Genomic DNA, 103,968 nt, shown 5'->3' with positions numbered 1-103,968 from the left:
GGGGCTTGCTTTACTTGCATCGAGGCTGATATTTTTCCGTTGTGACATGTCTGTCATCCGTGCTAAATCTGAAACCAGACGGCCTTAACCAAAATGCTCATGAATGTAGAGCCCCGACCAATGCAAAAAAAAAAAAAAAAAAGGAACGAAAACTAAAACAGAGGAGATGAGCAGATGGCCTCAAATCCAACTCAATTGGAGAGAAAATAAGTTGGCCCGAAAACTTTATTTTCTATATTATTTGTCACATTTTGCTTCATTTGATGGGGTGTTAATATGAACAACAGAAGAAAATTGTTTCAGCATTTGGGGTGAATCTTTTCACTCAGAATTTTAATGTCTGCTTGTTTCCCCTGATTTCTGCAGAACAAAACGGGTCAGTGCACATAAAAGTCTCTCTGCACTAGGATTCATTCATATGGGGTTCAGGAAATGGATCACAATGAAGAAATGTCTTCATTCTCTTTGTGAGTCCTCATAGTCCACAATTCAAATTCAAAAGAAATTATAGTAATTCGGTTTATTTTAATGTGTATTCCAGTATGAAGATATTCTCTTAAAGACTCAGCTGACAGAAACTGATACGACCGCAAGAGCTTCTTTTAAAGGTCAGTTATTTCATTCATTCACTGAAAAATACAGTATCCCGGCCCATTAAGGGTTTTACTTCCAACATTAGCACTCCATCATATTCCAACAAAAAGGCCCCGACATATTCCATTTACCTTCTTTAAACGGAGAACTGACATTATTCCAAGTCGTCTCGGTTTATTAAACCTATTCCTCAAAGTCGCTCTAACGAACAGATTGGGAATGAATTTTCTACCCAGATGAAATGAAGCACGTCTGAATTTTCTATTTCAGTATTTCAGTCTCTTTCTGTCCTCCTGGTCTGAGGACGGACACGCTCCCGGGACAATCCAGTGTTGAGATCAAGCCTGACCTGCTGACACGCTCTCAAATGTATTTTCTTTATGTGTTGCACAGCACTTCTTCCACCTGGCGTCTTCTTCCCACGTTCTCATTCAGAGCTGTTTGAAAATATGTGACACAGTTTTAAAAGCTGCTCTGTAATCATAGATATTTCAGATTTAATGATCCCTTCCTGTTTTTTGTGAACAACAATGCATCTATTTTTTTCTAGGAATATCACAAACTTCATGTATGCTTTGGCCAGAGAATGAGATGAAATATTTCACGGGTTCCTCCTTAATTTTTGTCCTCTGAGCGTCGGACAAAAGCTTCTTGGGTTTATGACAAGAGCTATTTTAACAATCCAACTGCTCTTCCATCTGACTGAGAGTCATGCAAATCAAGTCTGCTTCCCACAGACTGAATACTGTGATTCTGTGTAGTGCTCCATGATTTGGTACTAATTATCTCAATCCAGGCTGCCCTTATCAACTACCTATTCAGCCTTTGGTCATTTTCTAGCTTCAAGTTTGTATTTTCCTCTGCTGGGAATTTCCTTCAATTGACTTCACTTTCCAGCCAGCCGGCGGGAGTCAAATCTACAAATTTAAAGTGAGTTTGATTCAGCACACAAAATCCATACATTGCCATTTGTGAAGCTGTCACGTGCCACCTTAAAGGCCCGTCTGAGTCCAAGTGGACTGGGAGTGATGAGGACTGACTGAAAATTGATGTCACTTGGGCTGTTTTTGCACCAATCACATGTTAGTGAGGCTGATTTCAGACAGAAAAGTCCTCAAAAATCACAGGAAGATACACGATGAGAGCTCGTGTTACATCATCACATTAACATCAGACTTATTTGAGATGAAGATCATCTGTTTTGTGGTATCATGCGGGGCTAGTCTACAATCATGGTACCATTTCCTTGATTTTGTGTCTTTTACAATTCCACGTCATTAGCTACATGTGTTTTTCTTTTGCATCTGTGTCTCCCACTCGTGGTACAAGGGGCTTAAGAGTTTGGCAACTATGTACATGACAAATCCTCAGGTGCCTTACAGTCTGATTCTCATAGGACTCTGTGAGTGAATGTTTTGGGTTGTGGGATGCGAAAGGACTGCGACACCTCTCAGAGTGTGAGTTTGTCTGTGATACCATTTCAAAGGGCTGGAAACTGGGCTGGGTTGGACTGCAGAATTTAGAACTGATTTACTTTATATTTGACTAATTCAAACGTCTTACTGTAATAAACTTCAGCACAATATAGTGTAGAGGCTATCAGAGGAGGATTTGGTTACATTTGTTATCCTCTTTGTTTTTTGTTTTTCAATATTTGGTTGAGCTCACATAGATGTCCTGCTACGACTCACAACGATGCAGTCACATCTTCCCATTTCAGTTTATCTGTCGACTTAACATTAGACACAGTAAGGTCCATTAAAGATACAATTTGTATAAAATCAGTGGATATGACGATGTAATCACAACATGTCCATTTCAGCAAAGCATAAAAGATCATTTCTACAAAGGTCTTTATCTATTTTTCCTCCTCGCTGTGATATTGTACTCCTGTGATGTTTCTGCCTTTTCTGGCTTCCACATCCACAGAATCTGGGGACTGACAAAACTTGACCAGCCAAAAAGTGCAATAGTGTTTTCATACAATGACAGGCAGGCTCACCTACAGCTATTTACCTCACAGTTAGGCGTTCTAGCAAACATGGTATATTAGGAGTAGTTGTAATCTCCACAGGAACACTTTGTCATGCCTGTGTACTATGCAGCAGTACTTCTGTGGGGCTGCAGAGCCTGCAGGCCCTGGTGCAGATCACCTTTCATTTACAGAGCACTGAGAGCACCATGTTCATTCTGCTTTACACTGCAGGAGCAAAAACGTGTGCTGTCATTGTCATCGAATACCCAATTCATCAGCGATCACTTTGCTTTACGCTGATAAAAAAAAAAGAAAAGAAAATGTCAGCTAACTTTAAGTAATACTCTCAAAGGATTCACATAAAGTTGCTCTGCCATGGCTCCCTGTTTATTCACTACTCAAGACTACTCTGTTTTTGCCTTGTACAACAATATTTCAGACTGATATCATTTAGTATTTATCCTGAAGATAAACCTCAGAGAAGTCTGTATAGGTGCTGAATCAACCAACTTCTCTCCTTGTACTTTTCCTGAATTTGCTTCTTTTATTGGTTCATTCTGACAATCAGCACTCACCAAAAACATCTAATGCACACGCACACATGCATACACACCACGGCAGCACTGTCGTGGTATTTCCTCAAGATAGTGCCCTGAGTTATTAAAAACCCTTCTACGTATCTTGAGACGCTCTTTTCAAGAGGCGCGTTCACGTTCCATTGAGAGCTTTTCTCCTTGTTTCTGATACAGTTGCACTGCAAAGATGTCTTTCTATTTCTTGTTCTCTCTTCTCATAAAACACGCGGCGCTCAGTTGCGTGTGTTGTCACACAAGCCAAACGGCAGTGAAGTGTGTAATTATGGACCATATTTGACGTCATGCTTACATTAATACTTGGCTGTATGAGTGTGTTTGCTCCTCAAGCAATAAGCCTAATTTAGAGATTTGGTTTGGCTTCTGACTCTGGTCTCCAGACTTCTGACGTAAATAAGGCTGAGGGATGTTACAGGAGTTTTGGGTGGCTGTTGGGCCACTGAAAGGAACTTTTTGACATTTTTGGCAAACATGCATACTCGCTTTCTTTGGGAATTGAATATGTTGACTACTATCACTCTGATATTTGCACTGAATACAAAGCTACATCCAGTGGCCGACTAGCTTTGCTTAGCATAAAGACTGAAAACAGGAAAAATGTTAGTTTGGTAACATCAACCATAGAGGACACATACCAAGCATCTGTAAAGTTCACAACTGTATATTGTTTGTTTAACCTGTAAAAAAAAAAGTCTCACAGGGTTGTATACTGAGACTGCATAACAATACTTAGCATAAAAACTGAAAACAGGAAAAATCACTTTTTGTGCATCACAAGGGAACAACATAGCTTCTAAACTCGTTAGCTTTGGTGTAGGCTGCTGGGATTGGCTTTGGGAGGAACCGTGGTCCTTATGCTAAGCTAATCACCTCCAACTGGACGTAGCTTCATATTTTATGTAAAATATGAGAGTTGTGTCAAACTTTTTGAAATCTTAAAGAAAGCTGAAAATCTCAAACCTTTAGCTTTTGAACAGATTTTTAAGATGCTTACATGTAACGCTTTCCACATACTTGATTTCTGTCCTGTGACGTCCCTGAGGCAGATTTTTATCATTTCTGTTTGTGCCCATTAATAGCGTGAATCAGTTTTTGTTGCCACGTCGCAGTAAGAGGAGTCAGCTCGTCGGGAATATGCTGTCCATGTTACGTACTTCTGTATTCCTGTGTTCAGTTCTGTTTCAGTGCTTTATGAGGAAAGAGAACAGTCACATGTTCGTTTGCCTTTGGTGGAGAAATGTCTTGTGTTGTGGCTGTGGGTAGAAATAACTAAAGGCCTCTTATGGGTTTTGGAATGTGATACGAGAAAAAATTTGATAGCATAAAAGGTTTGTGGTTAGCTTAAAACTATTTTGAATTGTTAGATATATCAATAATGAGGATAAATATAATGCCAAATATTCAGTATTTGTACAGAAATATACATATATAAATATATAATATATGCCTAATTTAAATGGAACTATTTTCCGCTCTTGACCATGTTTTTGTTGTTTAACGTTCCTTTGTCAATATTATTTTATAAGATCTTCAGATAGCATGCAGGATAGTGAAAATTAATGTATTATTTAGTGTTTCATTGCTGTTCCGTATTACAGCACTCTACAGATCAGTTTGTGTTTGTAAGATTAATTTGAGCTGAATATTTCATTTCTATAAATGAACTGTAAACTTTCTTTTCTAAATGCAAGGTTTCGAAATGGTTTCAACTATTTTTATCTTTTTATTATTTTTCCTGCTTTATCAATGTGGTTCAATATATTTTGCCTCTTCGAAGTAATGCTATCGACCATCTGTTGTAAATAATTATGCAAATTAAACTTTTTAAAGAAAACAGCATGGTTGTGAGAGAGCGTGATCATTTTCTGTCTGAGAGGTTTCAGTTTTTGAGCTGTTGTCAGACCAGCTGAAGGGCAGTTTTTCTACGTTAAAGTAAATAAAGTGTTATTCATCCTCTAAAGTAACCTCTCTGTTGGGCTATTAAATGATAAATATGGAGAGCTCTTGCTCAGGAGCACCACAGTAATCTCTTGCTGTTGTGATTAAATAAATGGGAAACATGTCTGTCTGGTCTGCAGACTGTTGCTGCTGGTTTCTTTCTTTTTTTTTTTGTTAGTTTTATGACATTTTTTTTTAACTGATCTGTTGTTATTGACAACAATGGCAGGTCGATATAGCTGCTGTGGAAATGACCTGTAAACAGCTAGTGAGGCTGCCTCTTTCATTAAACAGACCAGAGCTTCCTCTGAGATTCACCCACGACACCGTGACGCGTAAACAGAACATTTTCTTCTTCATTCTATAGAGGAGCTCTGGGCCCACGTGCTCCCGTTTGGCTCAACCCACAAATTACCTGCCAACATTTTCACCTGTCACAGGAAGAAAGACCAAAAAACAGAGGTGATTATCATTCATGGTCTTCCCGTCCCATTACAGAAGTTTCATGGCTCTTCAGTGGAAGGTTAAACACTGTTGATATGATTCCTGCTGTGACAAATAAAAATGTCACCTGTGCGAAAGCTCTACTGCACCGACAGACAACAAACATATTCACAGCTGCACTTTGTCTGGTGTTTTATGGCTGCAGCTCCTCACACAGATGCTGTAAACCCGCTCCGCCTGGCTGGAGGTGGCGAATCCCATCTGAGAGAGAGTGAATGGAGTGATTGTCCCAGTCGGGCAGAAAAATGGCTGGACGACGAGCCTTCAGTTCAGTCGTGACGATCAGCAGCTTGTTGGTTTGAAAAGAGTGATCACTTCCTCTCTGGCTCTTATTAATGTTTTCATTCTACGCTAACAGAAGAACACTTGACAGTTTTAATTAAAGAAGTGGTCTTTATTACAGCAAAGAAGCCAAACATTACAGACAAGAATAATTATGAAACATGGATATCAATTCTGTTCTCAAACTGGCCTCTCATCCAGAAACCAGCTTCATTCACTACTCTTCAGGGCCGTTACTTCAGATTTAAGGAGGAGTTGTGAGCATCTCAACACGATTTGCTCCTCATGTGTGTAGTGTTAAAATTCTGTTAACACAACTGGTCTTGACTGCTTTGCCTTCTTCTGTCTGGATGCTGCTGCCAACCTCAGCATCACTTACAACGTTATTCAGCTTTACGTGGTGTTATGACCGACGTTGTTTTTCCCTTCTTTGGCCAGACATCTGAAGAAAAAAACTGAAAACTGATGTTCCACCAGCAGAATAAAGTTCTTTACTGAGTGGAAATCTGAACTGGTCTTTAAACAATATTATTTGAAGTTGAATCCTCCAGGAATACAATCTCTGACTTCTTTTTATCTACAACAGAACTGATGTTCTGACGTTGCATCCATCATCTAAATCTCTACTGTTCTATCCAATAGAGCCTTTTAGAGCACTCATGATCTATTTACAATAACATCCTTAAGAGTAGGGCTTCTCTTGTTCCAGCCAAGTGGAACGTCTAACATTTTATTTACAATAAAGTTTCATTTTATTGTTCTTTTTTTCCTTTTTTTTCCCCCTCAAATCAGTTTGCACACAAACGGGAACACATCAGATTTTTCAGTAAGCCTGTAAAGCCTCACAAAGAACTTATGAAGCATTCTGACGAATGAAACAAACACACTGAATCATGGTTCAAAACATTGATCGTCCATGAGAACGCATTGAACAAAGCCCTGGTCTGTGATCGAAGATGCTGTTAAAATACTACGATAATACGAGGAAATTCAAATGATTAGGCACGATAAATGTTTCTGTTTCACAGTCCTGCGAGTTTCGCTCACTAAGCCTGTTTGCAGCACTGAGTCAGTGTGTATTCAGGGATAATGGTGAGCAGGATACGAGGATGAAGATAAACAGCTTATCCCAACTAAGACGTTAAGAGGGATAGGAGCTATTATCCAAAATACTCTGTGCATGTAAACGCACTGATGTTCTACTGACCACAAACAGAGCGATGGGCTTTTACACAAATAAACCACAGTAACATCACACAGAGATTCATTAAGTGAAAACAAGACAGTACTACCGAATTCCACCTAAATACTGAAAAGCTACTTCTAACGCCTCAATATACAGCTTCAATCAGGGGTTCTTAAACTCTTCTTCATGGACCCAAACTGAGCAGACGCAGCCTCTGACCTTGGACACATCACGGCTCCTCACGTCATGCCAACACTGTCAAGACTCCAGAGGAAACAGACTTGCAGCCCATTTTGTGGCCTGAGCGGCGGTTTAAGAAACGCTGGTGTGCGAGTAAACGTGGAATGAAGAATGATTGTTCTTTCAAGCAATGCGAGTAAACAAACAATAAATACAAACAATGTGCTTTATCCATATAGACATATTTACATAAAAGTCTTTGGCTTATGAATAAACATCAGCTGCAAAATAAAAATACAAAGAGAAAACGTGTTGGCCGCCAGTGCGCAGGACAAACGAAGCCTGGGGTCAGTTCACTTCCAATTCTCTTCAACACAGAAATGGAACCCGTTTGTGAAAGAGCGTTAGTTCCAAAAGTCTGCTGTTTCCCTCCAAGCTCAAACCCGTTTATACTTTGACAACTATCCCATTTGTGAATTGGCTGAATTGAAAGTGCATTGGGCCCAGCCCTGAAATCAAACATGATTAAGCTAATGTCACATGGTTGAACAAAGACTCATAAGTGTTTGTACAATTTTGGGTACAAAGAAGACCTTGAAACTTCTATCCAGTAGATCAGATAATGATAATACAAAAGCAACAAGAGCTCAGAAATGAACAGAAACAATGATACATATCATACTTTTTTTTTTAACGTATACATTTTTTTTGAAAATCTCACGCAACATTTTTTTTTTTTTAAAGTTGCCACTTCATGATATCGTAAAAAGAAAACAAAAAGCCTAATACTCCCCATGCAAACCTTCTGCTTTTGCTTCATGGTCAGTCTCGATTCTACGATGCTACTTAATCTAATAGCAAACTTCAATGAACATTTTGTCATTTTCTGTCTACTCTGTTACAACCCACTGCATGGATCCAGTGTAAAATGGGCAAAAGGGGGCTATTAAATACTCAAAAGTCAGATTATACTGAAATGAACAGAAAAAGATCATGAGGATGGTGCTGCTGATAGTTGGAGTAGAAAACAGAAGCATTCACAGGAGTCTGGCCAGGCTGCAACATTTATGTTTCTCTTGTTCTGGTACAAAAAGTACTGGCTGGAAATATGCAAACATCACCATGATGAGACGCCCCGTTAACACTGTGGAGCCACAGAAAACTTTAAACTGCAGTTACTTAAAAGCTGTGGGTGCAGCTGACGGAGAAGGAGGGGACATCTACGGTGCAGCTGGTCCATGCTGGGGGGCGGGGTTAAACATTTAAATGGGGCCCAGAACATACAGGGGCCCGCTGGCACTCAAAAAGCTGCACATTAAGCATAAAGGAGTAACAGGAGTGACAGCTCGTCCTCTGCTGCACCGAGCAGCTCCTTCAGTTCCTTCAGGTTCCCTTACAACGAGCTCATTTCTCTTCTCTCTGCCATTTGTAGGGATGCAAAATGGATGCTACAGAACGGCCACCACGGAGGGGAGTCGGGACCAAGCGTAAGCAAAGACTCAAACACCAGAGACGTGAAAATTTGTTCTCATCATCGTCTTCACCTCCTCGTCTCTTCTTTGTTTAGGAGGACTCGATGAACTCCAGCGCCAAGTCGTAGCAGAACCGATACTGCTCCTGTAAATAAAACACACGCACTCCACTTCATATTTTCCTTTTCACGGGGTCGCTGTGGTCCCTAAATGCTCCCACTTTACAATAACACCATCTACAGCTGATGGTGGAATGTCCAGGGGGGAAGAAATGTCGGTGAGATCTTATCGCAGCGTAAATGTTTGCAGCTCAGTGCTCGATTTTATACACCTGAATTCAATAAGAAGTGAGGCAAGCACTATTGAAAATAGACCTGTTAAATTCTATATTATTACTGTTAACATGACACCATTTACAATGATTTTGAGAAGGTGGAGGATTCAGAGTAAGATGCCTTTAATGAAGGAGAAATCTTAATATGCTTATTGATTGAACTTCCGCTTCTAAACCATTTTTCTGGGTGTCCTCGATACTTTTCAGGAAGGACTCAGATATCTGTACAAATATTTAAAGGTTATCAATAAATCAACCCAGACAGACTTTCTCACTCTCTGTCGGACTCACCGGAGTATCTACCATGTTGGGTTTGCTGTTCCTCAGCGTCTTTACAGCGTGGAAGACGTCAACCACACTCTGCCTCTTAGCCATCTCACACACGATACTGCTGGCACAGAACACTCCGCTACGCCCACCTCCGTTCCTACGAGCAAACACCAAATGATACAACAAATGAACACGGATTAATATTTCCTGCCTCACACATGCACATAGTGTTGATGCTGCTGATTCTCACATACAGATAACAAATCATCCGGCTTGACAGTACATATCTGCATCATCAGACAAAAGAAAGAAAGAAAAAAAAAACCCTTATGTTGAAAGAGAAGTCCCAGACTGAGTTTCATGAGTCATTAGCACTTTTTACAATCACCAAAGATAACTGTGCCAAGAAAAATGATTCAGTTTCTAAAGTGAGTACAAATCTTAAAAAGGGCAGTTGTGTTGGATGGTTACACAACACTGATTCCATTAATCATCGCTCTTTGAATGAATCCGCCCCCTCCTTTTTTAAACAGACAGTTCTTTTTCTTCCTTCTATAGATGGTGGTGTGGTGAGAGTTTGTGTGTTTGCTGTGTACTCACAGGCAGTGCACTATGGTTCTTCCCTCTCCCTCCTCGCCCTCACGCTGCCACTGGTCCACCTGCAGGATCAGCTTCAGGAAGGAGCGCTTGGAGGCGGGGACTTCTCTGTGTCCCGCCCATCCCAGGTACTGGAACTGACGGACCATCAGGTAGCCCTCCTGAGGCTGAAACATCCAGCAGCAAACGCATTTGGAAAATGTAAGACAACATACAAGAAGATGTGCAAATCCAATCTAGTCATTGTCTACTGTGAGCTGTATTAGTAACCACAACTCAGCGTTGTGCTCACCCTGGTGAGGTTGCACACTCTGAAGAGTCTGCTGATAACGTCACAGTCCATCGAGCAGGACATACATTCCACCTGAACCGGGCCGTAACGCAGCATGCCCTCCTCCGGCCAGTACTGAGGACAACCCTGAGAGGAAACAGGCCCGAGATGTGAGAAGAACAGGAATCTACAGTACATGAATCCTTCAAGCTTTTATGGTGTCAATAGATTTCATTCCAGTATGTTTGACTTTTTATTCCATAAAACCGACGACACCAATCATTCACAGTACCACAGTATAGCATTTTAGTATATAATATATGATAACTATCTTTTTCCTCTCCTCACTGAGATATTACTGTTGGAGTTATGAAAGCTTGTTTCCTCCTTTAGTTGCCGTGCTAAAGGTTTATGGTTATTACTTGTGTGTGTGTGTGTGTGTGTACATTGGAAATATATTGTATACCGCAAGCTTTTCAGAATATAAGAAAAGCAGTAACATGCATTTACCTGAGCCAGGTCAATCTCATTCAGCATCACCAGACTGGTACATCCATAGTCGTAAACCAGACGCCAAAAGTCTTTGACAGTGTTAGGCAAAGGATGCTGGGTAACGATAAATGCAGCGGGCTGTCTGTAGCTCTGCAGAGAACAGACAATAAAACTGACATCTGACCTTTCATTCACATTAAGGTATCCATTTTTTTTTTAACCAAAGGTGTGAAGCAGGAAGTTTTACATTTCATTACACATTATTCATCTCACATCTCATACATACACACAATGCAAAACACAAAGAACAGAGCAGAGCAAGAAAGAAACTTGTGGGATATGACACATTGAACATACAGTTCAGTCACGTGATCATGCAGTGGGTGAAGAGCATGCACTGCACATACAGACAGACATTTACATCCACATCTAAAGTTAATAAGGTCAGTTATGTCATGATCACTCAATTCAGGAAGTTCAATGTCAAATGTCTTTGGAGAGAACCCGCCCGATGAATCACACTCTGCTTTGACATTATGAACTGACTGAACTGAACGTGAACCGAATGAAAATATGCAGCCAAATATGTGACATGGGTGTGAATGACTGAGGGGAGTCTAATGTGGGGGTCAGGTTCAGGTTCAGGTTCAGGATTTGGGGTGTACAGCAAATGGTTTGCTAAACATGAACCTGGTGGCGGAACGACACTGAAGCCATGAAACAAATCCAGTATTGGAGATTTGACATAAAAATCCCATTACCTGGAACTCTTCTGACAGCTTGGTTAGAGAGAGGCCAAAGGTAAGTTAAACTTTGCTAAATTTAAAGTTTTTTTTTTTTTTTTAAATTGGACTGCACTCTGTGAGATTTAAAGCATTTACAATATTTTTTGTCTTCCAACAGTTTTGTTGGAGAGAAGCCAGGTCTTTTTCCACACCATGCAAATATTACAGTTTGTGTTTCAAACATCATAATGAACCTACAACCCACCCCTACTTTTTTCTCTTTTACTCCCTCTCCAATGTTTTTTTAGAAGAACAAAATGGCTAATAAACATTAACTTCAACTTATGTCTATCTGTATTATCTTACCTTACATTTCTACCTCCTGAATGAATTCGTTTTTCAAGTCATGACACAGAGGCAACATGTTGAGACAGTGTTATCTGTTGCCAATGTGAGCAATGTTTGGGTGGTGGCCAGAGAAGCTAATGGTCTTCTCAGAACCTGGATTTGTCTCTAGCCTTCTGCTGCTAAAACCACAAACACAGCATCACACAAACAGGGAGGGGAGTCTGTGTGTGTGCATGTGTGTGTGTGTGCATGCGTGAGTGTGTGTTGTAGGTAGAAACATCTGTGCAAAACTGTTTACATGTACATGTTTTTTTTTTTTTTTTGTTTTACTTAATTATCAGTTGTGTATAACCTTTTCAAGAGTCTGTATCATTTTCAACAAATTTGTGACTGCAGTTTGGGACAATGGACATTATGCATACACATTTATTTTTTACGTTCCCATTTTTCATCTGTGTTAAAAGTAACACATCCGTTGGTGTAAAACGCTTTTCCACGTGTGCTAATAAAAAAAACCAAAACAAAAAACAAAAAAAACAAACAAACAACAACAACAACAAACAAACAAACAAAAAAAACTACCAAAACACAAAAACACTGGGTGAAATGTCCCAAACTACTCTTGCTTGATGTGTTGAAAATAACACAACTTGCTTTCAGTGTGTATGATTATGTTATAGACTTACATCCATCAGAGCAGCATTAATGTAGTTGCTGCTTTCTCCGTCTATTGTAATGAGGAAGGGTAGGCATCTATCAGGAGGAAGGCCATCCATAAAGCGGTTCTTGTCTTGGTTTCTAGGCAACAATGCAATGCTGCAGTCTTCAGGTTGTGGCTGCGGGGTCACCGAGTTTAATGTCTGAACATAGAGAGGGGCGTATAATAGTTTAATACGCAAGAAAAGAGACATTCACTTCCTTAAACATGCTAAAGCATGCGTATTGAGATTCTAAGGCGGGTCCTGAAAAGATTAACAGAGATCCTAAAATCATGCTTGAGAATTCAGTGTTGCTGATGTGCTGGGTTCACAGACACAGATTAGCCTCTACTGTAAATGTAAAGATTAAGAGTCTTCTTGACTGTTTGTAGGTTGGAGGAAGAGGATAAGATGGAGTTTAGGTTTGAGGTTTTGAGAAAGTCCAGCACTGGATTAAGAAGCTTATCCTTCCACCAAAATGTGGCCAAATGTAAATACAGTTCCCCCAGGAGCTTGAAGCCCCCGTGGGAAAAACGCTACGTACAGAACCTACTGAACAGCACAGAGGTGACTCTTGGTTCAACTCATAATTGTGTTGTGATGTGAAACTAAATTCATTGTAGCCACAGCTGCTGCTCTGTTACAGGAAGCTTTTATTGGCATGTTTCAAAACCACTTGATGCCAATTGTCTGATACACACAAGCCAGGTATGTGTCACCTTAAGGGCTGAAGATTAAAGTTAAATGGGTTTTTACCTGAAACTCATCCTTTATATGTGATGAGTTGGTCTGGGAGTCGATGCGAATCAGCTCATAAAAAGCAGCTTTGAACTCACACACTGGTATGGCTGTTTCTCCGCACAGACAAGCCTCTAATATGGCATCGTGGATGAATATGTACTGCTCCTGAAGACATAGAATTCAAAACATATTATCACATCCACACGAGCATTTCACCCTTGGATAATTGGTAAACAATAAAGCTCACAATCTGTCACATGGAAACCACAAACAGCAGTGATACCAAAATGAAAGTGAGCACGCAGACAGTGTGGGTGAGTGATGGCTGATGGCTATGAATGATAAGGATGATGATGATGAATGTGAAGGTTTGAGTAACTGGGAGTTAGTCTGTCCAGGAAACTGCATTTTTAGGCCCTAAAAAAACATGACAGCAGCTTCAATTGAGAGAGGAGACAGAGAGAAAACTATAATGTGAATGTGCTTTGTCATCTGATCAATGGCATCATCTGAGTCTGAACTGTTGCAATGCTGCAATATTTCAAAATAATAATTACTACAGTATGTGAAAATGATAGCAATTGGCAAAAAACTCAGTAAAAGAATTTAAGGAGCTTGTGCCTTAATGTCTCCATAAAACAACTAAAGATATACAGCTGGCAATTCCTGAAAAAATGGAGGAGCAGAAGATGACAATTCTGCACGTTTAGTTCCTGCATAAATGAATTGATGCACAGTTTATTCTAAAAATCACAGAGAGCAGACTTAATCATATATCTCACTTAATAATATCTCCTTGGACTCTTCAGTAAGTGTTTACTGGGAACTATTGCAGCTCCACTAAAACATCAAGGAGGAAGACGCTTTGCAAATTTTCATCCTACCACTGGGTGGTACCAAAGCGGGATATTTTCAGATCTCTCTCTCTCTCAAAAAAAAAAGAAAAAAGAAAAAAGAATGTGGTTTGATGTATGAGGATGAACTTTTTCTTACCAAGTGTGATTTATAGTACATTAAATCACGTGTTTGCTGTGCTTCTGTGGTGGGATGACATGTTTATGAGGAGGTGGCAGATAAATGGCTCAATGCAGTCACTTCAGTCGGCACCATACTAATGGCCGAGGGTTTATTTTAAGACATGGATGCAGATGGAGGATGGGTAATGCAGTCACCTCAGTCTGTACCATGTTGATCCTCCTGGAGCGAAGAGCCTTCACACAGTTGTAGATGTCAACCACTCCTTCTCTCTCCGCCATGTCCAACATGATGTCAATGACTATGAAACAGCCTGTGCGTCCTGCTCCGGCACTGCAGACACAGAGAATATGGATGACTATGCGTGTGTGTACATTTCTGATGTGAAGGTACTGCTAATTTTAGGTGGGACAGTGCATATAGGTCTGCAGGTACAGTGTTACATGCCTGCAGTGGACCACAATTGGCCCAGCGGAAGGCGGGTTGGAGATTTTAACTCTGCGGATGAAGGAAAGAAGTCCTGTGGCGTGATATGGAACTCCATGATCAGGCCAGCCTGTGAAGTGGAACTGCTTGACCTCCCGCACCTCGTTGAAACCACGCTGGATAAAGACAGAGAACATCTTTAGGTGGAATGTCATGAACCCATTCATAAACTTTACAGACTTTTTACTTATTGAATAATAAACAGCATTTTGCAATTTATTGGCATTAAACACACACACAGACAAAAATCACTCACCCTCTCCAGGGTAAATGTGCGGACCACATACTCAGCAAGAGGCTCAACCTCCACGAAAGTCACCTTGAAGTCTCCGTACACTTCAGCATCATCTGGCCAATACTTATAGCACTTCACCTGTTAAGGATCAAATTAAATAAAATTCCTTGCACTGATGCATTTGCACATTTGACATTAACATTATAAAACAATGCCTTGCTTGAAAAATATCTTGCTGAAAAAGGCTACAGCTATTTCAGAGTGTTACATAAATCTTCTATTTACTTATTTATTTATTTTCAAATCTGGTTATCCATCTAGTACAAAATGTCAGAGGGTAAGAGAATGAAACAATCAGTGTGGGGAAAGTGTCTTGCCTACTCGAAAACAACAACTTACCCTTCCAACCTCCACCAGATTGGTTACCATGACGATGCAGGCCGACTGCTCCTGCCACACCATCCTCCAAAAGTCATACACTGTCTCATGAACGGGACCTTCAAAAAGACACACAACAGCATATACTCAGTGCTTTGCCTAATTCCTTTGTGTTAGGGAAAAAGTGCTATTATTTCAACGCCCCACATAATAACTATGCAGAAGTTTCTTCTAGTTTCTTCTATGTGTGCTGTACCTTGAGTTGCAATGTAGTGGCTTGGTCTCTGGTAGCCCTGGAACACAACACGAAGACACAACAACTCAATACACATGAAGCGTTTGTATCATGTTAAAAACATTGGAAACATCTGCATTCATATTCTACTCTTGCTCATATGAAAGCAGCATGTCCAAGATGTTTACAACTGCAATAAGGGAGTTATTTACACAGTCAATTAAATAAAATCATGTTTTTTTTCTGTTTATATTTTCAGCTACACTGCATTTGGTTTTATTCATTACAGACTTAGCTCATGGTGATGCGATTGGAGATAAACTTGTTTAACACTACTGCTTAACAAACCTAAGCTGTAAAGTTTTTCATATTAGATAAGAAAGTCTGAGCATACAAATACCCTGCATGAATACCTTTGGTCTTTGTAACAATTGTTAACCACTATATTGGATTTCCTGGTGGCAATAAGACCAAAATAAAGACTATGTATGAGCAAATGTACAGTTGCCAGTGACATGCAAGGAAGACTGGTGGGATGGTAAGATGGTGTGAAATATCTCATGCAGAGGCCCCAGCAACTGAAGAAGTACATACATCATAACCTGATGCATGTAAGGACAAGTGTGGGAATGGATGTATAAATGAAACGGTGTAAAAGTTGAGGGGCGTGAATGAAAGAATCCACAGTGATACTTACATCCCTGTACAGCCAAATCTATAGCCCAAACCACAGGCAGAAAGAACGAGTGGAAGAAGGAAGGAAAGAAAGAAAGAAAGCACAACAATGTCAGTGAGTGTCAATCAGAAAAAGAAAAGTTGCATTGACATAATGGGAGTTGCAGAAAGAAACATGCAAAAAAAAAACAAAAAACAAACATGATTTAAAGTATAGAGTTGGACTGAAAAGAAAGGACACTTCCTAAATTCCCATTTAACTTAAAATTACAGTCATATTGTAAGAAATCTTCCAGCTTTCTTTACCAAGGGTCACGAGAATGTATGCTCAGCGCAGCCCAGCCATTAAAGTACCTTAGTAACCATTGATATTTGCTTCATACACCGGGAAGTGTCCACTCTAATCATTCAATTTTTAGCTTAGAATGAGCAGTGACATGCATGTAATAGCTGTAATGTCATTTAATGATGATACAGAAAAAACAGCTAAAAGCATATTAGCATTACAAAAAGCACAATGTGAAAGATTAACAGAGTGGAGATGGTAAAAGTGAATAATGGAAAAATGTGTATTTATAAAGAGAGATCAGTCAGCACAGACACGATTCACACAAGAGAGGAATGGATTGTGTGCTGCTGAAATGGATGACTGGAAGGACGGTGCAGATGAGAGATGCACTGAAGGCTGGAGTAAATGCAGCAACTTGAGGGATATATACGAATTTGCTGTGGATTCGAAGAATTTTACACCATTCTCATGTCTGCATCTTAAATATGAGGCTACATCTTGCAGCGACCAAGCTCAGCTTTACATAAAGTGTGGAAAAAGGAAGAAATGATTCCTTGGACTTTGGCCAAAGATAAGAAAAGCCCTTAAGAAGCCTACTTTAAACATGTTTTTTTTTTTTTTTTGTTACTCTGTATTGCAGAAGGGCCCTCATTATTTTGTGGATTAGACAAACAAGCTACAACGTGTTAATCAGCGAGCCTTAGAGGTGCTTTGCTAATGGTGATGGAGTCAGACTTTCTGTTTCCTCTGCAGCTAGCTGTAATTTGTCCCATCACAAAATAGAAATAACGCCACATCTTTGCATAGCTCCTGATGATGTATGGCTGTCACTTGCATTTCTTTAAAACGGATGAAAAAATGGACAGACTTGGGAGAAAGGACTGACACCTGGGGATGACGTGTACGATGGCATGATAGATGACTAGTAGACGCAATAAAGGTATAGAGGCCTGACATACGAGCGAGGGAGTGTGGTTTCGTTGGTTTCGTTGGGAGCCAATAGTAGCATTCGATGCGTTTCCACTTACATCGATGTAGTTGGCGTTGATGTAGTCAGAGGAGGGGTCGTCTTCTATTGGCTGAAGAATAACCCTTGAATGGTCATCTAAAGAAAGGCACAGGGGGAGAGTGTAGGAGGGAGGAAGGGCAAGAGAAAAACCCAATAAGAGACATTTGCATAGAGAGAAAGGAAAACAGAAAGAAGATTTGTTAGAGAAAATTATTCAACAATATGGTCTCGGTCCAACATTTTCAGGCAGTAGAGAAGCATCATGAAGACTACAGTATCAAATGAGCTAAGATCATTGAAGTGATGCCCAAATTTGACGCTGCTCTTCTCGTACACTGGGGAAAACTTCAGATCTTTGGAGCAGGGACTAAAGCCTCTTCCACGTATAGGCTGGAAACTAAAGTTGACTGTGATTTTGCAGTTATTCCCAAATGACTGTGGATCAGCCACACAAAGTCTCACAGACTCCATATCAGTAGACATTTCAAAAAAGCATCTTAAAATCCATCTTTTTATTAGTAATACTAATAATAATACATATGCTTCTGCTTGGTTCTGCTGTTTCTTCTGGTCTCTTTTATCTTTTTTCATTTGTCATTCTTCATGGGGAACAAATTTGTCGCAGACGCTTTGAAAAGTGAAACATAAATAAAGTCTCTTGCTCACATGCTATGATGTTTCCATAGCGGTTCTTGGTGCGGTTCTGCTCCTTCTTGGCGACATCCCAGGAGGCCGACTGGCCCTCAAAGAAGCTCTGTATCACCAACAACACACGGGAAAATCAGAAAGAAAATTACACAATCATGCATCATTAGACTAACACTCCTACATAATAATTCTGGGGGAAAGAAGGGCTTGAATTGTGGTTTTGCTCTGGTGTTTCTTGTTGGTACATGAGTGGTAAGATGATGTTCGCTGGATAATAAAAAAAAGGAGGGCATTAAAAAGGTTTTTAGCACTTTTGAGTGTTTAGTCAATAAAGCAGAAAATACCTTGAAATGAAGAGGTGGAATGTTTAGCCAAGCATCACAGATGAACACAACCACTTGTGTTAAGTGTATAAAACACATTGCAAAGCTGAGTGCTAATGCTAATGTTTTCTGTTGTTAGCTACCCTGATACAGGAGCAAAAAGCACAGGTGATACAGGTACTGATCATAATAATCTTACTTCATACTCCTCCTTGAAGCCGTAGCTGTCAGATGTTTTCATGAGGTTGATGTGCTGCAGGAGGTCGGCCACTCGGATGGCGGGGTGGAGCTGCCCTGTCTGATAGGGAGATTCAGTTCCTTCACAGTGATAGCGAGGAACATCCAGAAGTCTGCTGTTCTCTGCCGCAGAACCACTGTGGTTCTCATCTAGAAGAGGGGCGGGAGTTTTGTCAGTTAATCTGCTAATTTTCTTTGACTTGTTTGCTCATTTACCACAATTATTATTATTATTTGTCTTCGCAAAAAAAATGATACGAGGACTAAGTTAAGATTAGCTCGATAAAATAATAATAATTGCATTTTTTCTTGAATATATATCAGGATGTATGCAGAATTATTTTTTGCCTTTCCAAACTGTGCCTCTGATTTAAATATCCTAAGAAAATATTTCATTCTACCTGAAACCAGAAAAACCATTCTTCTGTTTGTTCATTCGTTGGGTTTATACTCACCTGTGATTGGAACTACATGTCAAAGCAGCAGAAAAAGAAAAAAGTGAAAAGTTTTGGTCAGACTGCAGCGCAAAAGGACTGGTTAGTCAGACTGTGAACTAGGGCAAAGTTTTACATTGAGCCCAAAGGTTTAAACTCAATGGGTGGTTTTAAAAAGGTTCACCAAACAAATGAGGATGACAGAAAACAAAACAAAACACTCCCACGACAACAGCAACGACGACAACAATAACAAAAAACTGCGTCTCGTTAAACTACAGGACCCATTAACTTAGAATGAGCCCTTAAGTTACTGTTTGTGAATTTCCCCATCTGAGGGACTAATAAAAGGATTATTTTACTGGTGTAATCTGCTGCTTTTCTCAATAAAATTAATAGTTGCAGTCACTGCTGATACAAATATCAATTACACTTTAAAATGTGTGCATCCACCAAACCCATTTTAATGGTTCAAATAGTTTGATATAATTTAACATTTAGAGAAATAAGCCCACACTAACAACAAAATGGCAAATTTAGAGTAGAAAATTGGATGTGAAGTGACAATGAGAGAGAATGAAATTGATTTAAAACCACAGGTATTAAATTAACTGTTGCATAGTGCAGAAAGGAACAAGTTTAATGATGAGAATTAGAGTTAAATTTACTTTGAATTTCAAAAATTGATTACATGTACAAATAACTGAAGGTTCAATTTGTTGTAGTTGAACATTTCTGTGCTGCGGCAAGTAATGTGAGACGGCAGATTTAATGTACAGACTGACAGGTTGCATAATGGAGCAGCTTAGTGTTTCAGCGCAACCGGCTGATTTCATTTTCACCAGTTTATTAAGTGACACTGTTTATTTCATCTAATCGATTCTTTTCTCTCCTCTGAACAAGTTCGCTCATTAATGAAGGTTAAAGATTTGTTAAGTCCTCGTCAGGCCAATTAACAGTAAACCTGACCTGACACTGCCTTTTAATTTGTTACTTTTGCTGCACTCTGTGACGTGATTGGTTGGGACAGATTGTAACTGCAGCCTTCACTCCAAATTAGAGGCTATGAAACAGTTTGTTACCACAGTTTGGTTACGGTGTGGATTGTAGAAGCCTTAAGGACACGTTCGAACTCCACTTCATGCTACAGTGCCAACACTAGACTAAAGATAAGCACATTGCAGTGTGGCACTCGAGCTGGAGAAACATCCAAACTTGGCAAAAATGACAGCTTTCATGATTCAGACACTCAGACTGGGGCATCAGCTACAAAACAAGCCCAGGGAATAACACAGATGGTCGATACTTCTGGATCCAGAGCACAGACAAAACTTCTGCCAAAGACATGGAGCTGTAGGCGCTAAGTTGTTCACTGTCACTTGATGTCACAGATTTTATCGGCGCTCTTTTTCATGTGGCAATGTGACAAATTGTCTTCCTCGAGTTTCTCTCATTTTTGGGACAGGAGATGGCGTGCCTTGAAACAACTCAAAACTCTGGAAATAATCAGCTCTCTAAGGGAGGATGACAGTAATTACTGTGAATATCAATAACGCTCAGTAGGAAACAGAATCCATGACTGGGACTGGGAATGATTAAACCTAGGGAAAACACAGCGTGACAGATGAAGTGCTTGGTTGTTTGAGTTGTTAGTACCAGGCATGTTTTACACAGAAAGTTGGCAGCGGGCGACAAACAAAGATAAAGGATGATAGTTATCCTTACTTATTCTAATCCATTACATACACAATTGCTTTTTAAACAAACCTTAAATTACATGTTATATTTTCTGTGTATTTCTTTTTAATATTGTTCACTTCCAAGTGACTGATATTAGAGCTAATGGTTCCACGTCTGAGGGAATACTGAAAATAATTTAAACATTTGTGATTGTAGGTCAGGTGGAACTGCCTGGTACAGAAACATCAAACACACCAAGGAGGCTTTGGCCGTGTGGGACCGATGTGGTGACGCACAGGAACATACAGGACAGGGCTATAAGTACGGGGGCATCGTGATGATGATGGGTGATGACTACAGCGCGTTTGTTGGTGACAGATATGCTATAGCCATCCATGCTAGGGGTCTCACCTAACACAGCAGTAGGAACCAGAGGATCGTTGGGCACTGCAGGAGGAAAAATGGTCAGGAAATACTCAGAACAAACGGAGCAGCGTGTGACCGCAAATCAGGACTTACAAAGGAGAGAAAAAGTTACATTTGACAGATCATCCAACTTGGCAAAACTAGTCCATAGATCAGATTTTATTTTTTTTTTTTTTGTTTAATGGAAAATAATTGAAAATCACATATAACCCTAACCCTTCCACCACTTTTTGTTTCTGATCTTCAAACTTAAAACTCATCAGGCTATTCCTGGAGCTGGGATTATTAGATTAATTCAGAAAATCAACGCAACATTAATCAGCAGCTGTTCTGATGATCCACTGTCTTGATAAATTATCCACTGTTCAAGTCATTTTTCAAGCAAAAAGACCAAACATAGATACAGCTTCTTCAGGGCAAGTATCTGTTGCCTTTCTCGGTTTTATATCATCTAAGGCCTGCAGAAATAGCTCCTGTATGAAACACTTCCCAGCTATAGCCAGAAGTCCCCGAGCCAATTCTGTGTGAGCAGCTGTTACATCAATATGGCGATCCTAAAACGCTTTGCACAGAGAGAATCTGGGACTGAGATCTCTCCAGAACAGGTCTTGTATGGAGCTACCATGCAAATGTCCCATAGGTGTACCTGAAAGAGTTAAAAACCACGACATTAGTTATCTTTCTTAAGAACCTACATCTGTTGTTGTAGTTGTGCGAGTCCATAAACGTCACAGCCATCGGGTCTTCTCCATGCAGAGTGCTCTGGTCAGCATAGCTGCGGTCCATGGCGTTCACCATGTGCGTCATTTCCTGCCGTGTTGTTCCAATGGCATCTTTACGCTTTTTGGCCAGTTTCCTGTCAGAGGCAGAGTCGTGGCCACAGTCAGACATCTTAGACACACAGAGACAGACATCAGCTCGGCTGCAGACCCCAGCCCCACTCTGCACTTGGTCCATTAAAATCTCCAAATTTAGTCTGACGTTTTATCTTAGGTTCTCTTCTTTAGTTGGATAAGAGCAGCTTGGCTGGGGGCTGCAGGCCTCTGAAGAAAGATAGAAGAAAGAAACAGGAGAAGAGAAAGAGAGGAAGGAAAGTGAAAAGAACAAGCAAGGAAGGTAAAGGATGGGGTTGTTTGTAAATGGCAGCATTAAACAGGTGTGGCTCTGGGAACAAAGGGAAAATACTGCAGCATCTAAGTCAGACCAGGGAAATGACCTATGACCTAGACACAAGAAGCAAAGGGCCGACCTGCCATCAAACATGGTACCATAGATAATCTGTCAGATGAAAGTCACCAAGTTTAATTACACACTGAACTTTTGATTGGGAAAAGATCATCGACAAACTATGAAATATTTGGTTTTCATCTGACAGCAAAGACAGGGAAAAACCCATTTAAACAAAAGCAGGGAAATTATGTGCATTTTATAGGCGCCCAGGGGAAACCATTTATAAACCCAAGAATCATCATCGGTAATTTCAGTAAAGAGACACCACATTATCGTTTTCAGGTTTAACTCTCAGTGTGCATAATAATAAAATCCCAGGAAAAGCAACTGTAGAGGACTTCATATTTCGAGCATGACAGAGCATGCAGGAATGTTATATACCCAGAGCCATAGATATACATCAGTAAAGACAACATCTCTACCAGAGGACAAACAGTCATGGTCTTTCATGCTCAAATTTGAGTCCAGAGATAAATTTAAGAAATCTTCTCTGAAACTGGGACACAGTATGACTGCAGCTAATGGAAGCAGAAGATTGATGAAAACATTTTTAATTGTTGCCAAACTGATATAATGTACAGCTCTGACTTCTTCCCAGACAGAATGCATGCTGTTTTTCAGTGTTTTACCTCTTGAACCCAAAATACACCAACTCCACTTCGAAAACCGCATACACACATGAGATACACACACTGATACACTCAGTAGGAACACAAACATAAGTGGTGGCCAAGTGTAGCTCTTTGTGTGTGTGTGCTTGTATGTATTATTGGTTGTCAAACAGAAAACGTGGACAGGAGAAGTTTACATTATAAGCCACCATAGGCACTCTATGGTGGATGCTGTGCAGAAGGGAGACAAAGAAGCAGAGATGAATGTGACCAGAGCTACAGTGGATTTCACTGTGAACTGTTAATGTATTGTTAAGGTTTGAATTGTAACTTAAAGTATGGATTGACTTCAGGCTCATTTTCTAAAGGTGTGACAGTCCTCAAGTCCATGGTTCTGTTCAGACCGGTCTGCACTCTCAGGGTTGTTATTCATCTTAAACTAATTCAACTAGATGAGCTTTATTACTTTTATTATTCGGTGTAATCATTAGATTAAATCACGTGAAAAACGTGGTTGGAACGTGTTAAATTAGGTCAAATGAGTATAACATTTATTTAATACACAGATTATACTCCTTTTAAATGGAATGAATGTACACTTGTGTCCACAGGTGTGATATTGCCTTTGCATTCAATTGAAAATGAGCTTCTCAGTCCCATTGTATAGTACACATCAATGGTACAAATTTGAAGAACTGACATTAAATGTTAATGGATCAATAATGATAGGCTGCAGCAATTTTACTTTACTGGTAGTATTTCTGTACATGTATACTATTTTAAGCTGATAATAAATCATAAAATTATTTTATTGCTTTGCCTCTGTCCAATTGAAATTGCAGTGACTACCCCTGACCTCTTTTAAAGGCAGTGCAAGTTTAGGGATCTACTTTGGTCACAGCTGGAAGGAGACGAGAGGAGGCAGAGCTGAGAAGGAAGCACCCAGAACCAAAGAAAAACCATTGTGAGAATGACCGACAAACACCAGAGGCTGCGTTTCCCAGAGAGGAAATTGGCAGGTTCAGCTCCACCGACACAGGAGACACACCGAGCATGTTTAGCAGAGTTGCCATGATACCTGTGACTTGATGGGCAAATGGATGGACACATGACTACATGCACACAAAGAGCTACAAGTCACAAGTGCAGCATTCTTTTTTCAAATAACACGCTGAGGCCTGTGTCGTCCCACTTTGGCCCGCTTTGTTCTGGTTTACGGCCAACTTTGGCCTTCCTGAGCCTGCTTCAGAGCAACTTTGGAGCATGTAGAGGACACCGGAGCTGAGGTCAATTCACTGTCAGTTCAGTCCCTTTATTAGGAGCTCACACTGATTTGAAAAAGGATTCAGCAATAGATTATTTACTTTCTGGACAACAAACCATCAAAGTTTTTTTTTGGATAAAAAAAGAAAACAAATTTTAACACTGAGAATTTTAAATGAATAAATGTGTTGGAAATAAGGAAATCTTGAACTGACTGATATGAAAGTGAATTGACCCCCACCCTGGCGAGGCATCAATGAGTATGGCTTTGGCTGGTTGGTCAGAGCTGAAAAATGTGTTTTGTCTTGAAAAAAGTATACTGCATCTTTAAAAATAACAACAACTAGCCACTAATAATTCGCCCAATAAGATAACAGCAGCTGGGTGAGCTGATTGTTGATTGGTTGTTTACTTACAGGTAATAAGAGTATGAATAGTAGGTCCTCCTGGGGGTTGTGAGCCAATCAGAAAGCAAAGAATGAGACACAAGGGTCATGAATATGCAAATTAGGACAATACTGTCCTGTCCCAACCAGCAACAACAGAAACATAAGAAAAACACCCTTTGATTGCTACTTGGGGCCATGCAAGGGGTCGATAATACTATGGGGCCCGTTACTTTAGGAAACTAATGCTAAATAAATACTACAAAACAAGCTATGAGAATTTAAATAACAACACAGTCCCAGAATTAACCTGTCCACATGCAGTCTGTCCCTCCCTTAATTCTGGAAATGCTGTGTTTAAATTATTCATGCAATATTTCTACCATCCGTTTGTTGCAACTGGATAACCCTAATTAATAACTGAGCCCTAATCATTTTTACTGACACCTAACAGAACTGCAATAAAGCCATCTGATCTGCAACACCACGCAGCTCGCTTCCTTTAAAGCAAGCATGATGTCATAGCGATGCCATCATGTCCCACTATTTTAAAGATGCAGTATTGTTCAGGTTGTAAAGGTTCGATGACAATGAAGATTGATCTCCCCAGAAACCTTGATGGAAGAGAAAGCTACCAAGTAACATAACTTCATGCTCATGAGGGTGAAATAAAATTACAAATGTTTTTATATTACTAAAAAACAAAAAACAAAAACAAAACCCAAATGGGTGAAGGGTCGTTCTGGAAACATCAGTTAGGATTGATCAATGTTTGGTGCTGCACAGTCTCAAAAGTTTTCACAAATTGCATGTGCAAACAGAATCATTTCCTCATTTCGATAAATAATATTACTTTTAGTTGCTTGTGCTGGTAATAAACAGTTGCCAGGAATCAACCTAAGTGTAATGTGTTACACACATCCCGTGGCAGCATGTTGAACATTTGGCAATCCAGTGCTAACGTTTATAAGAAGTTGCCTCAGGTCCAGCTGCACGAATGCGGCTTGATCAAGTGATGGTTTGGTTGCAGAACAACAACAGACACTGAATTCAATTCCTCAGAGCTTTGTGTGAAATTGCATAGTCCTGCACAGCTGTTACCCCCTGAAAATGCATTATCTTTCAATTTGGACCAATTTTCTATTATTGAAAGGCCTAAAATTCTCAAAGGAAAAGATAATGTTCAGTAAAACACGTTAGAGCAATCAGGCCACTGGTTATCATTTAAACAATTACACTTTGACACCAAAGCGGCAGCACTGAAGTCAGATCAGAAGAATTCATTACCAGAATTAAATAAAAAATATGCAGGTCAGGGGCTGCAGGAGCAAAGATCCTCTGAGATGAAAGTTCATTACTGACTGTAATTTAACATCTGTAATTGTTTTTGATTTACCGACTGAGATTATGATTGGTTGTAACTGAGAGAATGTTTTCCTAGTTGTTTTTTAAAGCCTCTGGCAAGATGCAATAACTCCGTGTTCAGAGAAAACCCTATATGGTACTTCCTGAAAGAGACATCTTCCTAAATTGACCATGACTCGTTTAAAATTCCTTGTAACGTGTCAAAGTTACATGGTTGTCCATGAGCTTATCAATCTCTTAAAGTGAGTACCTTTTAAATTGTGATATAAAACACGAGAAGTGAATGTATCTGCTAAATTAAATTCCTAATTATTCTCTTTTTAATGAGGCACTTAGGTTTCCAGAAGATCAGATTCAAACTGAAAGGTCATGACTAGAGTGTCATGTGTGGTAATTGGTAATTATTACACACAAGCACGTACCTGTACATGAGCTAAAAATGTGCATGTACACACACACGTACACCATGAAAGTTGCAAGGGCATGTTAATTTAACCTCATATCACCTCAGACTTATTCAGGTAGACACTAATCAATAAAGAGAGAAAGCAGAAGCTGTCTAGCGTTGGCAGAGGTGGTTGAGCTTGAAGCTTCAAGCAACTAATAAGCCAATGTGATCTCCCTCCCATATGTATGATAATGTTTGTGTTAGAGAGGACCAGATATATCCGTGTACGTCAGAGAACAAGGCCAGCCAAGTAATTCTGTGGCAGTTCATGAATAATACTCCTTTCATCTTATAAATGTTTCTTTGTAAGAACATAAAATAGATTTTAATGACTGCTTCAAAGACAAACAATAGTAATACCAATTTACTGTAGAAGCAGGATAATATCCCTCATCTTCAACTGTAAAATAGTTCCCAAAGTAAATAACTCCACAAGGTGCAGAGATAATTTATGCGAATAAGACTAGCATGTCTTTAAAGGTGAGTTATTTTCACACTGTTGTTTGAGAACAGCTTAATCTAAAACAGAGAGACCTGTTTGATTCAGCTGTGTCAGGTGTGGCTGCGTGGAACCACCACATGGTGGAGCCCTTCACCAAATCTACACTACAGAGGCCAAACCATGATGGTGAGCCGAGAGACACTCATTTTGAAATATACTTTCAGTCTCAATGGTCACTTCTTTTCTTTTCTCATCTCTTCTCTGCACAAACCAATTTAAATGTCTCTTTCAACAGATTATGTTCAAAACACTGCACTTGAATTCTTGGAAGTCTGAAGCTCAAGAAATAAAATGTTGGGGGAAAGTGTGTGTCCCAGCGGATTAAAGTAATTAATTATAGCTTTCTATTAGATATTTTTATGTCTTTGATGCGTTTATATAGCCCATTAATCTTAGGAAAGTTATTTGATCTTCAGCTTGAGGGCCTTTTCACTACATCTCTCTTCTATACTCACAGTGGAGTCAGCTGTGTGGTTGTTTTGTCTAAACTGATTCAACAGCTGTAGTGCACCAGAAAAAAAAAAAAAAAAAAAGGCCTCAGATCTTTCTTTACACTTAGTCACACCACATCGAGGCAGCATGGCTTCCAATTTTGGAAGATGTTTTCAGTTATTTAGTGCCTTAAAAATAGAGCAACCTTCAGGAAGTGCTCAAACAGGTTCGGAGGGGAGATCAACGTTAATGGTGGATGGATGGAAGGTGGCGTTACCACAGCAAATACTGGCCCAACACACAACAAGAGAATGGATTTAGGCGCACATTTGTGTCTGTGTGTTCTTGCATCTGCAAGAAGTGTACATGAAGTTTGCTCATGTAATGTTCACACTTTGTTGAATTTGTCATTAGCGGTGCTTTAGTGCTCATGATTAGGCCTCATCACTCACCTCTTCTTGACCAATAGGATGGCTACCAACACGAGCAGAATAAAGACAAGCACACCAGCACTGATCCCAGCGATCTTTACCACCCGATCTGTCTGTTTCGCAGGATCAGGAATGACTTCTGGCTCTTCTGTGGCACCTACAACAAAATGGAAAATCATATTAATTTAAAAAAAAAAACATTACTACTGCGGCTCTAACATAATTTTAGCTCATACTGACAGTTTTAAAGTAATTAGTGATTATTTTGGGGTGTTATTAACAAACAAAATAATATATCTGTATCCTGATTTGTAAAAGACTGTAGAGTCTACAAGCTCCAAAAACCATATGCACAGATATTTTTGAGGAACTGTACACTTCAGTAAATACTTCCCAAAGCAAAAAAATAAACAATTAAGCATGAGAAAAGTAAATCTTTTGGAGGTTCACACTTCCTTTGATCTCACACCTATGAGATATTGCTCAGTACGCTGTTACAGCTTTGCCAGCTCAGAACTCATTCTGTTTTTCCTGTGTCCACTGCTGTTAGAAATCTGCCAGCCAATTTCCTTCAAAGCTGCCAGCCATCTGGGAATACATGTGTATTCAATAACATTCATTTCCCACTAAATTTTCTTGTATCGACTGGCAAATTTTTTTTTTTCGCTGTCAATGATGAACAGGAGAAACTGAAAGACTGAAAATCAAAGATTTGCAGGTGAAATGATTTTCAAAAGAATTTTAATCTATAGCTATAGCTGAGTACTTCTTCTGTAATTTATTGATCAGACAAAGAGAAAGCTAAGAGCGACAATGTTTCTATTCTATTCTATCCAAACCTTCAGTTTCTTTTTAAACAAAGTCAAATAAACTTGAAACACATTCGCTCTCCACAATTTTGAAGTGCTGCTCTTGTGCTGTCTGAAAATCTTTAATACAAATACTGGAGAAACATTTTGGCAACTCTGAAGATGTCTGTGTAAAATGGAAGAAAGTGATGAGCATGATAAGGAGCAAATCGTTATGATCTAGTTTAATCATCTCTGTGCTAGAGATCAGGTAAATATCAGACTAAAGCAAAGCCAGACAACTGCCAACACAAATGCCATGGTAACTAGCTAATTTAGCTGATTGAAATATTTAGATTAACAGTGTATTCTTTGTTGATGATGATCTTAGAGCAAAGATAAAGATAAAAGTCAGTGACCATGCTTATCCCTCCGCCCATCTTGTGGATTGGGGTCAAGTGAATTACAAGCCCCCTGACAGGAGCTGGTTTCTGCTTCTCATTCATTTTGGTTTATCACTTGAGATCAAATGAACTGAACCAGTGAACTCTTCCCCCGCCCAGCTGCAGACACACTGAAGAATCACCTCAATATAAAATGAATAAAAAAAAATACTGACACTGACTACATATACATGAATATACTCAGTTGACTGTGTCTTTTCAGCAAATGTCACATTAACCTTGGCATCCTGCTCACATTGGGAAATGATTTTAAAATGAAATTTGACCGAAGAGTCTCCGAAACCCATATCACTGTATTTTATTTGGACTCAAACTCATTTCTCTTCCTGATGACTTCAGAGAATTGACTGAACTCCCTCATTTCGTCTGTTTGGGATATAATTCACTACTGATGTATCAGGCGGAGTGCACATTGGGAGGGAGTTTAAAGCCTGTTGATCACGGACAGAGTCAACAATCAGCAGAAAGACGAAACACAGAGAGAGAACGAAACACAGAGCATCTGTTTTGACTCCCCTAAGCTCGACTTAGTGATTTGATCTCATAACGCCAGGACAGTTCATACTGCGATGTAAGAACATTATCATGCATTATGATAATCCAAATAATCCAACACAAAGACATTTTGCACAAACTCAACATAATGCAATGCATCTATGAAACAATAATCCACTTCCAAAGCTAAATATCAACAAGATAAACATAATCTCCCTTTCTATTCCTATCTGACCCCAACATATTATTTTGTTATAAACTGTTTCTACAACTGAAGTTTTTGATTTGTCCCCATGCACCCCGTATCATTATGTAACAAGCCTACACACAAGTCCCATATATATATATATATACACACACAAAAACATACATCTTTCCTCACTGAGGAGATAAATCTATATAAAACACCCCCACTAGTCTCAAATCTAAGTTTTATCCCCGTGGCTGCATTTTATTTTGCTTTTGGTGACAGATTAAATTTGAACTTTAAGCAGCAAGTTACCACAGTAACTTGCTGTTTAATTCCATAACTGCCAATATAGCAATAAACCATTTTAAAAATTCACTGGCAGGAGGTAAAAATCAAGGCAAGACATCCAAAAATCCACCCCCACTAAAAACAAAACTTTATAGGGTTCTGAGTCCGACCTCATAATGTCGGCAGTCGCTCTTAATGTCTGTAAAAATTATCCAGGTCAGTACACAACACTCACAACTTATCCACACACACACACACACACACACACAAACCCTGAGGCAGCAATGACAATACACAATAGACCAGATGACCTAATAGGACCACCATCACTTAATCCTCCCTCACAGACGCATGGTTGAGCACACACACACACACACACACACACACACTGAAGGGACAGTCGTCTGACCTCTCCGTCCATTAGTGCGTCTTTCACCCCTCATTAAAAAAATCCCCAATCCTCTCTAAAATCTTTCGGCTTCACTCAAGACCTCCTCAGGCAGGGAAAGCTAGAGCGTCTTCCCAGCATGGCAGCATTTGGCTGAAGTAACCACCTGCTCTAGTAACTACGACCACCAGAAATTCAGAAAATATGATGACGCTGGAAACAGTAACTTCGCACATTCTCACTTCTTAAAGAGTGGAAACATGACACCCAACAGGGACGGTGGGGGGGTGAGCCCACACCTTTCATCTGTCCTGTGGGATCAGTTTGCTATGAGCCTCCCTGCATGGCTAACATGAACAGGGTCACACTGAAAACACACATCAACAGAAAGACCTCATTTGGGAGCACAATCTGAATTTAATTGTTTTTGCCTGGTGTTGTTTTCAACCGGCACAAGAAGTGCAACAATGCGCAACGCCACACACCACAGTATTTATCGCCCAAGATAGTCTGCAGGGTCCTCCTGTAGGTGGGCTTTTAAAAAAAATACACAGCTTTATCACCATTAACATTAAGAAGGTTAAAACAAGAACCATCAGCTGAGGAAGAGGAATACTTGTCTTTTCACGACAATAATGACCACCCCATTAAGGGACTGAGAGTGTTTACTTTAGAGCTGAAAGCCACTTCACCGCTTTTCTTAAATTTAAATCTTTGAGCAATGAGAGTCTTTGGATTTCCGATCAGTAAACACAAGCATTCAGATTATGTCACTAGTTTTGCAGAGGTAATAATTTAACTGATTAAAAATGTTTGGCAGATTAATTGAACATGAAAATAATCATGAGTTAGGGTCATTACCAAAAAGCAAAGTGCTGGTTGCCATCTAGTTCTACATTACTAGTAAAACAGCAAAAGTGTCCTCTGTGCTCTTTGAAGCTTTGCGCCACCAGAGACACAACTCTAAAGGATTGTCCATTTCATCGAAAACACGGTAATGTATTTCTCTGTTTATCCTTGTTCTTACTCCACACAGCTAAACTCTGATCCTGCAGCCGCATTTCTAAAAATCTTTCCTGAAAATGGTCTGTGTGCACTTTTGTGTGTTTCTATGTGTGTGTGTGTGTACTTGTGCGAGGCTGCCCGGGGATTAACACCATACCATTTAAAAAACAGTCTGATAATCTATCGACATATGGCTGCTAGTAAGAACTTGACATTAAGACTCTGTGCACACACAGGGGCTAAATGTGCACACAAACACGTGTACACATTTTCTCTCTATAAATGTACAAATATATTATCATGTCTTAAACTCTTAATACAGAAACAGACTCTATCAAACACATTCCCTCGCCCACACAGAAATGAGAGGGACTTATCAGATTCACAGCACAGTATATCAATCATAAAAAAATAATCAGATAATGACAGATTGAAAATAACAATTAATGGAAAAAATTTCACAACAAAATGATAAACATAATTGACCAGACACTAAACAGATAAAACAAAGTCTCGAAACACTTTTGAATTTTATATTTTACCATCAAATTAAGCCTGATGCTTTGAAACTGGAAATGAGCACTGGAGCAAAGTAATCTCACCTTTAGTAGCCAGCCGCAGACACTGAGTCTTAGTTTCCTGAAAAAGGAGAGAGACAGTTACTCAATAAATTAATGAGTCCCAAGAACAACTCACTGGAGCACTAACTAAAAGGGATTATGGGTAAGATTTGTTGGCTTTCAGAAAAAAAACCTGTAATGTAGCTCAAATGTAATTATTGGTACTTTTGAGGTGTGTGTGAGGTATTCACTCGTAGCAACTGAAAGGTGAGAGCTGTTTGTTAAGTTCCAGTGTGTTTAGTGTGTCCTCGCATTAATGAATATTTTTTTACCCGCTCTGTGCTGCTCACAGCTTGAAGGTAGATGTTGTAGTTCTTCCTTGGAGCCAGAGGAGGATTCCAGAAACCCTGAGGATTAAAGGGAAGAGCTCATCAACTCAACATCAGGTGAAGCATGCACACATTTTTATTTATCACAGCTCTTATGATGAGATGTTTTCCCTTTCTGTGTGTGTGTGTGTGTGTGTTTGTGTGTGTTTTTTTTTTAAAGTTAGGTGCATATGTAAAAGCTTTTCTAAGGAAAACTTCAGTATTTTTGTAAATATATTTATTTCCTTTCTCGCTGAAAGTTATATAAAGCAGAGTGGCGTAGCACATTATCATATGTGCATAATTAATTTGAACCTTCCCCCACCAGCTGGCTGTCTTAACATAACACAAAAAATATATAACCAGTCCAAAGTTGATAAAATCTTCCATTTAAAATGAACAAATTATGGTTTCATGTGTTACTTGTTTTGAATGAATAAAATAAAAACTGTAGGCCAGACAACAGGTGAAGACTGAAGACTCTCAGGTTCTTGAAGATGGTTCACCTCTCGGCTTGAGTGAGCAGTCTGAGGTGTTTAACTTCTTGGGGGGTCATTAGCTCCTTCACATTCATTGAAGTCACATATGAGTTGTTAGGGTCATACCAGTCATGGTGCGGATGGGTGTCAAGCTGCCTGGAGAGCGATCTGAAGACTGCGTTATAAGTGGATGATAACTCCACGACAGTTTCTCCAGTTCTACATAGACTGCTTCAGTCAGTTCAGGTGCAAGTGGACGACAGACAGCTACAGAACTGAATCGGCTCTGTGCCTTCTTTGAAGCATTGCTAACATGTATATTATACTTCCACTTTCAGGGCAAAACATCCTACACCCAGGCATCCCCAGAGCAAAGTGAGTGTAGTTTGCTGAATTTTCAGTTTTGCTGAAATACAGGCAGTAAACACTTGCCTGGTAAGTCTTGTTGTCTCCCACAGTGAAGGGGAGCGGCTCAGGTAAGTTGCTGGGCGACAGCTGGGCGGCATAATAATATGGAGATCCACCACTGGATGCAATGTGGTAGGAAACTGGAACCTGGGGAAGAAAGCGTTTGCTGTTAAGAGTAATACATCGAGACATCTGGCTGAAAATAAAAGCAATGCAAATTCTGATGAACAAGGGAAACTTTTTCAGCAAATAAAACCTCTGCTTTGAAAGATCCAACGTTCTTAGGGCGATATCTACTGTAACACTTTTACAATGAAAATGTATGCTAATATATATATATATATATGACGTGTATTAGATGAACAGATTAATAATCACCTCGTAACAGTCAGAGGAAGCTTGGCGTCGTGTCCGCTGAGGATTCACCTCTTCCACCACAATCTGGTATGCACTACAGACCAGAAGGAGATGGATAAGTCACACACCATTTTTTTTTTTTTAGATGCAATAGAAATCCAACTGAAATGCTCTCTACTACAAAGATAGGCTGTGTATTTATGACATGCTTATGTTTCTTTGCTGACATCATTACTGACTCCTAATCTCTTAAAGCACCTGGAAATTATATGTTTGGCATAATTACAATAACTGCTTATTATAAAAGGCATGTTCAGAATGGAAGAAAACTTATATTTATGCGTGTATTTATCCAGTCTGTACCTTATAGGCGCTCCCTTGGCCTGGGCAGGTTTAAGCAGGACGGTAATGGTTGTTGCAGTTTCATTCAGAAAGGCCTCTGAGCCGTCGTACTCATCTATTGTCGGGGCTAAAGAACAAGAGCAGAGGTATTAGCCTACACACTTCACCTTGCTATCAATGAATAAAATCAAAATTTATTAAACTCATCTTGTACCTGAAATGTTAGTAGTCACGTTGAGCATGGTTGCAGGACCGAATCCTTTAGAAGTGGATGCTCGAATAGAGAGTTGGTATGTGACGCCCGGGTGGAGCTGGGAAAACAGGTGATATGTGGCGTTTGAGGGCAGAGACACCGTGAGTCCCGGCCGCTGGAGAGGCACTGAAGGGTCAAACGAACGCACACCGATGTAGCTGATCTGAAGTGTTGAAGAGAGATAGACACCAGTTTTTTTTAACAACTTTCCATCTATGCGTGCTGCTGGTTTGATTGCCACTGCAGTAACCACGGTTTGTACCTCGTACTGTATGATTATTCCATTTGGTTCAGCCGGTTCCTTCCAGTAAAGAAGAATTCTGTCCTCGAATGGAGTCGCTCTTAGTGACTGACTGGGAACTGCACCGGGAACTGCCATCACACACACATACACACAAAACTTATACAATGCGAAGAAAATGAAAGAGCTCAACATAAATACAGGCCCACAACAGGAATAAAAACAGCAATGGCTTTTCAAATACTTTGAGTACCCCAGTGTTTTAATTCCAGATGGTTCCTGCTTAATGTGATTACATTTACTGGAACTCTTATTTGGAGAAGGTAATATACAAAGAAATACGTAATTTTCTAATCAAGAAATGAAATGAATGAATAGCCACCATCTTCATCAGTTTGGATGATGGTCTCGTCGCTCTCTTTCCGTCCCTCAGGGTTGGTCAGAATCATCTTCAGGCTGACATTGGTGTAAGGTGGTAGGCTCCCCACAAGGTGACGAGGAGCTGAGAAAGGGAGGACATTAAAAATGACAAAACAATAACAAAATAAAATAATATAAAAACATTTTTTAATGCAGCTGAGTCTGCGACAAACAAACAATTATTTGAATTCATGTAAAATGGGATAAAAAGCATAAAAAACTGCAAATCCTTATATTGCAAATGCTCTAACCAGAGACATTAATAAGAAATCCAGGTAAGTAACTGATTAAAAATAGTCGCAGATTCATCTTCTGTTCATTTACTAATGAATCAATCAATGAATTGCTTCGGCACTATATGCACTATTAATATCTCTGCAGGTCATTCATACAAACTAAAGAATTGTAGTTTTCAAGATTTCCATAAATATATTATGATATGCTGTTTCATCTATTTCAAAATGAATTTAATGCACTTTTCATGAATATGTCTGGCGATAATATAGAATCAAATGTCTATTATTGAGAATCAAAGGTCCTGTCACCAAATGAATGGTTACTGATGATATGTATCCTTCAATATTTCAGCATTTACATGAAGTGTTGGCTCTTCACAGGCTCACATCAGGCTTTGTATTGGTTTTATCACTTCAGAAAACACTACCAATAACACCGGTGAAGCCTGTCTCAATAGTTATTAGAGTGATTAGAGTGTTACCTTTGGGGTCCATGTCCAAGCAGTCAGCTTTGCTGTGGTTGTTGGCAGTCATATAATGGTAACAGATGGTGACGTTAAAAGTGTGACAGCGGGTGATGTTGTAACCCAACGACTCCCAGTCCACTGCAATCAGACGGGACCTGGTCTCAGCAATCTTCAGCCTCTTAGGAGTCCGCATGGGCTCTACAGAAACAGAGAGAGGAACACACAGACAAAAGGTCAGCCCTGGCTGAGAGCCATGCAGTTATGGAGGGCAATCACCATTTCTTTTGTGATGAATTTACATGAGAGGCGAATTCGGCAAACTTCAAAATATTGGTTTTTAATGTTTGTCATCTCTGTACTCACAGTACGAAGTGATTGCACTTTGCGTTGCCAAAAACAGACCCAAAGTGCTGAGTCAACAGTTTCCCTCAGTAAAATGAGGGTTTCATGAACATCTGTTTCTTCTCCTCGCAGCAATTCAACTTTTTCTCAAGCGCACTAACTTCTGTGAGGCACACATTTGATTTCCATCTTTGATGTGTAATCACAACTGCGATTGTCAATATAATCTACCTTCTCTCCTGCCTGCCTGGAGCTTTAATTGCCTCAACTGGCTCATTTAACTGGATCAATAATCCCACAGATCCCACCCACCTCTACGCTCTCTGGCTCACACATTTTCACATGTGTGCACAAACTTCGAAGCAAACACTTTCAGTTGATTATATTTTCGCTAAAACATTGTATGAAGAATATTTACCTACTATTGGTTTCCCCACCTGTTCACCAGTAAGGGGTGGATGTCCTCTCACAGAAGAGCAGCTGCAGAAGAGCTATCTCTAAAGTTCAGTCAACACTTCTCTAACAACAACAGATATCACTCTGTTCAGAAAGCTGTTATTACTCCATAGAGCATACAGTGCAGCTCCACTTAACCCACACAGGTTAAAGCAAGTGGCATGTGGTTACAGAAGACATCTTCTCAAACTTTCATGTGTTTTCACAGACACCAAATGGAGAAGAGTGAGGTTGAGCCGTTTTCCTGCACATGGTTCTGATCCATATTTTTGTTATAGATGGATGAAATTCTCAGATCACTGCATACTAGATTTTAAAGGTTACCTGTGTTTAAGTATAATTTTTTTTTACCAGTAAAATATATAGAAGGGAGGAAAACTGCAGTTGACTCTCTGACTGAGTAACCAGAGCAAATCTAATTTAAAGCTATGTTTGCTGTTCCTCGTCATAAACTGCTGAATTTCCATTTAAAGTAGTTGTCGTTTTATCACCTGTTGTGGTTCCTTCCACTTTCTGTCTCTGTCCTACTGTAACCCTCCTGCTTCTCCGTGTCCCTGGAGGATTTTTTAAAAATAAAAAGCTCACCTTAAATACAGAAGCAAGACGCTCCCCAACCCATCCTTGTCTCATTCTGGGTCTTCCTCTCTCAGAAGAGACAACACAAGGACACAAACTTGTCGTTTCTTCTGACATCCCATTATCTGACTGTCACTCACTCACACACACACACACACACAAACAGAGACTCACAGCCATGGCCACTCTCACACTCCACTATTACTCAAATCCATACACACATATGCACTTTCGGTTATGACCAAGTCAAAATTAAATCTGAGTGGAGTAAGTATAGGTGTGTGTGTGTGTGTGTGTGTGTGTGTGTGTGTGTGTGTGTGTGTGTGTGTGTGTGTGTGTGTGCTGCGCTCGATAAAAATCCTCATAAAGATGCACCGTCAAGGGCAAACAGCTTTTTACGCATACTGAGAGACACACCGTGTTGTAAGTGGGATGCAAAAGTGTCAAAATCATTCTCATGTAAATTGCTCACTAATAAAGACACACATGAGACAAAATTCAAAAGAGAGATAAAAAAACGGTAAGGAAGGTTGTGAAGACACATGGGCGGGTAATTGTCTTCTGAGCTGGTGCAAATATTATTGCTCAAATGTGTGTGTGTGTGTGTGTGTGTGTGTGTCCGTGTGCGTTAATAGCATTTCATTTTTCCTCAACCTGTTATTAGATGACTGACATTTGAATAGAGTGAGACAGAGAGACCTTGACTGTGTTCTCTCTCTCTCTCTCTCTCTCTCTCTCTCTCTCTCTATCAGTCTGTCTATCTCTGCCTCTTGCTTACTCGTCTTGGTTTTTTCTGCTCTGTCTTTCCAAATCAATACTTGGGATCCTTGCCATAAACCTAACCATTAGGACAGAAATATACACATGCACACACATGCATGCACACTCACATGTCCACTGGTCAGTGCAATAAATTATATTGATTTCAGGGTCTCTCGATGCCAACATTGTGTCACACCGCTGATCTTCAACACAGAATTAAAGTGAAATCTACGGCTAGGTGCCTGTCATACAAACACACACAGACTAACCTGGGCTTTAAAAGTCCTACCCCCCATGTCCCCCGACACACAATGTAATGTTTCTCGTTTCTGTAAAAGGAGAAACAATAGAAGACGGATGGATGGATGAAAAAAAGAAATTAAGAAAGAGGCATCAAAAATGAGTAAAGATTAGTGGAAAGTGCATTGCTTTGCATGGAAAACTGGGGCTGGAGGGAGCACAGGGCAGATAAAGGGAGAGAAAGATGAGAGAAGGGGAAGAGAGAGGGAACGAGAGAAGGAACGGGAGAAAGACGATAACTAGTTTGGAACGTGGCCAGAGTCAAGCGGGACCATGTCCAACGGTAAGCCACAGAGGCTCCCTTGTCCCTTTCTCCTCCTGCGGTAGACAGACAAACGGCTGGATTCATGTTGGAACTAAAAGGCTTTGTTCTCCACAGATGGAGCTTTGAAAACAATAACAATACCAATAAACACCAACAATAACACCAAGGACGGCAAGCTTCATATCAGCGGCATCCAGAGGTTGGAATTAAAGAATGGAAAACAAAAGGAAAGGAAAATAAAACTAAATGAATTCGAACAACGCAGAGGGCGAGAGAGGGAGAGAGAAAAAGCCTTGTCCCTCAACATGAAGCAGCAGGAAGAGCCAAGAAATATACAGTAAAAAGAATATAGAGCAGGAAATAAAGAAGCTTAAAGGAAAAACAGAGAAGAAAAGACGGATAGAAAGGAGAGAGGGGAGGAGGGGAGGAAACAGAAAAGGGCGACAGGAGATGCAGCTAAATCCCAGTTAATCTGTCCAATTAGTTCTTGGTAATCCTTCCACTGTCATGAAGAAGACAAATGAAACTCTCTTCATTCATTCTGGATCAATCTCTTATTCTGGCTGCATGTCTCTGTCTCTCTCTGGACCAGATTTAAGTACATGAAAGGCGAAAATTTACGCTGCACCCAGTTTTCAATTTGCACTTGCAATCTACATGGAATTTGGCAATGTGATTTGCCTATGCAGAGGCTAATTACGAAATCAATAACTTTGGCTGTCTTAGACAGCTGAAAAATGGTATCACTGTAATTCAGTGCATAATTCATTTGTTTGAAATCAAGCACAGCAAAAACAAATTATACCTTGTGAGTGATGATGACAGAGAAAGTGCCATGAATAAAACAATATTTCAAAACTTCTTTATTTCAAGAATGAAAGGCTGGTCCAAGGATCTGAAAGAACGTAGAATTAGAAGAAGACCAGGTCAAAATGTGTGTTCAGCATTTTGGTACAGTTCAATTTAATTACTTGTTTCTGCCATCAGACAAATAGACAAGTTCCTTCATATTATAGCTAAAACAAAGCATGTTAACCAGTGGTCACTTCCAAGCTACTTCTCTTTTGCTAAAATCAAGACAATAGCTGTGCTCTGATTTTGTCTATTTGTAAAATGAGCACTGAGAAGGAATGTTAGAAACTTATGACGTGTGCCTCAAACACACACACACACACATTTCTGTGTCCACTGAAGGGCTATTTAAAGGGTCTGACTCTTAAAGCGTCATCCTGCTGACTGTGTATGTGTGTTTTTACATGTATAAGAAGTACATGTAATATATTGTGTATGAAACCTACAACATCCTCGTTTGTGTCCTGGAAATGTGTGCTTTGTGATTCCATTCTTCCATTAATCCAAGAGATGCTGAGTTTGTGCAACATAGGAGAAATACTGTGACTCAAGTGAACTCTGTGTGTGTGTGTACATTTCTCAATACCTCTTAGTGTGTCTTTCTTCAATGTGCACTCCTACCTGAGTCACTATGGGTGTGGATGTGTGTGCCTAAACTGCCATGACCAAGAGGTTTTTCAGGATTTGGATTAAAAGCTACTTCATCACCTTCTTCTGTCACACACACACATACACGTGCACACACACAGAGATAGAGACAAACACACACACACACACACGAATTCTTCACTTCAAGTTGATTATTTTTCACCCTTCAGACAAGAGCAATAAATCACCACAGAGGAGAAATCAAGAAGAGTGGGAGAGGAGAGACAGAAGGAGCATGAGAAAGGAGTAAAGATAGGAAAGAGATTAAAAAAATGAGGAAGAGATGAAAAGAGAAGTGATGGGAGATGATGAGATCCTGCTGAGCTCCACATCAGTTGCTCTGCAGTATGTGTGATGTCTGCTCTGTATTTTATCAACTTTATTGGTTTTTAATTAAACTGTGTTTTGTGTGGTGATAGATTGGGTTTATGCCTGGAGTTTGTGCACACATCTCATTGTAAATGTGTCTGCAAGAGAGCATGTCTTCATTATACTGTGTTGAACTAAATACTCAGTAAACTACAGGTGGCGGGATCAGACAAACCTAACCAAACAGAAAAAGCAAAGGAATCATTTCCATTTAAATAATACTTCCGCACCTTGTGTGTGTGTGTGTCTGACTCTTGACAAACACACGCGACTCCAAGTGTGTATGTGTTCATTTGTGTGTCTGAAGCACAGCTGGTAAGCTTAGCATCAAGACTTGACACAAAAGTCAGCACCTCTAAAGCTCAAAAGAGCAAAAACCTGAAATTTCAGATTTACCAGGCAGGTTGATCCTGGCTGATTGTAGTCATTGTACCCAACTTAAGCCCCTAAAACACGGTGCCTTTTCCAAAAGCCTCCCAACTCAAAATCTGTGTATTTCCCAATTAATTTAAAAATGTCCAAGAGAATTGAGCATTTTTCCTTTTCTAGGCCTGTTTTTAGTACATTTTAGCAGGTCGAACTTTTTCTACCTTGTTTGTTTTTGCAGAAATGTAGATTTGCATGCACGTGTGGTGAAAGACTTTGGACAGTTTTTTAAACCTCAGAAATACATGTGATGGGTGTGCAGTAACATGAGATGAAGGTCATTTTTGATGAGGACTGTGGTCCAATATTGAGTGACTAAGCACTCATTTAATGATGTAGTGACACCATTCAAGTGCCGGAACATGTTGATGGGTATCATGGCAGACGTGATTTCATCACAAACTGTCTATAATATGAGCATGAAGACATTTGTCTCTGAAATGCATATCAGCACAAATTGCTGTGGGGACCATAAAAAATTTAAGATTTTGTGATACATGATTATTTTCTAGTCTGTGGACAAAAGTTATTCAGACATACAGAATAATTTGATTTGATTCTCTAAATTCTATGTCCCCGCCGTGCTTTGATATATCAACACATTAAATGTGTTCCTGCATGAGTGAGGAGAGGAAGATTAATTTCCTCTTCCTGTCAAACAGGAAACAGTTCAATACATGAGTCGCCTGAACAAGTCTATGACTTCTTCTTTGTCAATAAACACACACACACAAACACAAACACAAACGCACACGCACAGGTTGGCAGACATCATTCAACCCCAATGGTTATGAGTTTTCATCTCTCTTTCATTTCCATTCTCCAGTTTCATCATTCTCTCGCTCTCTCCTCTCTTTCTTTTCCAGCCTTATTGTTTTTCATCATCTCTCCATTGCTCCCTTGTTCGGTTTCACATTCAAGCTCATTGCTTTTCTTTCTGTCTCTTTCTTTCTCATATCAACCCTCTCTCACACACTCCCGTCTCTTTCCCTCAGGCTAGCTGTGTTTATATTTCAGTCGTTTATTTCTACAAATGTCAGACAGTGTTACTGCCCTCCGTCTATTGATCCACAGAGAGAGAAAGAGATGGAGCGAGAGAGGCGGGGAGAAAGGAGGGAAAAGCAGTGACTGGGAACAAAGTAGAAATAGAGGTACAGGAGGAGGAATCTGAAATATGAAAGAAAGAGTAAGCACCAGCAAGAAAGCAGCAATGAGTGGAGCGAAAGGGAAAAAAATGCAGGATAAAAAATGAGAAAGGTGGAAAGAGCCTCCAGTATTTTAATCCCTCTTTCTGTCAGATCACTGAGTAACCACAGACTGACTCAGGCTCTCCCCTCTTTTCTTCTCCAGTTTTATCCCTTGCTACATCTGTCCTCTCACCGTTTGCTCTGAGTACAAATACCACAAATATAGATACCGAGATAAAAAGAACAATATTAGATGGTCGGATCAATAGACAATCACACGGGCAGAAAAAAACTGTGTCCAGAAGCAGACTCAACTCAACTCAACTGAGTTTCTGCCATTTTTTCTTGATGACACATAATCATAACTCACATAGTCACATTTATTTGATGACTGCTTTTTCTTTTTGGCTACACAGGGCTGATAGAGTTTAAGTCTATGGCTTACCTGCACATTTAGTCCTGGTAATGAGCGGCGGCCCCGGTTTGCCTGTCCCTCCCTCTCCTGGTCTAGTTAGTAAGACTCTGATCTCGTACTCTGTGTCTGGGTCAAGGTGCCATAACTTATAGTTGGGAGAGTTAACGGCATGAGTCTCCGTCCAGCTGCCTGATGTCATACGGTATTCAACCTGAAGGAAGGGAAAAGAACAATGACATGTTACTGAAGCACCTCCGGGGGTCAATTTGAAATCAGTGTTAATGTAGATATCAGACAATTATTAACAACAATAATAGTAATAATAATAATGAGAAGAAACATTTTGTGCTTTACTGATGAGATATTCATCATTCACGACAGGATACTCACGTATTGGCTTTGTCTTTTTTGTCAAATTTTATCAGCATAAAGAGTGAAATCAAGGGACAAGCAGCTGGCCTGGTTTTTGCAAATGTTTTTTTGAAGATCTGCCTACCAGCCTCTATAATTTTACTGATTAGGGTTATATTTGGCTTGTTTGATCAGCAACTTTGACAAGCCACTGTTCATAAGCAAAGCCAACCATCTTCTGCTGATGGTGTCACACTAATGACTTTCATTCTACGGCAAAGCATCATTACTTCGACTTCGTATGCTGTTCATAATGTTTTAAAAACTATTCATTTATCTAATACAGATCGCACCTCTTTCAGGATAATGGGACCATCTCCAAATATGGAGTTAGCATTGAGCTGAATCAGTAGGTATGTAGGGCCGACACCGAGCAGCTGGGGTGGGGCGATGGGGTGTGGAGGCTCTGGGGAGAGAAACAACCAACAAGATTAGAAAAGCTCGCTGGTTCTCTTTTGTTCAGGATTGACATAGTTCATACTGGTTCCTGCTGCAGTTTTGGTTACACGTCTTGAAGACTGTGTTGAAAGAAACACTGTGTGTACGCTTGTACATAAATGTGACGGCTGTATGATTGTACAGTCAGCCGGATCAGAGCTAAATGTAACATGATCTGAGACTGACAAGTGTACAGCACAACTCACAGCCTTAAAGCTCTGCATCAAGGGTTCATCTACTTAACACATACTACACATCAACTCATGAATTAATCACATATAATCTTCACATACACACACATGCACACACTGATCCATCTCCCTCAGACGGATTCTAAAAGGTAATGCAGAGAAACGCTGTTATCTGTAAAAAAAAAGATAGAGAAATGTGATGTGATCCAGCTGCAATCACATTGGCTATCATCTAAATTATGTGTGTGTGTGTGTGTGTGTGTGTGTGTGTGCAAGTTGTTCCATTAATAGTTATATTTTGCATTGCTGTCACCACGCTTCCTTTTTGTGCGAATGTGAGTGTTTGGGTTTACATTTGTGTGTGTGTGTGTGTGTGTGTGTGTTCAATATGGCTGTCAGAGAGGTGCAGGCTGGGAAGTGTCTTTTTTAGCAAAAGATGAAACACTAGTTTGACAGCATGCGTGTGTGTGTGTGTGTGTGCAAATGCAAGCGTACACACACCATCACACCTACGCACATGCACACATACAACACAGAGCACACAGAGTCAGATAATGAATGTTGAAGTGGCTTCAGAAAACCAACAACATCAACAACAACACAGCTTGCAATAAACAACAAACAAATAGAAGAAATAAAGCTAAAAACAAACAAACAAAAACAAACTCCAAAAATTCATTGAGATTTATTCAAGCATAAAAACACACTGGGTTCTGCTTCAGCTTGCATGTTAATGTTAATGTGTGTTACTTAAAAACATACTGAATATCCCAAAGATAAATAATACACAATAAAATGAAACACTAAAGAATGTAAGTGGGTCATTATGTGACTCCAGAGGAAAAACAAGAGCTGGAACGAGTTCACACTTTTCATTTTCTGCTTTTTATTTAGTTTTTTTTCCCCCATCACTTGTCATTTGTACAGTTGACCTAAAAAAAAAGTAACAAATCATCAATGGTGCTGTTTTTCTGATGGGTTTCTTGTCAGCATCTTTTTTATTATTTATCACATGTGAACCCGCTCATCGTTTCTCACTTTTTGGGTCAACTCTAAATGATAAAAACAAAACAAATCAACATCAGGAAAACATCAAATGCATGTGTCGTTTCTGACCCGACCCGTCTCCCTGATTAATTTGTTTTCACTGTCACTTGCTTCCTTGGCTGATATTCGCATTAATACAAACTCCTGAGACATCGATGGATGATTACAGATTTATGAGGTCATTAATAAAGAAGGCAATAGATACACAGGCCAACAGAAAGGAAGTCATTAGTGACTAGCGCCCACTAGGCATGTTCTCCTTAGTTGTCCATTGTCAGCAATCTTGTCAATAAAGTTTAGCTTTCACAGGCTGCTGCTGACATCACAATGGTCCTCACTGGAGGACATCTGACCTCCAGAAGTAGTGCAAGTATGTGTGTTTTCATGTCAACAGCCAACAGTGGTAGTAGATTTTGTGTAGTTCTATGACGCCTCAAGCTCCACCTGTCACTGTTACTTACAGTGAGAGACTGAACGTCTGTGTGTGAGTGGTTAAAAACAAGAAGCAGAAGTACTTTTTAGATTTGGATCATTATAGGTTTAAGACAGTTGTATGAAAGGTCTGTTGTGTACTTATTGTCCGTGCAGGTGTCTGACAGTAAAATTGCAGGAGCTTTTTAGGCTACAGCTTGTGCATAATGTGGGCTGGCATTGTGTTGTATTAGTGTGTATGTGTGTGTGAGTGAGTTAGGAGCTGGTGTGATGATGCACTCTGTCACTGTAGGAAACAGAGGGCCATGTTCTGTTGGCGCCTAGCTTTGACCAAACCACTAGTGACACACGTATACACACACACACACACATAGTTAAAGCCCGTATCTGTAGAGCAGGAATCAGCTAAGCCACTTAATTTCATGGAGAAAGAGTCCCTTTTGAGAAAATATTAGGCTTTGATTAATAGTAATCAGTAATAACTGACTGATACAGACTTCTTGAACATCTTTCAGTTTCAGACTTGTTTTGATGGTTAAAGCAAAACAAGGAATCAAAAGACATCGCAAAAACAAATAGCTGACAAATAATTGAGAAAAACAAATGATTATTTTCATATTTTTGCTTGGAGAGGGGGAGAAAAATGTCTTCAAGGAAAATCTGGAAATCCCATGTCGCACCTCTCGTGCTCCCATGATGCACCTCTGTCTACAAAATGCGCCTGCTTTCTCTGATCTTGACAGCTCCAGGAAACAGGGGGAGAAGATAATCGCACATCTCTGTCATCTACATGTTATAAATATCAATAGACCGGGCCTGTACGTACCTGCAACAAGGCAATCTCACATCACCCAGCGGACCACTTTTCTTGCTTTGAAGATGAAATCTGGGTTACTGTCCGACTGCCAAACATTTTTAATGTATACAAGCAATATTTTGGCACCTCCCTATGAATTTTTATTCTGTTTGTCTTCAGATACCAGTTCCTCCACTGACTCCAGTCCCCTACATTTCTCACTTCATCGTATCTACAAATAAATATTAAAATATTCAAAGTAAAAGCATTAGCAAAGCATCTTAACTCTACCCACATTCATGGTCATCAATGTCCTGCAGGAACATCAGATCTCCAACATGCACACTTTTCAAAAAGTGAAATAAACACATTCCCTATTTCTTTGATATCTCCCTGACTCTCATCTTGCAGCTGATATTTCTAATAAATATACATGAGGCTCTTCTCCTTCCACATGCATACATGCATCCTCATTCTTTTATTGTTATATCTTTCTAACAACCAGACTCAGGATCAATATTCATAATCACCAATATCCCTCAGCGGCCCAAAAATCATCTTTTCGTAGATTGTGACGGAGGCTTTTTTCCTCCACCAAGCTGACGCCTGGCAACAACAAGCGCTGCGCTTCTCATTGAACCTGAATCTATTTTCATAAATGTAGATTGGCCCTATTCATGTTTAGACACATGTCTCCTGCTGTGCACATTCCTCATCTCGCTCCTCTTTGCCATCTCACATTCAAAAAAATCTTCACAATAAATAAACATTAGCAACTTAATGTATTCATACTAACACGACAAGGTCCCACCGAGGAAGTGTGTCTCAAAACAGCCAGATTTTCCTGACCAAAGAAAAAAGCAGCGCTAACGTCTGGTTGTATTAGTGTCTCGGTCAAGTGATACAGAGTGTCAAACCCCTAAACCGGACAGAGTAAGCTCCATTATCTGAGCCACACCAGGAGATATTCATATTCATATTCATGCTGCTTGCTACTGCTTTGATTTCTTATTTCTTTCTCCTCTGCCATCTCTTATGCAGAATAATAAACATGACTCTGCTCAGCTGTTTACATATTCAGACATATCCCTGATTCTGATTTGGATATTCTTGGGATAATGAGCTGACTATTTACATTTAACTTATCCTCACCATCGCCACTTCTCTCTTTGCTCAACCCCCCTCCCCTCTCTCTCCCATTTCTCCCCCCTCCTTTCTGTCACTCTCGTATCATTCTTTCTGAATCTCTTTCCCCTTTACCCTCTCCCTCTCTGCCCTCCTCCTCTGTCTCTCTCTGGGAGATGAATCGAATATGTAAGCTATTGGATGTGAATGAATAAAGCATCCCGTCTCAAACACACATTGGTGACACCTTATTAACCACATGTCAGCTGCACATGACAGCTAGAGCACACACACACACACACACACACACACACACACACACACACACACACACACACACACACACACACACACACACACCACACACACACACACACACACACACACACACACACACACACACACACACACACACACACACACACACACACACACACGCACGCCTGGCATAGACACCAGTGTAGCTGGTTGATATGTACACACAAAGCACAAGGATTGTACACACGCACACACACACAAACTCTTCTCATTGCGTTAGCGACTCACATTTTATCAGCCAGACACAGTGAATGTGCATTTGATTGGAAAGACAATTCCTATTCTTAAATTTACGCACAATGGGAACAGAAAATATATCAAAAATTAAAAATAAATAAATAAATGTGGTCAAAAACAGGTTAATGGAAACAATCAAACAAAACTTTGTCCATCAGTCAGTGGCAGTGATCATGTTGGATCATGTTTAGCTCTGAAAAGCTCTGTTCTCGATAGGAACATCCAGTTTGCAGGTTTTGGCGCTTCTGCTCTTGGATAAACTCGTCCATCATCACTCACCACATCAGATTTTCTCTTATTAAACGTGAAACACCTTTTTTGAATGCAATTTCCATTTGACCGACAGCCAAACAGGGTCACTGTCAGTGGGTTAATTGTTATTTTACAACAACAGGTGGAGGCGTAAAAAATCTGCCACAGAAGGTGTTTTAAATCAATGAAACTAATGTTTACTTAATTAGAAACCTGAACCGAGCTGATGACAGCCAAATTGACAGCAGCAGCAGATTAAGCATTAGCATAAACAGGTCTCTTATTTCAAGCCAGTGACTATAACTGTAAATTGAACATGTGCTTGAAAGCCTCAGCAAACAGTAACCAGTGTTTTTACTTTCCTTTAAAAGCTATCTACTGAAGCAGAGAAAATAACCGCTGAAAAATATTAAATATCAACTCAAAGAAAAAAAAAAAACAGGAAAGAACACCAAGTGCTGAGTTGACAGCAAATCAATGGGATAACCTTGAAAATATAATTAATATTTTTTTAAAATCCTTACCTCTGACGATAAGACCAGCAAAGTTAGACACCCCGGAGCCGCGCTCTGATTGGGTGACGCAGCGGTACAGATCTTGATCCTGATTAGTGACTTCATTGAGGTGGAAGGAGGCTGCAAATCGTCTGTGGTTGATGTTTTTTGTCAGAGCCACGGGAATATCTTCTCCATTTCTCCGCTACGTCACAGACAGACAAGTGCATGATCAGTTGCTGCAGGGGCTGCAGGGAGTTAACTGCCTTGCTCAAGGTCACAAGGCAGCACTGGACCGCTCCCCCCCACCTCCCAGGTTTGCAGGTTTGAAGGTCATGACTTCAAAAGAGCCATAATGAAATCAGGAGCTATTAAACTCTTAATCATGTTAGCTGCTAGGATGTATGGCCTGGAGTTACTCTGTGTGTGTGTGTGTGTGTGTGTGTGTGTGTGTCTGTGTGTGCGTTTTGTGGGACGTAGATGACACTATTATTGGACATATCAGACCTGAGGGTGGCACATTTAGTACAGTTTCATCTCTTTGTGTTTGTCCATTCCTACCTCATAACACTGGGAGCAAACAAATATGGATCAGTTTATATCCATTTGTATTCTCTATTAGTGTTTATGTATTGACATTTATTTGTCTGGCACATGAATCAATAACACAACATAAAGGAAATGCAAATGTCTTCTGATGCATCCTATTAGTCTATTAATGCTGAAAAAGAAATACTCTCATACAGTTTATATCAGTTAGTTATGGTCTCTTGTTCATCTCATGTACAACAGTATGGTCAGCATTTGAAAGTCTGTGGATGTGAATGTGTTTCAGCGGCACCTGCAGCCAGAGTTTGTTGTTTGATGTGTCTCGTCCCGTTGCGATACACTGAAATGTGGCGTTTTGTCCAGCGTTCACCTCCACGTCCCCAAGACGGAGAAAATGAGGGGATTTATCTGCAGGAAATGTGGTCAAACAAATGAAAGAAATTAGAGTTTACAGAAAGGTTACATGTCTCTGTGGTTTAAAGCGCTTTTTGGTTTTGGTTTCCGAAAAGTGGAAATGAGGTGACGGAGCCGGAGGGAGTTATGGGTGCAAACAGGTCGGGTTATCAAAAACACACTGCATACATTTAAGGACATTTTATAACCTTTGGGAATTTGTTCATTATTACTCCGATTTGATTTTACTGGAGTCAAACCAAACCAAACCACAGTGCTGCATTGCCACAGTAAGGTGACATCAGTGTCACGTCCAGTATATATGATTCCCACAGCTTCCAGTTCTTAGCCACTAATATGAAATAAGGCTTTGCGACCCTGAAGATGCAGTTCAGCGGTATTCTCGGGAGGTGATTGCAATCATAGATAGCAGCTCCTATGGTAATTGAAAAAACACACACACACACACGCACGCACGCATTCACGTGCACACACACACAAACCAGTGTGTCCAGAAATGCAGCTGTGAGAATGAATGCTTCCACTGTGGAGACTAAGTACTAATTCCTTTTCAAATACTTGCTCCTTCCTATTAGGAGTGCTGGTCCTTTGCCTTTAAAAGAGCGGGGCTCTTCTTTCTTATATTTCCCCAGACTTCTAGTCACTTGAGTGACAAAATTAATATCCAGAAATTTCTTTCAGAAGTATATCGGCAACTTCTGACAGAGACATGAACAACAGGGATATCAGGACCTCACAAAGTGCACATGGGGGCACTTTATTTCTATGACTTATAATCAATAGAATCTATTAAGAAACAAAACTGTCCTAAAAGATTTCAGAGCTGCTGCTTGACAGACGAGCAAGTGATGGTGTAATTGCTTCCCTTCAAACATGGAGGCCCTCCAGGAACCAGCCTTATAGGTTTAGATTAACAGACGTTTGTGTTTACTGTTACCAGTTTGTCATCACTTTTTTTTTTTCTTTTGAGGGGGGGTGGCAGTTAAACACTCAAGCAAAGGAGAGAAGAAGACTTGAGACGTAGCAAGAATTTAAAATGGATCGCAGCCCTCATCTATTTCCTGCCACTATGAGACAAGACAGCTACTGTTCACTGTGTGTATGTGTGCGCAACTTTGTGTGTGTGAAACTGAGCGTATGTGTGTGCGTCTGGGTTAAAGGGAGAGAGAAAGAAAGTGCTGAGTGGTCAAAATCTTCTCTCTCCATGATTGCCCTAATACTGTCTCATTTCCCGCTTCACTCTCTCCTATTCCTCCTTTCTCCCTGTTTCTCCTCCTTCTTCTCTCTCTCTCTTTTTATTTCTCTCATTTTTCTCCACAACTTGTCTTTCTCCTCTTGCATCCCACCTCTCCCGTGTCACCTTCCCACTTATCTACTCATTGAACTGCAACAGAAACCATCCCAGGTACAGTCTAATTAGTGGCCAAAGCTATCAGCGTCTACTCAGCGAACTAGGACTAATTGCTGGCATGCTAATGACTTACCGCATGGGTAGCTGAGCACCTGAATGTCGTCTATGGCGATGAATCCGGCTTTGCTGTCCGAGACCTCTGCTTCAAATATGACCTGAGAAAAGAGGGAGCAGAATTTGTGTGCTATTTATTCATATTTTTTAAAATACTTCTTTATGAGTAACGCAGAAGAGATTATCAGACAGTCAGTCTAAACCTGAGATTGCTTTATAAAGCCAACAGTGAGCAGAGAGGAGCACCTGAGAAGGCTCAGCTCATGTTACCACATCACAGACTTTTACCTCTGAACTCAGTTTTACAAGCGTTTTAGAAGGAATCAAGACAGCTGCCAATTAAAATTGCTGTCCAAGTAATAGATCCGATCTGAATTGTCGGAGAAAACTGACAGCGACCAAATACGCGGCTGCCATCCTGACTGCTGCTGGATTTATACATTCTGCCTAACAAGTGAGGATGGATAAAAGAAACGCTTATTGCTGGATCATAGTAATCTCCTTTGGCACACACAAAGTGACCAGCCAAGAAATTATAATAAGTAGTGAAATCAGTAAGGTAGAAAATGAATCTATTTGTTTTTCAATCCCCCTTCCCCTTTTTTCTACTTCTCTTATCTGCTGTCTGTTGACGTTTTCTTGACTTATTTTGCCACATCTGTTTCCCCGATGTGACCACGTTTTCCCCCCATAAGCAACAACTGCACTATTGTAGCTGCTTATATAATCAATTAAATTGCACAAATAACGCTTGAAATTGACTTTTTTGTTTTTTCGTCAAAAGAGCAGTCCTGGCAACGCAGTTCAGTCAGTCCACTCTATCTGCATCAAGCCTCTGTAACCAGATGGATTGCAAACACGTTTTGCAGAGACACTCATGTTCCCCAGAGGATGCATCAGTAGGATTTTTACAGTAATTTATTTTTTTACAGTGTTGATTCTTCCTTTAACAAGTGCTTCCATTTACTAACATCTCAGTTCATCGACTCGTGTTCTGAGAAGAGACAGTTCTCTCCTCAATCCTCATCTAACTCATCCTCCCCTCTCTCCTCCTTGTCCACATGTTAGCCCTCCTACTCCCTTCACTTGTCATCTATCCTTCACTCTCCCTCATTTCTCTGTTTTCTAACAGTGTTTGCTCAGAGAGGAGCACTGTAATGAACAGAGGAAGAGGAGGGAGGAGATGAGGTCGCTATCAAGAATGGAGACGGAGGGAGAAAGAGATGGAGGGGCTGAGCAGTTGTTGTCATTCATCACCTGTAAAAGGAAATCTGCTGTGAACTGTTTACCCATAGCTTATCATCCCCTGCTTGTCACACTCTGCTCCTCTCTGTCTCCCTCCCCTAACAATCTCTCTCGTCTCTCTTTCCTATCATCTTTCACTCATAGCTCACTGCAGAGCAACAGAGAGCCATCAGCTGACTTTTAATACCTTCATTTCTCTCTGTCTGAAGACCAGCCTGCCTCCTCAGTCTGTTGATCATCACACTATTACTGCCTTTTAGTAGCCATAACATAATAATCTCTTCTCTTATGCCTATAGACGACATGTGCAGATGTTTGAATTATAAAAAAAAACAAAAAAACAAAAAACATAACTTCCATAACAATTTAAGTCAAGGCTGATGTCAGCTGAACACATGTCCAAGACACAATTCTTCATGAGACAAAAGCAAGTCAGAGCAACATTAACTCATACACAAATATCATAATGAAGAGTGTGTGTGAGTGTGAATCAGACGCACAGGTTTTTTGTTGCTGTTTTTTTTTTTTTTTTCTCCTTTCAATCATAACCCAACTCTCATTGAAGTCAAATAGTTTTGTGATTTTTCAAGTCACATCTGCAGCTTGGCGACTGATGATATATTTTTGAAAGTAATTCTCCTCAAAACCCCATAAAGTACAAAACTGGCTGCCCTGTTGCTCACTTATCTCTTTGCTGACTGAATATGCATATCAGCCACATGGTTTGATGATGGCGGCCACTTTTGAGGAGCTTGTATGTCGTTCACATAGGTGTCAAACACTCGCTGGTCTCATCAGTTTGAGGGAAGATTACTGATAGCTTGTGTTTACAAGCGTTCACATGGGCAGTGCAACCCTGAAATGCTGAGGGCTGATCCCTGACACATCATCACTCCAGAGTGGGGTTGGGTTATTGCAAACATCCTCTTATCACATATCACATATATCACTTTGATGTATGCACGTATGGGCACCGAATCAAAAATGTTTAAGCCTGCAGGGAGGGGAAGGTTTCTCATTTCATGTTATAGTCTGAATCCTAAAATATTTCAGCTGGTTCCAGGCACCTGCTGTCTCTAAACGTGTCTTAGCCCAAAGCTTAAGATAATACATGTGAAACTGGTTAAAAACAACAACAACCAAAAAAAAAAAAAAAAAGTAAAATGACCGCAACAACTGCACTGAATCATTGTGTGAATCAAGAGGCTCTTATCAGCCTGTTTTTCTGTTAAAATAAAGTGGAGGTCACGAAAAACCTCATTACAGGGTCTGCCTAAAGAGTGCTGCATGGGTGTTAATATATTTATATGATCATCTATTCTTGTGTGAGTGTGTGTACTTACAATTGTGTACACTAGGCCTTCCCCTGGTGGAGCCAGTCTCATTACAACTCAAGCTAAAGTGCTAACACAGAAACATGTGCCAACATGAAAAAAATTGCTTCATAACCTCAAATCCAATAACCTGTTTCATAGCCTGAAAAACCTACATAAGCCTCAGCAAACCAGGATGATTATGTTCAATTAAAACATGTTGACACACGAGTTTCAGGCCGGTGATCTCCTCCCATAGTCACTGAGGGGGACTGGGCTCCAGATGGGCCATTTGGAGGATGCTTTCACACTTCCCCTTACAGTAATATTATATGGTCCCTGGGCTGTGTTTTAACATGATCAGTGTGTGCATATACCTTCGGGGACATTCAGAGACAAGCTATCCAGCAACACATTCGTGCTCACATTTGTCAACACCAGACAAAACACACACACACACATTCACACATGCACTCACAGATCAGGTTGACCTGCAGGGATCCAGAGAAAAAAAAGAGAGGTGCCTCTACCCGTGTGAAACTTATAATATTGATTTAAAAGCTTTTTATGAAAAAAGCATCGATAACCATGTTTAAATTCAGCATGGTGATGAACACCCATGCAAGCCAACACACACACACACACACACACACACACACACACAGACAGACACACAGTTTTCCTCAGTGTCATTCTAGCCTAATCGCCACCTCCTGAGCCTCAGTCAACACAAATAAATCAGCTGCCTGCCTCACAGCGTGTGCGTGTGTTTGTATTTGTGTGTGAATTGTGTTTGCGCAGTCACGTAAACACCCTGAAATAAAGAAATATGCAAATGATAAAGGAATCATGTGTAAACACAAATTATTTAGGGAGTTACCTGATATTCATTAGGCCAAAAGGTGGAGACAGCCAGTTCGGCTCTCAGCCAGTCTTTTCCTAGAGAGCAACAACACTGCAGTCAGCATAATTGAGTAAAATGACAACAGTGTCACAAAAAGTTATAAATGACTGGAAGTGTGAGTCTTTACCAGTGTAGGAGGTCACGTTCCATATGGGGTTGGCCAAAGGACCCTTGTTAACCTATCGGTGACACAAAACACATTGGAAATATTTCACACAGTTTGTGGTCTACTGGGAGAGGTTGCCTGCACATCATGTTAATATGGATTAAATTATAAAATAATAATAATATATGCATCCAAATGAAGACCAATTTCTGTCTCAGTCAGAGGTCAGGGCCTGCTACAGTACAGGCCCTCTGGGCTCCACACAATGTCTTTCTCAAGGACACATTAGCGGGGAAGATGTTTGCAGAAATGTGAGCGTGACCTTAGGTGATCATGTTTATGAGCAGTCAGAACTGGTAAAGGGTAAAACCAGTAAAACTGCAATCTTCTGTTCAGTTTTACAAGCAAGCGTGTTTTCCAACAACTTCCACAAGTTGCACGAAAACTTCAGAGGAAGAGAAGAAATGAGGGGTTTGGGGGTGGGGGAAGAAAGGAAAATAAAGACAATTAAAGCAATAAAATTTTCTCATTAGAAAAAACACAATAATAAAAACATGAAAACATGGTCTGTTTGCTGTTTTAAAAATCCCTTATTTACACAAAAATGATCTTTCAGTGGTTAATTAGACATTCATGCACAAAGTCTTCGTTAAGTCAAACAAATTCAACAAATTCAAGCTGCGTGACTTAAGGTTGGGCTTCATGAAATCCAGACCACATTTCCCATAAACCCTACTTGGGTTTGTTCTGACTCACGAGGTTCTTTACCATCTGTTATACAAACAAGGAGCTTTGCCTCAACACTACAACTTCTCTGGAGCCGTACTTTGGAGTAAAATAATATTTACTTCATACACACTTTAAAATGTTGAGTCTGTTGTTGAGTTTTTAGTCTTTAGTCTTATACCCTGATGTGTCACATCAGTAATGATTACACCGACACAAAACAAACCACCGTATTTCTCTTGTATTTGACCATGTTGATTGATGCTTAGTACCTTCACCAAGACGTTGAGAGTGCCAGGGCTGGAGCCGTCAGGGCTGGTGAGGAGATAGTTGAAGTCGATGCAGTGGGTATCGTTCTCCTTCATGACTGGCAGCTGAAATCGTGCCTTTTCGCCAACATCATACTGAGAGACGTCCACATACATGTAGGAACCTTGACATAGAGACAAAGACAAGGAAAAGGTCACCAAAGATTAAAAAAAAAAAAAAAAAAAAGGAAGAAAAAAGAAAAAAGCAAAGAAAAAGAAACGGCCCATATAATTTGAGGTGAGTCAGGTTGACATTGTTTGCGAATCTGACCTGAATCATGACCTAATAATACGCTCACTTTCTGTTTGTTTGTGCTTGGACACCTCATACCGGCTGAAGTTTGTAGCTCGAGCAGACTAGCAATGGTGCCCTCCGAGGAGGTTGTTAGTGTACAGATGCTGAGTGTGTTGTATTGTGTTGGGACTCGTCTGTGTGTCCACGGTGTGCGACAGACCAGCGCACAACTACAACAATAAAGAGTATTAAGAAAGATATATTGTACAGTTGACCCCACTCCCTTTGCTCTTCTGTTTTACCCAACAACTATCATTTAGTTCCTTCATTAAAACCTCTTCAGTGATTAAGACCACCGGTCAGGTCGGTGAAGGTATTGCTGATATTTTTGTTCACAAATTTAGCTTGTACTATTGGTTTTGATGTCGTTTGTACAATCACTTTATCTCACTGTATGTAGTGTGGTGTGCATGTGACATAAAAATCTCTGATAGTTGGCACCATGAAGTGTGTGTGTTGTCTCCAGCTTATAACCAGACATATTACTGTCACAAATCTGGGAGACCAGAGCGTTCTCCAGTAAAAACATTGTGTTTTTAGCTCAATTCAGCATTTCACTAAACTACAAAAACTGGGAATTAAACTAATGACCATCTGATTTCGAAGTAAATGATTTAATGCAGGACACTCTGCTCTTTGCTCCTTTCCTACCTGGCTTGGCCTTCCTTCCTTAAAAAATAAAAATAAAAATAAATAAATCACTTAGAAGCAGAGTGTCTTCTTGTATGAACAACAAAACAACCCCCCCTTCTTTCTTTTTAAGTTAGCATGTTTATACTCCAATCTGTTTCTCTCTCCTTTCATTCCTTTTGGGCTTACCATGCAAGAATGAGTCCCCTCCAGACACATGAAACAAATCCCTGTTCCTACGACTATGTCATTTGTTTCTCCTTTGTGATTGTTGGGCTGTTTCTTAGGTTGCCAACCACAAATAAACACATGAAATGAGAAATGGAAGAGAGAGAGAAGAGGAGAAAAGAAAAATAGCTTATTTTCTTTTATGGTCTTCATTTTATGTGCTTATGAAATTGCAATTTTTCTTTTTTCCCCCCTCTGCTGGAGATTGTGCAGCTGAGGTGCGAGGGTAAAAGCAAAGATACATGTAAGCATAACTAAAATTAATGAAACGTGATTAAATGGTGTAAAGTGGTCGTCTTGCATACGGGTCCCTGCAGTTTGTACAGGCCCCTTTAACCCACTTCTTACCCTGCTGTCACCACCGACAGGATTTTACTTGCGTACTTCTAATTGCCATAACTCCTGGACGATTGAGGATATCTAGAAAATTCCACAACCCCCAGAAAGTGGAGTGAGAGAGCTTTGCGCCGATATACATGTCATTATGGCACTCCATAGGATGACAGTCCAATCACAGACACGATTTACCAGCCCGGCACACATGTGACACACTGGGTTCTCAGTACCACAAATCCCAAACAGTTGGTGCGATTCAAAATGTTCAAATGGTTTCTGAAAGTAAAGAATGAGAGCTCTCCGATGGTGTATAGACTGATACTAAACACGAAGTTAGATGTACAGTCGATGAAGAAAATCGATTCATGGTTGTGCGAGAGTCACAAAGGAGAGAGCAAGACAATGAGAGCAATTTACCGATTTGAAATTTTGACCAAATCGCATATTTGTATTCATATTTATTATGAATAAGGAGGAGAAGGAAGTCAGGCAAAGTTTCCAAACCAAACTCCAGGAGGAGCTTGCTGCTTTTCTCCTTGGAGTCCCCCTGAACAACAGGCCACAGACCCCTGCTGAAAATCACTTGCCTGTTGCCACATGCCAAGGACCGGGAGAAGGCACAGAGAGTCAGCATGGGACGACAGCAGCGCAAGAGGAGCACCCCAGGGCAGTGTGAGGTGCAATGTGGGATTCTGTCTGCAGCTGGAGAGGAACTGCTTCAGAGACTATCAAACCAAATAGAAAACACCTAAAGAGCCAGGACAGACACCTCCTTTTGTATATATTTAAAACAGTTCAAAGTTCAAACTGTTTGTTAATGTCTTTTCAGAGTTATTCTTATTCTGTTATAAACTATTTTCTTCCCCACTAATACCTATCTCCCTTTGAACGCCGTTTCTGGACCTTCTTGCCTTTGGGTCTTCTCTTACTGCCCACACACTGGATGCTCCCTGGTCCAGTAACTCACTGACACTCCAGACCTGGAGTCCTTTGATGACTCCTTTGATGACTTCTTGAAGTCTACACCCTAGACTTGCCAAAACTTGTCCCCCAGAGTCTGGGGGAATGTAAATAAATTCAGGTGGCCTGAATATAATTAATATTATTATGGCAGAAAAAGGATTAACCAGACTCTTTTCTCCACAGTTTGGAATATATCATTACCTGTGAGTCACCCACAGTGTGACATGATTAGTTGCAACAGCTATCCTCAGGGCAATGTTTTTGTGGTTTACTTATTTTGTTTGCATTACGTTTCTCATTTCGCTGCTGAAATATAATATCTGATAGTTTTGTTTTTCTAACACCCATTCACTACTTCACATGGAGCTTGGTACCTTCATATCCACAGCATTTGAGTGCAGGAAATGGAGCTCAACATAATACATAATCTGGCTGTGTTGACAGGACAGTCAGTCAGTCAACCCCATCCAGATGTTCTCGTAATCAGCTCAGACCTCAACCAGATGTTGCTCCAGTGAAATATGATGAAATGTGATATTTTCCTGTCTGATGTTTAATCTCACAATCTGACATTACCTCATCACAAACCAAGAAATAAGCAGCTCTGCTCATGTTTAGTCTATTTGATGAACAGAGTAAATGCAACTGAAGCTGAATCAGTTTATTGACTAGTTAGTCACTGAAATAATTTCTTGAGGAATAACTCTAAGCAAATGCTGTTAATTTGACACTTTACTGTAAATTCAATTTCTTTTTTTGTATATTTTCTGACTTTTTATAGGATCCTCAGTTAGCTGATCACTGATACAAAACCTGGTGTATTAACTGTTCATGAAAACAGTTGAGTGAAAAGGAACCGATTTATATTGTGACATATCGACTATTGATAAATGACTGATATGAAACATCATGATAGGATTTTGTTCCATATCGCCCAGCCCTACTGCCTTGTTAATTGTATTTGCAAACGATACCATACACAATAGACTGTAGGACAATGGTGATGATCAGTTATTGTTCAGCAGATATACTGTGAGGAAATCCCTTTTCTCTGTAGAATAGAGTCCAATATTACAGGCTTTCAACTGGTGAACATAAATATATGTGCATGCACACACACACACACACACACACACACACACACACACACACACACACAAACCGGCCTTTCAGCACAAAAACACTGTATCGTTGTTATTGGTTTGGCACCTTGTCTATTCTATCTGTACCAGCCAACCCCCACTTTAATACACACAGATATACAAAAAGACACACACGCACCCCTACGCTGCCATTCAAGTATTATTATAATCCTACTTCCTGGTTCTGAAAGACTCTAAATGACTTGTGTCCAAACAGGACTATACCCAAACAAGATGATGCCAGAGCTATTCTCTGTTTCTTTCTCCTCTCTTTTTTGCACTCTCTCCAAAACTGTAATCTAACACCACCCAAAATGAATGCAAGATGGATGTCACTCCTGTTTCTTCATTTTTGGCACTGCTAGTAAGACGGTGACATGAGAAAAGTGTCTTTAAGATGGCTGCCAAGATGGTGTGCCAGCTAAAAATACTCTAAACAGTCAGAGTCCCAGATATGTCATAACACAAAACAACACAGCAGAATATCACCTTTAGCACTTTAGCTATCATAAGACAGCATGCTGCAAAATTACATGAACAAGCTGTTCTATTCAGGTATAAATAAAAAAAAATTATTAATATTTCACAAATATATTCTACAAATCATTAAAATGTTTGATGATATCAAGATGGCACAATAAGAACTACAAATCTGAGACATAAGTAGCATTTATGAGTAATAAAAAACAGTACACAAAACTGAAAGAAGACGTATTCTCAGAAAACAGACCCTGTGATGCCAAGAACATCTGACACCTAGAGTGTGCCAGTTTCTAAAATGGCTGTCGTATTTGGATAGCCAAAGTGTAAAATGGCCGCTAATAGAATGACGACATGGTATAACCGTGTGGCTAAAAATACCCCTGTGACAGCCTTAAGACCCAGATATGTCACATAACACCAGCTGTGTGGCAGACAGGGACAGTATTCTTCAGCAAAACAATAACATCCAGCTAACGGGGGAGTTACAACTTCTGCATTTTATGGTGTCGCCCAATGGTTACAACTCGGAGCAAACACTGCACGACAAAACACAAATGACAAGACTGATTCGCTTAACATGGCCCCTCACTGGTATCTCTGATTGAAAATGGTTTAAATGCTGTATTGGCATCCCAAATGATCTGTTTTTGATTGACTGATTTATCATTTGAAACCCTTACCCCCCCCCCTTTTTTTTTTTTTGTTAGAATAGGCAACAAATAAATCTATTAATACCACAGGGTGGATACATTCAAAATATAACGCAATACAATATAATTGGATTGGGAATTGAAATCCAAGTCTTGCAGAGATTTAGATTGAATGATAATTTTATGGGTCATTGTTGGCTGTGGCATCATTATTCGATCATTAAGAAAACATCTAGTGGACAAGGGACCGGCTCTGTTGCAGTTTGAGTGGCCTTTATTTTTTGTCCCTTATTAGACCGTACACAGTGGAAAACAAGGAGAGAGAGGGAGGCATGGAGAGAATGGCATGCCAAATAGGTTTAGAGTGGTAGTGGCTGACAACATTACGAGTCAAGAGTATCTGCTTTAGTCCACAGAGCCACAAAGCCCCAGCCCATGAATGTTCAACTGGCAAAATGTACAATGCCAGTGTAACATCTAGACCCTGCCATGGTGACTAGTGCCAGCATCAGCCCTGAGAGAGATTACATAGAGGAGTTTCATCTCTATTACAATAACTGCCAAACCATCTCAGCACACTCAATATTGCCTTAAGCACCAATGGCGATTAGCAACTGGGACGAATCAATGTTTGTTATAAGGAACAAAAGTGGCTGTTGGCTCAACCATTCAATGACTCTGAAGCAAGAAGACTGCTTCACTCCTGCCAATACTCTTCACATTATATGACCCCCTGAACTGGCTATTAACAAAATAAACTTACTCCCAAAGGGCTTTCAGAAGCCGAATGCTCTTAACGCCTCCTCTTTTCAAAGAGAGTAGCAGTCCCTTTCTTTTCAGGGGTCAAAAGCCCAAAGGTTTAGTACCATCGTTATAAGCCTTACAACACCCTCAGGGGAGACAGCAGCTAGTCAGACTGAAATTCCCAATTACTGGTACTTAGCATTTTCCTGGGAAAGAAACCCTCTAATAATAGGGATCACCCATGTGTCCCTGGGCAAGGCATTTCAGCAACCAAACCAAGCCCCTCACCCATTTCCTAAAACTCAGTCCAAATACAAAAGCTAGCCAAATGTTGTATCTGTAGTCCCCTGCAGCAAACTTGTTTTCCAACCACTGCTCCAGTGTCCTGCACCCTGCTGGCATCATTAGCACATCAAATGTCAGTTCCTCCAGGCAAGGCTCTGAACCATGCCTTCAACAACCAGCATCTCCAAACCATTAACCTTCTCTGCCATCCTCGCCGCCCCGTTCAGTCCAATAGCTTCTACAGGTGTTAATGCCATTCTAATTTCAGGCATTACCTATGCGCTCTTGGGCAAGGTATTTAACCTCTTTAGACTGCCAAATCCGCCCTCACTGCATGGTGACACCTCTTGGTATTAATAACACCGAATGCTAGACTTTGGCTCTCTACCACTGGGCAAGGCACCCCACTCTAATGTCATTGCTCAAATATATGCAAGACAGCAACACACCGTTTGGAAGGAAGTGTGTGTGTGTGTGTGTGTGTGTGTGTGTGTTTCTGTGAAAATCCCAAAGAGCTGGTGTTGAACTAAACCTTTCTCTAAATGTCAGTGAGGCTGGGTTGTCATGATGATAAGCATGAGAGATAAATAACGGCATTACATTGTCATGGTAACAAAATCATAATCTTCCACAGCAGATGAGGAGGGCAGCGGAGAAGGGAGGAAGGTAAAAGAAAGGAAGGGCGAGGGAGATGAGATGGAGGAAAGGAAAGGAAAGGCAACACAAAAAAAGGAGAGACAAGTAGGAAGGACAGATGATGAGGGAAACAAATATGACATGAGGAGACAAAAGGAAACAAAGAGCCAAGAAGAAAGTAAAAGACAGAAGGAAAGGACGTACAATGGAAGGACAGGACAAGATATGACAGAAAAGGACAAAAAAAAAAAAAAAAAGTCAAAAATGTTTGTGACATTAACCTCTGCTGTGGTTAACATCATAGTTTAGACGCCAGCATGGGTTTCATTTTCTGAAGTCACTTGCTATGTTAACATTGCATAGCTGGTTATTGTTATAACATTTTGCTTTTAACATTGTAAAGTAGGCAACCTTCCCTGTTCCCTGCCATTGATTAATGACCTCATATTCTGTTAATTAGACCCTCAGCCCTGAGGCAGAAAGATTTAATTTCCCCTTCATCATCATCATGGAGGAAAAAAAAAACACCTGATTAAAGAGGAGACGAGAGGAGAGGAGATCTTGGGAAAGGAATAAGGATGTAGATATTGAGGAGAACAAGATTTTTTTTTTTTTGGTGCTACTTGAGAACCAAATACACTTACAGAAATATAACAAAGTACTGCTTTGAAACTGCTGTTGAAGTCAGAGTACTAGAATATCATCAATAAAATTTACTCTTTGTTCAAAATAAAGGCACTATCCCAGCAGAAAATGATCATTGTGACTAATATACCACAACAAATTACATAATTAGATATGGAGCTGGTAATCAACTTGTATGAAGTGTTTTATTAATTTTTTTTTTTTTTTGCTGTGACTGGTTTATATAGTTACAAATGTAGTTAATGTAGTTGAGAGTCAGATGATTAATGGGTTTCTAAAAGAACAGAAACCTCTCTGTTTGGGGCAAAAAAAAAATTATGGGGTAATTTTTTCTTTGTGGTCAGTATGGCTGTTTAAATTAAGCTATTTAATGACTTTATAGGGGAAATTTGGTGGAAATGCAAAAAAAAAAAAATAAATAAAATAAACATAAATATCTGATGACGACACACTGGAAATCAGTCTTTACCTTGTGGCAGGTCTGATGAGACATAGGGCACATCTTGGGTGTTGATGTGTGTCCAGTCAAAGTCATCATAGGGATCTTGCTGGTAATCACACTGAGAGAAGCCCTCGTCAAATGTACAGCTTCCTGCAACAAAGAGAAATGCAATAATATTTAATCAACAGTTATTTACCTCAGTTAATTTATTTCTTTAAAGCAAAACAAAAGTCTCTGTTGAGTTAATCAGTAAAACTTTTGATTCTTCCCTGCATGTTGGTGCTCTGTGCTTGTGTTTGTCTCAGCTCATTAACAAACCAGCAGGAGCCTGAGCTCCGACAGTCATCACTCAAGGCCAGTCAGGATCACCTCTGACTCAACCATCAGGGCCCCTCAGCTGATCATCTGAGCCCCATCACCACAGCCTCGGGACAGGCATGTGTGAGCTGGCCCCCAGTGGCGGCGCCAAAACAGGAAGTCGCTCTAATACAGAGAGACGCTACTTGTCCCTAACGGCTAACTAAGCCAATCAACTTGCAATGATACATGGCTTGTGTTGGCAATATTGCTTATAGGAAAAGGATGTTAACTATCTGATTCACTGACCTAGCAGTGATGTACGACTTGTGCTAACAAAATGGCTGCCAGACATGTGGCTAAGAAAAGCCACAGCGGCATCTGATTCAAGTCACTGGTGGTTAGTGGTTGCCCAAGTATGTCCTCTGTGCCCTTCATGACATTGGCTAAAAAAAGAGTGAGTGGTTTCAATAAAAGCAATATACAATAGTGTGATAGTGATATACTATCTATCTTGATAGTGTGCACACATCTGGTACACAACTGTTCTGGGAATCAGCACTGATTAATAGAAACAAATATTTTCTATCCTACAACAAATATCTTCTGTTCAATAAAAAAAAGATCAAAGTTTGGATTACTATTGATGTTTTAGGAGACAATTTGAGAGTAAATTGATATGTGGTTATGACAGCCAGAAAACTAAAATCCTGTTCTAACAGTTGAGCTATAACATTTAGATCAGAAGAGAAGACGTTACTTAACAGTGATCATTATAACTTGGAAACAACCATATTTAACAGTTAACTTCACTGTCAATAATTTTCTAGATTTATCTTTTCTTTTTATTATAAAATATGAAAAAGGAAGAAGAGCAAAAAAGGTTCATCATGATTTTAAAGCCAATTTCATGACTTGAAAAACCTTTTTTTTTTTTTTTTTGGCAACCAGTAAACCAAAATCCAAAGCTTTTTAATTTATCATAATGTAACCTCTAATTAAAAAGGACTGAATTGATGGTCTATTAAATTGGCCAAAAACCCAACTCATCTTTGACACGGAAAATTTTGAAAAAGATACATTAGACCACAGAGACACAAACAACTAAGAAGTTCCGAGTGTTTCTTTTTCTTTGCTTTCTCCTTTGTTGTGAAATGCGCAAATTTTCAGGTATTATGGCGCTACTATTATGGAGCTACAAGAGCAAGCCACCATGAAACACTATCAGCAACCAGCACTGCAGCAACATAAATCTCCTCGCATTCAGTTGGCTGTACAGCTTTGCTACGTTTGTCCTAGAGCGAGCTGTGGCGGCTGTGATGGAGAACAGAACGACAGGCCCTCAGACACCCCACTGATCTGAGCTCCCGCTACAGAGGGATACCAAGAGGTGACAGCCGCCGCCAGAGGAGAAACAAGTTAACATCAAACTAAGTGACTGTCTTCGGCTGCCGGCTGTATGGCTGGCTGTGACTCACAGCCTCAGAGATGCGCTGGATCACATTCCTCCTGGCGTCATTCTTGAAACCAGCCCCTCTTCATGCAATTCACTTCAGTCCCATTCAATTCAATTAAATCTCTGTCACAGCAAGTTTACCTCCAGTTACAATGCACAAAAACGCTGGGACACGTAGAGGGCGTGCAGTGCAGCGTGACAACTGGGATTCTTCCTCTGAACTATTATAAAAAACCCTAACTTGGATGAACACAATCTAATACAACTGATGTCTCACCAATGTGCCAGTGTGTGTGTGTGTGTGTTTGTAACACTACATGACTTTCTGCCTCCCACAGTGTGTGTGCCAGTTTACATCTTGCCGTCAGGTAGCTCTCTCTGCATGGTTAAACGAGCAAAGTGTGTAACTCCAGTGTCTATATGTGCTGCAACAACAGACCAATACACTGATAGACCGTTTTTAAGTAGATCAACTATTCCGTCCATTTGACACTCTGTAAAATAACATGATGCTGTGTGGTTTAGATCCACAGAATAGCATTCACAGTTAGTTTCTTCCAAGAGGATCCTGCTGGCCGTCACATAGCTTTGTTTTACAGTAATGCAATTAGCATTAGCATCCTGCAGGTATGTTTGCCGTCATTAAATGCTGGTACACATAAAGGGAAAATATGTACATGATTTGCAGTCAAAGTGGGAAATTCTCTTTAGTCTGCAGTGTCATACTTTCAGAGCCAAGGAAACAGCTTTGGTACACAAATACATTTTTTTCCGTAGCTGCTGACGTGGCCAGGAGACAGATCGAGTGCCGCGTTGCTGTTAAAACCGCAACTGCCCCCACGTCTGAACAGTGGTAGCTTTCATGACCTCGTCCATTGCTGTTAATTTCAGCCACACAAACATACAACTGGCATACTCCTTGTGGATTGTGGACACGACCACATGCACAGCAGCACCGCAGGCTTGTTTGTTAAAGCAGGGACTTGCTCCAACTAAAGTGAGTGTTGTTATTGCGATCTAAAGACGTGCAGTAAAAATGATTAAAATAGAAATCAGTGTGCAGTATGATGTTTGATAACTAATGTACTCTGCAGTTTGGCCGCAAACTCACTTTATCACCTGTAAAATCTCCAATCAGGCAAATCAGTTTTCGTTGCTTATTTCTTGCTCATTGCTACTACTGGTGGGTGGTAACTTAAAACATGACAATAGTGACAGGTTTGTGAATTTCAGTTCAGATTAAAGCCAGAGCATGTTAGCTTTTAACCTTTGGTGATTATCTATTCAAGAGTTGCGTTGACAGCGCAGTGTCATTTAGCCTTGGTTTACCTTCAAAAGCTTTAGTTTGGCTGTGTTTAACCTTGCTGAAGATACAGTGGGCACACAGAAGCTCTATTTAGTTTCTTTTTTTAGCTTTTTTATGCAATTTCTGCCTATGAAAGCAGTATAGAGTGCACAGGAAAATTGGATTTAAACTCAGCATGTTTAAAATATGTGCTGTGGGCATTTAACTGTGTACACAGACACACATCGAGTTTCACTCAGCTTTGATATGGTGCTGCAGCAGAAGAAGTATCTTGCCTTGGTTTAGCAGTGAAGAAAAACATGTCCTTGTTTTAAATTCCGTTTTCTGACTGGTTTATAAGAACATTTCTCCACCGTGGATCATTCCTCCCTTTTCATCTGCACAACTCTAATAGATATTCACTTTCAACAGCCAACATAACAAAAAGACAGTTTTCTTGTGTATGTGTGCTAAAAATGGGCGTGCACGGAAACTAAATATATGTGTGAAACTGTTTGCACATACGTGTAAATGCACACACACTCAAACCTCACGCTCTTTCAGTCAAGTTCTCAGTTAACAATTTTCCCTTTCCCCAATGTCCTGCCAACTTAAACCAACACACACACATCAACAGACACATGGAACTGACAGTAAATCCTTGTTGCCAATAATGAGAAGAGCAGACCTTGAGAGCTTTTTTTAAATACCTCTGTTGAAAACATGCTCAGCTAAGAGCCCTGTCTTGTCTAAATGTTGTATAGACTTCATATTACTCCATATACACATTTATATCTATCCGTTTTACAAAAACAAACTTAAATGCTTCTAGGCCGGTATATTGTTAGCTGCCTGTCTGAACATTCGCAAGAGGTACTTAGCGAGGTTAGCATTCATTTGTGCCTCTGTCCATTTGATGAGTCCAATTTTCACTTTCCTCTTTGTTCTAGTTGTGGTGTCTGCCAACTCCTGAGGGAAATATCTGGCCGCTCAGCTGCTAAATGCTGCTCTGTGGTCACCAGCGAGTCACTAAACATGGTTTGTTTGCAGTTTAGTGATGAGGAGGTAGTGCGACGTGAGTTTTCAGAGTCAAGACAATGAGCTAGATGTTGAAGTGCTCCTTGGAGCTGAGAGGATGAAAACCATCAGTGGTTTGTGTGGCTGCCCCCATTTCATACTAGACAGTCATTTGACTTGTGTATTCATGTGTTTCTAGTGTGCCTGTCTTTGTGCATTAACTGTATAATACAATTGAACAAATCCCTACAATAGTTTTGAAAGTATATGCATGTGTGTCCAGATGGGTCATTATTGCTTCCCTCCCCTCCATTCACAAGGACACAGAGAGACAGAGAGAAACCTACTGCATGCTAATCACTTCCTAATCAGCTTCTGTGATTGGCTGCCTTGCTAATGAAATAATGGTGACTCATTTGCATAATAAAATAATTAGAAGGACTTGATAAAGGCTCAAGGGCAAACAGAGGAAACACACACACACACACACACACGTAATGCTTGCAGTGACAGAGGACCAGCCGCAGTCTTTTCTCAGAGATTGCTGAATGGCATCAGACACAACATCTGCCAGCGTCACTCAGAATCATTTGGTGGTGATTTGCACTGACCTCCACCTCCAAGAGGTGAGTCAAGCAAAACTGTTATGACCCAAACTGTTCAGAAGCAGGCAAAAAAAAGAAAGGAAAAGGTGGAGGGGGACCACTTGTATTCTGTTATTATATTAGACCAACAGGGCAAGGCAGTATAAAAATAGCTGGTTTGATTAGATATCCTTTTTTTCCCCAACTCATCTGCAGAAGAGGTCGTGTTAAATCAGATCTGTCCACAATAGTCTTCTCAGACAGAAGTCCCTGGTAGTTGCTGAAATCTGCTGAAGGTCTAAGTTGCTTTCTTCCCCTTTCTTAACAATTCCAGACAATCTATATTGACAAAGAAACGGCACTGTAACTGAGAAATGGCTTATTATGAAATCTATGACTGTGAAGTACTTGGGCCCTCGGGGAAAATACAACTCCCCAGTGAGTAAATCTTTACAGAGAAAGCAGCATTAGACAATCACAAACATCGAACCTAGTGAGGCTTTGATGCTGTTAACTCGTTCCAAATGGATAGCTGTTTATCGCCTCAGCCGATTCATGACTGTCTCCATACAACAAGCCTCTTCACTGCTCGCACTGCTCTGACTTCGCTTCTTGTGTAGGCAAATATCTTGTGTCCTCAGTGGCATTGAATATTATTCTTCATTACCACTACTGCAAAAGTCTAACTAGCTATTTTTGTTTGACTCAAACCTGCTTCTTAAATCACATAAATGTTTTGAGTCATTGCCAGAAGGGATTTAACTGTGTTTTCCTCCAAGGACATGCAGTAGATGCTCCTGAGCACTCACACAGGCTCATAGCAGCTTGTACTTGATTAAAGTGATGATGAGTTAATGTGAGGAAAACAGCTCAAGGTGACAGTCCTGTGAACTGTGAAGTATAGTTCGAGAGCAAATGTGTGTACGCAGAGAAGATATGCCTCTACAAAGTATGAGATGCGAAAGATGATTCAGTGATCGAAGATAACATTGAAGCAACTTTAATGATGCCTGTTTGCATTTACTGAGAAACTTTCTGTTCACACGCCTCATATTTGAGCCATTCACATGACTGACCATCACATCTCGGCTCTTTATCACATGATAAGGACAAATTATATCTTGCACAAGTGTTTTTTTTTCTTTCTGCAGTGTATATACAGAACAGTATATACGCTTCTTTTTTCACTTTCTGTCTGTCACACCACCATGTCTTTCTAGCATTCCTCTGCACAGCTCTGTTTGAGTCTAAAGGCAGAGATACTATCAGGGAGATAAGACAGGATGAGTGAGAGAGGGTGAAGCAGATGGAAAGGAACACAAAGCAAAGGTGAGAGTGGAAAGGAACAGGCTCGCTAACAGGGAAATGGGGATATTCATTTAGGGGAGTTCATAATACCCCTGTTGAAGTAAATGCATAACACTTAGTTTACATTCCTACTGTGTTATCATTTGTTTCATTACTAACATGTTCAATCAGGAAAAAATATGTTACGTTTGGTGAAGAAGAGAAGAGGGGATGAGAAGCTCTTTTTGCAAACGCAAATCATTTTCAAGGACAATAATTACATTTACATCATTAAAATCCAATTCCAACCACCAGTAATCCTGTTTCCCTCCAAATAATTCCAATTTTGGCCAAGTCCAGTTAATAATTACATTTGCTGACCTGGATTTGGGATCATATGAGACTTTGTGGGACATTTTATACCCGTGAATCACTAAAATGGTTTTAGATTTTGGCTCAAACAAATGAAGCTGGCTTAAAAGGAAAGGAGGAGAAAGGGGAGAAAGAGTATTGATGCAAGAATGGTGGTATGCAGTGATTTATAATATTATCCAAACTATTATTGCAGTTTTGCTGGTTTTTAATCTATTTGCATGTGAATCACTGAGCTGCCTTGATGCTGACCATCTCAAGGACACTAATAAAGTTGCACCTTATCGTTTACTTTCTCTGTGTCATCTCTACTTTTTTGTTCTCCCTCCCTCTCTCGATCCCTCTCTGCCCCGGGTCTCTCAAAATAGGTGAAATTAGCCTGAAATGATACAAGGTGACAAGAGAGAAGCTGACACACACACACAAATGCATGCGCGCGCACACACACACACACACCAACTCTTACTCGTCATGCTTCAGCGGCCCTTGCAGCGCAGCGCGATGCCATCAAAGCCAAGAACCATACACACACACCTCGCCTGTTAAACATACACACCGGCATGTGCAATCACACACGACTTGCACAGCAACACACACAAGAACACACTCAAAAGCGCTGGTTTAATTGGAAGTGCTGAAGGCTGGAGAATTTCTCCTTCATCTCACGATGCTGTAATTGAATCTGAGACGTGTGTGTGTGTGTGTGTGTGTGTGTGTGTGTGTGTGTGTGTGTGTGTGTGTGTGTGTGTGTGTGTGTGCGTGCGTTCAGCTGATTCAGGAGTTTCCATTGACAGTATCAGTAAAACAGAAATGTGTGTTTTTCCCTCTGTAAGGAGCCCCTTCCATCCCTGACTATCTCCTTCCCTCACCATGCTCCCCTCTTGGGGTTAATGCAGCTTTTCAATTCAAATTCAAAACTCAAGCAGTTTTCAAGAACCACATTATTTTCCACAAACTGATGGTTTTGTTGCAAAGGCTCTTAATGAAAGGCAGCCATGACCTCCATTTCTGCTTTCTGGCATTTCACTGACCAATATGTCTGGATAGAGCCCACTCTTGGACTGAGTATAAAATTTTATGTGCTGAACCAACAGTTGATTCAGAGCTGTGATTCTTTAGAATGCTTTTGCCATCAAATTGGGCACTCACTGTACTCTTTTTCTAGTTTTGTGCTTGTAAAATGTTGCAAAAATTGTCTATTCTTCTGACCTTGCTGTTGAATGAGGCTTTGAAAAAGGAGTTTGAATGTAGTACTGTACTATTTGGACAACCAAGAAACAAAAAGCCCCTTGAGCGCACAATGTTGCACAGACAATTCACTAATGACCTGACATTACTGTTTCACTTGCTCCATTGCTGTTGCACAGTTCAACAGCAATGGGAACAGAGTTTTGAAGAACCATCTTTTGATGCTACAGTGGTTCCATTTTGTGCAAGCAATTTGGTTTCACATGGCAACCTTATCATTAAAAGCTCCAATATGAAAATGGAAAATAGTCTCTCAATTTTTCCAGGAATGTTGCATCAACTGTGGTCTGGAAAAGCTCGTAATGCTGCCTATAGCAGAGGTGGTGCACTCCACATGTGGATTAAAAAAAGATGTCAGCTCTCAAAGTGTATGTTGCTACGACGTGGAATAATTATCGCCACCGTTGCTGGCTAATCCATAGATCTCTAAAAATAAGACGTGGAAATAAGAAGTGCAAATTAAAAAGTTTCCAAAGCTTCAAACAGAATTTACCAAAACTAAGAATAAATGCAAAGCTGCAAAATGGATCTAAGCAGCAATTACTCTTTTGAGGAGCTGAAACAAATCAACATTTGGAATTTGTCATTTATTGGCAAGTTGGTTTTTCTGTAAAATATCTTGTTTAATATCTTTCTCGCAATTAAAAGAATAAATCAAGATAATTTTTTCATGTTCATCTAAAGAAATTGCTCTCAGTTGATGACAGTCTTTGGGGTTTCTTTTTTTTTTTTTTTTTTTTTTTTATTATTTCCAAACATCATCAATATGAGTATCAGCTTGCAAGCAGTCGAGCAACTAATGATTATTTTCACAGGCAGTGAGTATTTAATTCTTCTTTAATGATCTGATTAAACATTAAAGTCTTCCAGATCATTAAAGTGTTAAATGTCCCTCACAATTTCTCAGAATACAAGGTGATGTCTGGAAATTGATTGGTTTAAATATATTATTTACTATATATAAACAAAACAGAGGGCAACAGCGAATCCTGAAATGTAAATCAATAAATCAGAATGTCTCATTGTGGCTCCAATTCCTCATGGTGGTGATATAAGTAAACAACCTGCGTGACCTGTTGACAGTCAACATAGCACCTGAGCACTAAATACATCACAGCTCTGAGGGAATATCGGATTTTTCTGAACCGTTCTTTAGTTTTCTTTGTCTAACTACAATGACCATTGCAACGTGTGTTTGTATCCGTGTTTGTGTGTCCAGATAGCTATTAGCCGTGCTAGCAGGGGTCGAAACCTTTCATAGACACTATCTTTGTGACATTCACCTCTCTCCTGTGTTTTCTCTCTGTCCCTCTTACGCTCTCGGTCTATCTCTCCATCGTTAATCTCTATTACTATTCAAATGCTGACATTTAAAGCGACTTCACATGCTGGCTGACTGGCTGGCAGATAAGGCAGCAGAATGGAGGAATGGAGGAGGTGGGAATGATAGAGAGACAGAGGGGAGAGCATGTCGTTGACAGTGAAAATTGGGAAATTCTCCCCACCTCTGCTTTACCCCCCCTTTACACTTCCCTGCGTGCGAATAACTTCAAACATAAACCCATGAAGGAGTTGGATTTCAATTGTTCTCGAGGAAGCTGAATCATTCCCTCCCTGTTTTTTGTGTGTTTGTTCACCCATTTACCTCTCCCCACACCCACATCTCTGTTTACTGTCTCCCTGTCCACCCCCTTTTCTTTCTGCCTCGCTTGGTGTGGGATATCACGCAGTTTGGTTCTGCAGGTGTCCATTTAACAATTCACAATAAAATACTGTATCTACAGGGACACTTACACACTTCAACTTTTTGACAAAGATGTCCAGTCAACTTTTCTCTCCTTTTCTGCAGAAATAAGCGCTGAGCTGAGACAAACAGAACAGTTTTATGGCTGGAAATTAAGTATTAAGGTGACTCTGGGCATTGGTATCCTGTAACGTCACCGAAAGACTAACCCATAAACCATCTCCATCACCAGATCCTGTGTCAGTGTGTGTCATTTTGAATGACTCAGGAGGGAGTAATTATTGAGCCCTCAGCCAGGCTCAGAACCGAGAGCTGCACAGCTGGTATTTTCTTTTAAGTAAAATCCCCAAACAAGTTTCAACTGGCTGCTTCTCTCCACCCTTCACTGCACACTTGACCTCAGAAATGCTGACTGGCTGACTCACTCCAGACACTGAGCCTGTGTAAACTTTAACCATCGTATGATTCAAAAAGGGAAAAATCCAGGAAGCAATTAATATGTTATTGATTATCTCCACTCTAAACATTATGTGAGCGATGTGTAACTCGCTTAATTCAAGCAAAAGCACTTACACAACACTGTACACTGGGGCTCTACCATTAAGAGAGTTGGCATGTTGCGCTTCCTACAGCGGCAGTTCAGAGTAGAAGGGGACGCAAACTAAAAACCAACTCTCCCAATGCGGAAAAAGAAGAGCAAAAAGATCATCTGCTAATTGTAAGCAAGATTGTCAGAAAGAAAAAAGAGCGCATAAAACTTTTGTCTTCACCACAACACAACATTAAGACAACTACATTAAGGTGAAGTAAGAACATTTTTAAGGTTTAGGTTAAAATCTGTGTTATATTTTTGCTTTGGTTTTAGTCGATGCGCAACAGAAAAGGACCTGTCTGATTTTGAGACAAAGATTTGTGCTAACAAAAAGGTAGCACAACATGGAATAGTTAGCAGTGCTGTTGCTCTCTCCACAAAAGTTCCACCCAAAATGAAATCACTAAAGGTCCCTAAAATAATAGGTCAAAGTGAACGTGACCATCATACAATGCCTTACTGTAAAGCTCTATGAAAACAAGTTTTAAAAAGAGAAGCCTGGACTCTAAAGAGATCATTCCTGGACAGAATGGGGTCAGACTTGCACAAGGTTGTCAGGCTGTATTTGGGTGGAGCAGCGAGTCCCACACCTGTATGTATCCACATGTCACTGGAGCCAGCAAAGCTGTAACACTAAACCATTCATCATGCTCCTGATAGCGACGTGATAAATAACTGGGAGAATAGACTCAAATAATGCTTTATCCTTTGTAGAGGATTTGAATGGGCCAATGACAGGGCAGGCAGGAGGCAGTTTGTTTCTGAGCCAATCGGGGCACAGCTGAGGTTTTGGACTCAAAAGCATGCCTGGTGTGGATGAGATAAGAGCAGAACAAACACACATTAAACACCAACCCCCACAGTCGTGCATGTGCACACACACACACACACACACACACACACACACACACAAACACCAACAGACAGACAAGGTAAGTAAGACCAGATGGAGAAGGGAAAATTTTGGGAAAAACAACGGGAAAAGAGAGTGAAAGAGAAAAATAGAGCGATGATAAAAGGAAGGGGAAGGAAAGTAAAATAAGGGGTAAGAGGAGGAAGCCCAACTGTGAGTTAAGAAAAAAAAATCCATCCCAAGAGCTTTAAGCAGGTTAAATCTGAAGCAGCTAGCTTAGCAAGTCAGCACCAGGGCTGGTGACACACTGAACTGCCTGGCTGATTTCTCCAATTGTCCAGCAAGCTGGTTCAGAGGCTGGGTGACTGATTTACTGACTGACTGACTGGCAGGTCGGATTTAGTCTATCCCGTGTTTGTGCAGCAAAAGCACTTCAGTTGTTCAGCCTGACGGACGAAATGCAGTTGTGCGCACTGACACACAAAGAACAACCTGAAACAGCAGTAATACTGAAGAGACCGACAACAGACGGGGAGAGAAAGAGACAGAGACAAACAAATAAACACACATGAAAAAAAAGCCTCTGAAACATCTCACTTCAAACAAGAATAAAGTGCCTAAAATAACAATTGGAAAATGTTTCTGGGACTTCTGAAACCAATAAAAATCAAATCTGAAAAAAATAAATAAATCTGAAATAGAAAAAATTGTGTCAACATAGCTCTTTTATCTGTGATTGTGACACAGTTCTGTCGAACAACAAAAGATACCTAACGACAGCATTTACTGTCCTGGAGGAAATTTACTTTTCACTGGCAGCACAGAAGAAGCCCATATTACACAGCAGTGGAAATCATAGAGACCCAAACAAAGGGAATAAGATACAAATGGGAATAACATGCTAACAGGCCAGACAACTACCAAAACTCCTCGTTTTTGGACTGTCTGCAGAGTTAAACATACCGTGCACATTTCGTCCTGAGGGTAAAGAACGGTTTATCAAGTACAAAGATAACAAGTACAAATCAAACTACAGCAGTCTGTTAACAGTTAAAGTATGCAAAGAACATGTGTAGACATGTGGAACAGCAATATTTACAGCAATGTTAACACTGGAGTACGGCTGTTTGCGTCCAAAGACAGTGTGTGTTTATGAAAAGGAAATTCAGCTGAATACTACCCATGTGTTGTGTTTGTAGTTCTAACACTGCTCTCATCAAGTTTACCATTAACATCTGTGCAGATGGCAACATCGCCACAAAGATACACATTAGCAGGCAGATGAATCAGCGTCCAAACAAATGTGGCCTTACAGGATGGAGCAACTGTGCCAAAAGACGCTGCAACAGAGCCCCATCTTCAGCTAAAATGATCAGCTGAGCCCGATTTCTGTTTTAGCTATGACCACTGAGATGCTTATATAAACGGGCTAAACTGTGTTTCATTCATGGCTGGCTAGGTCCAATATGGGATGGTGTCGTTCCAAAAAACACAAGACTTGTCTTTAATTAAACTTTACCAAAGTTGTATTTTCTGCCACATCTGACCTGCCGCTGCTCCGTTCCCAGATCTCAGTCACTACTTTTTCTTGATTTGTACAAAGGAAATTCAACATTTCCTTCTCATAATACTGAATATGCAAGATCACAGGGAGATGGATTAGTCACAGTAAACGATCACAGATATTATTAGAAATATTGGCCGGTAGAACTTCCACGAGATGAATCAGTACAGTTCACACAAGTAGTGAGTCAGTCTACACGAAGAATTCAGACTTAATCAATCAAATTTTTTTCCTTCAAGCACACATTGCATGTGTGCAGCTTCTCATACTGCAGTTACAACATATCTTCAACAATGCAACTGCAGGAATGTGAACATGCTGCCACTCTCTCCTTTATGTCTCCTGATCAGCCACACTAGCCTGGAGACTGGAGAGAGATTGCATACTGCAGAGTGTGTGAATATGAGTGTGCATGTTGTCACCTTCAACTGTAAAATGTGGTCAAACGTCACTTATGGGCTGGAAAAAAAAAAGAAAAGAGGGAGCTCAGAGAGGAACACAGCGAGAGAGGGAGAGAGAGGGAGAGAGACAGAGAAAGAAAGGGCAAAATAAATGCAACAGAGACCTCCACTCCTTTTCCCTCCAGTGTGTGTGTGTGTGTGAGGTAAATGAGTTTTGGGAGTTGTCGCCTCTTTACGATGGCTGTAACTGGCCCGAGGACAGCTGTTATTACACTTTACAACTGGGAAATACTGTAGATGATTGTGTGTGTGCGTGTGTGTGTGTGTGAGCATCAGAGAGAGAAACTAAGAAACATGATGGTCACTTGTGTCCTCGTGTGAGTTTAATGATAGGGAAAATTAAAGATGTTTTACATGAGCCTCATTTGGAAAATGAGCCATTTTGGCAAACAGTATTAATTCACCTTGATTCAATTATTCACTCAAGTCTAGTTATTCAAACTATTATGTTTTGGTGTGTGTTATGCTTTAGTATGAGTGTCTTGGAGGTAAGGATTGGCTCTTGAGAGAGAAAGGCCAGTTACCTACAGGGTGGTAGTCTTTAAATAGAAATATGGTATGTGTGTCTACAGTCTGTCTGGTGAATGTGTGTGTCTATTGTTAAATGACAAAGCTTTGAGCAGGAAATGAGTCGGGCCAGTTTTTGACTTACATTCAGGTTACAGAGTAATGCCTCAGGCTATCTCTCTGTCTCTCTCATGCACGCTCGCACACACACACACACACACACACACACACACACACACACACACACTTTCCATTCACTGTGGCCAGCCTAACCCAAACCCTGATTCTAACCAGGACCAATTCATACCCAACATAAACCTCACCGAACTTCATTTCACATCTTCCCCCTGAAGCGGGCACCATGAGGATCATGGTTTGGTACCCACGAGGACTACTGGTTTGTGTTCATGCGGGAAAAAGTTCCAAAAATGTAAACACACACGAGAAACCCGAGACACCATTGTTGAACGTGTCCTTTGTCTTTGTCCCTGTCTGCACAGATTGAGGTCAATAGACATACACAAACTGGTTTGAGGTTTAGTGGTCAAAGATGTGACTGGAGGGTTGCTGGTTATAAATTCCTGCATCTACACACACACACACACACACACACACACACACACTGAACAGTATGCAGTAGTTGTTTCTCAGTTGTTAAGCACAGACCTCTGTGCTCTGAGTGAGCACCATGACCTCAGGTTCAGTGGAAATGTGTCAGACTTTCTTTAGGGAAAAACTGTACCAACACAGTATTTTATTTCAGAGGTCATCATTATAACCATTACAATAAAAAAAGGGGGGTAGTAAACAGTTGACAGGGCAGAACACCAGCATAGTGGTTAGCACTGTTGCCCCACAACAAGAAGGTCATAGGTTCAGTTCCTGGCCTGGAGTCTGTCTATGCAGAGTTTGCATATCCCTGTTTTCCTCCCACTGTCCAAAGACATCATGTTTGGGTTAACTGGTGGCTCGAAACTGTCCGTAGGTCTGACTGTGAGTGTGAGTGGTTGTTGGTCTGTCTGTCTCTGTGTGTTGGCCCTGTGATGGACTGGCGACCTGTCCCCCACGACCCGGAAACGGATAAGCAGTCAAAGATGAATAAACAGTTGACTATGATGAATTCATATCATTTATCAAATCAGCATTGTATCTACATCCTGCACTTTTATTACTTCCTGGTTCATTAGGATTGTTTTTCTAAGGGAGATGCCAATACAATTTTTAATGCTCTTGTGTGCAGGGCCACAACTAATGATTATTCTCATCATTGATTAATTTACCATTTACTATTTTGATATATTGATTAATCACTTGGTCTATTGTGATGATGAAATAACCAGAAATGCCTTTGTTCTTTAGACCATTTATCACACTCCCTGTGCTCCCTGCAGTCTAACTCACAGCTAAATTTTCAAGAAACAATAGGCCCCGTGGGAATCATGTGAAAGCCATTGTGAGAGCCACTTACAGCAGAGACATCCCATGGAAAAAAAAAAGGTAGATTCACTTGTCAATAATAAACAGATACTGTTGTAATACTCCGACTCCAAGCTAACCCTGTCTCCTGTAACCAGACAATGCTTCCTGACATTCACAGAAAGCCTGAACATTGATTTGGCGACTGCCGTGCATGAATGAGTCTCTTGTAGTAAAATGTCAAAAACACAGAATTTTAAATAAAAAAATTGGTATATGTGGAAAAAGAGAGAGAGAGAGAGAGAGAGACCCTTGGTCAGGACATTTTGTGCAAAATCTTTAGTTTGAATGTCAGACTATATTTCCTTTTTAAATAGATGAAATAGTTAAGTTGTGAAAAAAATGTAAGAGAAAGAAAACACTCCCTAAAGGATGGCAGCCATGTAGCTGACCCTGAAATGTCCATTTCATGGGGAGAGTGTGTAGACATTTGGAGGGGCTGTGGCCTATTGCTCCAGGGTGCCAGACCATGTATTATTAAGCATGGACTCACACTAAGACGGACCCTTTAATGACAAAGTCATTGGAAGAGTCACAGAGGAGGGCATCACTGAAGCATATATGCATCCGTGACCTCCGATCTAGACACCAACACTGCAGAGGCTACACAAAGCCAGCACTACAAGGCACCTCACAGTATACTCTTCTCACTACCTCTGATTACTCCCATAACATTTCCTTTACACAGCACAAGAAACCCACAGTGTTTTCATAAGCAGAGAGAGGCAGACATGAACAGAAATCAGCCAGAGACACTGCCTCCTGTAAAAGTCATCACCAACTGAAGAAACAAATGGTGCAGGAGTCGTGGAGCGTCATACAGATTGCAGATTAAAAAAACATCCCAGAATATCCTAAATATCCATCTGTTTCCAAGAACAAGAATCACATTCGGTCCTGTTTCCAGTCTTACAGTGCACACACATGCAAATTGGTTTGAGGTGGGGGTGAATTTATTTTCAGCAGGACCTGCTGCTAAAATGGCAGCAGCATAAAACCCCCTAGGGACTGATGACAATCACCAACAAAAAGCAGCCAGATTTTAAAATTCTCTTGATTCATCAACAAACACCTCGCTCCCACTTGTCATAAAATTAACAAATTAATTTTTAAGCAGCTTGCCCAACACTGAAAATTTATGCTAAATTCTTATATGTTGCTATATAAGGATGGCGGTGAAAACTGGTTTGATTTCTGTGATTGGTCAACATAATGTTTTAAGCAGTGGCTTATTTCCAATTTACATGGAGAAGTTCAGGTGGGGTGGCTGGGAAAAAATCCAATTCTGGTGCCTTGGAGAGAAACCGTCACCTCAGCAGAGCCAGTTGTCTTTATATGGGAAAGCAGTTTTCCTGGTCATGAATTCTCTAATATCATTATATTACTAAGTGAGCGCCAAAGAATGGAAATGGTCCACTACAGTTGAAACAAAGTTCAGTAGCTGCTTATGACCACCCTCATGAGTGTTGTCCTACATCTTTTAAACTTTCCCACAGCATTGTCCTTTCTGCCCTTGTCTCTGCCACACACACACACACACACACACACTTTCTTCCTTTTGTTTTATGCACATACACACACATTCACAAGCTTTCACTCTTATTGTGCCATGTTGTGGCCACAATGGGTGCCAAGTAATTAACACTGTTTGTTCTGCGAACAGTTTGGAACCTTGATAATGAAAAACAAGTGCAAACCTGCAGCTTTTTTTTTTTTAATCCCATCTTTCTGTCATAGTCTATCTTTCCACCCCCCTGTCCCCTTCCTTTTTCTTCTTGATCACTCATCTCACCCTGATGACTGATGAACATACTCACAAACAAACACACTATCGCTTTTCTCCTCCTCCTCCCTCCATGTCAGTGGCATCGTTCACAGCAGCCAGGCAGAAAATGCTGGTTCCTCTCTGGTTTGTCGCACAAGGAAACCATTGGTTGTTATACAACATCCCGACAATCACTGCTCTGTTTGGTTGTTGACTTGTGTCTGGGCTGAATGCACAGATACACACACAAACACAAACACACACAAAAAAAACCTGCTCACTTTCTCTGAAGCTTGCACACACAGGCCAAACCAGAGCGCTCTTTTTCTTGCTCATGTTAATGTAAGTAATCAAAGTGGACAAGGGGCTTTGTAATGCTGACAGAGTGAGGCAGTGAAGGGAGGGGGGGGGGGTCATCTCCTTTAACTGTCCACTCCACTCTGCCTCTTGTCCTGCAGGGGAGGGGGAAGGGAGAGAGGGGAGGACCGATGGTGACACAGTCTCAAGCAAGAGAGGAAATAAAGACACGGTGAAAGGGGAGATCAAAACAGTTTCCCACTTTGCCAGCATTGAGAGCCCATTCTCATCCTCTAATTGGGATTTTGAGATTAAATTTTTTTGTTTCCTTTCAGAATAAACAAATCCCCTGCGATACACAATGTGGACCATTTACTGAACATTTACTTCATAAAACTGCTAAGATGGACTATAATTTCCTCATATCACTGCTAAAAGCATCCGCCAGCAGACTGTTACGGCCGCATCCTTTGATTCACAACAGACTTACATCCATCAGCAAAACACACAGGAGCTGCTCTGAGAAGTTGTTTTGCAACAATGAATGCAATTTGAGCAGACTCACACACAAATACACACATTTAGAGAATAGTTGGACGGCAGAGCATTTCTGGCAGGTGAGCACCACCAATCTGGCTGCTGGTTTTGGATGGCATCTCTCATCATGGCTGCTGCCTCAGTACCATCCAACTACAGAATGTATGTGTGTGTGTGTGTGTGTGTGTGTGTGTGTGAGAGAGAGAGAGTGTTGTGTGTTATCATGCCATGCCCACAGGAACAAAAGTCGGTACAATCAGGACAAAAAAAATCTGCATGTGCATTTCCACATGTCCCTCCAAATGCATGTCTGTGTGTGTGTGTGTGTGTGTGTGTGTGTGTGTGCTAGGCCAAGGGCCTTGTGTAAAATCCACTCAAACAAACAACTTGAAGAGTATGAAACAGCTTCCTTGGACCAAATTTGTAGCCATGGGCAATGTGGTGGTGGTGGTGTGTCTGTGTAGGTGTGTGTGTGTGTGTGTGTGTGTGTGTGTGTGTGTGTTGGCCTGAGGCAGTGTGTGTGTAAGTGTTTGTGTGTCTGTGAGGAGTGGATTGCTTCATGGCTGGACGGACATGAAAGGTAGAAAGAGACAGTGAGAGAGCATACCCACACACAAATATACACACAGACCCACACAGTCTACAAACAGGAAAAGCTTTTGCCATAATGTTCATGTATGGATGCGTGAACAAACAAAAAAATTGAATACTGTATGAACCCAAAGACACACACACACACACACACAGTGAGTTTTTCAGTATTTTCTCAGAGGAAACTATTATTCGTATTTTACCCCCTTGGGTTTGGATTATTATTTTTGTGAAGATTTGAAGAACAAATAGAACTATTTTTATTGTGAATATCACCATTTCATTACAGGCTATATTTAGTTTGTGTTTTCTGCCCTAATTCATGGAGATCTTACCACACTGTTGTGTTGTGTTGTGTATTGGCTCAGTTGTTTGGGATGCCTATGTGAAAGAAACAATCCTTGCCTACCCTAATGTGACTCGTTTAGTCTATTAAATATGAGGAAACACAGAGAAAAAGGCAGTCATGCATACCTTAGATTGATGCGGCCTAACTAATGAAATCCAAAGATTGGTAACTTACAACGGTACAAAACGAGAAAAGAACATTTTTAATTGCTTTGAGTATTTTCGTGGGCTGTTTCAGTTGATTCCACAGCCAGCAGCCCTAAATGGTAAGAGGTGTTGACTTTGCATTTAAAGTAGGACTAGCCCGTTAGTAGCTGCCCCACCGACGCACCAGGATGGTCTCTGTGTCTCTCCTCGCACTGATCTTTAGAATATTAAATGGGTAAATCTGTCTGTAACAGCAAAAAGGCTGAATGGAGCACATTCCTCCATACAGACGCTGATTTCATTATAGATAAATCAGATTCATCTATTCAATCTCTCTTTCCTACTATCTGTCAGTCCCTTTCAATTTTCCCCCTTTCTTTCTTCCTCTCTTTTCTCTTTCCCCAATTGTAGCTCTATCTCTTTCTCTCTCTTTAGACCTACCCTTCCCTTTACTTTTTTTTTTTTTACTCTATCTTAATATCTGTCATTCCCTGTATCTGTCTCGTTGTCTGTGTATTATAATGAGGATGCACACAGATGAAGAGAAGAGGAGGCTTGAGGAATGAAAAGCTATGGTGAGTTGAGAGTAACCAGGGGGGAAAGAGGAGAATAGAAAAAAAAAAAAAAAAGAAGTGCTGCAGTAAAAAGCTGAGTCCACCAGAGCGGTCACGACAAAATCATCTCTCTCTCTTTTCGATTTTTTTTTTTTTTCTGGCTTTCTCGATTTTTTATTTTCTTCTCTCCCTCTGATACAAGCTGGCCTAATACAATAAAGGACTTGGCTCAGCTCTGTGTGTCTGCATGCATCAAAGTGTGTGTGTGTGTGTGTGTGTGTGTGTGTAAGGTAGACGACACCTCTTACTCCCTACTCTCTGTCTCATCATTGCAGCTGTTCCACAGAGGTGTGTTTCAATATATCACCCTGTCACACACTCACACACACTCACACACACACGGTCCCTGCTTAATAAGCAGTATTCAGAGCTCCTGGGTTTATAGAAGCTGAAACTGCAGTCCTGCACAAAACTAGAGCCTTTCTTTCCTTAAGTGCTTCTTCATTTCTTTTTTACTCTTCTTTCCTTCCTTCTTGCTTTTTTCCTTTTGTTTACTATACATACATATACTCTTTATACTATACTCTATATATACTCCTTTTTGTTCCCAAATCTTTTTCCTTATTTCATTCATCCCCCCTCTCCTTCAATTTGAAGTGCTTTTATTAATTTCTCCTCTTTCCTTTATTCCCCCGATCAATTTCTTCTCTTAGCCCATGATTCATCCTCTTTTACATCTTTCATTCTTCGAATAAACACTCAATGGAGAAACTTCAGGCACACTGAAGTGTTGTAGAAAAAGACTTAGAGAGCTAGTAGGCTCATTCAATGGCTGCCTCTGGAGCTGAACAATAAAGCAACACAGAATATCAATTATTCGTTTCAGGTATGTTTCAAGTGAAAAATGCAACAACTTCAGGGATTGCAGCTTGCAAATTCAAAGATTTGTTGCTTTTCTGAAATGTATGACTGTTGAAAGATGTACCCTGGACTCAACAAACTAAGAAATAACCAGCCAAAATTATGAATAATGATTCATGGACATATTTTTTAGTCCTATTTGTTTACGAGCATGATTATCAAATAAAAAATTAACCCAAATCAAAACTACCATGACAAGCCGAAAGTATAACTATTATAACATGCAAATATATTATTAGCTTCAACAGCACTCTGCAATGATCACTCTGAATGTGAGCAATCTGTCACCATCCACAGTTTGTAATATATGAATACAACAGACAGCAAAAAGAAAGAAAGAAGAGGAGGAGAAGCAGGATGAAGAAAGTGGACACCTGGATGAGTCCTGAGGCTCTGCAGGGAGGAGGGAGGATGGGTCGATGGGTGGGCAGCTTCTTTCAGCTGTTCTTACACGAGTGTGTATGTGCTGCTAAGTGTGTGTGCATGTGTGTGTGTGTCTACGGTCCATATGTGCATTAGTGCTTGAGGAGTTGAACAGGGGGTCATGCCAGATGGACATAAACAGACACACACACACACAACTGACAGATTCCACCCAATAGCATCATGCAGCCACAATTCAGCAGTTCTCCTGCAAGAACGCTGTTCTCTGGTCAGTATTCGTACTTTCAGAGCACCAACATGTGAGCAGAAGGAGCTTTTTTTGGTGGGGCGGGGGCTGACATGAGCTTTTTCTTTCAAATTCTTGAAATCAAATGCAACAAACTCAATCTACCATTATTTGCTCTTGCTCCAAATGGTTCTTGTGAAACTGATTTGAGCAGTTTTCATTTTCACAGATATTCTGTTGTTGTCTACCTGTACATGAGAAACAGGTGCTCAGCCTGGGACTGCAGATGGGAAACACCAGCTGTAACATCGCCGGCTGGGATGTAGCCAAAAGAGCAACATGTCCAGACCTTCCAACCCATACGGAGCGATGCGGCACATTTATTGTACATTCATTTCATTTGGATTCAGAAACATCAGATTATAATCACGCTGAAAGATTTACTGCAGTAGGGCTTCAACAGGAAAATAGTGAAAAATGCCTGTCACAATATCCAACAGCCACATGTGATGTCCAATTCAATCCCAAACCTAAAAGTATTCAATTTGCACCCCCAGACGTCTGCCACATATTCACATTTTAGGACTATTGCATTTGACGAAATGACTCAATAGTTCACTGATCATGCATCCATCCATTCATATATCCATCTCACCCATCGGAGTCACATGTGACTGGAGGCAATTCCAACAGATACTGAGCAGGAAACACCCTGAACACGACAAGGAAATACACCGGATTGAGGATTTGAACTCAAAACTGTCTTGCTATGAGGTGACTGTGGTAACCACTGTTCCATTGTGCCACCCTACTTGATCATCAGAATGGTTCTAAAAATGAACTTTATGCCGTTCTGCTACTTGTCACGTATACGCAACAAATTTGTTAAGAGTGGATTCTGTAAAGTTCTCACAGCAAAATTATGTCTGTTGACCCCAATAAACCGCTAACTCACACATATCATCATATCAATCACACATACGCACACACACATCCAAACATGAACACACATTCACCCCTCACTCTCACACGCATGCACACAAATGCACTCCCCCTAATATCCTCAGCCCTCCACTCACCACTCAATTCCTCATCCAGCAAACTAGCTGTTTGTGTGTGCATGTAAGTGTATGTGGGTGTGTATAAGCTGAGGTGAAAGGTTAAATGATGGCCATTAAGATTCATCTCCAAGTTCCCCTACCAGCAAGCCTACACACACACACACACACACACACACAGAATCAGAGTGTGGTCTCTGTCAGAGTGCAGCAATTGCCTCTCCTCTTCTGTTTGTCTCTTGTCTGTCATTTAGGCCAATTCAAATGGCAGAATGCATAATGAATGCCGTAATTGTAGCACTGAAGCACCTCTAAGAATCAGAGATCACAACAAGCTACTCGTTGTTGCTTCTCATTTCCTGTTTTGTTGAATGGTTAAAGCGAGAGGTGAACAGCATGGTTCATAATTCATGCATAAATCACTTTTTTGCAGAGTTGAACAGCTCTTAGTGGATCTGCTCTGACGTGCCACCTAAACATCTCATCATGTTCACTCTCTCTGCCTTAATGCTGCCTCCTGGGATGAATAAAGGAGAAGAGGGAGCAGGCGGGAGTAAAGTGATGATTGAAGTCATTCCATCTTCACACATACCGACAAGAAATCACTGGACAATTTCCTGGTCTCACTGTCTTTACTGCACAACAAGCTGTGTGAGAGAGTGTGTGATTCTTTGTGTACATCTGACGAAATGACTGTCTGATTAACAAGGAAGTAACTGGCTGATTGACGAACTGTCTCATTTTCTTCAATCTTAACTTTCACACACCCAAACACACACACACACACACACACACAGCGTGATGACTGAGTGGACGCTGCGTCAATCCCAGCATGCCTCTCTGCCACGAGGCAGGAGATTCTGTCATCACCGCAGTTACTGTCAGTACGCATCATCGGTAGCCGTGGCAACTAATTAAGACCTGCCTGTCAGGCCTGTGGTCAGTGTGTGGAAATCTACAAACTCACAAACACATTTGTTTCATTAACTACTACCTGCCATGCCCACACACACAAATACACAAATTCTATTCAAAGCTACTGTATCTGCCAGGAGGCATCACATCAGCATACACAGTGTATTAATCAACACCACTCACCAGTCATTAGTCACACTCAGACACACACACACACACACACACACACTTTCATGGATGGAGACTAGAGTCATGAGGGATTCATTGGTTTTGTTGCAGTTTTGCTCATTGCATTGCTCATCAGATAGTTCATCAGATTAATCCTGGCAGTTGTACAAAGTTTTTACCCAAAGTTTATGACGGTGTGGACTGATGGAAGGACAATGACAGTGAATGAATGAATGAATGAATAGTAGTCTCAGTGATTCCATGAGTATATAATCACTGCATTGATTGATTATGAAAATACAATATATAGACCAAAGTAAATACATGTTTGACACGACTGAGAATATGAAAATATCAAGTTAAAAGTACGATGTTTGCCTGAAATCTAGCAATGTAGATTTGAAAAGTACCATGAAATGGGATACCTCAAGTAAACTACAAATATCCTAAATTAGCACTTAACTATAGAATTTGATGTACTCAGTTTTTATGCCACTGGAGCAGATGATTCAATTTCTGAATGTACTTTTGATGATGATGGACTACTTTCTGCCACGAGAGCTCTCAGAACAAACTAATGTATGTTGTTCAGTTAACTAAACAACATTAAAATCATGTTTCAGTCAGTTGCTTTCCCTCTTACTCACTAATACTGTAAGTGTCCACATCCCTCCGCACCACATTAAGCCGTGATGTGGGTCTACTGATGGAAAGCTGTGTGTATTTGTGTGTAGGGTCAGTAATGAGGTGCGACTAGAGCGTCAGTGAAAGTTGAGTGATCGGTATAATGAGCAACAGAACATAGAGAAAAATGGAGGGCAGGGAGGGGGAGAAGAGAGATGGGGGATGTGCAGAAAGGCGGGAGGATGATGTATTAATTTCTTTTTCATAACGATTGATTACACATCTGAAGGCAGCCTGTGTCTTTCCACGTGTTTGATGTCACTGAATATGTGAATGGACAACTGGAGAACGATAAGTCAGGAGCAATGCTCATCATGTAGCACGGCAATTATAAAGCCACTGAAAACCACAGCCAGTTTTTTTTTTTTTTTTAAGTTAATAAACAGAGGTACGACTTCAATTAATCTTTGTCCCCAGCATCCATTCCAACAGCACAGTAATTCAATTCAGTAACTCATTCTCTTGATTTCCCCAAAAACCCGGTACACTGAATCTGAAGTGAGGAATGCTGCATTCACCTCCGATTGTTGGGAAGGACATGAAGTGCTCTTTTGGTATGTTTAAATATGATAATTACTGGCCAATTTTCAATGGACAGGGCTAATATTTAACTTCTGTGTGTGAAGGTCCGAGTAATTATTACTTTAGGCTTGACATACGACACGAACCATAAATTTGCATTCTTAAGATATGTGTCAGCCTTAAAAGGTGGATCTTGCGAAAGCTAAGTGGCCTGGCTGACAGAGCAAAAGTAATTTATACGTCTTATTACATCTCCATGGTTAAATCTAAACAGCTCAGGCCAAAAGCTGAAGAATGTGAAACAGATGAAGGCCCCTGAAAGACAAACACACTGATTTCAGAGCAGCAACCGTCACTGGATTCCTCCCAGTTCGAAAAATGCAAACACACACAGACACGAACAAAACCCAGAGTCCAGTTCTCATGTCTCCATCAGTGTGAATATAGGTTAATAGTTTGTATTTGCCCTTGTTGTGCAGGTCAAACTGAAGTGGACTGTGATGGATCCAGATGAAGAAGCCAGCAGCACTTTCATTCTTTCCCCACATGGTAGCAGTAAATGTGTCTGAGCGTTAAACCCAAAGATTGATGCAGAAGAAAAACGGGCCTTACACAGGAAGATCAGACAAAAAAAAAATCCAGGCCCTGCGTCCTATCAGACTAGCATAACTTTCACTCCCTCCCTCTGTCTGGCTCCTCTGTTGTTATCAGCTGATATGGAGGAGGTAAGGAATGAAAGAGTGCAGCTGCGAGTGTTTGTTGTGTCAGTCCGCTCCGGTCCGCGGTGTTCTTGTGTAGTTCCTTATCGCACTTCAAGTAGCTCTTGCTCCTTCTCCCACACAGTTTTCTCATCCCCCATCTATGCTGTATCGTTTACGTCTATTTCATTCCACTCCCATCTTCTTAGGGATTATAGTCCTGGTTTGTGCTGCTCAGGTCGGGGCCTGTAACGCACATCTAAGCATCTTGTCATAGTTTTAAGTCATCTCCAGTACATCAGCCTGCTTTTTCTCTAAATTCTGCTTCATTGTAGTCAATGTAGAGAAACATTACAACAAAGTTCTTTCCAAACCTTTTCCACAGCACATTGAGTGAAAATGCTTAACCATTAGACGCTGACATAAATTCAGTATTTTCTGCTGGATTTATTCACCAAATCCAAAAGTGTACACGTTAGGATTGCTTCACGTTGCCCCAAAACTGTAAAATGGTGAGAAATGTCATCTTTGCAAAGCTAACAGCCATGCAGACAGACTGGTAGGAATAAGTTTTTGGTTGTTGGCAGTGAGCTTCAACAGAGACCTCATCAACTCAATTTAATTCAATTCCCATTCATTGGGCTCATAAGGTGATTTGATTCAGTGTGCGTGACAACTAGAGTTTGATTGCAACAACTAACCTCAAACCTTGAAATACATCTTGCGTACTTGTACTGTACACTTAGATGTCAGATATTAAGCTTTCTAAATTATCTTACTGAAAAAAAAAAACCCCAAAAGGTTGTTACGATAGATTAAGATTAAGTGTGTTAAACCATGCTTCATTATGTTGTAATAATACAACAAATTGAAACCACAACAGCTGAGAAAATAGATTTAAAGTTCACTTTCCAAGTCAGGAAAGAGCGTGCTTAACATGAGCGAGACAATGAAATAAAACCTTGGTTTTATGTCAAGTGCACTCTTTGTTCAGTGTCATTTAGAAAGAGTTTGGTTTTCTGGATTGTTCTCACAATAGGTGGAGTTTTTTTTTTTTTTTTGGGGGGGGGGCGGTAAAAAAATAAAGGAGATTAATAAAAACAGGCAACATGATTAACATGGCCTATGTTCTTCCTAATCCCAGGAAAAACATGCACGTTAAGTGGCCTCAAAATTTGACTTTAAACTACTTTGCATCAACATGAGTCAAGTTGAGGGCCCTGCTAAGAATCTTCATATGCAGTTTTCCTTTTTCCCCTCCAAAGGTAGCTTCAAGGTTGAAAAAGTGTAATTTTACAGTATTCTGCATATCCAAGGTTTCATTAAAGCTCTTTGATGGTTAGACTCAGTGAAATATTCAAACCTATTCCATCAAATAGAAATAGTCTACATGTCTTCAAAGACGTTTATCATGTAACAATTTTCTTACACTTGACATATCCGGTATCTTTGAAAATGCCTCTGAAAACAATTAGCTCCTCAACACTTACTTAATTTTAACTGATTTACAGAAAAGTAGCAGATGTCGAGACAAAATGTGTCAATTTATAATCTTGACACAGGAATTGTACTGTAATAAAATTTAATCAATTATTCTCCATCTTTGGATGTGCAGTTTTTGTAATCACACAGATAATAAAAGCGCTTTAAAATGTCAGAAAATCTGCCAGTTTTCAACACAAAATTCATAATTAAAAAAAGTAAGTAGATAAATAACAAAGCTTTTTTGAAACGATCAGAGTGACTGATGAAATCTAGTATCTTTGAACGAGCGATGGGAAGTAATCCACCAAAGAACAAAGGGAAGCATCCACCTACTTACGTTATGTAAGCCGAGCTGTTGATAAAACAACAACTCTCTGACAACTTTCATTGATCACATAAGAGCTCCAAAACAACCAGCCTTATCTGTGGCTTCGTTATGGATATAACACTGCCGGAATGAAATGTGTTTTGAGCTTAGAGTAGTGCTCAATCTGTGTCATTATGGGTTCATGTGTAATTTAGGAAGAACCAAGTAAAGCTCAAGCATTTCTAAACAATGCAAACAACAGTTCATCACAGCTGGCTTTACTATTGGAATGTTAACTTGGTGTAAAGTACGTGTTTCAAGATAAGAAAACAGCATTACTTAAATTGCCTTTGGCATGCAAACTGGTATTCGTCTTTGCCCTCGCTACATGCAGTTGTGTAAGACAAGCACAGGAAAATCCATTTGCATCTACACTGAAGGAGCAGTCCTACAGGATGAATTCAGTAGAAAAGACTACATCCCATTATTAGCAACTTGATAGACAGATCCTCCAATAGCAGATTATGTTTACGATAAACTTATGTGGAATAAAATCTCTACCGTGACCTGTTTTATTTAGCCCACACCGATAGGCCTAAACACCAAGAGCTCAACATCCCTGCCAGTAATAATGAAATAGTTGATGTAAAGCTCACACAAGCTGCTACAAGTGAATTCATGAAAACCTGAAGTCACTTTCCATCTCCTTCTATACTGCTGCTGCTGCTCTGTTGAGTTAAGTCTCTCTCTCACCCCCTTCTTTCAATCTCCCCTGCTCTCTTTGGACCACTAACCTTGATTCACTGTTCTACTTGACTCTGCCTCTGGCTGGGACATGCATTCATCGCACACACATACACGCACGCAAAAGCAGACACGTGTAGAGTAGGGCACGTTTTTAAGCAAACACACAGCAGCGGACACTGAATGGGTGATCTACACATGTATTTGACCATGGTAAAGTAGAAGTGGTTAGTTTGGGGCCAGTGCGAGGGGAAAGTGTGGCTAACCAAAACCACATGTGGCTGACTCACTCACTCTCTCTCGCGCCATCCAGAGGTATGTAAGCCCCTGGAGTGAGTGAGTGTGAGTGTGTGTGTGTGTGTGTGTGTGTGAGAGAGAGAGATAGAGAGGATTGGGGGGGGGGGGGTGTGCGATACAGAGCAAAAGGCCGAAAGAATGAGCAAAGAGAGCTCATGGCTTGACTTTAACCTTTATTTATCCAGGGAATGGTTGTGTTGAGCAGACATGCTGTTTCTTGCCAAGCATATTCACATAGGAGCCACTCCACTGTAACCACAGTTTTCTATTGAGGGGGGGGGGGGCACTGAAGCAATGCCACCAGACCAGTCAAAGGCTAAGTGCTTTGCTCAAGGTCAGTTATTAATGCTAGAAACAGTGCTCACTACACCCACTTCATAGCAAAGAGGATGCTGTTTGTGGGTCATGTTGGATGCAATTAATCCTACAGATGTCAATGTCCGCATCTAAACTATTACGAAAAGGTTAAATCTCCACTCTTTCTGGTTTCATACTTTTAGCACAGCAAATCAAAAGCTCAAATGAAATATATTTTAGCATCCAACTGCAAGAGTTACGTGATTCAGGGTCAGAAATGCTTCCTCCAAAGCCTCTGAAAATGTCAAGGCTGCAGAGACAACCTCAAATCTGACATTATGTCAGTGAAACCTAGATTGCAGCTTAATCATCAGTTATGGGCACATAACGGTGATCAGATCTCCGTTTCAGCTCCACTTCTTTAATCCCCAAGCTAAGATTTACCATGTGACATATTTTCCTCTGCGATCATGTTGAATCAATTAAAACAAGGGCCACATTTGCAACTCATGTGTGAGTATACACATTCCCTGTGGGACTCGCTAACAAACATTTGCCAAAGTGCTGACATATACAAGTTGCGCCCTCAAACAGGTCCTGGGTAGCCCAGCACCAGCAAAACAGAGAAAGCCTCCTGAAAGAGTCCAAATAAACTTAAATCATGCATGCAATGAATGTTACCTCCAAGTGCAACTGTAAACATAGAAAGTAGAGCCCTTAATTTGCATAAGAATCTTATCTAGGCTCAGTGCGTTAGCAAATGATTACAACAATGGGCAGACATGGAAGATGTTTATACACGAAAACACCGGCACATTTTTTTCCCTGTTCAGAAGTCAGCATACACAGAGCCACAGCAGTTGTGCTTCCAACCTGTACTTAACTTCTTACAGCTCACTTTGTAATAAGCGACTAACCCTACAAGACAAAACGACGCCGTGTGTTAAGGTAGTTTTTCTGTGCATGTGTGTGTATTTGTGCATGTGAGGTTGAGTATAAGAGACAGTTTATGTCATGGGAAGGCAGCACTGTATCTGCTAACAGTTACTCCAACAAGACAGCTCGCTTGGCTCACATACACATACACACACAGGATGCACACACAGTCACTTCATTTACCTTTGGCCCAATATAGACATAGTGACAGTTAACCTAGCCACTTAATACAAAGAGGCAGTTTCTTCTACAAAGACTTATATTCATGGGGAGGGAGGGTTGTGTGTGTATGTGTGTGAGTCAGAGTAAATCTGTCTGAACTGAAAACAGAGCAGAGAAAACACTAACAAAAGCATTCCAGAAAGTGGGAGAGAAAGTGCGAGATAGAGGAGGAGTGAAAGAGAGAGATAGAGAGCGAGAGCGAGACAGAGACCTTGACGAGAGGCAGGAGGGGCGTGAGGCTGAGACCAAGTGGGTGAGGGTGTTTTGTGCCAGCGTGACACCACAGAGAAGAATTTGTTCTCCCGAGATAAAACACACCAATGGCTGTTTTGTTTGGCAGCATTGTTAGCCGAAATCAACTGGCACAGCTTTAAGTGAATTACAGTAACTCTGGTTACAGTTTTCATGGCGTTAATTTCCCTGTTGTTCAAGCAAGTTTCCCATAAAGCACTGCATCAGATACAGAGTTGATTTCATTCTCCCTTTCTGAGACTGTAAATGTCAATTTGATTTCCATGAAAACATGTATCAGAGCCTTGCTTTGAGCGATTAGGTCAATTTTCTTCAATTAACTGATAGCTTCAACGGGTGAATCAAAGGTCAAAAGATAATTTATTACCTGGCGGAAAATTTTCACCCAAATAACTTGTGGTTGTTGGCTGGATGAAAGAGGCACTCTTCAGATGCGGCCTCTGAGGTTTTGAAGATAAAATCGATAATAGAAATAGTAATTTTTTTCTGCAACTGTAAATAATTTAACATCAACTCATGTATAAGTCATTCTGCATATGAATGACTGGTTGGTTAAACTTCTCATTAGTTGTCATGGTTATTCATTCATTGATTCAAGTCTTAACAAGTAAGTAGAATTTTAAATCAAACAAACTTATTTATAGTTATTTCAAATCACCATGTTGTGCTCCTGTACTCAACTTGCTCCTGTGTATACAACTCCCTTTGCAATTACAATTTCCACCTTAAACAGAATCCACACACTTTATCCCTGTAATACAACACCACTCAGCCTGGATTTAAGAACACAGAGCCCCACCCTTGGTCTTGTTGTGGGGGAAACAGGAGAAACATGGGGGAGGTGGCAAGAGACGGGGAAAAGGGGGGTTGATAAACGTTGTGTCTCTTTGTTTACGTTAGGGGGCCTTAAAAATTCTTAGGGAAGGGAGAAATGGGGCAAGAAGAGTGGAGTGAGGTATAATAAGTAAGGAGAAGCCTGGGGGGAAGAAAAGGATGGAGTCGTACTTGGATATATTCAGAGAAAAGGGGAGGAGTAATGAAGGGAGGGTTGGTTCGACTGAACTGACTGATTTTGCCTGACTCCACCAGACACGGTGGAATCCGCATAACTCTCAACATTGCAGAGAAGTGAATGTGCATCATTGTGTGTGTGTGTGTGTGTGTGTGTGTGTGCGTTTGTATAGCAAGTATCAACTTTCCCAAAAAAAAATCAAACACCTCTGCATGAGGAATCTGGGGGCCCACTTCCTCCCACTGAAAACATCACATGTCCTATTTTGGTGTCTTCTTGGTTCACGTGTTGATCTACAGCTGTGTGTCCGCTGGGAATTTCTCTGCACCGCTGTCTTATCACATCCAGTGGAAAGGACACACTGTCTGCACCGCTTGCAGATCTCTACTCAGGGCAGCAGAACTCCTGGTCAGGGTTCCCCACATGCATTTATTCAATGGTGCTCACTTGAAAGCACAAGTGCCTTGGGGAGTTATGGCCCCCTACAACGTATGGAAACCCTGGAAAAAAGCTTTTGTTTAGTTTCCTGAATGCATAGAAATAAATCTGTCTGGGTGGTGTGAGGCTGCAGAGCAGTGGACAGCAATGACCCCGTACTTTTAAGCGGTTGGGGATGCTGTGCATTTATTTTGATATAGGCCAGTAACACGGTGATACTTACACATAATGTTTAACCTCAAAGAAGATTTTTCTCTGATTTTTAAAGTCTGCCTTCAGTACTACAGTCACATACCCATGAGTATTTGTGGTTGCTATAATCATTCCTCCATGAAGAGATCTTTTCAAGTGTACAAGCGAAGAGATAAGGTACAAAATTGAGGGTCCAGTTTGAGGCTTTAACTTAAGACAATATGAGGCTTCATTCATCAAAATTACACAACTCAAGTGGATGTTTTCCAAAGAAGGCACTGTTTTTTGCTGAGCCATGATGAAGTGATAGTCAGGTACAGGATTAGACAAGGCTTTGCCAATGCTCCCATCAAAAAAGGTTGAGATGGGTTTTCAGTATCAATACATCTGTCTTATTTTGTGAATGCGAGCACAGTGTAGAAAGAGTAGGAAACATTTTGTTAACTTGTTCTGATTACCATCCTTACAATGGCACCACAAAGGAGCAATTTTACACTACAAAGAGGCTGCAGTTTTTTCACCCATCTTTTCTATTAAAATCAGGTTTCTTTACAATTACTCTGTTAAGTTCCCAAAGGAACATGATCTGAAATTGGCACCTTTTTCCGCAACCCAGAAAAGTATTCAATCGTATTGTCCGCTGGGCTACCTTAAATGACTCAAGAGATAATTCAGTAACCAAATGTGCAGTCAATTAATTAGCACTTGATCCGAACTGACTGACTCTTTCTACATTTTTAATGAAACAGGAGACTTAAACATGATTACTGTAGGATATTAAATTATGATCAGAGACATCAAAAGTTAGTTATCCTCACATATTAATGAGCTACTTGTATATTCATATAATTACTTTTAATTCTCAACAATATCATATGCAGTATGTGTGTCTGTTAAATTGTTATCTAAGGCTTCATCAGTACCAACTATGACTTTTCCTCAATAAGTGTCTGATATGAAGGCTGAGACAGACCAACCAGAAGTCTGACAGACAGACAGATGTTCAATATTTAAATGTCTGTCTCCAAACTCCCACACACCGCCTGCCTGTTCGGGTGATTGACTGTAGGTGCATATACGTGTGTGTGTGTGTGTGTGTGTGAGATCGCTGTCAGGCTGACCATGTGTCTGCAGCCATCTAGTCATCCACAGACAGGAGGGACAGACACAGGCTGGTTGACAGTAGGCAGACAGACAGACATGTATTAGGACGCAGACAGACGGATTAAAAAAAAAATAAAACAGTGTAACATAATTTAGTGTAAAAAGATAGCTCAGGAATATGTGCCAGAAGATTTAAATCTCTGCTCACACGGACAGATGGAGGACCAGCACTGCGGTGATGTGACGATACATAGTCAGGGATGGAGATGATAATCTTAATGGACTGGTCGTCTGTGTGTAAACCCCTGATTCTCTCTCTCACTCTCTCACACATACACTCACATTCTCACACACACATCTTGAAAGCTTTCTATTATTCTTGAAGCGAAATCAGCTTTAAGAGCACAGGACGGCAGTGTTATCAGAAAGGAATATAAGGACAGTAAAATTACTGTCCCTGTTTTTTTGATAGTATACACATACAACTGAGAGTGACTGCAGCTGAATTTCCTGTGGAGATTTATCATGAAGCAACACACAGAGATCAGGAATTAGATTTTCTATGGTATACTGCTCATGGATTGCTTATGGCTATGTGTGTGTGTGTGTGTGTGTGTGTAAGCCACAGCGTCATGACGGATGTTTTCTTAACTGTACTAATGTAAACCACTTCAGCTACTGCCCATGGCTACACACACAGGCACAGAAACACACAAGTATAAGAGCCTTCTGGCCATGTATACTGCACAAATAGTGTGCCCAGAGACACACACATACACGAATAAGAGGACACAAGCCCCTAATGATAACCTTAACCATCAAGCTTGAAATGCTAACCTTGACTCTTGGATTCGCACCTTGCTGTTGAAGTTAAGTCGTTACCACTACGCCAGTGCCTGACAAACACCTCCCTAAAAACGTAGCTACACGTCGTGATGAAGCAGACTGAATCAACTGCGATCGGTCAGCTTGGTAGCATGTCTCGTTCATGTCCGCGTAACTTCAGAACAGAGCTGACATGTTGCCACCCTGTGCTTGATGTTATATCGCATGCCGTCGATCTGAAATAAGATGCACAACAGTGTCAGTGCTTCTGTCCCTCCCTGCCAACCCTCCATCTTACACAGACGATCTGGCGCTGTCACTACCTCTGCTGCTGGCGTGAAGGCTGAACTACAATGCCTCCGTTTCATGTTTCGTACGCAACTATATTTAGTTTTTACAGACTAAATAAAGGCACATTTTTATTATTTGGATTTTTGGACATTTTACCTTTGTTAGAAAATGGCAGTGAAGGAAGACAAGAAAAAAAAAAAAAAGAGGAAAATCTGTTTTAGGAAAGATTTAAAGCCGGGTTTAGCATGTTTTATATTCTGGCCAATGCACTACTTAATCAATAACTGGATACTGATTTCATATTTTGAATCTTGTCTTGAGGGTCAAAATGTGTGACTTTAAGTAAAGATCAGCTTAGGTAAAGGTGAAAGGAAGAAAGACAGTTTGGACATTTCTAAATATCTACCTTGTGCATTAGAAATGAAAATCTGAAAAAACAATCAAACAAACAAATATCAAAAAAAGATGGTGGAGTTCCACTCTTATTTGGTGTAATGAGTGACACATTAAATCAAGAATTATAGATTTGGTCTTCTCAATTAAACTTTGGTTTTGTATTTATAAGAAGACAAAGTAAATGCGAGCCTATGCTTTACTCATGATTTATTCTTTACTGACTTTCTCATCACCATCTCATCAATAAACTATCTATTTTGGACCAACGGAGAATTCAAAGTGCTTAAAATCACACTTTCTTTTGTTTGTTTTGAGTGGAGTTAACTCTCCTGAGATTGGTGAGAGCAGATATATAACATGCCAAAATCCTATTCAGGAACCTTTCCTTCTTAATACGAACTGACAGTATTTACACCCCACTGGGCTTTCATTAGGGTTTTATTAGTTTTGTGTTTGAGAATTTTTTAGTTTGAATGGAGGGTGCTTGAAATCCTTTATCTGTCTCCAACACACACACACAGACAAAATAAAAATGAGTTTCTTCTTTCAGCGTTTAAGGACCAACAACAAGATGACCTTGTATAAAATCAACTGAGGATTTTTATTTGCTTTGATTTTATTTTAAAATTAATACAACACTATATTTGCTCTGACTTTGTCACAGCCCTGTGTGACACCAAACAGTTACATAGTCATCTCTCTGTCTGTCTTTACTGTGTGAAGTGTCTGTGGTGTATTTTACCAACCTGTCACTTTCACAACAAAACTCAACTCCCTCATTATCAACCAGCTGCTGTGAGGGTCTATGTGAGTGTGAAAGAGAGAGATGGGAAGGGAATAAAGACAGAGGATGCGTGTGAGAGGATGCACAGTGGCTGAAGTGGACACTTAATGTGAAGAGAAGAGGAGATAAGATGGCTACTGAAGTCACTCTGAACTTCTTTATTAAAGAGCAGACCTGACCAAACAAATAGCACCTGGAAACTTCAAAACCTCCCACCAGCTGTCTCACCACAGACTGACAGACAGAGACAGACAAAGATGGGAAAGGACACACACACACACAAATGGCAAATGGCAGATTAACTGACAGCGAGGCTGGCAGAGCCACAAAGGCAGACAACACCAAACCAATACAAGCTTCAAACATTTCAGCAGTTCAATTAAAAATGTCATCGCAGAAACTGTATCCAAAGAGTAAAGTAGCTCCATGAACTGAAAGAACGCAAACTATTTTGGCATTCAATCAATTTCAGCGATAATGGCTAACACATAGTTCAACATTTTTAAAGTAAAATGTTTAGATATTGCTGCATACTAAACTTCAATACTGACTGTTGTGTAAGTAATAAGACTTAGTATTAGTGTGTCAAGGTGATACTACTCATAATTACAGAAACTACTATTAAATGAGCACTAAGTCAAACTGGGAACGGTTAGTAACGACACATCAGCTAAAAGATAGGATAACAAAACTGAAAAACTAATTCACCACAACTGACATCTACACATAAAAAAGGACCATTTGGTTAAGGGGGAAACATGGAAATAATTACGGTGACAACAACACTACAACGGTGATGATGGCGGTGAAAGATGGAGCTCAGCTCTTCGCTGGCCAGTCATAACTCACCCTTCTCAGCGCGCCCCATGTGAGCTGCATCCAGTAGAAGCAAAGCAAAGAACAATAAGACAAAGAGTTAGATTGGAAAACATGCAGAGATCAACACGTATACACTGGGTAGGAGAGATGTGACGAGTGATAAGAGTCAGCATACCCCTCTGTGGATACAGAAGAGTAAGTGCACTTAGCTTGAATAACAACATCACAGAGGCAACAACATCTTATCCACAATGTTTGGCTTTTGCAGTGGGATGGGTATTGAACCTCCACAACAACAAAGCATCCATCAAAAAAAGCTTCATTCTAAGCTTTATTCTAACCACGTAATCTTTGGTCAGACATGTTCTTATTTAAATCATTGCCACGTCTGGACTGCATTTATTTAGACAAAGTGTTGGGATTCTTTGTAATTTATATTTGTAAGCCTTGTACATGGAAAAAATATTGTTTTTAATAATCACTAGTCAAAATACAAAGCTGTTTGGCTGGAGGACAAAGTATCTAGTGTGGTTTGTTGTATTCTGCAGGTCATTGGCAAAATTACACTGTTTCAACAAAATCTTCTGCAACTGTTGTTGTCCTCATTTAATAAAATAGAGCACCTATAAAATGTTTCTGTGCTCTTGTCTTATCACATTTACTGCAACATTTCAACACAAGTCGACTCCTTCTGAAAAATGGCTGGGAAATAATAATACATAATGGAATGGTGTAACCTCTTATTTAGCGATAATACACACAAACTGGAATTGGGAACAATCTGGTGACTAACAGTAAAACAAGCTCTAAACCAACACAGGCTGATCTCAACCTTTACCCCCTGCTTCACCCTAAACATAATAATTTTCCACAGACTGCTGTCACCTGCCTGCTTCCAGCAATCTTTTTCCATGTTTTAGACACACACATGTAAGCACTGCACAGGCCTTGACTCTGTTACATACATCATTATGGCCACACACAACAATACACAACTACTGCTAAGGCTGCTCATATCTGTGTCAGTGTGTGGCAAAGTGTGTGTGTGTGTGTGTGTGTGTGTGTGTGTGTGTGTATGCACACTGTAATGTAATTAATCAGCTAAAAGTGTTGATTACTTAATCTGTCATTAGCCAGCCATGTGTATAAGAGAGTGTGTTAGGTGTATGAGTGTGTATGTGAGTTAGCAGCGTGTTTCAAGGCCCCCTTGTACCGACAGCTGAGACCAGAGACAAACAGGGCAGAGCGGAGATTGATGATACTGGACTAATACCATCATTCATCAGGAATGTGATATTTCAGGGATTCTGGATTTGTTTTGGATGTACCACCTTGCCTCATTTCCAGTGGGACTGCACCACCTTCTTAGTTCACTTCCTGCTTAGTGACTGTATGATTTACACCCACCATGTACAAGTATTGAAAGGTTAATCTTGACAATAACGCCAGGTATATTCCTGTCTGCGCCTTACAGTGGAAACTTTCCATTTCAGCCTTATAATACCTGAATGGATATACCTGAAATTCATGAAGAAAAGCTGAAATATTATATATTAGTTTAACAGAAGTGAGTAGACTGTGATACAAAAAAAAAAAAATATCTGATAGGTGACTTTTACTTACAACAAAGCATTTATGTCATACTTCACACACTTCTAAGGTAATAACATCCTAAGTTTTTTTTTTTTTTTCCCCAGGGGAGGGGGGCATAGTGGCTGATAAAACCACAGGGCATGTGTGGCTGAGAGGAATGGAGATTAATTAACTGACAAATCAGCTATCAAATTGGAGAGCAAAACAAAAGCAAAACTCACAACACGCTTAATGACTTTTTGAATTTTAACTTCACTGCATTAGGAAAAGTGCAACATTTAAATAAACCATTGTAGCCAACAAAAGGCTGATTTGCAAAGTGCACTTTTCAAAATAAGTAAAGTAAAAAGTGAGCAATAGTTCAGCCCCTTGGTGTCATACAGGATGGCGCACGGAGACCTGAATAACAGCCTGTGTCAATCACATCATGTTATCACGCTCCCTCTTGCCTCTCTAAACTCTCTGACAACAGCAAGAGGCTGCGAGGATGCATTGTCGCTATGTGTCGCTAATCCATTTTCAACCCATAGCCTCAAATGCATTCATACACACACACATGCACAGACACAGGCACACATACACAGATGCTAATGAGGGATTAGCTAATGAATTCTCTCAACAGATTAATTACAGTTTATTCACACGCTTGTGAGCACGCAGACTTCATCCCCAAAACGGCTGCAAAAATGAGCCAGATACTTTCAAAGAGAGTTTTGTTTTCTTTTTTCTAAATGTATCACTAAATTGAAATCCACTGAAACAGATTGGCTCTGGGCAAAGTGGTGTTTCATTTGAAGAGAAAACATTAAGATGGATCTGAAGGATGGCGAGGCAAAGCATTACTTTTAACAGTAAAATAAATAAAGCTGCCTTTGATTTGGCGCCATTTTACATGGCATGAGCAGAATGAGAGATTCTCACGTGAATCTAAATGAGAGGCAAACATTTCACTGTTCTCCAGAGGGCTTAAAAGCATTCGCCTCCCTCTGCTTCCCTTTCTCTGTAAATGACAGCAACACACATGACACACACTGACACACTTACACTCCCTCCTGCCGTTTTCACAGTCTCTTGAGTGGAGGAGATGCCCATGGCCAAAAACCAATGGTTGCATTTCTGTCCTCCCCCTTCTCCTCTTTCTCACTATCACTTCTCTCGCCCTTCTCTGAGAAAAAGAGGCAATTGTATTTCCTCTTCCAAATGGTGCAGAAAAGTAATTATAAATTAACCAACTTGATTGTAATACTCAAAATACTAAAATAATTTTAAATTATAATTAAACCAGCTCAGATTTGGTGCTCATAGCAGCGGCAGCCTCCTAATTCGTCTGGGGACGCTAATGGAAAACAATTATTTCACTTCATTAAGATTAAAGACGCCGGGAATCTGTGTCACAACTCGATCAGAGAGCAGACAGATTTAGAAAGTTGTCAAATTAACATAAAAGTGAGTTTCTGACTTTGTAAAGCAATGGGACTCATGCTCATTCACAATTACTACAATGACTTTGTGGATGATAAGCTAAAAAAAGAAAAAACTAACTGCAGCAAAAACAGAATGATAAGAAAAGACGACAGGCGTATTTACATAAATGCCATAATATATAGATTAGCTTTCTAATTGGAGAACTGGAGGATAATGACAGAAGTGAGGCTGATACAGTAAAATAATCTGAAAACAAACTCTAAATGACTTAGTAAAGACAAAATGGGCATAACATTTTTCCTGTCATTGTCAGTGATTTCTGAGTGAAAACAGAAATGCATCAGGAAAAGTACCCACCTCTCCGCTGATTTCATTTCATTATTGACCTCTGATCCTCTAACTGCCAGTTTATTTTCCAGCGGACATTGGTTTTGTTCGTGATCCACCTAACCCTAATCCTAACCTCATCAGTTTCCCATTTTTCTGAAATTGTGGATAAAAGTGTTGTCTGTATTAGAAATTAATGTAGTGATCCGTGAAATATGTCATGCCCTGCAGTCTCTCTGCACTCAGGTTTTGTTGTTTTGATAGTGACAACAACGAAGTTATTTTCTTCAATTTATTTTGCATTTAGGAGTGCAGACATAAAAGGACAAGGCAACATAGTAATTTCTAAAAACTGGGCCCTTTGATGAATTTAGACAATCCTTTTCCTTCATTTACTTAAATTACAATTGCTGTAGCTTGCTTTTATAGAAGTCCCTTTTTATTCTGCAAAACAGCCAAAGTGAGGTTGTCTTCTGCCCCCCCCCCCCCCTCCCAGACTTATGATTCCCCACCTCCCATTCTGAGGGATGCTGCATCCAGTCACTAGTATTTACTTGCAAATTAACAGCACTCAAATTCCCAAAGAGGCCTCAAAGAAATTCCTCACATTTGTTACCCATGGGACCAAATGGCCATTAGGGAGGGGAAGGGGGGGGGGTTTAGGTGTAGTACTGGGGGTATAGGGGTAGGGGGGCATGAAAGAGGGGGGCAATAAAACGCTATGCAGATGAAGTAGTAATTAATGTGTAATTTCTATGCAAATCATTAACAGGCCTAAGAGAACACTGGAGCAGAAAACGACATTGTTATAGTATTTCTGGTTATTTCCAGCACATAAACGGAGCGTGATGTGACCTTTATTGCAGCTTTATATGGTTTTAATGTGATTTTTTGGAGGTCAACTTTGAAAACAGCTGTGGAAGTTTCTCTCTCTCTCTCTCTCCATATATATATAGATATATAAAAAAATGTCTATCATGTCTATCATGCTCTCTCTCTGCTTTAGATTTCAGTGGCTGAATGCGGAAATAAAAGGCACAGGAGAGAGAGAGAGAGAGAGAGAGAGAGAGAGAGAGAGAGAGAGAGAGAGACAGGTAGGGAGAGTTTGCTTGCACGGAGAGCCGAGAGCTGCTGAAAATGTGGCTCGACTTTGTGTTTGCTCTTTTGAGTCCGATCGGTCAAGAAAACTTATGGGCCATACGAGTTTCTGCAGACTACAAATGGGAGCAAAATGGCACGGGTGCCACCGTTTTAAGTCCGGTCCGGGAACCGACCTCCAGTCCAGCAGGACGGGGTTTCCATGCAGCACCAGAAATGCACCTTTAGTTTAGGTCGTTTCATTTACTGCACTAAAACGGTGTTGCGTGTAGTTTAACAATGACTGTGAGAGTTTAGGTTTCACCCTCTGCACCCTGCAGATGCATGGTTTAAAAAAATAAATAAACAAAATAAAAAATAAATAAAAATCACACCCTTTATCTTCACGGATTTCACTAATTTGCTGTTTTATGGGATAAAGACGGGATTTTCAGAGGAATAAAAAGTACCCGGACCTGTGCATCTCTCCCCTCAAGTGAACACAACGACCATCAGCTCCTTCATCAAACAGGCAATCGGCGTACAGGCGATATCCCCAACCATTAGGTTTTATTACACGCAGCGAGAATAAAGTTGCAGTCGGATCATTTGCTTTGCAAAGAGCGAAGAGCTCACAGTGCTCTGCGAGGCGAACCGACCACTGCCACACACACAGAACAGCAGCAGACCTCTGCAAAACACTTTGAACATAGCGGGGATTTTATTTTATTTTTTTTATTTTTTTCCCCCTCGTTGCTTTTTATCGGCACATATAAGTCCTAAACGCATCGAAGTGGAGCAGGGACCGGAATGAAGTCTCCGGAGAATCAAGAGGACAGAAAAACCACCACAAAGTGCCAGACCACGGTAAAACACGGAGAGGGTAGCAGTCATCACTTTGACTGTACGTGCACGGTGCAGCCTGATGTCCGTGCACACTTAACTTTTTCCTCCATCCGTGCGCTTTTCGCCAAAGCTGCGCCGATCGGCCGCTTCGCTCGTCTTTCTCCTCCAAATGAGATCAATGCCCTTCTCACAAAAAGCCGTACCATGCCACGCCAGCGGCTACAAACGGACGGCAGATTGATGGTGATTTTTTAATTCTAATGCTTCACACCGACCTGAGCGGACGTGTCGCAACTTAGTTCAGAGAGGAGTTGGCTGTCTGCACAGCCGAGCTCCGTGTTGGTCATTCTCTAAGTGAAGCGCAGGCTGGACTCAAACTAACCTCGTTCGGGCCACAACTTGCAAGTAAAATAAGTAAATAAATAAATAAAATAAGATAAATAAAAGATCGATTTAATCTAGAAACATCAGAAAGTGTTTCAGAAAACAGCGACAGCGTTACGTTTTCTGCGCAGACGTGAACTTTTTTTTCTTCTTCTTCTCTGATACCTAAACACACCTGTCGGGGATTCACACAGATGGAGAAACGACAGAAATGCGGGTTGAACTTTGCTTTTTCCGACACAAACAAACCACTCAGGTGAGTATCTTTTTTTTTTTTTTTTTGCCCCTTACCTGTCGCTATTTGCCCGGAGACTGTCGGAAAGAGAAGCAGGAGTCCCACGAAAACAGAGAAAAGTGTATCCATGTTTTCAAACGTGGCCGTGTGCGAGAGTCTGTCACCGTGGCCCCCCTCCCCTCCCCTCCCCGGAAAAGTTTCTTATTTCGGTGTCTCCAGAGAGTTTCTCCGTCTTCCTCCTCGGGTCTTCTTTATTTCTCTCCTCAGTCAGTTCTTATTCCTCCTGTTGTCGTGGACTCAGCCGCCCCATTCTCTCCTTTCTCTCTTTTCGCTTCCTGCGGGCTCGCGCGGACTCCACACTTTGTGTCACGCGCAGCGAGCGAGTGAGTGAGTGAGAGAGAGAGAGAGAGAGAGGGGGAGGGAGGGAGCGGAGAAAACGCGTGACGTCACGATTTAAAAAATATTGCAACCAACGTGTCGTTTTCGTTGTGAGTTGAAATGTTTTTATTTCATTAATACACGCTTTTTTAAATTACAAACATAAATATGTTTGGTCCCACATCTACCAAATCACAACAAGAGGCTTGTGGGCAGTGATCTCAAATTAACAAAATTAATGACTGTAAG

The 103,968-nt window shown here is 40.5% G+C and overlaps 1 protein-coding gene across 4 annotated transcripts; it reads right to left on the bottom strand.

The window, feature by feature from the left end:
- Nucleotides 1–7,464: 7,464 nt before the first annotated feature.
- On the bottom strand, nt 7,465–103,701 carry ptprk (protein tyrosine phosphatase receptor type K). Of its 4 annotated transcripts, XM_029497154.1 has the most exons (41): nt 103,398–103,701; nt 97,485–97,508; nt 62,523–62,645; nt 54,981–55,141; nt 54,004–54,055; nt 53,853–53,911; nt 50,434–50,515; nt 48,828–48,943; nt 48,017–48,191; nt 42,950–43,062; nt 42,276–42,456; nt 35,663–35,845; nt 34,907–35,026; nt 34,546–34,655; nt 34,245–34,446; nt 34,052–34,157; nt 33,710–33,782; nt 33,356–33,478; nt 32,409–32,483; nt 32,119–32,155; nt 30,157–30,159; nt 27,920–28,055; nt 21,926–22,086; nt 21,216–21,251; nt 19,146–19,157; nt 18,653–18,840; nt 18,149–18,236; nt 17,502–17,578; nt 16,207–16,224; nt 15,531–15,567; nt 15,296–15,393; nt 14,918–15,034; nt 14,623–14,777; nt 14,373–14,508; nt 13,216–13,365; nt 12,448–12,621; nt 10,707–10,838; nt 10,218–10,343; nt 9,929–10,092; nt 9,350–9,485; nt 8,816–8,869 (listed from the first exon to the last, which is right to left on the bottom strand). In XM_029497154.1, the coding sequence occupies exons 1-41, from the start codon at nt 103,468–103,470 to the stop codon at nt 8,816–8,818; spliced, it is 4,386 nt and encodes a 1,461-aa protein (XP_029353014.1). In that variant the 5' UTR covers nt 103,471–103,701. The 4 variants fall into 4 exon arrangements, with proteins under 4 accessions (XP_029353011.1, XP_029353014.1, XP_029353012.1 ...); XM_029497151.1 differs by lacking the exons at nt 16,207–16,224; nt 19,146–19,157; nt 21,216–21,251; nt 30,157–30,159 and adding an exon at nt 24,751–24,780 and having other exon boundaries at nt 7,465–8,869; nt 18,149–18,248; XM_029497152.1 differs by lacking the exons at nt 16,207–16,224; nt 19,146–19,157; nt 21,216–21,251; nt 30,157–30,159 and adding an exon at nt 24,751–24,780.
- Between the last annotated feature and the right edge of the window lie 267 nt (nt 103,702–103,968).

Source organism: Echeneis naucrates, chromosome 24 (assembly GCF_900963305.1).
Source record: "Echeneis naucrates chromosome 24, fEcheNa1.1, whole genome shotgun sequence".
Lineage (NCBI taxonomy): Eukaryota > Metazoa > Chordata > Actinopteri > Carangiformes > Echeneidae > Echeneis > Echeneis naucrates.
This window is presented reverse-complemented; position numbering and strand designations above follow the sequence as displayed.

Excerpts from the sequence above, each read along its gene's own strand:
- ptprk (XM_029497154.1), bottom strand. The coding sequence starts at position 103,470 with ATGGATACACTTTTCTCTGTTTTCGTGGGACTCCTGCTTCTCTTTCCG. Across the intron at positions 9,486-9,928 it reads AGAACCATAGTGCACTGCCT|GAACGGAGGTGGGCGTAGCG; the intron begins GTGAGTACACAG and ends GTTTGCTCGTAG. Across the intron at positions 8,870-9,349 it reads CCAACATGGTAGATACTCCG|GAGCAGTATCGGTTCTGCTA; the intron begins GTGAGTCCGACA and ends TTTTATTTACAG.